Here is a 144179-nt window from a genome sequence, read left to right as displayed (position 1 = left end):
CATGGTCTCCCCAGCAGGGTAATCCCACTTCTTACATGATCACGCAGGACTTCATGGGCAAGCGTTCTCTGTACAATGGAAGTAGAAGCTGCCAGTATCTTAAGGATGGGGCACAGAAGCTGACATAGTGTTACTTTTCTGATATTCTATTGATCAGAACAGTCAAAGAGCCAGCACAGATTCAAGAGAAGGGATATAAATCCCTACCTTTCAATGGGAGGAGTATCATAAAATTTGAGGCCAACTTAACTTGCTATTCCGTATTATAATATAGACATGTACTACTGAACTAATAAGCATGAACATTGCAAAACACACACGAAATGGAAAATCTTCAGGTAAAAATCAAATACATAAATGAATAGGCTAATATTTTCTTTCCATGATCTTTGGATCATCTTGCATATCTCCTAAGGGAACTTATTCTCATTTTGGAGTCTCCTACCATACCTTTAGACATCTGCATTCATTAATTCAGCAAATACATACAAAAAGAGCACTTATATGCAATAGCCATTGTATTAGACCCTGATGAACAAACATGGATTAACCCTCCCAAAAAAATTACAACCCAAAGAGACAATAAGCAAATAATTACCATTTAAAGTAAGAAATGTGATCATGGAAGAATGTATTATGGGTCATGGGAGCATGAGAGGCCTTGACAATTTGACCTAGAAACAAAACACAAGAGACTCTTAGTGATATGAGTAGACACTGGTCTCTTACAACAAACTATGGGTTGATGGAGGGATGTGAGAGTTGGGATAGATGAGTGATGGGGGGGTACTAAGGAGGGTACTTGTTATGATGAGCACTGGGTAATATATGTAAGTGATAAATCACAAATTCTATTCCTCAAATCAATATTGCACTGTATGTTAACTAAAATGTAAATTTTAAAAAAGGAGAAAGAAATAAAATTTACATTTAAATATTATAAATAAGTTAATTAATTAATTATTCCTATTTATAGAGCGCTTAACAGATTATGAAATCTCTTACATGCATTAGCTCATTAAATAACCAAAGTATTAAAAACCATTTGTAGAATAAGAAAATCGGGATTTTCTGTATTTCTAATACTGTCATAAGACATTCCTCAACACATCATGTATTTCCCTGTTCATCTGGATGTTTTTGATATGTACAGACACACCCAAAACCATTGACAGAGTTAGGGGTGGGGGATATAAACTATTTCCTTCCTGTTCATGTGTACAATTAGGCCTGAAGTCATACCATCTTTATTTTCTGAATCTGCTGATAACAAAACCTGACAAAATGGAGTTTGACTGCAGCATAACAGGGAGAGGTAGAGTATTATTACCATCATCAGCCTGTAGTTACTGAGCAATTACAGCAGTCAAGACACAGTGTAGCTATAGACACAATGAAATTCTTGATAGAGTTAAATGGCAGAAGGAATTATCAAGAATGGTCCCTGAAGAGCTTTTAGAGCAACTTAAATAAAGCATCTGTCCAAAGTGATTTAGGTGGAGTCCACCTAGAAGCACAAGTGAAATGCATGGTGTTTCAGGACACCATCCTTCTCTCTAGTTCTATTATATTTATACCAAGTGAGATCAAATTGTTGACATTAAGATCTGTAGGGGACTTGAGAGATGATCATTCCAACTTTCTCATTTTATGCTAAGGAGACCAAGGCCCATGCAGGTGAATCAACTTGCCCAAAGACACATGGCCCTGATTATCAGATTTTCTGACACTTACTAGTTTCTCCATTTCCACCATCAACTACCCCTAGCTGAACTGAATATAAGACTTTGAAATGATGCTAAGGCACTTAGATTCCAAAAAGAGTCTTTATACCTGAGCAGAGTTTAGCACATATAACAGTCATATATCAGGTCTTATAAGACCCTCATAAAATACCATGGAATGTGCCTCCTAAGGAAGCCTAAGTCCAGTGTTATTAGAAACAAGCATCATCTTGGGGCGCCTGGGTGGCGCAGTCGGTTGAGCGTCCAACTTCAGCCAGGTCACGATCTCACGGTCCGTGAGTTCGAGCCCCGCGTCAGGCTCTGGGCTGATGGCTCAGACCCTGGAGCCTGCTTCCGATTCTGTGTCTCCCTCTCTCTCTGCCCCTCCCCCGTTCATGCTCTGTCTCTCTCTGTCCCAAAAATAAATAAACGTTGAAAAAAAAATTAAAAAAAAAAAAGAAACAAGCATCATCTTAAATCTTATAAATAGAGTGAATAACAGAATCTAAACAAATGTGCAGTAAGGTATAGTGTTTCCTTCTCTGATAAGATCCTAACAAATGTCTTCACATTCTCATTTCGTTTACGGATTTCATGAGTGATGGATCAGTATACAGACACCAAGAGTCTACACACACACACACACACACACACACACAGCTGGAAACCATTAAAAACCTTTTAGCTCATTAAATTTATTCAAATGTGATTTAGGAAATTTATAAATAGGAACTACTAAGCTATAAATTTATAGCAATGGCTATAAAATTTACCTACAAATGTATCTCAAAAGCAGTTTGAGGGAAAACAGAAAAAGTGAATTACATGAAACAATTACTTTGATGGTTGTTTTCAATGTTTTTCACCATTCAACCATGTGCTTATTTGTTTTTTACATGGTAAGTATTTTAGATACAATTTGAGGTCAATAAAACACCAATATTTATGAAACAATATTTATAAAAAGGCAGAGAACTTCCAGGCTTTTTTTTTAAGATTAATTATTTTTCAGCTTATTTTTAATGCTTTTAGAATATTTTCACCTGACTTTTCTGACTTTCTAACCAGTGTTAGCCAATGTAATTTTGCCTGGTGTTTCTTTTTCTCTTTGCCTAGCTTCCCATTTAAACCACTAAGCTATTCTGTGTTTGTTGCCTCTGGAAAGGAATTTAAAAAAGAAAACATAGGAGGAAAGGAGTTTCTTATTGATTTTTGAGTTTTGAAAGTCTATGGCTTAGGAGAGAAAAAACACATGGCAGGAGTAAAACATTTAGTAGAAAATACAAAGAGATCTCCAACCATTCCCAACTCCCTTCCACTACCAATCCTCCAACAGATACCAGACTGGAGGCAGGTGAGAGAGGTAGTTGGAGCCCAGAAAGATAATACTGGAAAAGTAGAGCAGAATCAGAATACTCCAGGCTCCAATGGAACAAGCATCATTCTTCACCAGCCCCCCATCCCACCCACGCTCTGCATATTATCCTTCCTGTGGGCATTCAACCAGACCTTTCCTACAGCTGCAGCCAACAGAAACAGCACCTGTATGTACTCCAAGATTTTATTTGGTCCCCATCTGACATACCCTTTGTGAACAACCTCTTGCATCAATCAAGCACATTTGTAATTTCCAGCAGATCCTGGAAACATGATGAAGGTGTAAAAGGGAAAGTCGTCCTTCCACTTGGATGTGAAAGAGGCTGAATGGAACCAGCTCAAGATTTTTCTCTCTTAACCAGGACCATAAAATATAAATATTAAGATACCTAAGATATTAAGGGTTTTACCATGTTCTAAGGAAGAATATCTTAGTTATCTTAGGATTCTTTTATTTTTTGAAGATTCTAGTATGGATTACCAAGGAGAGAAGGGTTTGGGGAAGAATTTTTTGTCACTGGTTCTCAATAATTTCTCAACATTGTTATACTATTGATGTTATATAACTAAAAAGAATATCAGTGAGGCAAAAAAAAAACCTTATTTAGGCCCTAATTCAACGTTCCCTTCCCACCAAACTACTATAAAAACCTGCAAAATATCCGTTATTGAAAATGGAAGATCATTCTAGCAACATGTAGCTCTATTTGAATAAAACAAACAATAATTACAAGTTAAAGGTGAAGTAAATTACTAAGATTGTTAAAGGTAAAAAAATGAATGGTCTTTAAGGTTCCTACCAGCTCTAAAATTCAATGACTCTAGTAAGCAGGCCTATAACACTTTGCCTTACAATGTAAATGTTAATAAAAGAGAGCTTTAACTCTATTTTCAAATTTTAAAAAAATTGAAAGCAAAATTGACTTCCTGTTTTCTCTAAAAAACCTGCTGCCATTTTTTTTCTGTTTTATACACTCCCCTTGCTTTTACTCCCCATATATAGTCTCCTGAAAAACTTGCCAAATAGCTACTTCCTCCCTCCTTTCCACGACCTCACTGAGGACTTCATTATATTTTGTTGTGTTATCTTTCACTCAAAGCTTTTTATTGAAACCCCAGAAAGACCATCTATTAAAAGTCAGAACCGGGGCGCCTGGGTGGCGCAGTCGGTTAAGCGTCCGACTTCAGCCAGGTCACGATCTCGCAGTCCGTGAGTTCGAGCCCCGCGTCGGGCTCTGGGCTGATGACTCAGAGCCTGGAGCCTGCTTCTGATTCTGTGTCTCCCTCTCTCTCTGCCCCTCCCCCGTTCATGCTCTGTCTCTCTCTGTCCCAAAAATAAATAAACGTTGGAAAAAAAAAAAAAAAAAAAAGTCAGAACCATGTCCCAGGCTAAAGGCCGTATCCTAAAACTAAAGATGAAATCAAAATAGACTCATATCGGGGCGCCTGGGTGGCGCAGTCAGTTAAGCGTCTGACTTCAGCCAGGTCACGATCTCGCGGTCCGTGAGTTCGAGCCCCGCGTCGGGCTCTGGGCTGATGGCTCGGAGCCTGGAGCTTGCTTCTGATTCTGTGTCTCCCTCTCTCTCTGCCCCTCCCCCGTTCATGCTCTGTCTCTCTCTGTCCCAAAAATAAATAAATGTTGGAAAAAAAAAAAAAAAAGTCAGAACCATGTCCCAGGCTAAAGGCCGTATCCTAAAACTAAAGATGAAATCAAAATAGACTCATATCGGGGCGCCTGGGTGGCGCAGTCAGTTAAGCGTCTGACTTCAGCCAGGTCACGATCTCGCGGTCCGTGAGTTCGAGCCCCGCGTCGGGCTCTGGGCTGATGGCTCGGAGCCTGGAGCCTGTTTCCGATTCTGTGTCTCCCTCTCTCTCTGCCCCTCCCCCGTTCATGCTCTGTCTCTCTCTGTCCCAAAAAAATAAATAAACGTTGAAAAAAAAAAAATAGACTCATATCAACAAAGCCTAAAGTGAAGACTAGACGGGATCAGCATGATCCAGCCAATAATTTAGCTACAGGCTAAAACAAGAATCAATACTCTTCAGAGAAATAGAATCCAGAATCTCTATGGCATATCATTTACGATGTCTAGTATACGACCAAAACTTATGAGACATGTGGAAAAGCAGAAAATATTGACTCATAATTAAAATATATAATAGTCAATAAAAGCAGATTCATATATGTTCAATATATTTGAATTAGCAGACAAGACTTTTAATATAATTATTAAGATATTTTTAAATTTACATAAAAAGATACATATAATAAATAAAAATATGGGTAATTCCAGGATGGATAGATAAAGAAACAGTACATATGAGCCAAATGAAATCCTAAAACTTGGGGCGCCTGGGTGGCTCAGTCGGTTAAGCGTCCGACTTCAGCTCAGGTCATGATCTCGCGGTCTGTGAGTTCGAGCCCCGCGTCGGGCTCTGTGCTGACCACTCAGAGCCTGGGGCCTGTTTTGGATTCTGTGTCTCCCTCTCTCCCTGACCCTCCCCCATTCATGCTCTGTCTCAAAAATAAGTAAACGTTAAAAAAAATTAAAAAAAAAAAAGAAATCCTAAAACTTAAAAAAAAAATCTGAAATAAAATATTCGCTGCATGAAGAGAAGATTGCATACTATAAGAGAAAGGGTCAATGAACCTGATAAATAGACATAGAAACTATCAAAACTTAAACATAAAGATAAAAAATAATGAATAGAGCATCAGTGATCTGTGGAACAAAATAAAGCAGACTAATATATGTGTAATTGAAGTTCCAGAAAGAGAGAGAGAGAACGTAACAAAAAACAATTTAAGTAATGTGTGTTTAATTTTTTCAAATTTTAATAAAAATGCCAACTCATATATATAATAAGCTCAGTAAACCCAAAATATGGTAAACACTAAGCAGCCGACTTCGGCTCAGGTCATGATCTCGCGGTCCATGAGTTCAAGCCCCGCATCGGGCTCTGGGCTGACAGCTCAGAGCCTGGAGCCCGTTTCAGATTCTGTGTCTCCCTCTCTCTGACCCTCCCCCATTCATGCTCTGTCTCTCTCTGTCTCAAAAATAAACGTTAAAAAAAATTTTTTTTTAAACAAAATATGGTAAACACACACACAGAAAAACTCACATGAGCCATATCATGGTCAAACTGTTGAAAACAAAGATAAAAAAAAAAAAAAAAAAAAAAAAAACCTAAAAGAAGTCATAGAAAAAAGGCACACTGCTTACATATAGAGAAATAACAACATACATTACAACTTCTCATCAGAAATAATAGAAGCCAGAGGCAATAACATATTTTTAAAGTGTTGGGGAAAAAATGCTAACTGATAACTATAGCTAACAACAACAACAAAAATCCTTCAAAACTGAAGATTAAACAAAAATATTTTCATGGGGCGCCTGGGTGGCGCAGTCGGTTAAGCATCCGACTTCAGCCAGGTCACGATCTCGCGGTCCGTGAGTTCGAGCCCCGCGTCAGGCTCTGGGCTGATGGCTCAGAGCCTGGAGCCTGTTTCTGATTCTGTGTCTCCCTCTCTCTCTGCCCCTCCCCCATTCATGCTCTGTCTCTCTCTGTCCCAAAAATAAATAAACGTTGAAAAAAAAAATTAAAAAAAAAAAAAAAATTTTCAGATCAGTTGAAAGCAAAGAGAATTCCTTACTAGCAGATAAACTCTGTAAGAAATGCTAAACAAAGTACATGAGACCAAAGTGAAATATTATGATATGGAAATACCAGAATAGAATAATTCAGAACTGGAAATTGTAGTAATATTTGCTAAATACATTTTCTTAACTTTTTGAAAGACAAAGGACTGTTTTAAAAGCAAAAATAATGACATCATAGATTAATAATATATGAGCACATAAAATATACAAGTTCTAGAGGAGGTAACTTGAATTACACTATTATAAATTTCTTATACAAGTACTATAACATATTTATTCAAATTAAACTCTGATAAGTTAAGGACACTTGTTGTAATTCCTAATCAGTAAAACATAACCCTAATGGGTTTAGCAAAAACGTACATTGAATGATTAGAATCAAACACTAAAAACACTCAAGTAACCCAAAACAAGAAACAAAAAAAGTACATGGACCAAATGGAAAACAGGACAAATTCAAATATGTCACTAACTATATTAAATATAAATGTATTAAACACTCCAATTAAAGGCAGATAATATGAGATCGGATTTTTTAAAGTAACACTCAACTATATACTGTTTACAAATATGCACTTTAAACGTAAAGACATGTTGAAAGCAAAATAATAGAAAAACACATCACGGAAACCCTAAACAAGAAATCCGCTGTGGCTCCATTACGATCAAACAAAACAGACTCCAAGGCAAGGAGTACTAACAGAGATGGAGGAACATTTCATAATCATAAAAGAACCATTTTATCAACAAAGACATCACTCCTAAATATATATGCATCAAATAACAGAGCAAAATTTAATAAAACTAAAGCAAGAAATATACAAATCTATTTTTACATAGGTGATTACAATAAGCCTACTGAAAGCTTAACTGTTTACACTTACTAATAAGGTCTCCCAGCTTCTATGAGGTTTTGATGCCAAAGTTGCCATAGCTTCTTATTATACAAGTAAAAGACTACATACACATTTACAGGAGGAGAACATGAAAATAGAAACAAAGGATATAGTCTACTCATTGCTTAGACAGAGGCAGTAACCTTTCTGTAAAAAGTCTCTATTGATCTCATACAGATATAGCCTCTGACAACTTTATCATGAAAAAAAAAGGGTTAAAAATACCCCTGGTTTTATTTCTTAGAACAAAACCTATGTTATTTTTCACCAATTCCTAAATATCATCACTATTTGAATAGGAGACTCAGCATAAAACATTTTTTTAATCACCCTTCTTTACCTTCTTTCCAGAATTGAACACACAATCACCACTGCTTTATACTAACACATTATATCTTGTTCTTAATTTGGAATAATGTATCTTTCAACCCCATTTATTTTATATGACTGTTAAAAACAGTCATAATTTTATATGATTGTTAAAAACGATCAATATCACCAAAGTAATTATGAGAGGCAAATAGCTTAAACATAAAACTAATGTACCCAGACCCCCCCCCAGGTTAGTTATTATGTAAATTTACCAATTCTTTTTCTTCTTGTATAATTACTTTCAGACATGTGCATGAAGATGATTAAAAATAAGTAAAGACTGCAGTTGTGAAACTGATTCATATGTTCTACTTTTCAGTATCATTAAATACTTCTTCATCTCTCTAAAGCTGGCATTGTGACAGATGGCAAAAGGACCAGCCCAAGACAAAACTCTTAAAGCTCATCTTTCTAACCTCTTTCCCCCATTTGTGGCACTCCTTTGTACTTTTCCTTCTCCTTCAGAGCCCCAAAGTCTTCCAGAAACATTTTGTTTGATGTTACCACATGTCAGCCTCACAAGAGGAAAGCAATGTTCTGTAGGCTGAGTCCTGGGGACACAGAGCATCCACTTTCCATTCAGGGTAGGGGATCTAGGGAATGGTTACACTTGCCACTCAAAATTATACTTTTTTAAAGATTTTGTGTCAAGCTCATTCTAAACACGTCCACGGAGAAATGAACTCCAGTTCTCTGGCTATGTGCCAGCTATATGACTATGACAAGTTATTTAGTGCATCATCTGTAAAATGATAATACCTGATCTAATTCACTAGTGTTTGATTGAAGCCAGTAGGAGTTAAATGCTTAATCAAGAGGAAAACATCATGCAATGTAAATATTGTATTACACAGCAAAGGAAATTCTAAAATCCTATTACTTGAGAAGCTTAAGGTGATAGGTGTATAGCTATATACCCTTCAACAACCATTAAGATATTTTTCTGAGCCTTCTCTTTGTTCAGTTTGGTATAATAAAAGGAATATGAACTGCAGAGTCAGCCAGACTGAGTTTGAATCCCAATTCTTACTAAGCCAAATTGTCATATTGTAAAACAAGAAAAATAATCCCAAACTTCCAAAGTTGTTCCAATGATGACATAAGTTCATGTGTCTAACTTGTCTAGCTTAAGGTCTGACATATAGAACATTCTTAATAAGTAATGTCTTCCAATAGTATTTTCATTTATTCTGTTTCACCAACTTCAGAGTAAGTAAAACTAAGGATTGTATTATAGTCTTCTTTAAAACATCTGAGTCTTAGGGGCACCTGGGTGGCGCAGTCGGTTAAGCGTCCGACTTCAGCCAGGTCACGATCTCGCGGTCCGTGAGTTCGAGCCCCGCGTCGGGCTCTGGGCTGATGGCTCAGAGCCTGGAGCCTGTTTCCGATTCTGTGTCTCCCTCTCTCTCTGCCCCTCCCCCGTTCATGCTCTGTCTCTCTCTGTCCCAAAAATAAATAAACGTTGAAAAAAAAAAAAAAAAAAAAAATTAAAAAAAAAAATTTAAAAAAAAAAAAAAAAAAAAAAAAAAAAAAAAAAATAAAACATCTGAGTCTTAGACTTTTTTAAATAGCCCTCCAGAACCTGGACAATTGCCAAGACCACAATTGGCACAAAAATAAATTCTAGGGGAAAAATCAATGGAAAAAGGAGAAAGAAGAAAGACATTGATCTAGAACATGAATTTGTTGTAAGGTAATGGTAACTAGAATGTGAAGACTTGAGGATAAAAACTGAGGCAAAAGGAAGAAAAAGAGTCCAGAAGATTCCTTTTTGGTTCTAATTTTCTTTTTAAAAAATGTAACGTGGTTGGGGCGCTTGGGTGTCTCGGTTAAGTGACCGACTTCAGCTCAGGTCATGATCTTGTGGTTCGTGGGTTGGAGCCCTGTGTCAAGCTCTGCATCGGGCTCTGTGCTGACAGCTCAGAGCCTGGAGCCTGCTTCGGATTCTGTGTCTCTCTGCCCCTCTCCCAATCTGTCTCTCTTTCAGAAATAAATAAACATTTTAAAAAATGCAACTGAAAGCATAATTTCTTGCTAGTCTCCTTGTATTGTTGTTGATATAGGCATTTAACATCTTCACCTCGGCCTGATACTTTGTTTAAAAAATGTAAGGCTAATTGTCTGGTTAAAACATAACAGACTTGGAAAAAATTCCCCATGCTCTCTCTAAATCAATCTCTTATTTCCATTGCCTGAGGCAGAATCTGAGTTAGATAAAACCTGGGGCTGCCCCAAGGTGACATTTCTTACCTTGCCAAAGTAAAAGTTTCATCAGGAAGGAGATGCATCAGCATGTTGACTCTCTAGCTAGCCATTTAGCATCATGGAGTATTCTTTTTTTTAATTTTTCTTAAGGTTTATTTATTATTGAGAGACAGAGAGACACAGAGTGTGAGCAGGGGAAGGGTAGAGAGAGGGGGAGACACAGAATCTGAAGTAGGCTCCAGGCTCCAAGCTGTCAGCACAAAGCCCGATGCAGGGCTCGAACTCACAAACTGTGAGATCATGACCTGAGCCGAAGTTGGACGCTTAACCGACTGAGCCACCCAGGTGCCCCAGCATCATGGAGTATTCTGAGTGATGTCCAGAAAAATTATTCTTCTTGAATGAATGCATAAGCCTGCACATCACAATGCCAAAACAACTCACTAAAAACTAAAACCATAAAATTGACAAAATGGTTTTTTGGTATACTAAAGGACATACCTGCCACCCAAAATAAATAATCGCTCAACTGAATTCAACTACCTTCTAACAAATTAATTAGACACATTAATTTTATACATAGAAGCACTCTTGGTAAACTTCAAGGAAGGCAATAGAAATCCTATAAATTCCTTAAAACATATATTTCAGGTTCTTGTGTCGCTAAGTTTACATCGGTCCCCCATAAAGCCACAAAGTGGTTTGTCAGAACAATATGAGTTTCCTAGAAATTATTGACATGACTCTCTGGATATTTCAAGTTAATGATTTTGAAGCTTAGATTATCCTGATTATTCAAAAATGCATTTTGGTTTTTAAAAAAATGCAGAAGTTCATCCTAACATCCAGCTTGAATTCATCTTCTTGTGATCTATTTTATCCCCTCTGTGGGAAAACAAGGAAATGCTGTTTCTAACATCTTTTACTGGAAGGATCACTTTTTATACAATATCAGATATCTAAGAAAGTAGCCAATTGATGCATTTTCCGGTTACTTACAACAGGTAAAATATTCAATTTAAGCTGACTTCACAAGATTCTAAAAATATCTACTTTTTCCCAGAATTCTTTATGCAGGAATGTCCATACAATCTACTATGGTCTGATCTCTAGGGTACTAGAAAAAAACAGTGATACAAAAATGTCTTCAACTGCATGACTACAGTTGTATTCTGCAGCTTAAGAAATTCCTAAAAAGTGGGGTGCCAGAGTGGTTTAGTCGGTAAGCGTCTGACTTCGGCTCAGGTCATGATCTCACAGTTCGTGAGTTTGAGCCCTGCATCAGGCTCTGTGCTGACAGCTCTGAGCCTGGAGCCTGCTTCAGATTCTGTGTGTGTGTGTGTGTCTCTCTCTCTCTCTCTCTGTGCTCCTCTCCCGCTCACACTCTATCTCAAAAAATAAATTTAAAAAAAATTTTTTTTTAAATTCCTAAAAGGCGAATGCCTTTAGAGATATAATTTTTTTAATTAGTGATTTCAAAATTTACCATGCCTTAGGACTCCTGAGTGGCTCACTTAGTTGGGCGTCCGACTTCGGCTCAGGTCATGATCTCACAGTTCACGAGTTCTAGCCCCTCGTGGGGCTCTGTGCTGACAGCTTAGAGCCTAGAGCCTGTTTCAGATTCTATGTCTCCTTCTGTCTGCCCCTCCCCGACTTACACTCTGTCTCTCACTCTGTCTCAAAAATAAACAAACATTAAAAAAAGTTTACCGTGCTTTATATATACCTGGGAAATTTCCAAGATATCCTGATGGAATGAGGATGGGAACCTATGTTTTTAACAAGCCTCTCAAATGACTGTAATGCAGATTGCTATGGACTGCATTCTGAGAAACAAAACATGGTGTAATTGGAATATGGTTCCATTCTTGCTAGTTGGGGGATAGATGGGGGAAAAAAAGAGAGCAAGTACAGAGCCTCTGTGTTCCTACACAGAGGAGAGAGATGGAGCCAATACGGCTGGAAAACAACTCAGAATGCAGAGTCTGGAAGAATAAATAAGACAAATGTTACCTGCTTCACAAGCTTGCCTAGTGCCAACTGCGTGCACAAATGGAGACCATGTCAAAATTCCAAGAGGTTGACCCTTAAAGTTCTGATACTATCTCTCATACCACACCGTTCATTACAAATTTGAAAACTGGGATATCTTAAATGTCAAACAATCTGGCACTCAAATATAAAGCTCTGCAAATAAAACTCCAGAATTTATAATAGGTTGGCTATTTAAATTAGAGTTTAGCACTCTGTACCTTTGGAATCCTAAGAAGGCTTTTTATTTATGAAGAAAAATAGAGATAAACAGAAGAACCAAAGTGGTGGCCAAGAAAGTTTGCAAGTAAGATTTGTTTATGGAAGAGGCCAAATCTGCCTAACTTATTGTCCTCCAAACACGACAATATTTATAGCACTATTCACGTTTGCAACTAATAAAAATGGCCTAAAAAGCATCCTGCACAAAACCTTGAATTAACGTGAAGTTATCAGTGAAAAGCAAAGTGTAAATGAGTTAAGAAATTCAGGATTAGACAACAACGCCAACAACACCTGGAACTCAAATATTTTGTCCCTTCTTTGGGTGGTTTTAGAAATATCTGTGCTTTGTACACATAGAGATACCATAGATCTTCTGCAGGTAATTGTGAATGATTGCCAAAGTAAAGCATAAATTCAGGGGAAGCTTAGGCTGGTAGAAACCAAGGACTGTAAATCCGAACTTCCTGACAACAAAGGTTGAGTTCTCAGCCATTGTATTTCATAAAAAATTTTATAAAGAAAGGAAGTTATTTTTAAAGTTTCTTTATTAATTAAATACTTTAAAGTATTACAAGAACACAGTAACTCTGTAGTCTAACAACTTTCTTAACCCAAAATACAAAATCAGAGAGATAATATGAATCCCAAACAGCCAATTCAGGAATTATTGTATTTTTTTTTTCTATCAAAGACAAACATATGCAGGTGCCTGGGTGGCTCAGTTGATTAAGCACCCAACTCTTGATTTTGGCTCAGGTCATAATCTCATGGTTGTGAGATCAAGCCCCTCGTATGGCTCCATGCTGAGTGTGGAGCTAGTTTAAGATTCTCTCTGTCCATTTGCCTCTGTCCCTCCCTCACTCGTGTGTGCACTCTCTCTCTCTCTCTCAAAAAAAAAACAAAAAAAGATGACAAACGTACGCTGAAACAGCTGTGTCTAGAAACTAAACATGCGAAGGGTCAGCTTCAGGAGTTATCAAGCCACAGCAATAATATCTATTAGTGTGTCACTTGTTATCAGCAGCATTGAAGTTTCTAAAAGCAAAAATTAAAATAGCTACTATTTATCAAGCACTTACTATTTGCCAAAAGAAGTACTAAGAGTTTGATAGGATTTAACTACCTTAATCTTTACAACATCCCTAGAAGAAGGAAGGGACCATTATCTTCTTTTTCCATATGAGGATACTGAGCCTCTGAAGGTTTAAGTAAACCTGGTCAGGCACACAGCTAGATTCATATTTTTATTGTACGTATATACAATCATGCTTCCTCAGTGTAGAGAAGCGAAGAGTTACAAGTTTCACAAGTCCTTTAAGTAAATGCTCGGGAGGAAGAGGGGAAGGGCAACAAAAATGACAATAAATAAACTCGCCAACAACTAAAAGCTGCATCTATCCCTAACAAACATTAAAATGTGAAATAAAATGTGTGCATCCTCAAATAAAGAACAGTGGCCATCTTCCTCATTCATTGAAGATTTTGATACCTTGCTAAAGTATTTAACTCATGCCCAGCCATCATCCTGGATGATTTCATTGTCCATATGGAAGCTCCCATGACTTCATTGTCACACAACCTCTTGCTCCCCAGGGACCTCCTCCTTCATGGGTCTTCAGCCATTTGCATGGTCATCCCCATAATAGCTTCCCTTCCAAAATCACTAACTCGAATATACCACTCTGATCTCACCTCTTCCCATGTAGTTGCTCCTACGTCAACCTCCAAGGCATTGACGCCTCTGCTTCTCCCAATCCCTAAACCCTCTTTTTATTTCACTTCCCTCCTTACCTTGTTTAGATTACATTGCATATCCCTTTGATAATACCCTTGAGATGATCCTGAGTACTCTGGTTCTCTGTCTTTTCATTGCATTCATCTGACCAAATTCCAACCCTGGGTGGACACAATTATCCACTTTACCTACACCTGGCCCAAGCATCTGAATGCTGCTGGACAAGTTCTATGACAAGGGGGACTAATTCATAATCACCCAACTCAAAACAACCTCAGCTCTACCCTCCAATCCTATGATGCTAAACTTCATATATCCATTTTTATTTTTCAAATTTTTTAACGTGTATTTATTCAGCTTGAGAGACAGAGAGGCAGAGCAAGTAGGGGAGGGGCAGAGAGAGAAAGAGAGAGAGAGAGAGACAGAGAGAGACAGAGAGAGAGAGAGAGAGAGAGAGAAAATCCCAAGCAGGCTCCTTGCTGCCAGCACAGAGCCAGACGTGGGGCTCGAATTCATAAACCGTGAGATCACAACTTGTGCTGAAATCTAGAGTCAGACGTTTAACTGACTGAGTCACCCAGTTGGCTCTCATATATCCACTTTTTTATTTCTTTGCTCACCTCAAACCTCTAGAATCTCTCTCCTCAAACTCTCCCTCTACTTTCCATATTTGACTCTCCTACCTTATAGAGAAATCAAAAGCCACCAGGCAAGGACTCACTCATCCTATCCTCCCAATAGCAAATATACAAACCAGCTACATCTGCCCTCATTCTATCATTCTTTTTCCAGCCCCCATCCCTGCATCAATTTAATTCCATGCCCACTTCCCACTTTCTCAGGAACTCCACATAATAATCTGTTTTCTCCTTTATATATTCAACTTCCTTCCTCCCCAACCAGATTTCCCCCCCCCCACAATGGCTTTCAAACACTTTCTATTCTCTCCCATTAAAGAAAACTCACTTGGACTATTATTCTTCCTCCCTAGCCCCAGATTTTTTTTTTTATTCCTCTTCAAAGCCAAACTCTCCCAAAATAATTGTAAATAATCTCTGTCTCTATTTCATCATCTCCCACCCACTCCTCAACCTACCCCATCCAGCTTCTATTCCCATTACACCACAGAAACAGTTCCACATGTAACTTTTTATTGAATCCTTTAACAAGACCACACAAAGTCCATGTAATGTTCTTATCTCCCTGGCCTCCAAGCATGGCTGAACTTTCTCTTGGTTGAAACACTTCGTTTTTGACTAATATGACACACTCTTTTGTAGCTCTTCTCCTAACACTATGATCAGGCTTTTCCATCTTCTTTTTAAGTTTATTTATTTCTTTTGAGAGAGACAGAGAGAGTGGGGAAGGACCATAAAGAGAGGGATAGAGAGAACCTCAAGCAGGCTCCACAATGTCAGCGCAGAGCCTGACACAGGGCTGGAACTCACCAACCATGAGATCATGACCTGAGCAGCAATCAAGAGTCTGACACTCAACTGACTGAGTCACCAAGGTACCACTCACCCCCATCTTCTTTTTAGATTCTGACTTTCTCCCTGTCCAAAACACAAAACAGAAAACAAAAAAACAAAACAAACAAATAAACAAAAAATATATATGTAACAGATTTCTTGAAGGATAGTTCCCAGGCCTTCCCCTTTCACTCTACATTTTCTCTCTGGGTGATCTCATTCATGTGCATGGCCTTAATGACCACCTGTATGCATGCAGATGATTCACTATTTTCTTTCTTCCCACCCCCAGAAAACTACTCTGAATTCCATATTGTATGTCCAACTGCCAACCAGACAGCCACACTTGAGTGTCTCAAAAGCACCTCAGACAACTTTTTCAAAATGAAGACATGATACATTCTCAATGTTTGTTGAGTGAATGCTCAAAAATGGCAATACCTGTACAAAATTCTATCCGTGCAGGAGAAATGAACCCAGGAGAAAGAGCAAGTTGCAAGAATCAACTGTTAAAGCAAATCTCTGGGTGAAGAGAGGGATTGTACACTAAACTGATGGAGGTATACATATCTCAATTTAATGAGAGCAACAAGCCGATCATAAATATGATGAGGTGAGGTTAAGGGGAAATGAATGACTGAAAAAGAGACTGAGTTTAGAGAAAACAACAGTGTCCAACTAAAGATGGAAAAACTTATTGACATTTATCAGCTGATAATCAAGAGTGAACTTCTAATTAATATTAATCGACTGATATTGACATCCCATACATTGATTTAAAATTATTTTCATAGTGTTTCACCTTCTAAAAATCAATACAGCTTCCTCCTTTCCTTTCTCTAATATTTGTTGGAAGTGGTCAGCAGGGTTTGGAGCCAAGGAAGGAAGGCAGCCAGGGAAGGTGATTATCCCTGCCAGGGTCAAGAGTTTGTTTCCATGCAGGGGAATTGATCCAAACAGTGAATATGCTGAGAAAACTGGGAGTAAGGTGTTTCCCTGTCAAAGAGGGAAGTTATAAATATGGAAAAGAATAGTCTAGAATAAACCCCCTGTTATTGGATTAGAATTGGAAGTATCAAAGCAAACTCATGGTTTTCAATATATATACGGAAAGATATAGAAATAAATATAGATGCAAATATATATATTTCTTATATTATATATATGTATATATAGACATATTCTGATGCATGTCTTAGTTTAAAAACTACTGACCCACTGATCCACACAACACACACACACACACACACACACATAATTTATCAGTAGATCTGCAGTTTATAAACTTAACTGTACTATATCATCAAAATCACCTAGGTGGCAGGGGCGCCTGGGTGGCGCAGTCGGTTAAGCGTCCGACTTCAGCCAGGTCACGATCTCGCGGTCCGTGAGTTCGAGCCCCGCGTCGGGCTCTGGGCTGATGGCTCAGAGCCTGGAGCCTGTTTCCGATTCTGTGTCTCCCTCTCTCTCTGCCCCTCCCCCGTTCATGCTCTGTCTCTCTCTGTCCCAAAAATAAATAAACGTTGGAAAAAAAAAAAAAAATCACCTAGGTGGCTTGTTAAAACACAAATTTGTCGGCCTTACCACCAGAGTTTCTGTTTCAGTAGAGCTGGGGTGGAGCCTGATAATAGGCACCTCTAACAAGTTCCTAGGTGATGCTGATCGTGCTGGTCTAGGAACCACACTTTGAAAACCACCAAATGAATACACACACACATACACACACACACACAGGATGCGTATGCATATATATACATGTATCTCCAAGTTCCATCCTCTAAGAAGACAACAAGGAGTGACATCCCAGTAGTAATAAGCATGTCATGTGTCTGATATCCTGGTTTTAAAGACCATTCTCCAGCAAAATGTACCAGGGCTCCTTGAAGAAATGGCTGGTTCCAGGTCTGAGTTAGGAGAATACAAGATGCTTCTGGAACATCTTTTTGTAAAAGAAAGTAAGGAAGCACTCTAAGAAGCACTCAAAAGGACAGAAACCCGCCTGTAAGGAGCTCCCACTAGCCAGATACAGGATAATGTAAGCATCAAAATAAATAATGATAATGACAGATTATAATACGTTGAATAAAATAGAAAGTCATAAAAAATATATTGATATAGTTCTCCCTGATAGAATCTGGATTAATAACACTTATTAACAAGTACAGCTTATGAATGAACTTTACAGTGGAGAAACCTGAAAGACCCTGTCTCCTAGAATGGTGCAGAATACAAGATCCTATCTAAATTGTTCCTGACAAAAACACATAATCTCACACTCATGAGGAAATATCAGATAAAACCAAATGAGGGACATTCTATGAGGTCACTGACCCAAAAAGTCAAAACCATGATAGATAAGAAAAGACTATGGAGCTGTTCCAAACTGAAGACGAAGGAGGCATTATAGCTAAATGGAATGTGTAATCCTAAATTGGATCCTGGACATTATTAAGACAAGTGGAAAAATTTGAATGGGTTTGGTGAATTAGATAATAGCAATGTATCAGTGCAACTGGTAATTTTGATGTCTGTGCTATGGACAGTCTTTGTTTGTAGGAAATACACGCTAAATATGCTGAAGTATTTAGAAGTAACAGGCAGCAACCTTTCAAATGGTTTAAGGAAAAGGGTAGTAATGGTAGGTATGTAGAGCAAGAATGATAAAGCAAAGTGGTAAAAATGGCAACAGTTGAGAATCTTAATGAGGGGCATCTTTCTGTAAGTTTGAACTATCTTTTAAAAAATTAAAACAGCCCATAAAATTGATACGAATAGAAACGTCAACCTCCAGGAGTGCCTGGGTGGCTCAGTCAGTTAAGCATCTGACTTCAGCTCAGGTCATGATGTCATAGTTTGTGAGCCCCAGCCCCGCGTCAGGCTCTGTGCTGACAGCTCAGAGCCGGGAGCCTGCTTGGGATTCTGTGTCTCCTTCTCTCTCTGCCCCTCCCCCACTCATGCTCGTTTTCTCTCTCTCTCCCTCTCTCTCAACAATAAATGAACATTAAAAAAAAGAAAAGAAAAAAAGAAATGTCAGCCTCCAGTTCACTCCAAGTTAAATGGTCCTATTCTTGACCTGATTGTGTTGAAAGCCACTTTTAATGACAGAATAGAGTTGGTGTGTGACCTTAACATGTCTTAGGAAGCATGAATTCTAAGCAGAATCCTGACGCAAACCTAATTTCTTTTGGGTTGCTGTTGTTTCATGTATTTTTCTTTTAATTTTTTCTTTATTTTTTTTATTTGAGTATAGTTGACACACACTCTTACATAAACTTGATTTCTTATTAATCACGGATGGAGCTCTTCCTACCTAGATTTATTTTCAGGCAGAGCAGTAATGGTATTATTGTCATTAACATTTAAATGCTTATCCTTTCCAACTGTGAATCATAATTTGGAAGAAATTTTTCTTTCACACATTTTCCCACTTATTAACAGTTTTGTTCTGTAGCCGAATATGAAACATGTTACATACAGATGGAAGTCATTTTCACTGTGGGCAGAGAAAGCACCTAACCTTCTCTCATTTTTAGCAATATTATCATTAAGATTTTTCTTCCCCTTTGAGGAGAAATAAATATGTTTCTGAAAAACAACCAAAAAAATACACATGCTGCCAGCTCTTGTATATCTTGATGATTTGCTAGAGTTTTCTCCTAATCATGTAGACAAATTTGTTCATTCTGCTTGCCAAAATAAAGGTTTATTATGACTTGTAATGTAGTAACTTTCCTCAAAAAAAAATTTTACAGCCTTGCCCAACTATATATCTTTATGCACCAAGCAAAACACAAATCACAGTCTTGGGAGTCACTGGGTAGAGATGTTAACACACTGGGTCACAGATGCAATTGACTTAAATTTTTTTTTGATCTGCCTTTTAGATCCTGCCCTCTTATACTCATCTATCTGTAGATCACTTTTATATAAATTTCAAATTAGATATACTGAAGAATAAAATATGCATATATGAAATTCTAGTTCACTGGAATAGTGTCTCAACTGGGAGTATTTCTTTTTGGCATTGTTATTGTTATTATTCTTAAGCTGGTTACACCTAATGGATACTGAAGCTTCTCTGTCCTTTGAATATTCTGCTCCTTCTGGGTCCCCAGTCTCAGCAAAATTTTTTAACCGGTTGCCAATAAAGAAACTTGGAAGTCATATACATTTTCTTCCTCCTCCCCCATGGTCATGTCATGAAATGCTAATTACTGTTGATCTGTTGATTACTGAGCTTTCTCATCCAGACCCTCCTCTTTATTCCCACTTGGAATTTGGACCTGATTTGGTTCAGATGCTCATCATCTGGGATCTGCATTAGTCACATGTCGCACCTCCGTGCCGGCTGTCTGCCCACCCTCCACACTGGTGTCAGATTTGCAGTGTTCCATTGGTCACCTCAGTGCCTTACTTAAAGGTTTGAAGAATTCCCTTTCCCCACAAACTGCACACTCCCTTACCTGATTTAATCTTATTTTCATTTCCCTCTCCAATCCTGGCTCTTGCTATATATAAAACCTTAAAGCCCTATCATTTATACCCTATGACTTCAGCTACAGTGAACAGCTTGCCTTTTCCTGAACATGCCCTCCTTCCATGCCTATGTTAGTCTCTCTGCAATGATACCTTTACTCTTTGTCTTAATTCCAGCTGCTATGATAAAACACCATAAATGGGGTACACACACACACACACACACACACCCCAGAAATTTATTTCTCACAGTTCTAGAGGCTGGAGGTCTGAGATCAGGGTACCAACACATTTGGGTTCTGGTGAGAACCCTATTCAGGGCTGCATACTGCTATCTTATTGTCTCCTCACATGGCAAGACAAGGCTGAGAGAGCTCTCTGAGATCCCTTTTAATAAGGAACTAATCCCATTCATGAGGGCCCTACCCTCATGAACCAGTTAGCTCCCAAATGCCCCACTTCCTAATATCATCACATTGGGAGTTAGGATTTCAATACATGTATTTTGGAGCAGACACAAACATTCAAGCCATCCCACCCTTCATCACCAACCCCAGTCCACTTACATAGTTTTGTATTACCTCATTTAATCTTCTTTATCGCACCTAGAAAGTAACATTGTCTTAGCATCACTTTTTAGTCCCTAACACCTGTAAAAGTACCTGGCATCTAGTAGTCATTCAACACGGACATGCCAAATCAATAAATTCTGGATCTCCAAGTCCAAGCTAAGTGTTTTCTAAGTGACACTAGTACCACTTGGGAACATAGAGAGTGGCCATATTGGAGGCACTAGAGATGTTCAACCAAGGTAACAACAGAACTCAGCCAGGAGTCAGGACACTCAAGGAAAACAGCTGAGAAGTTTCAACTCAGGAATAGAAACCCAGAAATAGTAGTTTCTTCTGACTTTGCCAGGCAGAAAACCGAACAAGAAAGCAAGTAAGATACAAGCAAAGGACAGAAGCCAAGGGATTGCACCAACATAGGAGGATGGCCTAGACCAACACCAAACATGGGACAAAGCTGAGAACTATTTATAGCCAAGAACCAGGAAACTGCTGGAAGGAGTTGTCCAGGGGCAGCTGAGGAGACAGAGAACCTAAGGATAAAGACTTCTTTTGAGGTGGTGACTCAGAGCAATCAATCCTACGCAACATCTTGGCTCAAAAACCCTTCACCTCTGTGTAGCCGGGAGGCTAAATTGCCTTCAATATGAGCATCTTCACCCTTGGAAACTCTTCATCCTTGAAGTTTTATTTATAATTTTTTAGAACAATTTTATCCAGTACCATGTCTGGTGCATGAGTTGGATGACCAAGTTCAGAGATGCTCTTTGGGGTCAGACACAAGGTGTGATTACAAAGTGATGAGATTGATTTTCCTCTGTGACTTTGGCACTAAGGGAACACCAAAAGAAAAGTCTCCAAAAATCACTGAAGCATTTTAAGATTTAGAACCACATTACAGAATGAACAGTCTCCTAAGGTGACTTCTTCCAACTGGGACAGAATATATTTGGATTCACATCTCATTGTGTTTGCTTAAATATCAGTCACATTACCTTTCTCCAGCATGTACAGTGTAGAACATAAGGTCCACTGATGTTGGGCAAAATGTTTCTGTGGCTTATTAGTTTAGGAAATAATGAGTTAAAGAAAGTCTTTTTCCTGGAGTTATTTTCCGAGTCTTTTACATGCACACATGTGCATATTTCCTATATGCTTAGCATGTTCTGTTGATGATCTAACACTTCACAGAGCATCTCATAGGACTGGGGTGAGTCCTATGGTGAAGAGCTTCTGTAGGCAGTGATCACATTCTAAGTTTTATATGAATCATTTCCCAAAGTACCAAGTCAAAATTTGGAAGCAACTTTACAAAAATTATATAATGCATTTCTCTGTGCTTTATTTCCTTATCTTAAAAAAAAAATGGAAGAGGGGCACCTGGGTGGCTCAGATGGTTAAGCGTCTGACTTCGGTTCAGGTCATGATCTGACGGTCAGTGAGTTCAAGCCCCACATCGGGCTCTGTGCTGACAGGTTGGAGCCTGGAGCCTGCTTCGGATTCTGTGTCTCCCTCTCTCTCTGCCCCTCCCCCACTCGTGCTCTGTCTCTCTCTGTCTCTCAAAAATAAATAAATGTTTTTAAAAATTAAACAGAATAGTTATACCAGCTTCATTGACTTATAATTAAATGCACTAATACATGCCAGGCACAGTACTTGGCATTCACTACATACTTGATAAATGTTAGCTATGTTTACTTTTCCTGATGCTAAGGAGAGCAGAAAACTGAAACTTAGGCTCTGAGAAAGTAACATCTAAGCAACTAAGAAGGTGCAGAGAATACCCACGTAAGCAAAAGAGAAAAAACATGGAGGACTACATACAAGAATAGAAAGGGAAAGGCAAAGCACTCAATCCTGTTCCCTGCCTGGATTCAAAACTACTTCACCAAATTACCTTCAATATGAGCAACTTCAGTCTTGGAGACTTCTTATTCAAAGCAAAGGCTGAGGCATGGGTTATTTTTCAGGTGGTTGAGGAAAGTATAGTTCATGAATTCTCTAACTTTTCTAAGCAGAGCATGCTGACTATAAAGTCATAGTCAGGAACCATCTGTAAAGTACAAGCTGAGAGGAGGCAAGGAAAAGGCCCCAGCCAACCAGACAAGCCCAGGATCCTGTCATTATGAATTAAATTCCTGCTCATCATTAGAAACATTTCTTCAAGTTCATACACAGCTTCCTTTGACATGTTCCAGAGAAAGCAGAGTATGAAGCCTGCATCTGATATGAAAGAGACTAAGTAAGAACAAGAGGCAGAGAGGTGGAAGCCTGGGTCGTTTTCTACCCAGAAGGAAAGCTCCATGTAGAGCTGTGGGCATCCAGCCGACCACAGAAGAGCACTGCGTGTGTGGGGCATGCGGAAGTGGAAAGAATGAAAGGGAAGATGAAGTGGCTAAAAGACGAGTGGTGAATGGGCTGAGGTCTCTATCAACCACTCTTTCGACACCCAAGCTTCATTCAGTTGACGTGCCTGAAATCCCTTCTTCACTCGTCTTCATGCATGTCCTTATCAAGCTTTATAAGCTAATCTTACAATGTAGGAATATCATTCTTTGACCAAAGGTCTGAGAAGAATAAGCCACTGCTAAGACTTTCAAATAAGCCTTTTAGCCCATCTATTGAACTCTATAAAAGCCATTAACAGTTTGCTTTCACAAATACCTAATCTGTGTTTTGTGTACCTTACCTCACCCAATAAAGGAAGATACGTTATTATATCCACTTGTCGGTCAGGAAACAAGATCAGACAGGTTAGGTGAGCCTGATGAGTCTGATGTTACCCAGTTAGAAAATAACAGAGCTGAGAATGAAGCCCAAATGTTTGTGACAAATCCAGAATTCATTCTATTAATGGACAAGCCCACGGTTTCCCTAATTTTTCCTGGGCCATAATATGCCGAGAAACATAGGCTGAGTACTTACTATCACGAAGTGCTGTACAAAGTTTTGCCTTGTAGAGGAAACAGAGTAGAAGTCTCATTGGGGAGATAAGCCATACACCCATGAGAAGATTGCTGTACGAATTCAGACCATTAATTATTAATGACTGCATCCATTACCTGTCACAACACTAATGCTGCACAAACCACACCAAAACACAACGACTCAAAACAGTCTTTAGATAGCTCACAGGTGTGCTGGTCAGTCCCAGCTGGGCTGGGCTGACAGCTGCATTCCAGGATGTCTCCTCTGAGATGACTGGGGCCACCAGAACCCCCTTCATGCACCGTCCTCCAGCAATTCTCATGGAGGCTGCAGCGGGTGGGGGACAGACAATCAAGACAGACTGCAAAAACACATTATGTGCTTTTTCAACCCTCTGGGAACATTCCATCCGCGAGAGCCAGTCACACGACTGAGCTCAGAGGGAAGGTGGAGAAATGGACTCCAGGTCTGTGGTGAAGGGTATGCAATGTCATGTAGCAAAGGACACAGATACAAAGTGGGTAAAGAACTGAGGCCAGTAGTGCAACCAATCCATCACAAGAGTCAGTGATAAACTATAACGGAATGTCTGGGCATTTTCAGTGTGCAGGGCTCTATTCTAAGCATCTCACACAGTCTCAAATGATCATCAAGGCTATTCTACGAGTTAGGGATTGCTACCCCATTTTATTTATTTTTTTTTAATTTTTTTTTCAACGTTTTTATTTATTTTTGGGACAGAGAGAGACAGAGCATGAACGGGGGAGGGGCAGAGAGAGAGGGAGACACAGAGTCGGAAACAGGCTCCAGGCTCCGAGCCATCAGCCCAGAGCCTGACGCGGGGCTCGAACTCATGGACTGCGAGATCGTGACCTGGCTGAAGTCGGACGCTCAACCGACTGCTCCACCCAGGCGCCCCGCTACCCCATTTTAGAGAAGAGGAAACCGAGGCTTGGGGAGCTTAATATAGGTAGCCACGTTAATTATGTAGCAGTAAATGGCAGAGCCTAACTCAAACACTGACATATCTGACTCCAATACGTATTTTTTTCAAGTTAGGCTCTAGTGAAAATTATTTCAAAGAACAATAAAAGACTGCTTTAAAATTTAAAATAGATTTGAGGGGCGCCTGGGTGGCTCAGTCAGTTAAGCCTCCAACTTCGGCTCAGGTCACGATCTTGCGGTTGACGTGTTCAAGCCCCACATCAGGCTCTGTGTTGACAGCTCAGAGCCTGGAGCCTGCTTCAGATTCTGTGTCTCCCTCTCTCTCTCTCTCTCTGCCCCTCCCCTGCTTGTGTGCACGCTCGCTCTCTCTCTCTCTCTCTCTCTCCCAAAATTAAACAAACATTTAAAAACATTATTTTAAATAGGTTTGAAAGACAATGAAATTTTGTGTAAATTTCAATCATAAGCTCCACATCTCAAAAAGATACTTCACAGTTATCCTTTAAAAACATTTGATCAATAGATCTAGTCATTGAACACTTCTGCTGGATGTACATACATCATCTTATTTGCAAAACTCTTAATGAGGATTCACGAAAACAATGGTAAAGCTAACATAAATATCAGTCCTTTTTTTTGTCTTTTGCCTGGAAGCTAGAGACTACTTTAAATTTTATGTTCTTGGCAAATGATTAGAAAGCGCTTGAGAAAATGTGCTCTGGTATCGTTTTACATGTACGAGTTCAACAAGATATTACAATTTCTCTTTCTAAGCAAGAGTAAAGCTTCACAAGTGATTAGAACACCATCGCATTGAATTTAGAAAACCATAAGTGGGACAGCCACAAACCATGCCATTTGCCAACACAGTCCATTACATTTTGTTCATTACCGCAGTGCATTTATTACCAAGAGTAATAAATCACTGAGCAGCACGGGAAAATCTGGCCTCTGAAACAGATGCAGTGGCAAGATTCAGCACAAGCTTTGATCAAGACAATCTCCACAGCTAAGGAACTGTAACTCACTTTGGCAAGAGTATACTTCGATTTCCTTTCCACTCTTTTGTTCCGTACAGCTCCTAACTGTGATTGTATCACCTGGGTTTGTGTTAGTCCTCCAGTCTACCCACCAACAGGCTGGGAGGTGGGAAGAAGAAAATCCAAAGAGTCATGAATTACTGGCCTCATAAGGGGTGCTGGAGCCAGGAGGGGGCAGCCAGGACTTTCCAGAAAGGGAGTCTGGCACTGGTTCCCTGGTTGGACATCTGCTTAGGCAGCAGACTGGTTGATAAGCCGAGCATTTTAGATAACAGGACAGGGACAAATCTGCTACAGAGCAACGAGCACTCCCAAGGTTTAGCAGGACAAACAAGGAAGACGAGCGTCCCACGGCAGAGTGGGCACATCAGAGGTGTCAGCTTCAACAGTCTGGTCAGCACTCCACCCCAGAGGGCTGGGCATCGGCAGAAAGCACCTACAGAAGAGACCACTAGCCTTTGGGGCTGGACAACCCACAGCCAGATTCACAAAATGTCACTAAATCCTCCAAAGGACTCACACATCTGCCCTGAGAGAGACTTCATTTTGACATTTGCCACACAGACAGTATTCAGCCAATACCCAATACAAGACTGCAGTCCCCTAACTGGTTAAGTAAGCAAAAAAATGTCAGGTTTTTTTTTTTTTTTTCCTTTTTCTCCCTCCATCTCCAACCAGAGGAGCTAGACCCACAGTAGAGGGAGGAGGACAGAGTGTGCAAGAGGTGACCAGGCTCCCTCTCCCCTTCGCCAGTCCTTCAGAACCAAGCCTGGTCCACGCCAGGAGGGGAGGAGACCAGCGGTTAAATTGTACTGAGATCATTTTAAATTGGCCTAGACTGGACTAAAGTTGCTAATAACTGAAAGTGGCTGGAAAGCTATGGGATAAGCCTGAAATGTCACAGAAGGATGGGAAAAGGAGATTGAGCGGAGTACGGCTTAAGGCAGTGATTAGAGAAAAGTAGAACAATTTTATCCCCCTTCCCTTCCTAAATCAGACTTTTCAATAAGCCGGTTACTCTTATCTGGGTCTCAATTTTCTCTTCTGAATATTGGAATCTTTCCAGTTCTAACATTCTCTTAAGAGCCAGGCTCTCTACATGAGCAGATTTTCATGTGAAACAGGATATTCTAATTCTTTATGCAATGGGTAAAATGGTCACGTCCATCTTCCAATTCAGGTTCTGCTGTAGCCAACAAAACCACCAAAATTAATATTCAAAACCATCAGAAATGAGTCATGAACATTCAGCAATGTTTACATCATCATGGACCACATACCCTTTAGGAGTGTGAGGCACTAATCCAGGTGCCAAAACATGATTAACTTTGGTCCTACCTTAGAATAAAATTAAGTTTCTTAGTTTCTTTTTTCCGCAATTCAAGCCAACATATGTAGTTAGGCTTCTGACAGTTGCTTAACAGGTACAGTGACAGTTTACAATATTCTGTTTAAGTAGCTAATAATGCTTCCTGTGTTGAGTTTTCCTTTTGGGGGTGTTTTCAGCTTTCCATAGGAGGCAATAATAAGTCATTGGTCTCCCATTAATAATTAACAAATCACTTGATGATTTCATTTGTGACTATTTCTGCCTTTATTAAACAGCGGCAACAGAAATTTTGTTCTGGATTCTAATGGAATCCCTTTACCGGTGAGAGTGTACAGCTTTTTTTTGTAAAAGTCTAGCTAATCAACAACGAATCAAGTACATACATTCATGGTTGTGATTAAAAGGAATCCCCATATTAAATTACTTTATAAAAACCATCCCTAGTTTATCTCCTTTTCTATAAATTCTACTTCCCATTCATTAGAGGATTAAGTTCAGCTGATTTTTTTTTTGAATGCTCTATTATTTATTGAGCTAAGAAGCACCAGCACCTCAGCTGTAAAGGAAATTGTTGTGGAATCAGGGGTTCCCCCCCCCCCCGCTGCTGCAGGCTCCAGGGTACATGAAATAAAGCACGCTGGAAGGAGAATCTTGCATTGTGTTTGCTTTCCCAAACCTGAAGCCTAAGAACTGAGGAGAAGTTTGTGGTTGTTTGGAAGACAGAGGTCTTTTTTAGCAGGTCAGTCTTGAAGCAAAAAACAATTGAAGGCAGTGGCCTTAATGAGATAGAAAAAGTCATTTAATAGATCAGGCTCACGTAAGAGTAAGTGTCAGAGCATTACACGGGCTGTCTCATGGAGGAACTCATAGAGCTTGGGGATAAATAGGCCATTGTTTTCACTCAGTTATAGGCAGGCAGTATACAGTGTGGTGTAAAACCACCCAATTTGTACAGCGATCTAGGTTTTTCTTCCTTAAAAATCTAACCTAAATTATACTTTTTATATAAGTGGACCTTGATTTACTTTCTACCATTTAAGCAAGCGATAATAGAAAGACTCTCGGGACATTTTCACTGAATGAACAACTCACCCAGCCCTAGGACCTGGGCCCAGAAACTTTGCAATAGTAATTGGAAAAGAAAAGATCTGTTTCTCGCCTACTGGAGCTAGTGAGAGCCAGACTCACATGTGCTTACTCCCAGCACTTTCAGGGAAGAATTCTCTTAACCCTCAAAGGTCAACTCAATCAAGAAATCCATACAGCTCAGTGAGGTCAAACATTTTCCAAACATATAGCTATGATAGATAAAATACAAAAAAAAAAAAAAAAAGAGAGAGAGAGAGAGACATATGCATGGTACTAAGCCCATTACTGAAGAAGAGTTCAGTATGGTAAGGGATTACGAAAATACTCTGGCTCAGTTCATTAAGCATCTGACATCAGCCCAGGTCATGATCTCACAGTCTGTGAGTTTGAGCCCCGCATTGGACTCTGCTGACAGCTCAGAGCCTGGAGCCTGCTTCAGATTCTGTGTCTCCCTCTCTCTGCCCCTCCTCCACTCACACTGTGTGTCTCTTTCTCTCAAAAATAAATAAACACTAAAAAAAATTTTTTTTAATTTATTTTTAAATAAAAAAAAAACCAGTAGGTAAGGTTAAGCCGTTTGGAGTCAGGTGGACAGAGAAGCAGGAAAAAGGGATACTGTGAACACAGAGAAAACCAAGGGGACACCATCACCTTAAAAGTAAAATTATGAATGAGCAAGGCAACACCAGAGATCCTGAAGATCAGCACAGCTCCCGGATGTCCACTAACGTTCGAGACAGCTGCTTCCAGGACTTCGTGGTTAGACCAGCAGTCACCACTTGGGGTCACCCTTTGGCTTTGAATCTGCGAGAACCCCATTAGGTGACCCTCTAGCTACAATTTTGGGAGATGGGATTCTTGCCAGACTACCTCAGAGTCAATGGACAAGTCGGCCTCTTCCCACTGCCCAATGTAGAATGCTTCCATGCCATGACCATCCATCTCTACCAAAACGTGTGCTCTCTAAGTACGATAGACCAGTCTTCCAGGGATGCCTGACTGGCTCAGACAGTAGAGCATGGGATTCTTGGTCTCAGGGTGATAAGTTTGAGCCCCATGTTGTGTGCAGAGTTAACTTTTTTAAAAATGCAAGTTAACTTAAAAAAAACAATAAAACCAATTTTCCAAAGTTTTTCATTGATTTTTCAAAGTGAAACACACACACACACAAATAAGCAATAACCCATCATTCAGTACGGGTGAGGTATATAGAGTGTCACATCTAATTCGGGTGAAAGCCACACATCAGTGGTATTCGGCTTGAGTGCCAAGAAAATGGAATCAAGTTTTAGAGCTTGAAAGGACATCCTTATTTTTGTGGGTGAGAAGCCCACATTCCACAGGAGTAGAGGGTCAGCCATGGTGTTGCTGCAGAAGTAGAACCAGAAATATGGTTTATGAGCCACTCACCCCTGAATCCCTACCGCCATTTCAGGCTGGTACCACCTGTTCACAGGTTACATCAACCACTTGTTGGCTGAGACGTCAGCCTTTTAAGCAACTTCACCCCTGCCCTGCAGCATGTCCTAAAAGTCACGCTATGGGGCCACGCTCTCCTCTTTCCATGTCCCACAGTCACATTTCCTTAAGACTGTAGATCGGTGCCCATACGCTGAGAGATGAAGGGGCATATCTGATTTCAGCCCTCATTCCTGGTCTGCCCTCACCAGATTTTTCACAACTTTATGATTTAGCAATATCTTCACAAATTTTTCTTTCACTATACTTCATCTTGACTCTTGGATTCAATGAATATAAATATTTTTCCTGATTAGTCTGTTATTCCGCATGACAGTGGGTCTCCCCGAGTCATCTCAAGTTAATACTTTTCCCAGACTGACCCTGACCTGGGCTTGTCCACCTGATTTTCCTGGTGTAGTATTTTTTGTTGGCACCCCACCCAGGTCACCCAGGTATACCCAGGTATACCTGATATCATCTGATATATCTGTACTGGGCTGATATACCCATCCTAGCTGCTGACAGTATTAGAAACTTAATAGCTCACTGTTGTTCTCTGAATAATTACCCAGAAATAAGAGCCCCTTCACCTAACGGTGAAAGGGAAAGTAGAGGGGGCCAATCCAAAGCCAGTGACTGACTGATTCAGTGAGTAAGACCACTCTATCTACTTTGAGGAGGGACGATTGTGGCGTGTGACTTGATTTATTCTCTTGACCCTCTCCCCTGCCATGACCATGCCAAGACTAGACTTTGCCTTAGACCACATCTTCATTGGGGTCCTTCTCCTTCCTATCCTGTTCTCCTTCCTCCCCCACAGGTTCTTTCATGAAGGGCTCTTCCTCATTAAATCACTTGTTTCCAAATCCCATCTAGAACCCTGCATCTGTGGAACTCAGCTGAAGTACCTGACCTTGCAGGTTAGCTGCAGGCAGGGCCCACACCTCATGGAGTGAGCCTGGGAGGGATTCAGATTCAACTCCATTCTGGGATTTACCAGCTACCCAAAAGCAGCCAAATTATTTAATCTTTGTAAGCTTCAATTTCTTCCTCTCTAGAAGGGGATACTAGTAAAGAATTGTTGTGAAAATTAAAAGTTATAACGTTGCAGAAAAAATAAAAACAAATAAAAGCAAATAAAGTCATCAGGTTAACTAAAAGTTCCTTGGCTAGTGTTTGACACATTTCCTCTACTATGTTAATGTAAGTAATAATAGGAGCTAATATATATTGGACATTTACTATGTTCCAAGTTCTGTGTTTACCATATTACAATTCATTATTTTATTTCATCCTCACATCAACCCTCTGAGATAATTCTGCTCTTACCCCCACATTACAGATAAAGAAACTGAGACCATGAGTTGACCCAAGTGTACATTTTGTAAATGGCAGAGCTCAGATTTGAACCCAAGTAGGATAACTCCAAAAGGTGGGCTGCCCTTTGGCATCAGTAGCTATACTTCTGCTTTCTGGTGGCCACATCTTCCCTCTCTCTTCCCTGTACTTCTGCTCCCTTATGACACCCCCACATCTGCAGCACCCACATGCTCTTGGTCATCATCCTCCAACCAAGCTCAACTCTCTTGTACTCTGTTGTGCGTTAGCTGACTCTGATGGTCCCAGGCTCCCAGCTGGTATATGACTCAAGACAATGGTTTTTTGTACATACCGAGCTCAGACAACCTTCGTGCTTTAAGCTTATCCTTCAATGAAATTGCCACAAGAAGCGCATAATGTCATAATCTCAGGCATCTTGGTGGGTCAGTAGGAAAAAATATTTGTGTGCAGCAAGTTTATTCCCAATATCCCATAAATCCTCCCACATTGGTGACAGCCACCTTCTGTCTGTAAAACATTCAGAGCTGAACACTTGTCTCAGAGAGATTCCGCACCTGATCACTGGGGGATCAATTTCCTATTAGCCCTGCTGAACAGCTCCCGTTCAGTCATCACCACCATCACAAACATTATATATTCTTACTTTTTATTTAGGCAGAAAACAAGTTCTTATTTCTGAAATGCCCCAGGGACATCTGCAAAAGGGAAAAAGAGAGAGACAGAGGCAGAGAGAGAGAGAAAATAAGGATTAGATACTATCCCCTTTCCTAAGATGCCTTATTTTATTTTAGACCACGGGCATGATTATCTAGATTATGCTTAAGCAGCAAAGCTTCCTTCTTTTGTGTTTCCTTGCAGACTTTTGCATTACGTAGAGGGAAGAAAGGTTAAGAAAAAGTTCCTCTGAACAAATGAGCCTTCAGATGAAACTTTTCATTAGGCACACAGTTCATTGAATCTAATCGGAGAGATTCAAATGAGGGTCACACTTGACCTCAGCCCTCCTCCACTGAGATGGAGGGTGGGAGCTCAGCCTGGCCTTCAATTTCTGAATGTCAATTAGAGCAGAAACATCCAGAAGACATGCTTACCTGGATTATGCATAATGAAATGGGGCCTTTAAGTCTTTTTCTTTTTTCCTTTTTATCCCCACACGGAACACAGTTAAGTTTCCCTAATAATCAGAAGATATGCTGAGAATTCAAAAAAAAGCATTATAGGATCACATTTCAGATATCATGGCTAAAAATCACTGTGAATAGGCCCGAAAACAAGAGACACAGAGTGAAACAAAAGAAATCAGATAATAAAAGTTAATCAGCTCCTCACTTTAGATCAATCACTTAAAAAAAAAAAAAGTGGGTATAAAACAACATAAATATAGTATTATCTCATTTGGGTTAAAAACTGCATTTATATACATTTGCAATTTTTAAAGATGTGGGAATGTATAAAATGTTACAGTGGTTATCTCTGAGTGGTAGTGATATGTTATAGGTTGAATCATAGTGTTCCCCAAAGAAATATGTTGAAGTCTTAACCCCCGATACATCAGAATGTGATCATATTTGGAAATGGGGCCATTGAGGATGTAATTAGTTAAGAAGTCATACTGGAGCAGGATGGGGCCTTAGTCCAATATAAAGCTGTCTTTATAAGAAGAAAGAGGCACAGAGGAGAGACCGCCACGTGAAGACATGGACACATAGGGAAAAACATCATGTAATGATGAAAGCAGAGATCACAGGGGGGTAGCTGCAAGCCGGCAAGTGCCACAGATCAGCAACAGCCACCAGAAGCCGGAAGAAGCAAAGAAAGATTCTCCCGTACAGGTTTCAGTGGAACACCTTGCCCCCACCTGGATTTGGGGCTTGTAGCCTCCAGAACTGTACGAAAATAAATGTCTATTGTTGTAAGCCACCCAATGTGTGGCAGCCCTAGGAAACTAACAATCATACTTCTCAAACTTTTGCTTATCCTTACTTTCAACAAAGCACATATATTAATTTTGTAATTTTTTTTAATTTTTTTAACATTTTTATTTATTTTTGAGACAGAGAGAGTGCATGAACAGGGGAGGGTCAGAGAAAGAGGGAGACACAGAATCTGAAACAGGCTCCAGGCTCTGAGCTGTCAGCACAGAGCCCGATGAAGGGCTCGAACCCACGGACCGCGAGATCATGACCTGAGCTGAAGTCGGACGCTTAACCGACTGAGCCACCCAGGCACCCCATAATTTTGTAATTTTAAAAGGTCATTGTAATAGAAGAAAGAAGGAATGGAAAGGAAGGAAGGAAGGAAGGAAGGAAGGAAGGAAGGAAGGAAGGAAGGAAGGAAGGAAGGAAAGAAGGAAGGAAAGAAGGAAGGAAAGAAGGAAGGAAGGAAAGAAGGAAGGAAAGAAGGAAGGAAGGAAAGAAGGAAGGAAGGAAAGAAAGAAGGAAGGAAAGAAAGAAGGAAGATGGTGGGACTGATTTTTGTAATTGTTAATTAACCACCCTGGATGGTGCTGTGGGGCATATCGAATAAAAGAATAAGAAAAGCGATGGCTATTCACAGAAACACTGAAATGTCAGCAACCCAGTCCCTCTCTTTATGTCCCTCAGTCACTCCATCCGCTGGAACGTAATTGTGTCTTAGGCTCTATTAAATTCCTCCAACTGCTACCCAAGTGCCCCCTAATTTGCTACTTTCATACCCTGTACGTCCATCAAGTAAGCCCTATCCATTTTCAGATCTGTTGCCCCTGGGCCTTGCTCTGTGTATGACATTCTCTTATTTATTCATTCATCAATCATTTATTGAACATGACTCTGGGCCTGGCAATGGAAAGGAGATGTAAAAATAAATGAGAAACACCCTTGCCCACACAATTCACAGTCTAGAGCAGAAAGACAAGAAATGGAAAGCTAGTTGGAGTGTAGGTATTGCCCCAATATGGACAGGCTTACAGGTATCAGGGGAGATGTATTCAGTGAGAATATAGATTAAAGCCCCCTTACCCAGACTTGGAAGGGGGTGGGAACTAGGGAAGGAGCCTAACTTTGAAGCACAGGTAAGAACCAGTCCAACAAAAAGAGGAGAGGGACTTTGCAAACAAAGGAGGAAGCAGTGTTGTGTTGATTCAGAATGTGAGAGGCCCACAGTAACTTTGGAGAAAGCTTGGAGATCAGTTGGGCAATGGTGAGTGGAACCAGGGGCCCATGGTCCACAGAGGGTCTGAAATGGCAAGATAAGAGCTTGAACTTAACTCTGTGTGCTAGGAGGAAATAGTACAGAAGACTAGCAGGGAAGGAATATATGATCAGAGTCCCAGTTTAGAAAGATTACCCTGGGAATGGTGTGGCAAGTTGTTTGCAAACAGCAAAAGTGGGGACAGATGGAATCATTGGACGGTGCGAGGGAGGAATGCCTGGGTGACACTAGGGATGAGGGGAGAGGACGGGCTGGAGAAGCCACACGAAGCACAGTGGTTGAGAAAGGCAAGTGCTGGAGCACATCGCAGGTGCAAATCCTAGTCCTGTCATTTACTTGTGGCAGTAAACTGAGCAAAGTTCTTTAACCTCTTTGTGCCTCAGTGCTTTCACCTATCAAATGAGAACAATATAAGATTTACCTCATTAGGTTGTGATGAGTACTAGACATGTCTAATGCTGAGAAATTGTGTGGCATGTATTACATACCCGTAAATGTTTTTCTTCACACACACACACACACACACACACACACACACACACCGCTTATGCATATGAGTCAACAGGCTTTGGTGATATATGTGGGAAATGGGGGTAAGGGAATAACACAAACGCAATTCTAAGTTTCAGCATAGGCACTGGTGTTTACCTGCCCTACTTCACTTTGAAGTTCACTTCATTCAGGTCTTAGACGTGACTTCCTCTCAGAAGTCCTCCTGACTGCTCAGGTCTGGATTTAATCCTCGGACGTACTCCCCTAGCACCACGCACCGCCTGTCACAGCACTGACCACATGGGGCTGCAATAGCTCTTTCCCCGTCTGAATGCTCCATTGGTTTATCAGCTCCGTGAAGACAGGGACCAACTCCATCCTGTATATCATGGCGTTCCCAGTGCCTGGTTAGTACCAGCGTTTAGTATAATCATGATGAGTGTATGATTGAGTCATTTCATTTATTACTTAATCCAGATGAAGAGGAGAAGACAGTGGAGTCACATTTGAACCTGTCCAGTTTGAGGTGCCTATAGGATATTCAACTGGAACCGTCTCATCGGCAATTGGATACGGGTTGTGAACCTCAAGAGCATAGATCTAGACTGCAGATAGACCATCTGCATTAGCAGCCTCTACAAGGGAACAGAATAATGAGAGGGCCTAGGAGGAAGCAGTAGACATATTGGAAGAGATCGATGGGTTGGTCTCCACCCCGTTGCCCTCTAACATGTTGCCATGACATTTAACAAAACTACAAACTCTTTCTAGAGATGGAAATCTCTTGGAGCCCATCGAAAAACACCATGTAGGTAGCCCTATACTCTACTTCTACATTAGCCCATCTCTGGTGGCTAACATTGACTGAGTGCTTACCATGCACTGAATATTATTCCAAATTCTTAACTTGTATTTTCTCATTTAATCCTCCCAACAAAATGAGTAAGCAGGTCTAATCATCACCCTCATTTCACAGATGTAAAAATTAAGGCACTGAGAGCCAGTCTATTGTAGCTTCCTCTGAAACATTAATGATAACTCTCCAGGTGTATTCAAAAAACAAATTGTCTAATTGCTAGAGCCAACTGGCCAGCAGACGAGAAATTTTCCCAAATTGAGACTCATGTGGTTTATGTAAAAGGTCTGAGGATTTTATCCATTAAAAACAAGGCCCTTTCCTGCCTTAACAGAAATGCCTCCTCTTGACTTTGCTCACTGGCAATGCTTCCCTGGCACTCACTCCTGGCAGCTGATTGAACACATTAAATCAGCCCACAGAAATAAGTCAAACTCTATTAGTCACTCTGTAAAAATGCTAAGTCTATTTATTTATTATGAGTTATTCACAAACATCAAGACTAGACTCTATAATTTAATACCACCTGCAATGATTCCTGAAAGTGGCAATATTTTAACACTACGATCTGATTAATTGACCTGTTCAAACAGAGCTCCGAGTCAAGCGTGACTTCCCTTTGACAGAAGTGTATTCATCTTCACCTCAAAGCCAGCCTTCTCAACTCATCAGGGGAGAACAAAACAGCTCATCAAAGGGAATCAATTAAAATCATCTGAAATAATCCGTACGTTCCACTAAAGAAATATTTATAAGTTCCTAATACTTCCTTTTTTATAAAAAAAATACAAGGAAGTACATACTTTATGATTTCAATTATATAATATTTGAAAAGGCAAAAATGTAATATTTGGTGTCAAAAGACGGGACAATGGTTTTCTTCAGTGGCCAAGGTGGGGACACCCAATACCTGGGATGGAGCATAAGAAGAGCCTCTAAGGAGCTGGGCGTGTTCCAGGTGATGGTTTCATGCCTGCAGTCACTTTGTGAAAGTCCATCATACGAGTACTTTATTTAAACATGATATATCTCGGGGCACCTGGGTGGCTCAGTTGGATAAGCGTCCGACGTCGGCTTGGGTCATGATCTCGCAGTTTGTGGGTTCAAGCCCCACATCGGGCTCTGTGCTGACAGCTCAGAGCCTGGAGCCTGCCTTGGATTCTGTGTCTCCCCCTGCCTCTGTCCCTCCCACGCTCATGCTCTGTCTCTCAATAATAAATAAATGTTAAAAAAAAAAAAACAACATTTAAACATGATATATCTCACTAAAATGCCAAAAATTAAGAAAGAAAAAGTAGTAATTCATACCTGGGCAGCAACATCAGCCAGAGATTGTTTGTTTTTTCAGAGAGAGAGAGACAGAGTGCGAGCAGGGGAGGGGCAGAGGGAGAGGGAAACACAGAATTTGAAGCAAGCCCGAGGCTCTGAGCTGTCAGCACAGAGCCTGATAAGGCCCATGAGCCGTGAGATCATGACCTGAGCCAAAGTCGGACATTTAACCAACGGAGCTTCCCAGGCGCCCCAGCCAGAGGTCTAACTGAAAATGATACTATCCCAACTCTCCCACCTCCTAGGTGCATTTGATGAGCAAATCACATTCAATGAGCCTTGATTTGCTCACTCATAAAACAACAGTACCTATCTCACAGTTGGGTTAAATAAGTACCACATATTTTAAAATGTATATATATTTACACATATAAATAATGTGTGTGTGTGTGTGTATATATATATATACACACACACACAATCTGTCAGTTTGTAACTTGCTATGCAAATTCAGCATCATTACTATTATTATAATTATTACACAACCCTTACCTCCAACAATGATGCCCTCCACTCTTCCTGACAAAGCCTAAACACCACTCTTCCAAAAAGGACTTTTAATTCCTGTTTGGGTTATCCACGTAATAGTAAGAGGCTTAAACTAATTAGATACCACAATTGTGCTGTTGTTTGTGAATCCTGAAATCCCCTGGTCTATGAAATTTCCAGGCAGGGCCTGCCTTTTTCCTGGATGAGTTAGCAGACCCTTGCACAGGAGCCATCCAGACCTTTTCCTCAAGCCCTGAACTAACATTCAAAAGTGAGTTATTCCTTTGACTGACAATAGAGAATACTGTCCATAATGCAATTATTTGGAAGAGAGAATCCAGTTGACTATTCTTAGCCATGAACACCTTTTCTTCAATTACTAACTTTTCCAGCCACGTATCAGGGAAGCAGGCCACTGGATGAAGGAAAACTGGAAAGGCAGTTTTATATCTCTAGAAGATCGAGATGCTTCACTGCTGTGTACTGGATGGGTAGGGACCAATACCTTGTCCCTTTCATTCTTAACTCACCAGTCAGCAGGGACTCACATCCAGTCCTGATAGAGTACACTGTGAACTACCAGGATAGTTTCCCAGCAGAAAAAAATCACATAGTTAATGTGACATAAGTCAGTTCTCTTCCAAGGTGTCTCCAGGAAGGTCCCAGGTGATGCCAATGCACCTGGTGTAGGGCCAGCACTTTGTGAAACACTGATGACTTTAAGGGTACATAAATGTGTCTGGCACGAATGATTCTGGAAGATTTTGAATTCATTTGGCATGGATGAATCTTGGAGATACTGGTAGGATCTGAGCCTCCATTTTGAAAAAAAAAAACAATAAAGTTTCCATAAGTGCCCTATGGCATTCCCAGGCCCTGGGAGAAAGACTCAAAATAGCTAAAAACAGACATAAGCCTGAGGTGGACTCTAAAATGGTAAGGAATTCGACTGCAAGAAGAAAGTATTATGGATAGTAATACTTGTACTGCGTGAGTCTCCCACTTACCCTTTATGTCGATATAGCAGAATCAAATGAGTCTCACTACCAAATCGGAGGTGAGGGGGAGGAGTGGGAAAGGCATTCTACGAATTCAATGTTTACTAGACCAGGCTGGCTTAACACATGCATCTCACACAGTGGAAGCATCGATACTCAAAATCCAGACTCCTCTTCATTAAACTCTAATAGGAAGGTAGCTCAGCCTTGGGACTAGAAATGCTCAAAGGGCTAAAAGTCATTCTGGCTGGACAATGCCAAGGTGTGCTGGTAAGACTCCCCTTTTCCTGTATTTTCACAGACCACTACCTTCAGATTCATTCTTTTTAATGAGTTTAATGAGTTAATGCAGTAAAATAGTTTACATTCAGCAACATCCATTCCACAAGTGATTATGACTACGTGGCCGTTGCTGAGGGCACTGTTGAAGAAAACCAGTCAGCTCTCAACCCTCACTGGGCTGAAGGGTTTCATGGCCAAGTAAGTATGGTAAATATCACATACTAAATCCCCTCATTAGAGTGTCAAAGTGCTCAACAGGAGTAAATAAATGCATTCATTCTCTTTTACCATTGCGGCTCAAACTCATTGGATACTTTTATCGTGGCATACCCATTAAGTCTTCTAGAACCCTGAGAAGCAGTGATATAGATTAAAATGGCACCAAGAACTCGGGAAAATAAGAGAGTGGTAAAGACAGAAACAATCAGAAAGGCTTAGAGGAAATGAGGCTTGCCTGGAGAATTTGGTTCTTGTTATCAGACAAGTTTGTCCTCAAGTATTGAAGATGAGTTTTAGTCTCTGGTCTGCTAAATATTCCAATACAAACAAGCTTGGAATTTAGCTGGTTCCTCAAGGACATGCTTAACCCAAACTCACCCATATTACAGAGTGACCATTTCTATCTCTTGGACCTACAGTGAAGCAGGAATCTGAAGAAGGAGGCTTGCCAATGAGCAGGGAGAGATTCTGCAAATAAATGTCACCTATTTCATGATTTCATCTAAACCTGGCCCGGTGACCAGTGAGGCAGCCACTCACACACAGGATCCCAGAAGCTGATATACCTCCCACCACACCTAAGATGCAGAAAACAACTTTTTCATCTGGAAAAATCTAGTTGATTATTGCAAATATGCTGATGAGTCTCATAAAAGGAAAGAGCTATTCATTCACTGAGAAGAGGTAGTTTCTTACTTAAGGGCAATTCCATGATCCCTCATTTTTCTTCTTAAGAGTTTTTCTACTTAACAAAGACCTTAAACACTACTTAGCCTGGTGTTTACGAAACTTTGATTGCAACCACTATGAGTGAAATCAATTCAGTAAGTTTTAACCAATAGTTTTCTCTAAATGAGATAGAATGGAATAGAATAGATTAGAAAATATCAGGCATCAGATAGAGCAAGAGTAATTTTTTTGCAAAATTTTTATGTTTACGTATCTATTCATACATGCATATATGTATACGGGGTAATAACATAACACACATGCCTTACTGTGAGTTGTTACTGGAAATATTTAAAAGCTGGTGATGTAGTCTCATGCCCCCATTGTATGCATGAGTACATTGAAGCCCAGAGACGTACAGCAACTTGCCCAAAGACACACAGCTAGTTAGTGCCAAAACTACACTTAAACTCTAGCAACTCTGAATCTTTGCTCAGTGTTCTTGGCACTGAGCCAACTAATTTTGTTTAAAAAAAAAAAACACATTCCTGACTAGAAGACTTGTTTAAAGATGTATTTTCAATAACTGTTCGTTGTCTTAAACAAAACTCTAAGCAAAACAGTAATGTTGCCCTTTGCTGAGATCTATGCCAGACAGAAATGGAGCCTGAGGCAAAACCTGAAGGTGTTTAATTTTTTACCTTGTAAACTTCCTCACTAAATATGACAGAAGGGAACATAGCCAGAAGCACTATAAAATTCCTATTAAACAATGTATCTCTTAAATAGGTACTGCTTACAAAATAAACCATACTGTCCCATTTTCTCCTTTATGATCTAATTTTCTTGTCAGCAGAGCTTAGGCATTTTTTCCTGAAGAAGAAAAAGATTACTTCAGCTGCAATAGTGACCTTACCCCCCAACCAATGAGAGCTTGTTATAAATAATCACAATGTGATCCTCAAGGTTGATAATAGCCTTTAAACTGCACGGCATACTCTCAAGGGATTTGGGTCAGGAAAAAAAAAAGCCTGAAAACACAGCATTTTCAATTAAACTACATACTGGCAAAAGTTGGTAAAGAGGAATAAAATGGATGTGGGTTTTCTTTGTTTTCGTATCTTTTTCTTCTTCTTTTGATCTTTTACAAATAACTATGCAAGAGACTTCAAGCTACTTAAATTGAACTCTGAGGCCGCAAAAAAAATACATTTATGCTCATGTTTCTGAAGAGAATTCTCTAAAACAATAACTGGCACGTAGGAAAATACATGCTGACAGGTGTTTCAAAGACAACTTTTATTTTTGTTTTGTTCTTTCCTCCAGGGCGACTTTGGGAGCCATCATTTCTCTTGAAAGACTTCTCCCCCTGAGGTGTCCCACATATATGCTATAATAATAAAATGAAACAGACGCAATTTGAAATGTATGTAAGAGAGAAGGTGGACAGAAGAGATGTTATAGGATCTCGTGGCATTGGCCTGAGTGATGGGGAGACTTTCCACTGAAATGCCCTAGTCCTCTGAGTTCACTACCCACCTAAGTATCTCTCCTAGACCTGGTTTGTGGGCCCACCCAGCAACTGGGTTAATAATAAAAATGACGTTGTAAAACTCATTCATTAGGCCCTGACACAGCTCCAAGAAAGGCAGGTCCTGCCTTACCAACATACATCTCCCATGTGTTTCCTTTTTAATTCAGTTACTTGCTACTAGGATCTCATTTTCCCATTAAAAAAAAAAAAAACAAAAAAAAACCAGGGGCAACCGGGTGGCTCAGTCAGTTAAGCATCCGACTTTGGCTCAGGTCATGATCTCACATCTTGTGGGTTCGAGATCCGCATCAGGCTCCCTGTTGACAGCTCAGAGCCTGCAGCCTGCTTTGGATTCTGTGTCTCCCTCTCTCTGCCCCTCCCCCACTTACACTCTGTCTCTCTCAAAAATAAATGAACATTAAAAAAAATTTTTTTAATTCTTAAAAAAAAAAAAAAACAGTGCAGTGGGGGAGCCTGCGTGGCTCAGTAGGTTTAGCCTCCAACTCTTGTTTTTGGCTCAGATACTGATCTCATGGTTTCATGAGTTAGAGCACAGAGCTTGCTTGGGATTCTCCCTCTCCCTCTCTCTCTTCCCCGCCCCCACTCGGACTGTCTCTCTCTCTCTCTCTCAAATAAACTTTAAAAACCTGCAGTGTTCATAATAATAATCATTGTAATTATAACTAGTATCTGTTAAATACTTTATTTGTGCCCATCATTGTCCTAACTGATAAAGTAGATAAATGTAAATTCTAAGAAGGCAAAGGTTTTTTTTTTAATATTTATTTATTTTTGAGAGGGAGAACAAGCTGGGGGGTGGGGGGACCAGGGACAGAGGATCCAAAGAAGATCACTGTGCTGACACCAGAAAGCCCGATGCAGGGCTTGAACTCACAAACTGTGAGATCATGACCTGAACCCAAGGGGGACGCTTAACCCACTGAGTCACCTAGGCGCCCCAAAGAAGGCAAATATTTTTGTCAACTTGGGGTTCACTGCTTTATCTCTGCCACTTTAAATAGTTTGTGAAAAGTAAGACATAGAAAGGTCTTTTGTCCAAGATCAAACAGGTGAGACGAGGCAAAGCCCAGATGTTGTAAAATGAATCTACAATACATATGTAATGATTCATAATGTTATTCATTTTGGCAACTTGCTACCAGTTATTTCTACATGCTGTGTTTTTCAGAACATTTTTTAATAATACTTGTTTTTTTCTAATTTAAGAGTCCTTGTCACTGAAAATTTTCTAAATTCTGAAGGTATAACAGAAGATTAAAAAATTGTATCCCACTAATTGACAGATAATCACTGTTAACATTTTGGAGTGTTTTAAGATCTAGGATAAATTTCTATGAATGTAATTACTAGATGAAAGGATATGACCTAAAAAATATGCAGTCTGGGTTTGGAATGGATATGACAGAGCATTCTACCCACATAAAAGGAGCAGAGGTAACCCTGGCCTGTGATGATGGAGAAGGTGTGTCATTGCCAATAATTTGCTAAATGCACATTAGTTACACTATTATAACAAGATATTATAATTATATGACAACATAATGTTACAATATTATAATATGTTCTGTCTTATATAAGTAAAGTTACTCTCCTTGTAGTTGGAATTCACTCTTTCAACAACCATTCATGTGTAGAAACCATTTTTTTAAGATTATTTATAACGGGAAAACTTTATTAACAAATTTAAATACCATGGAAATGCTTTTCCAAGCTCTTGCTTAAAAGGACTGGAAAGATCTGATACATCTGCTGACGCTAGAGGCCACCCTCCTGACTCCAGACCCAATATTCTTCCCACTGTGTTCCTTTATTTTTGTAGAGGATCCATTAGCACACAGGTTAGGGCACTTGGGAATGGGGCCCAGTTACATTTTGATGGGTTTCAAAGAAGTCAAAAATAAGGACTAGAGCTTTGAGATGACAGAGTGACCAGAAAACATGGCAAAGGCCTGGGAAAGGCCAGGGCAATGAGGAAAGCAGGACGGAGAAGGGAGAAGGATGTTGCTCTAAGTGCCGATTGCCCTAAGCAGAGTCCTGAGGATGCACAGCCAATGAGTAGGAAGCTAAGGGCAACTTTCAAAGGCAGAGATTAACACCCATCCAAAATGTTCAACCTTCCATGACCCGCCTAACCAAGAGGAACTAAAATTGGATGGCCACATAACTGTGTTCAAGTTACAGGGAAGTTGAATCATTACAGAGAGAGGCACTGAAATAAAGGCAACGCATGGGAATGCTCAACACCAGATGGCCTGGGACAGAATCAGACCAGTGGCCTCTCATTTTCTTTATTTTTCACCACAACCAGGAAAGCAATTCGAGCATATGCTTCCAATATAGGTACTTTAGTTATAACACATGCACATGCGTCACCGTAGTCTTATATTACAAATACTACAAACCATATGCAAAAAAATAGAGGTTTTTTTTTTTTTAATTTTTTTTTCAACGTTTATTTATTTTTGGGACAGAGAGAGACAGAGCATGAACGGGGGAGGGGCAGAGAGAGAGGGAGACACAGAATCGGAAACAGGCTCCAGGCTCTGAGCCATCAGCCCAGAGCCCGACGCGGGGCTCGAACCCACGGACCGTGAGATCGTGACCTGGCTGAAGTCGGACACTTAACCGACTGCGCCACCCAGGAGCCCCAAAAAAATAGAGGTTTTTAACGAGATGAAATTAATTGAAAAATAAATGTTAATGTTCTTTTCCCACCCATCCATGGATCATCACACATCCTGGACTAACTGCACTCTCCTATTTGGTAAGTTGACTAAGGCAGTCCACGCTTTTAACGATGGTGCCTTCTTTCTGATTCAACCCATCTTTGCTCATGACAGCACCTGAAGTTTATTTTTTTTTCCTGTTCACAATCTAATCTAGATTTTTCTTCACACAATAGTCAACAAAAGACAGAATACTCAATATGCTCGTTTTGAGTAATAATACTCGATAAAAGACCGATGATACTCACTATTGCTCATTTTGAGTCATGTTACTCAAAATGCTATGCAGGGTGTCACATCACAATCTCATTTCATGCCATTCCCAAAAGCCAGAAGAGATTGAGAAACTCTCCTTTTACAAATCAAATGAATAAGTAATCAGCAGCAGATATTAATAGACAATTCAAAAAGAAATAGAAATAGTCCATCAAATCATGAGAACAGCTGAAACAATCCTGATAAAGAACAAAGGTGAAAGACTCATATTTTCCAACTTCAAAACTTACTACAAAGCTACAATAATCAAGACAGTGGGGGCTCCTGGCTGACTCAGTCTATACAGTGTGTGACTCTTATTCATGGGGTCATGAGTTTGAGCCCTACGTTGGGTGTAGAGATTACTTAAACAAACAAAAAAAAAAAAGACAATATGGTACTGGCATACATATCGATGGAATAGGATTGAGTGTCCAGAAATAAACCCATATACTTATAGTCCACTAACTTTCAACAAGGGTGCTGAGAAAACTCAGTGAGGAAAAAATACTCTTTCCAATAAATAGTGCTGAGATGACTGGATATTCACACCTCAAAGAATGAAGTCATACCCCTCCCTCACACCACATATGAAAATTAACTCAAACTGGATCAGTCTTTTTATTATTATTATTTGAGAGACAGAGAGAGAGAGAGGAGAGAGAGAGAGAAAGAGAGAGAATCTTAAGGAGACTCCATGCTCAGTGTGGAGCCCAATGCAGGCTCAACATGACCCTGGGATCATGACCTAAGCTAAAATCAAGAGTCAGACACTCAACCAACTGAGCCACCCACATGCCCCAAACTGGATCAGTCTTAAATGTAAGAACTAAAACTATAGAACTCTTAGAAATCATGAAAAGATATTTAAAATCACTAATAATCAAAAAATAAAAATTCTAATAATCAGAAAATGTTTCACCTCCCTAATTGATGAAAGATATTCTGAAGACCAGTACAGGCTAAGTTTGGAGGAAAAAGTACCCTGATGTACTTTGATGATTACGTCAATTAGCACCTTCTGGAAAGAAGTTTGGTAATATGAATCAATGGTAGAATGCACATACAGTATGACTAATTCCACTCAAAGGAAATTATCCTTTAAGAAATCTGATACGGATACACAGTTGTATGTTCAAAAATGCTCTTCTAAGCATTGCAAAGAAGAGCAGAAAACTGGAAGTATAAATATATAAATTTATATAAATATATAATAAATGTCCATCAGTTAGGGTTTGGTAAAAACGTACACAATGAAATAATAAGCAGCCATTAAAATTGTTGATAGGTACATGTATTTTATTGACATGGAAAGACAGGGACAATTTATTATTAAGGTATAAAAGAAAGTAGGCATCCCCTAGGTTGGATGGGGAATACAGAAAAGGGAAATTAACACCCAAAAAGAATACCGATTGTGCTAAAGCTAAATTTTGTGCTCCTCTCCACTTTTTCATAGGTCAGACCTGGCTGTATACTTCCTTCCACATGCTAAAACTTGATGTTTCTCTTATAAATATTTCCATGAAGTACATCATGCACTCCAAACAGCTTCCTGACCGGAAACAACTTGGACATTGGAAATGACAATTATAGACTAATTTAACAATTCTGGGTGGGCTGACAGATATTGAGAAACCTGGACGCATCATTAGACAGCACCCTTCAATTGCTCTAACCAAGGCAAGAGTTTCCAATCTTTGCATAATTACGATTGATAACCCTGAGTTACTGGATAATCCCCAAAATTTCTAAATCCTCTTATGAAAAAGAAACAATAACAGCCAACATTCACAACTAATTAGTGGTAATCCTTTGTAATATAAAACTTATGGAATCCTTCCATATTCATTCTTAGTTAGAACCCTCTAGAGAAAGGACCTGTCTGACCCACGGACGTATTTATTCCTCCCAACAAGTTCTCTGGGGACAGGCATCTGTCAACACAACTTAAAACCAACCCACCCAAAATGGAGCAAAAGTCAATAGCTTTGCTTCCCATTTCCTTCAAGAGAATGCTTACAGCATTAAAGATGAGAAATCAACTGTTTTATCACTTGTCAACTGCTTGAGCCATATTTCATAACAATTGTAGTCACACCTCTAATAGCCACAAAAAAAAGTCCCTAGACACACTACCTCATGCAGAAGTCCACAGGATCAAGCAGCTGATAAAGCCCCAGAGTGAGAAAATGCTGAGGACCCAGTCACGCCTCAAAAACTTCCCTTCCCTCCCAGGTCTCAGGCTACAGCACACATCCCATAAACTATCCACGCATCACCAAGCCAAAAGGAGATTGACATTCCAGAAAATCAGTCAAGTGTATATTCAGTTTCACTTCTGAAATGCTCAGTGAAATATGGCTGTTAGTCCTTAAAATTAAAAACAACAACAGCAAACAGGCTTGGGTAAAGTAAATTCCAACAAGTGTCACGTCTCCAAGTGTTAGCTATTTCCCAAGGAGGAAGAAAGGGACTATTTGCCATGTAATTCCAAGAATCACTAATGAAGAAACTTTAACTTTCTATTCTGTCCCATTCATGAGAAATCTCATGCTTCTAACATATGGCTAATGCTGGCTCAATTATCTTCAAAGATTTAACCCCATTATATTTTCTCTTTTTCTGTATTCTGTCCTTCCACATTCTTGTCCCCAACTCCATTTTTGAAAGCCTGTGGGATATTGGGTATGGTTTTTTGTTGTTGTTGTTGTTGTTGTTGTTGTTTATGTATTTTTGAGATGGGGGTAGGAGGGGCAAAGAAAGGGGGAGGGAGAATCGCAAGCAGGCTCCACACTGAGAGTGTGGAGCCTGACATAGGGTTCAACTCACCCACGAGGTGCCCCTTTTAAAGAGGGTCACTACTTAGCTGCTGCAATTAGGAGAGGGAGGTATTTAATGTCACAGGGGAAGTACCTGGGTGGCCACTGGGGACCCATTTTCATCTCTCTGATCAAAAAGTTATTTTTCCTGGGGTGCCCTCCTGGGGTGGCTCAGTCAGTTAAGCTTCCAACTCTTGGTTTCGGCTCAGGTCATGATCTCACAGTTCATGAGTTTGAGCGCCACATCAGACTCTGTGCTGACAGTACGGAGCCTGCTTGCAATTCTCTTTCTCCCTTTCTCTACCCCTACCCTGCTGTCGCTGCCTCTGTCTCTCTGAAAATAAATAAATAAGTTTTTTTTAATATTTATTTATTTTTGAGAGAGAGACAAAGACAGAGACAGAGCATGAGTAGGGGAGGGACAGAAAGAGAGAGCCACAGAATCCAAAACAGGTTCCAGGCTGCGAGCTGTCAGCACAGAACCTGACACAGGGCTCAAACTCAAGAACCATGAGATCATGACCTGAGTCAAAGTTGGATGCTTAGCCAACTGAGCCACCCAGGCACCCCAAGTAAATAAACAAAAAAAAAAAAAAAAAGGAAGTTATTTTTCCTGTCAACAGTGGGAAATCATCATCTTCCCCCGAGCAGTAAAGGGTAGATCATAGAAAACATAAGGCCAGATGGCCAAAGCCTTGAGAACAATTGCAATAGAGGATGATAAAGCTACAGGAATAAACAATTATTATCCCATTCTTGGGATAGTAACAGTAATCAAAAAATGACAGTTTTGTTGGAAGTAACAGGCTTCATGATGAATATAGTAAACACTATAAGTAAAATAATTCTTTGCCTCTTCTTAAAAACAAAAACTTAGTATTTTCAGCCAACTAAGGCCGTGATAGAAGCAAGTGAAATCTTGGGATACACCAATATGGAAAACTAACACTATAAAAAAAAAACTTCAGATGATAGGCACGATTTATGTAATGGTAGAAGAGATGTCCACACTAGACAGGAACAGGGCTCCTTCTGTTCACACCCACTCATTTCCTTAAGAGGAAGAATTATGCTAGAACCCTATTATGACACTTTTAATTTGTTGTACATAATTTAAGTGTACAGAATACGTGTGTAGCTTTCATCCCAAAGTATGAGTTCCATCATGATGAATTAATAGATCTTCACAAATTTCTGAGTTAAAGACCACCTCCAGAGAGGAAGAAGATATCTGAATATGGCAGACCCAAACAACCACAGCAGGCAGGATTCAAGCGCCTGGCTGGGAAGGCACCAATTATGTAAAGAATGGTACCCTGGAATATCACCTACCTCCTAATGTCACCTTAGCAGGTTTCTGATGTGTCTGGGAGTCCTCTTTGCATTTTGTTTGGTACTTAGATGACAAAGATGTGATTCTTCTAAGCAATCCTTAGAGAAAATGAGTCCTATTTTTTTTTTTAAGTTTTTTCTGCTTATATTAACAAGAAAGGTTTCCGGCAGAGTTCTTTGTAGTGACCTAAGAAATTACTCAGTTCACAAGCAGGATTAGCCACTGAGATGAACAGCCTGAGATGTAACAAGATAGTTGAAACTTTTCAATGAAATAGGCATAGTTTTCCCCCCTCCCCCTCCCTTTTCTTTCCCTCCTCCTCCTCCTCCCCCCCTCCTCCTGCTGTTTCTGCTTCTTGTTGTCTTTTAGTGTTTCCAATGCTTCCTAGTTATTATTATTCAAATATAGCCACAATTTCTAAGCCAAATACTAATTTTTATTATCTGCTATTTTGGATGAACCATGTTACTGCTGCCTTTCTGAAAAGAGATAACCAATCAGCGTTTCCCCCACTTTTTGCAGACGTTTTGCTCAGGTGTCAAATTCTTGCTCTTGCTAAAGGTATCAGTAATTATGCAGATCATTAAATCTTTCACCTAACGAGCTTTTGTGAAATACTATTATGTGCTAGGCACTGGAGGCATAAGGATGAAAACAGCAAAACCCCTGCCCTCCAAAAACTCCTAGAGGAAAAATCAAAGACACAGACTGCAGTGTAGAAACATAAGTACCACAGCAGAGATAGGAACAAAAGCCACGAGAACACGAAGGACTTGCCGCTTTGGGTGGTTTTTCCAATGTGGTTTACCAGTTGTCAATAATATTTTGGGGCCATATTTCTATGAGAAATATTTCTATGCCATTGCTCAGTGTTCTGCAGGAATGTGTCCACTTTCCCTCGTCAGGGTTTTACTGCCATAGAGGATTTTACAGGCTCAAATCAAGCATAATACCACCATTACTATTCATCAGGCTAAAGGGTCATTTGTCTTGGATTCATCTTTAGGTGTCTTCTCTGCTAATTCAAGCTCAAAGTGGAGTCTTTGGCTTCAGAGGGATGTGAAGCAATTGAGTTATATATGAGTTGGTAGATGAATAAAAAGAAGTCATTCTACATCGTAGACTTACAGAAATTATAATGAAATGGGAAAAAGAAATGAGGAGGGTGGTCAAGAGCTCCTTCAGAAATTTATTAATAACATGCCCAAAACCACTATCTGTGCAATCATGTCTCCATTTATGCATTATATGCCATCTCAAAAATTGGACCGTGAATCAACATTTGAGTCAAATTCTATTTCAAATGTATCTCGCAGCAATTTAAAGAAATAATTTAGTAAATTTCCTTGTAAAGCAGAAACTGTTTTACAATGTGAATAATCACTCCCTTATTTTATGTCTTGTAAGCTGGAGTTTTGTCAAAGTTTGCTTAATACAAGGCAAACTGCACCTTATAATTTATGTGAAAAGAAGTAGTATAGGGGCACCTGGGTGGCTCAGTCGGTTAAGCATCCCACTTTGGCTCAGGTCATGATCTCATGGTCTGTGGGTTTGAGCCCTGCATCAGGCTCTGTGCTGACAGCTCGCAGCCTGGAGCCTGCTTTGGATTCTGTGTCTCCCTCTCTCCTTGCCCCTCCCCTGCTTGTGCTCTACCTCTCTCTCTCTCAAAAATAAATAAACATCAAAAAAAATTGTTTAAAGAAGAAGAAGGATAAAGCAAATGGCAGTACACCGGCAGACATTATGTCCAGATGCATTCTAGTCACTAGGTTCATGAGATCAGTTGTTCTGCTTTTGGATAACTTGCACTGGGTAGACCAGTATCCCAGCAAATAGGCAGAATAAGAAAGGGGAGGCTCTGCTCTAAAACACCCTGGTTAAAACAGAGAGAGAGAAAGATCTAAGCACTTCTCAAAGTTTAATGCACACATGAGTCACCTGGATTTTTTTTTTTAATGCCATTCTGATTCAGGAGATCTGGGGTAAGGCACAGAAGTTCTGCATTTCTAACAAGTTCCCAGGTGAGGTCAGGGCTGCTGGTCCGTGGACCACATTCACCTAGCGAGAATCTAAGCTAAGTTCCTAAAATAGATGGCTAGAAGCATATCTTGTACTATGCAGTTTATCAGCAACTTGAACATCCAGGCACAATGTCTTTGAGGTGTTCAAACGATATCAGTAAGGGGAAAAGCCTGAGGGAAAAAGGAAACTCCCCAAGACAGTATTTCCTGTTCCTCACATCTCCTTCCATTGGGGCACTCCCATCCAGTCTCACTTTCGCTTGGGGAAGGATGGTGGAGGGGTTCTGTGTGGCACAAGGAGTCAGCTACCCTAACATTTTCAGCAGATTGTTTGTATTTCCTAACAGCAATGAAAAGGCGGGACATCCTGGAGATGGTCAAAGTTTTTAGCTCTGATTTCAGGCAATATTGTTCCACCGAACCACCCTATGGGCTCACTCTCAACAAAATTAGTGTGATGCCTTTACTCTGGCTCTCTTCGTCTCTTGAGATGTCCTGAGATATATAAAGGTCTTCCTTTGAACTAAGGCAAAGGGAGTACATAAGCCCCAGAACACCTCTGGGCTCTGAGCACTGTATCAACTTTGAAACTAACTGTGAGACAATAGTTCAATATTTTTAGAAGCACGTGTTTACTGAAAAATTATAGATAGGACATTGCACCAATTTGTTAAAAGCCATGGCCCACATAAAGGTATATCAAGAACTTCTTATCAGAGCCTCAGAAAACCAAAATTTCTATACTATGGTTTTCTCAACAGCCAAACAGAAATTCATAATACGATGGACCTCGCATCGCTATTATAAGGTCTCCATTTCTATGTGGTTTAGAAAGCTCCCTAAAGCCACAAATCAGCCATAACATTCACCAGGATTTAATTTCCTGTTCAGTAGAAGCGAATTGGCAAAAAGGACACTCAAAATCAAAATAGTACCACCTAGAATTTGCAGACAGCTCTTCTTTGAGCTGAAAAAAAGTCTTGAAATAGAAATACATCAGTATACCAGAACTGTTGTTTCAAAGATACATCAGACAAAAGCAAGATATGACAGCAACGATTCTTGCAAGATGGCATGCCGTGCCAATTAATTCTACATTCATTTCTTCTTAAAATCACCAATGTGATGTATGTCTTATGCTTCAAAGGAAATCCAGCATAACATGAAACAATTTCTATTGCTAACTACCTTTTCCATGTCCATAAAACCACTATTAGTGAATGTATAAACCACTATAAAATATGCATATTCACTTAGGATAGATATCAATATTATCTTTACTAATACACCCTGTAGATGTTTATAAATACTAAAGATATACAGAGAAGGATCAGGAACATAATTTTTATGTCACCTTTATTACTATCGCAGTCCTTATTGTCGAATGTAACCTGTGTTTTAATAGATACGACATATCTGCCCTCTGGTGGAAAGATGGAATTAGTATTTCAGGCCTTACTCTTCTGCTTCCATTATCAGAAATTGGCCTGCAACTAGAGGATTATCTTTACTGAAGTAGCAGAAGAGCGTGATCCCAACCTGGCGATGTTGAAAGGACACACCTGGGGATGTCTTTCAGAGCAGATGAATCAGTTCTGCAGAGACAGTGGCATGAGAAATGGAGAAGCCCTGGGCAAGAGGTCATCCTGTGGGAAGATGACAGGCCCCTATGCTGGGTGCCATGACCAAGGTATCCTTCACTCAGACCGTCCTCTGGCCTGAGGAGCTCAAATTTTATGTCAGGGTTTTATAAAGCGAAGAGCCACTTATAAAACTGAAAGATCCATTTTCATTTTTATTTTAAGAAGCAGAAGGTAGCACTGCCTCAGTACCAAGAGGGTGTGACACAAGGCTGGGGAAAGGATGTCACCTCACTTTGTGTGTCAACACAGCATGGCACTGTCACATGAAGGGAGCCGGGCATCAAATGGCTTCAGCAGTAGCAGAGCTTTAGCACAAGGCCTGTTTTGGGGTCAGCCCAACTCTGGGGGCATTGGCAGATGGAACTAACAGCGTCCCTAAGAGCCTCGGCAGAAAATGTCAGGACATATTGTCAAAGAAAAGGGACGTGAGAATGCTTTCCTTGCAGGGTCTGAAAGCATTCTTTTTATGAGCAACTTGAGATAGTCTTGGAAGACCCTAGAAAAAAAATGGCTGTTGAAGATCCTGAAATTGGAGACCAGGAAAGAGCCAGAAGAAAGAGTATCTTTTTAAGCTCAAGTGGATGTGATCCGATAAGGTATGTCACATCAGTCTCGTACACCATCAGGAACCTTTAGACAATGTCATAGAATTACGCCATGTAAATATTGGTGTTAAAACAGCAACAGTCCTGATGAATGAAGACAGATCAAGAGCCAAGGAAACAGAAGAATACTGGAGAAACTATTGTGGTTAAGAATGGAACAGCCCAGACTCCGCGGAGATTAAACCCTAGATCTTCAGTGATCTAAATGTCAAATATACAAGGAACCTGCCAGCATCTCAGTGCATTTCACTCCTCCCGCTGCTGGAATTCACATGTCATGAGTATATTTCAATAGGGCTCTTCCTTCAGGTATCTGATCTCTCCCTTCTCCAAACTCTTCATCACCATTCCTGTGACACTTGTCCCGTAAATTTTCACCCGCAAATCTTTCCATGCCTCTTTTAGGTGCCATTTCCTCCACAGGGCCTGGCACTGAGTAAGAGACCAATAAGTTCTAAACAAACTATTTTTATGAGTGAAGGTTTTTCTAAAGCAGAGAGGGCAAAACTTTTGAAAAACTCACACAGAAATAAGACTTGGCCTTCACTTCTCCTGCCGTTTCCATTTCTTCCTTCAGAGACATCGGGAATATCCCAGGAATGGGACACATCAAAATCCCAGGATGCCGAAATTCTCACCCATAATTCCTGCATTATCCACGTTTTCTAAAATAAGCATAAATTACACTATGACAACAAAATCGAAAAGCAATGGGACGCCTGGGTGGCTCAGTTGGTTAAGTGTCCCACTCTTGATTTCGGCTCAGCTCATCCGGCTCCATGCTGACAGCAGAGATTCTCTCTCTGCCCCTCCCCCTGCTACCTCACTCGCTTGTTCTCTCTCTCTCTCAATAAATAAATCAACTTCATTTTTTTTTAATTTTTTTTTTCAACGTTTATTTATTTTTGGGACAGAGAGAGACAGAGCATGAACGGGGGAGGGGCAGAGAGAGAGGGAGACACAGAATCGGAAGCAGGCTCCAGGCTCCGAGCCATCAGCCCAGAGCCTGACGCGGGGCTCGAACTCACAGACCGCGAGATCGTGACCTGGCTGAAGTCGGACGCTTAACCGACTGCGCCACCCAGGCGCCCCCAACTTCATTTTTTTTAAACAGCAAAAATATTTCAAATTTTCTCACCTTAATTCTATTTCCCCAAACCACTTCCATCTACTTTTTTAGGACCACCACCCTCCCAGTCACCCAATGTCAATGCCTCGAATTTTCCTGGTTTCTTCCGGTCCCCATTCCTCGCCTTCCAAATGCAAATGGTCTCCAGTTTCATTTGGGTTTTGCCCCATCATCACACTGACATGGCTGTTCGGTCCTCCACACAAATTGTTAGAAGTGCCACGGCCACATTCACACTCACTCCCTTTTCCTCACTGAACATTTCCTCCCACCTCCTCTCACCCCCCCACATCCTCCTCATCTTCTGAGGCCTGCATCAGGGGCGCCCCTCTTCAGGGATTCTCTCTGTGAACCCCCAACTTCACAGTGATGACTTTCTCTTCTGAAACTAGGACATCTGTGGCCCCCGTGACACATCTGACAGTCTTCATTAGTGTGACTGTCAGTCCAGGTTTCCGTGCAACTGTCCTGGTTCACACTTATGTTCCTGATGAAATACCTAATAGCATCCCTTTTCCCAGTCAAAAACATCCCAGTCTGGATGATAAAATGAGATCACCCTACTTCTCAAACCCACCTTTGCAAAAATGTCCTTAACAGATAGTAAACGTCTCAGTGATGAGAACTTTATCACATTCTTCTGCACCCATCTGCACACATCGCACATTTGCCCACAGGAGTGGCTCAAATAGTATTTCAAGATCAACTGCTCTTATTATCTTTGACAATGGTCTACATATGCTTACCTTGCTTATAAACAGGCTACCCAACAGATAATTCTATGGGGAATTACCTATCCTACTCCCCACCACCCTCCCCTACACACACACAGGGTCTGGCCAGAGTACTCATCCAAACTCCTTCCAGGAACACCCATCTTTTATCCTGCTCTTCATTCCAGGCAGGGGGGCCAGGAGCAAGGTTCCCTTGTGCCTTGTAGAGCCCAGAACTGCACGTAAGTGCTCTGACGAGGGACTGTTTTTTTTTTTTTTAACATTTATTCATTTTTGAGAGAGAGCGCGAGCGAGCGCGAGCAGGGGACGGGCAGAGAGACAGGGAGACACAGAATTGGAAGCAGGCTCCAGGCTCCGAGCTGTCAGCACAGAGCCCAAAGCAGGGCTTGAACTCACGAACTGCGAGATCATGACCTGAGCCGAAGTCGGACGCTTAACCAACTGAGCCACCCAGGTGTCCCATGACTAGGGGCTGTTCTGACATAAAATTGTAACAGTTTGTCATCAATGATACTCATTTCTTCTTTTAGAACATCCACCACCCCCTTCATTCACAAAAGAATTAATGAGCATTTGCTATGTCCCAAATACTATGCAAGGTGCTATGGACTCAAAACGCAAGCAGACAGCCCTTCCCTGTAAGAACTTAGAATTTGGTGACAAAGAAAGGCACCCAAATGGGACACTGAATAACTCATGCTATTAAGAAATGGATCATGTGCTAGAAGAACACACAGCACAGAGTGCCTGTTTCTGATTGGTCTACCTGCGTGAGTTGGGGAAGGTTTCACAGAAGTGACATTTGAGCTGAGTGACTAAATAGGAAGAAACGGTACACCCAGAAGATAATTGCAAGAGACATGCCCTAGAAACAGGAACTAATTAAGTGTGCGGTAAGCATGACAGGCAAGGGAGCTGGATGTGGAGGGGGAAAGGACAGTAAATATGGCTGGAAACACAGACTGGAGCCAGCCAGAGCATCAGATAACATGTTGGGAGTTTGGGGCTTTATCTCATGGACAAAGAGAAACCAGCAAAGGTTTAGGAAGCTGGAGAATGGTGTGGCTAGATTTATGCTTTGGAAAGCATGTCCATGCAGAGAGCTCCAAAATTCACATGCACGAGGTTATGGACCGCTTTCCTGTAAGACAGTTTGGATCCCAAAGCTACGTTTGCAGAGTATATATATCATTTATACTTAGTGCAGAGTAAACATATCATTTATACATCCAGAGGATGACTGGATGTGAGCAGTAGTTTAATGGAGATTATGAAGAAGTCAAAGTCTTCTCCACCAAATAAGTATTCATTCTACTCATGTGGTACACTTCATACCCGCTCTCTATTACTGACTGGATGTTGAGGGGAAAGAAATGGCGATGCAAAAGGTAGGGGGCAGGAGGAGATTGCCAGAAAGAAAGAAAAGCTTCTAGCTTGGGCTATAGTGACGGCACTTACAAAGTTAGAGAACATAGGAGACCCAGATTTGAGGAGGTATAATGATGAGCTTGGTTTGGAACATGCTACATGAGAAGTGAGGGTAGGAGTTCCAGATGGCGGACTCTAACAGGTTATAGACCTATCAGTGTTAGAAATCAGGGAAAGATTTGTTCTGGAGCTAAAGATTGGGGTGTTTTCAGCATATAGCACTCATCGGAACTGTGGGAAAGAGGAAGGATATCAAAACGAAATTCTTCTCATTGTAGGAGAGGCATAATTAAGGCAAGCCGGACAGGAGGACATCCATCGTGTCAACGTTGATCTGTTGGCAGTGTCTGCGTGGAGCCACCGAGGAAGATTCTAGGGCCACATTTGGGGTGTCAGGATGGACTCACGAGGTTGTTAGTGCAGGAAGAGAAGGTCTAGATACAGCATCTGGACCATCGCAGATTTAGGAAGTTGTGAGACGCATCAGTGCAAAAGAACAGCAAGAAAGCACATCAGAAGGAAATGTTCAACAGGGGCAAGTACCTTAGGAGAACAGATAGAATCAAGGGCTGGACAAGGGAGGTGGAATTTGGACTGTCTCCGTGATGTAGAAGGTGGAGGAATAAACGGGAGGAGTTGAAATTACCTCAGTGAGAAGAAACTGAACCTCAAGAAATCCCCAGTCTTTCTTTACACTCCTGCAATGTCTGCCCAGGCTTCTCAACCAACATTCTCCACCCCCACGTACCATTTCAGGGAGTGTTGTGCCTTTTCTCACCCTCTCCTCCCCACCACACACACACACACACACACACACACACACACACACACACACCGTGCCCTAAAGCTTAACTATCCTTGGATGACATGATGAATGAAATTGGGACTTTTCAGATGGGAAAGACAAAGGCCAAAAGGACATATATATCCAGAAGGACACACGCATGCACGCTCTTTCATTAACAAAGTAAATAAACAGGGGTGCCTGGGTGGCTCAGTCAGTTGGGCGTCCGACTTCAGCTCAGGTCATGATCTCGTGGTCTGTGAGTTCGAGCCCCACGTCGGGCTCTGTGCTGACAGCTCAGAGCCTGGAGCCTGCTTCGGATTCTGTGTCTTCTGCTCTCTCTGCCCCTCCCCCCCCAAAAAATAAATAAACATTAAAAAATTTTAAATAATAAAAAAGAAAGTAAATATATAAAAGGGAGGGAAAGTGAGGTGAAAGAGCAGCTGGCCTCTGCCCACCTGGGATGACGCTTTGAAAGGACAGCGGGGAGGGGGCAGCCCTCTAGGTTCCAGCGGAACAGGTTGAAATGCCACCACTGTGAAAACAGTCCTAAATTTCAGATTAGATCTGCCTTTGATTGCAAATGTTTAAACTTAGGTTAAAGGAAAATGGCCATCAAGGGGATTCTTCTGGAGCCCGGCTCGGCAGGAAGTAACAGGACTGTTCCCTCATTGGAATGAGAAAGGGACGAAAGGGACGGAGCTGGGATTGAAACCTCTCTCAGTTCCTCCTCCAGCCGAGCTTTAGCCATTTTTTACGCTGCACTGACCCCTAGAGGCTCTCCCTTTCGTTCAGAATGTGCTAGGCGCTTGGCCCAGGGGAAGATAAGTAAAATAAGGGAAAATGTTGCTTTGTCTTCTTAAAATCAAAAGCGGTGTGGAGAGTAGGGGGAAAGAGAAAAACAGGATCTCACTGCCAAGTGCCATCAATTAAAATCGCCTTAATAGTAGCAAACTTCATCAGCGAGCTTCTCATGCCTCAAGCTCTGGCCGTTAAGCGGGCTGCGGTATTAGACAGATTGGAAACAAGCGCTTGCATTTTAAACGTGCATCTTTGATTTCCTGCCCCATGTGGCAGCTGGGACCCTAGGCCAGCTGCCAACCAATCCAGTCCCCTCCCAGGACGGGGAGGCGGCGGGAAGTTGAGTTCCTGCTTGGAGGACCCCGCGGCCTGGATTGCTGAACTGCTGGCATTGCTTCTCACTCCGCTTCCTTTCTATCTGAAAGAGGAAGTTGAGTCACGCTCAGTAACCACCAGAGCTGTCATGGGGACCCAGGCTGCATCACTACCCCAGGGTGGGGGAAAACCGTGGTGTGTCAAGCTCTCCCAAGAGTCTTAAGCACACACTTCTGGCGACTGAAATTTTGATTTTTAACGTGCAGACCACCCAGGGATCTGTCCCCGTACAGAGGGAGAAGAAAGGAAATCAAACACACAGAACAGTGGGCGAGCGGAGATTACCAGCCTGCAAGTCTGACGGTGGGGGACATGGTTGATTCTGAGGGTATGTTCTAAGGTTGCAGTAAGGGATCAATTGAGAGCAGACAGTCCAAGTCAATCAGTCCAAAAGGGGCTGGGATATGTGCTCTAAAATTCAGATGATCCACAGTTTGGGTCAGGAAACCTATAAAGTGTCACAAATAGGGACAGAGGAGAAATGTAAGGGACTTTGGAAACAATAGCTCTAAAACAATGGCTCAATCCCTCTCTAAAACACAGTATAAAAACTTTTTATCCTTGAAGCACCTCAGATCTATCTAAGGGGACCTGCCTTTCCAGGACTTCTGTGATTTTATTTCTTTTTGAAAGTTTACTTATTGATTTCAAAAGAGACAGCCAGCGTGAGTGGACAAGAGGTAGAGAAAAAGGGAGATAATACCAAGCAGGCTCCATGCTCTCAGCACAGAGCCTGATGTGGGGCTCGAACCCACGAAACCATGAGATCATGACCTGAACCAAAACCAAGACTCAGACCATCAACCGACTGAGCCACCTGGGCGCCCCTAGACATCTGTGGTTTTAAAGTGGTTTTGTTTGCACCTGGCCATACATCTGGGCTCAGGGCCACCTGATTGGAACTGAACTATGCCCCCAGTGGGAATGCCAGCTGCCCTGGAGAAATGGCTGGGATAAGTGGGAGAAGTAACACTGTGTCCAGTTCCCTGATTGTCTTGCTCTGAGCATGTAAGAGTTCAGATGAGACTCCCAATCAATATTTCTCTGGGCAGTAACAGTCTCACCCACAAGACAGCTACTCCAAAGCTCCTTTCCTCAGCAGCGATAATCATTAACACCTCAAACAAAACCAGCCTCTCTAGGGCATGCACCTGAGAAGAGGCGGAATTTATTGAAAAGTGGTGAGCTGAGAAATACAATCTCAGGTAAATCTCTTTATCCCTGTGAACTCTGGAAGAAGGATTTTAAGCCTGTATATACATAGGTAGGGGTTTTTTTCCTTTTAAAAATGAGTAACTAGGAGGGTTGGGGAGAATGAGGTGGGGGGAGGCACAATTTCTAATTTAGACACTTGATTTCATACCAAAAATAAAAACATGCAATGTGGTTAAACAACCCATGTCTTATGGCTAACCCAGTTGCCAGTTTCATGAAAATTACAGTTGTGCCTTCAACACTGTCCCAGACACTATCCATTTGGCATTTCAGGCTGTCTTTACTACTGATAATTCAGTAACTGATTGGGCAGTGATCTGACTTGACAGGTGAGTTGGCTGAAATAATTGGATTGACAATTTCCACAGATCAGGAAGGCCTCAAGCATCTTTCACCCATTAGGAGCTCATGCAATGGATTCAAGAGCATCATAGTTATTCACAAAAGTTTCCAGCTTCCCACTGCAGTTGTCACTCAGGAAGTATGCCAGAAGTGAAGCAAAAGAAATACCTAAATACACAACCGTTTATCACATGTACCACCTTACAATTGGCAACCTTTAGTCTGAGGCTTCCGCTTTCATTTACAAGGAATCCTGACCCAGTCTGTCCTAATGCACACAGGACTACCTTGTGCCTTCAGATGGATCTCCTTTTCCCCACAAATACCTGCGTTTCAAAAAATTATCAGAGCAAACACTGCTACCAAGTTGTGAGACTTCATAGTAACATCTATAATCTATGAAAAACTGGGCGAACACAAATCTGCTCAAATGACACAAAGATGTGGTTTATACTTTCTTTTTCACTTTCATTTTGTTCATTAAGCACATTTTGTCCAAGGGAATGAGACCTGGCTTATTGTCCCATGGGGTTGGAAGGTAGAAGAAAGTAGAAATAAGGCAGCCAAGTACGGGCGTAAAAGCAGGTACCGCCAGCTAACTCCCGTTTCCAACTCAACCCAAGACCTCGACTTCTCGTTTCATTGAGTCTTTCAGCCTGGAAATGATAGAAGGTTCTTGTTCTTTCTCGACCTCGGGAGTTTTCTGGATGAAATTCGAAATCGGGCCCATAGGTAGAGGACAAGGGGGGACCGCAGGCAGGCCACACCAGATCGGGAGGTAGTAGTCTTGAAAAGCACGAGAACTTAGGTACGAGGTGGGTCTTGGGAGCCCCAAGACCATCAGGTCCCTGCACCGCCTCTTAGAACCATAAAAGTTTACACGGAGGCCTCACCTGGGTTCTGTCACCAAGTACCGCATTCAGGCATTCAGACCGTCTCAGCAACACCTTACCTTCTCAAGTCTGCATCCTGGAAATGACTGCTCTTGAAATGTACGCCCCAAGGATAAGGGCGAGGGGAGGAGCCTCCCATTGCCCGGGTCCAGCTGGAGGGTCAACCGGAGGTTACGCACTCTCAGTGACCTCCAACAGTTTCATTTAAGAAAGGTCAATGACAACGCTATTGTTCCTCCGAAGCCTACAGAAGAGTAAAACTTCTGTTGAGAATGTCTTCCTTTTCCCTCAAAATGCTGGGTCCATACAGAACGATTATGATGTGGTAGAAAGCCTGCTAGAGTTTTAAAGATTACTATTTCTATTGTTAAAGTGATAACCGATTGTTATTCAATTTAGGAGCAATTACCACTGCCCAGGCGTCAGAGTCAAACAATTTAACTTAAATGAGGTATTAGTAGTTGCTTGAATGTGTGATCGCTTTGAAATTCCTTCCAACGTAGTTTTGGGGGAAAAATGTCAAGGGTTGTGAAGATAATTAATTCTCCTGGATGCAAATACTAAGACTCGGAAACCTCTTGTGTAAGAAGAGGAGAAAGGAGAGTTAGTTGGCAGTAGTAGTTAGCCCTCTTAAACCAGGCTCTGCCAGGTGCTCATTTTACAATCTTAAATTACTTTGTGCATCTTTGTTTCCTCATCTGTAATGACTACCTTCCTTGTAGAATTCCTGGGAGGATTAACTGAGTTCGTATGTGTGGAACACTTCAGAGCGGTACGTTCTTTTTTTTTTTTTTTTTTTAATGTTTGTTTATTATTGAGAGACAGAGCATGAGCATGAGCATGGGAGGGGCAGAGAGAGGGGGAGACACGGAATCCAAAGCAGGCTCCAGGCTCGGAGCCGTCAGCACAGAGCCCGACGCGGGGCTCGAACGCACCGACCGTGAGATCATGACCTGATCCGAAGTCGGACGCTTAACCGACTGAGCCACCCAGGCGCCCCAGAGTGGCATATTCTAAGGACTGTGCAATGCTATCTATGTGTGTGCTGAATACAAACACCGTGATGAAGACCGCTTGTTATTTATGAGGAAAATATTCTGAGATGAACAACACCATTTACATCAGCCATTCGATCCTAACATTTTTTTTGCACTACAAACCCTTCAAGGGTCTGATGGAAGCATACTCATGATGCATGACAGTAAGCTTTGGCGTACAATTTCAGCACGTTTCTGGGTCCAAAGGAGTCCATGGGCTCTAGGTAAGAAGCCTTGTGGGGTTCCTGGGTGGCTTAGTCAGTTAAGCGTCCGACTTCAGCCTAGGTCATGATCTCACGGTTCGTGGGCTCGAGCCCCGTGTCGGGCTCTGCGCTGACAGCTCAGAGCCTGGAGCCTGCTTCGGATTCTGTGCCTCCCTCTCTCTCTGCTCTTCCCCCACTCGTGCTCTCTCTGTCTCTCTCTCTCAAAAATAAACATTAAAAATTTTTTTTAAAAAAAGAACATATTTAGCCTCAGACATATAGAGAGGGAAGAGGAGAGGCCCCAAGAGGAATCAGACCTGCTAGCCACTCCATCTTGGACTTCCAGCCTCCACAACTGTGGGAAAGTAAACTCTTGCCCAAGCCCCCCCTCCAGGCGGTGGCCCTTGGCTCTGGCGGCCCTGGCAAACCAACACACAGGGTGGTAGAAACCGTGAGAACAACGGACCAAGCTCCACCAGAGCTGAAAGGGTTGCAAAAAAAAAGAGGAAGGACACTTATTTCTTTACACTTTGATGTGTGGATATCGCAAAGAAGTGAAGAAAAACAGTCACAATCCTGAATTCTGCTGAGCCTTATTTCAAAGGACCACCTCTTTTGAAATTCTTCAACTGTCACCACGTGAGACCCTATGAGCGCGTCCAAATGAGGCGGCAATAAATACAAAGCTTTCAGATCCAGATGAATTGAATTAGAATGGAAAGAGCGAGAAAGACTTAAGAGGCAAGTGCTTACACGCAGAACGACACAGATGCAGGTGGGGCTGGGGCTGGGCCGGGAGAAGCGGGGGTGGAGGGCTGTGGCAGTCCCCTGTCAAAAACAGCAGTCAGCTTTGTCCAGAGAGCAGAGACTACATCTCCCTGGGCAATTCTTACGCCGTCGCCTTTCGTAATCGAGGGTAACGGCTGGGGCTGCTTCTGCGGGCGGCTAGGACACGAATGTTAACACCAAATGCTGGTTCTGGGAAAATAGCAGCCCCGTTCTGTGAGCCACCCCTGCTGGTTTTTCTGTCTCTTAGAACGGGTCCTGAAATGCGGCGCTGCACGCTGCGGTAACGACTGATGAGAGGGAAGAGGAGAAAGCAGAGGGTGAGGCGGGGGCAAGGCAGCCTCGCCGTGCAACGAGTTCCCTTCCCGAGCCTCGGCAAGAATCACATCCCAGCTCTGGGAAAGAATCAGGACAGGATTCCCAGTGTGTGGGAAACAGAACCTCGGAAGGCCTGTTTTAGAAACTCAGCGCTGACTTTCAACACCTGCTTCGAGGAGCATTTTTCGTCTTGAGTATTTCCGTGGACGTTGATGAAGGAGCCGGCAATGCTTGTCTTAAATTTTTGTGAATAAAAGCAATTCAGAAACGCCCCTGCGTACATTTTTTATTCTATTTTTAGGAAGAACGCGACATCCAGGACATCATATTACATTGACGACTTATTCCCAAGGGCACAGAAAGTGTCCCATTTACCCTGCCTGGGTCATTACCTCAGCCTGGCCCATCCGAACCGGAGCTATCCTGAAGGTAATGAGGTTGCCTCTCCAACCAAAGGCTAGGAAAAGGGAAGCATTAAAGAAATAAAGCATGCCATTTAAGCGAAGATGCAACATGCTGAAGAAGCAGTATTTTCTAAAATAGCTAAATGTGGTTTCTTTCAACATGAGACTAGTGCCCCTATTTCCCTTTAGACTTTGACACAAGCTTTTTCTTTACATTTTTCTTTATCATTCGGTTTTTATATTTATATATATATAAATTTATATATAATACATAAATATATTTGTTATATATAAATTTATATTATATATAAATTTATATATATAAATTTATATTATATATAAATAAATATTATATATTATTATATATAAATATATATAAATGTATATATTAATATATAAATATATAAATATATATTAATATATAAATATATAAATATATATATAAATATATATTATATAAATATGTATCATATAAATATATATTTCCATTATAAGACGTATTCTCTTTCCTTTCTTGTTCTTTCCTCCTTCCCGGTTCCTCTGCTTCCCTCAGACTCCCCACGTTCCACTTGTTAGAGGTCATGTTACTTCTCTCAGTTCTGGGGTTTTCACCAGAATGTTGTCAAAAAGGTTGCTCTCTCATGTTCTGGAATCGTGGTGGTCCTTCAGGCTGTTCTTTCTGTGAATGTTCTTTTTGTCCATACAGCCACAAGGGAGATGGTGAAGATGGCGTCCTGCACGCACTTTGGAGCCTGGGTTCTGCCCTGGCTCTGATGTCCACCTGCTGAGCGGTCTTGCTGAGGGGGCTCTATGATTCAGTTTTCTCATCTGCAAAATGGGGATAGTAGTATCTCTCTTGCAGGGGTATTGTGAGTCTAGAACGTAATGAGGTATATGTCTGGCATTATTGTTTATTAAAGAAATTCCTTTTTTTAATTCTTTTAAATATTTTTTTAAATTTTTTATGTTTATTTATTTTTGAGAGAGAGAGAGAGAGACAGCACAAGTGGGGGAGGGGCAGAGAGAGAGGGAGACACAGAATCCAAGCAGGCTCCAGGCTCTGAGCTGTCAGCACAGACCCCGACACGGGGCTCGAACTCACGAACCATGAGATCATGACCTGAACCGAAGTCAGACGCTCAACCCACTGAGCCACCCAGGCGCCCCTGGCATTATTGTTTATAAGGAGTTATCCTCTGGAGGTTCTCCAACTCAGTAAGAACTGCTATGCTTTCTCATGGAAATAAGCATGGATTGTAGTAGGAAACAAAGGAACACCTATCCTGGAAGTGTTTGATCTGTGTCCCTTCTCTCTGCACTAGCAGGAAGTTAAGACAGAGAGGGGCCTCTGCCCGGTCACTGCAGAGATCAAATCCCTTTTCTCATGTGACACTTTAATGAAGTGACCACAAGAGTGACCCTGGGTTTATGCCCCATGGGTCCTTTCCTCTTGTCATCTGTATGTTTACACACAGATCTGATCGTAGTTGGATCGTTTGAAAGCACAACCATGGGGCAAACTGTTTGCTATTTACTAGGTTTGCTAGTCCACCCTGCTGATTTTCTTTTTCTTTTTTAAGTTTATTTATTTTGACAGAGAGAGAGACAGCGAGCAGGGGAGGGGCAGAGAGAGGGAGAGAGATGATCCCAGGCAGGCTCCACACTGTCAGCACAAAGCCCGACGTGGGCTTGAACTCACTGTGCTGACCTGAGCCAAAACCAAGAGTCGGACTTAACCGAATAAGCCACCCAGGTGCACCAGCCTGCTGATTTTCTATTCTTTAACATCACCATAAAGACGAAGTCAGATGTCAGCATTTTTTTTTCTTCAGGAATTAACCAAAATCTGTCACCAATACCATCCAACAAAACAAAGTAATTAGCCACCAAGGAAGGAAAGAAATTGAAAACTGAAACGTACAATACGGAAGATGCTACAATAACATAAGTTCCCCATTTTGGAACATAAGTTCCAAAGCAACACTGACCAAGATATACCTGGGAAGTCTGCCTCTTCACAAAGCTTCAAAGGAAGGCTCATGCACTGATAAATGAGAAAGAAAGAAAGAAAGAAAGAAAGAAAGAAAGAAAGAAAGAAAGAAAGAAAGAAAAAGAAAAAAGAAAAAGGAAGGAAGGAGAAAGAAAGGAGGGAAGGAAGAGAGAGAGGGAAAGAGAAAGAAAGAAAGAAAGAAAGAAGAAAAAGGAAGGAAGGAGAAAGAAAGGAGGGAAGGAAGAGAGAGAGAGGGAAAGAGAAAGAAAGAAAGAAAGAGAAAGAAAGAAAGAAAGAGAAAGAAAGAAAGAAAGAAAGAAGAAAGAGAAAGAAAGAAAAAAGAAAAAGGAAGGAAGGAGAAAGAAAGGAGGGAAGGAAGAGAGAGAGAGGGAAAGAGAAAGAAAGAAAGAAGAAAGAGAAAGAAAGAAAAAAGAAAAAGGAAGGAAGGAGAAAGAAAGGGAAGGAAGAGAGAGGGAAAGAGAAAGAAAGAAAGAAAGAAAGAAGAAAGAGAAAGAAAGAAAAAAAAAGGAAGGAAGGAGAAAGAAAGGGAAGGAAGAGAGAGGGAAAGAGAAAGAAAGAAAGAAAGAAAGAAAGAAAGAAAGAAAGAAAGAAAGAAAGAAAGAAAGAAGAAAGAAAAGGAAAGGAAAAAAAAAGAAAAAAGAAAGGCAACACACCCTCTTCCAGACAGATCAGCTGGATCTATTCTGTACGTCAGCAGTATGGTGATGTTACAGCCAGAGAACTCTCCTATCCATATTTATTTAATGCTAGGATAGCCAAAGAAATTCTGATCACTAAGGATGAAATAGCTTAGTGTCTTTCATGAAAGACAAGAAAAAGATCATTCAAAATGCTTGATAAAGAGATATTGGAGCACCTGGGTGGCTCAGTCAGGCCTTTAACTCTCCATTTCGGCTCAGGTCAGGATCTCGCGGCTCATGAGTTGAAGCCCCATGTTGGGCTCCGTGCTGACAGCAGGGAGACTGCTTGGGACCCTGTCTGTCCCCCTCTCTCTGCCCCTCCCCATTCATGTGTGCACTCTCTTTCTCAAAGTAAATAAATAAACTTAAAAAAAAAAAGATGTTAAAATGAATATCAGGATTAAGTTATGAATCCATAAGAACAAGAATAAGATTGGGGTGTCTGGGTAGCTCAGTTGGTTCAGTGTCCAACTTTGGCTCAGGTCATGATCTCACAGTTTGTGAGTTCAAGCCCTGCGTGGGGCTCTGTGCTGACAGCTCAGAGCCTGGAGCCTGCTTTGGATTCTCTGTCTCCCTCCCTCTCTGCCCCTCCCCCCTCCCACTCGTGCTCTCTCAAAAATAAACATGAAAAAAAAATTTTTTAAGAAGATCATTAAGATTACATGATAGCATTTTCCTCTTCCACAAAGATTGTGATTACCATGCAAACAGCATTTCCACATTACATTGGATTAGGCCAGAGGACAAAGATGATGTCTAACTCCTGTGTTGCATTTGGAGAGTAGTTGGTATTTTCATTATCGTACCCAGCACAACCCTGAGCATATATTAACGTGAATGAATGCAACTCTCTGAAGCAAAATACAGAAAGATTAAAAACAGAGCAATTGCCTCATATGTGTGTCTGACTTATCTTGAATTTAGAACTTCACTAAGCACAGAATGTGAGACTACCCTTTTGTTTAATCCTCTCAACAATAAACAAATCCTTTAAGATGTGTTAAGACCGTCAAGTTTTGATATTGAAACAGTGGGGTAATACCCCTTGACAGATGAATAGGTAACAATGGATAAACAAACATCCATAGCAATAATTGAATGGCCCTCCAATACATGACTTATACCAATCCCACAAAGCCATATACTGCAGGATTCCATCCATACAATATTCTGGAAAGACAAACACTACAGAGAATGGAAAACAGATCGGTGGCTGACAAGGGATTATGGTAGGGAAGGGGGTCATAACCAAGGGGGTAGCGTAAGGGAATTTGGGAGGATGGTGGTGACAGAACTTTCCCCTATCAAATATAGTGGTGGACATAGAACTACTCATCTGTCAATACTCATAGGCCTATACTTCAAAAAGACTGAATTTTAGTGCATATGATTTTAAAAATAAATATTTTTTTAAAAATCCCAGAATGGTATGGAATCATTCAGGCATGAAGGAGCACTTTAGAATTTTCTACCTACCCCACCCCATTCACCTCTGGTGAGTGACATTTACCTGACGGGCAAAATAAAATACTCAGATATCTCCATAAAGCCTTTTTTTAAAAAGTCTCTCTCGGGGCACCTGGGTGGCTCAGTCGGTTGAGCGTCTGACTTCGGCTCAGGTCATGATCTCAAGGTTCGTGAGTTCAAGCCCCACGTCAGGCTCTGAGCGGGCAGCTTGGAGCCTGGAGCCTGCTTCGGATTCTGTGTCTCCCTCTCTCTCTCTGCCCCTCCCCAGCTTGTACTCTGTCTCTTCCTCTCTCAAAAATAAATAAACATTAAAAAAATTTTTTTATAAAAAAAAAAGTCTCTCTCTTCACACCAACGTCTTGGCACCATGGACATCGGGGGTGCTGTTCCATGCATTGTAGGATTTGAAGCAGCGTCCCTGTCCTCTACTCACTTGATGTCAACAGCAAGTGCACCCTCTTCCTTCTTTGTGAGAACCAAACATGGCTCAACACTGCCACATGTCCCAGTAGAGGGAGCGGGGGAGGCAGACAAAATTACCCCAGACTGAGAACCACCGATTTCGACTCATGTTTAGAATTACTTTATAGAATTGTATATGCCGAACTATGATAGGAGATTTAGAGTTTTTGGGGGTAATTTTGACTATTTATGTTTTCACCTTCTTTGATGACTTTCAAACCTCAGGCCCCCCCAGATATGATAACTCTATTGTAGAAATAATGTGTGTCAAGACTCCTGTTCTCCTGTCCTATAGACTCAGGAGCTGGTTTATCCCTTTCACTAGAGTCATAAGCTTAGAACCAAAAATGTTCTAATATGATGTAGATAAAAGGGTGGATTTTTTAAAGGTCTAAAAAGTATTAAATTAAAGGTAGGAAAGACCTATGACTTTGTAATTGCTGCAATAATTATTATTGCTAAAGTTTAATGGAGATGATTGCTTTTCCTTTCCAGGAGGTAAAATGTTGGCAAGATTACTCAGTCTGTGGCCTTGTTGTTTATTCTTATACCATATTTTTGCTCCAGATTAAGAAAAAAGGAAGCAATTATTTCTCAATTAGCTTATACAGTTCGTGAAGAAAGAGCAGCAGAGAGATTCTCTTGCTTATCTTATGGGATGAATGCAAAGAAATATTCCTGTGTAGTAGGAAGAGGAGAGTTGAAAAATGAGGCCGGGGGCACCTGGGGGGCTCAGTCGGTTAAGCGTCCGACTCTTGATTTCAGCTCAGGTCGTGATCTCAGTTTCATGGTTTCGAGCCCCACATAGTGGGCTCTGTACTGGCAGTGCAGAGCCTGCTTGGGATTCTCTCTCTGCCCCTCCCAACTCACACAGTCTCCGTCTCTCTCAAAATAAACTTAAAAAAAAAAAGAAAAGGAAAAGAAGGCTTTAGTGGAATGGCATTATATGCTAATTGCCCTTTAAGTATGATCATTCTAAAATGCCTAAATATTAACCTGATTATCAACCAAATTTTGCTGAGGGTCGTGGTAATAACTAAGGTAGAATCTGCTACCAAAACACTTGCCACAAAGTGTATGGTAAAGAATTTGGCCTTGACCAGAAAAGACTAACCATGGCCTTCAGCTTGTGGGAGGTAACACTGTATGTCATACTTGATAAGAGTGTCTCTATCTTAACTAAGGGTTTTAGCCCGGAGTGTCCACAGGTAAGCTGCGTAGACCAAGGACAAGAATGTCATCTGAGGAATTCAGACCTCGTCCAAAAGGATAGAAACCCACTGTAAATATGACTCGGAACACCGGGTAATCTAAGAGGCATTTGAGAAAGGTCTGGCAGCACTACTTAAAATGGCACAGAGCTGGAGAAGCTGGTGGCAGGGAGAGCAGATAGAAGCCACTGTAGTAACCCAGACAGGGTTCACAAAAGCCTGCACGTGAGTAGCACAAGAAAAATGATACTGAGAAAGAAAACTTGACAAAACTCCTGGTGACTATTAGTACTCAAAGTGAAGTCTAAATTTGGGCATGTACCAGTTAGCAATAGCTTAAAAGAGAGAGGAGAGAGAGAGAGAGAGAGAGAGAGAGAGAGAGAGAGACATTCATTGTATGTTGGTGTTGTTGATTTAGCAAACAGCCCAGGGGAGGTATTAACAGAGCTAGTCCAAGAATTTAACATTGACCTTGAGAATCTGGGCTCTTCCTGATTTGCCAATCCATCCCCCTTGCAGTGTTGCTTTTTCACCTTCACATTTGTCTCTTCAAGGTGACGTGATGGCTGCTGAAGATCTAAGCATCACATCTTATTTAGGAACTTAAAGGTGGCATCGGCACAGCTGTGAATAGCCATTAGGTTAACCAGCCTTCTGTACCTGCCACAGATGGTTAAATAAGGAAATGGAAAAGAGAAGACGTTCCCTTTTCTATTTGACTATTTGAGGATATGATCTAAGTTTAGGAGTAGACATCTGAATTAACAAGACAACTCTAAGCAGACATGTTTGTGAGAGTATAAATTTCTTCATTGTCACATTTATCTCTTCCCCAAATTCCTCTGTATTCAGGTAGGGATCTCCTTGAGTGGTCTGAATTATCTCCATTCTTTAGCATTCTCCCTTTATTTCCTTTTGCCTCTTTGCTGGTCTTGAAGGATATGGCAGTGGAGGCTATGGGATTTCATTAAAAAAAAAAAAAAAAATTAGAAGAACAAAGATTGCGACTACTCCCTGAATGAATTTAAAGTTCCAGGAAAGCTGAATGTGTTTTGACTCCCCGAGTCACTGTGTTTCCCCAGTGCTAAGTGTTTTCCGTGTCAGGTGACTAATCAATCCCTTTTCACAGCAGCGTGGGGAAAACTAAAATCTAGTTTGTGCCAAGGCAGCACCACAGTTTTTAAAAATAACTGTGATAGCTATACGGTTGTGGTTTTCTCATTTATAACATTATACTGAGTGTTTTGGGGGACGGAGGGGAGGGAAAGAGAAGGTTTTCAAAGAAGGCATTCATTCCCACCATGAACAGCATTTTCCACCATGTCGCTGCTGTATCTTTCTCATTGAGTTTCCAAACGTTTCTATTTTCACACAACTAGCTATTGTTGGGTCCCAGGCCTTCAGCAAGTCATGCTGTGATCAACAAGGTACTCTGACCCCTCGCCATCAACCTCTCCCACCCTCACACACAAAACTCCTTGCTTTTTCTCTCCTGATCCCGGGAGTATCTGTCCAGTCAACAAAATTCAGGCTAACTCCTCAAAAGCAGGTTCTAATCCCCCCCAAAATTCTCTAGGGTTTTTTTGTTTTGTTTTGTTTTGTTTTTAGAGAAGGGGCTGCTACCATTTGTGAAATACATACCATATACCAGGCACTATGATATATATTCTCTATTGAGAGCTTTATGGAAGCTATGGATACCCCCGGAGAAGGGCATGTTATCACAAATAGGGGATGTTATCACATCCAATGGCAAGAGGAGGTTCCTTGAACCCCAGATAAGGAGACTTGCACTGGGGTAGTGGTCTCAAAACTCTTTTAATTTAGAAACCCTTTCAGAAACAAAAGCATATATCCCAATTATTTATGGAATTTACTTATAAATTACCTACATGTACTGCTCTATTAATATGTGTATCATAAAACACTCAAAAATTTAGATCTTAAAAGGATAAGATGCGAGCACTTATCAAAAGGCCAGAGTTTTTCCCACGGCTGGTCAATGCTTTTATGCATGCCCAAGTCACATGTGTAGATACACCCCACTTCAAACCCCTTCCCCAGGACCTGCGCCCATTGCATCTTGCTGCTGGACGTCTCACAGCATCTTGTTCATGAAGCAAAAAGCTGAAAGTAGTACAGCAGGAAGAAAACGCTAACAGCCCCCTGCAGATCAAAATAACTCCCAACATTCTGACTAGGAAACTGCACCTGTTCCCACCTCTTGTAAAAGAGAAGTAATCCTGGTAAAGACTGCTCAGCAGAAGAGATCACTGGAAAAGCTTTGACTACTCCCACATAAAAGAAGCAGGTTTCCTATTAAAAAAAAACAAAAACAAAAACAAAAAAATCACTCTGCCCTATATAAGCTTTCAGGCCACAGTCACGCTGTACTTAATAAACCATACCGTGTTGTTCTCTGTCACAGAAAGAAATGCAGCTTGAAACCCAAGTGGGGAAGGGCATCGGAAGGTTGCATGGCATTCTAGAAACAGAAGACCTCTGCATTCAAATTCCCACTGCTGCACCTTTCTGGCTTGAGTAAGTCATTTAACCTGCTTCTTAGGCTCCTCGGCTCTTACATGGGGACAACATGTGCATATTTCATAGCTTAAATGTAAGTTAAAATTCAAACATGACATTAATGGGGGTGAAAGTGTTCTATAAATTATGAAATGCTGTATAAATGAAATAACTTTTGTCCTCCTGCTATCAAAAGCCAAGTGATTGACAGAGTGACACATGCCCTTCTAGAGAAATCAGTGTGTAAATTTTCAAAGTTCACCGCAGACCCTTTGAGACATGCAGATTGGTAGCTCACTACCCCAATTCCCAATCCCCCAGCTACTCCTAGCTAATCCTGTGTAAGTGCCTGATGGAACTGCCTTCATGGAACTAGAATTTCGGTGGAGGCCATTCACTGGAGTAGATTTTGTAGAGAGGTCACATCTGCATCCCAGGAGTGAAGGCAGGCAGGACAACGAAGCGATGTTAGCCTGGGCAGAGGCTTGGAAGCTATGGCCTCACAATGTGTAGTTGGCCTCCCTCTGATTCTGTGGAGAAGCTTTCAGCCCTTCTGCTCAGTAGACATACCCGCGGCACACGACTAAGCAAATGTCTTCGCAAATGGGAGTAGTGTCACTGAGTAAGCTCTGAAAGCTTTGGGGCCCTAAACCCCATCTAAAGCCCCTTGTGTCCAGGAAACACAGGCCAGAGATGTGTTTCATGGATTAAGTCATTGAAGATGACTTACACAAACATTTTTAAAGCTTCAAAATTTATTGCTGTACACTTTTCGCATAGCATTGACTATGGAAATACTAATAGTGCAAATATTTATTTTGGACTTTGTAGCATTTGAGATCACAAAGCTTTTTGTTATCTTTTGCAATCATTTACGAAGATCTCTATTACTCAACTTATCTTTCAAATTCAAACAAGTACTCTTATATTCAGCGAGATTACATAATGCTCTCAAGATCTCTCTTCTAGAACAAAAGAAATACACTGGAAGCCACCAGGGGCATTCCTTTCCTTGATAATACATTCGTCTCGCAATACTTTTTCAACTGCAAGCCTCTTTGTTCATTTACAGATTCATTCCAATAAATATTTATTGACAAAACTGCTATGTGCTGGACACTGTGCTAGGCTCTGGGGACATTAAGATGAAAAGAGGCAATCTCTGCTTTCACGGTGCTTACAGTCTAAAAGTGGAAACAGACATGCAAACAAATTTACAATACAGTAAAGTGCTTCCGTGGAGGTATTTACAGAGTGCAGGGGGAACCTGGAAGAGGGAAGAACATCTTGCTGGAGAAATCAGGGACAGCTTCACAGAGGAGGTAGCCACTGAGCTGAGACTTGACCAGTAACCAGGAATTTGCCATGTAGACAGGCAGGCAAAGGGAATGACAGGTGCAAAGACACAGAGGCCCAAGGGGCACTCAGAAGGACCAAGTAATGTGGTTTTTCTTGAGCTGAAGGTGATAAGAGGGGCAGGATGACCTAGACAAATAGGCAGGGATCAGATCATGGAGAGCCTTTTGATCATTCATCCATTTATTCAACAAACATTTAATAAGTGCTTACTATGTACCAGGCACTAGGCTAAATGCTGGGGTTGTACCAGGGAACAAGACAGATACATCCTCGCTCTCGTGGAGCTTACATTCTAGTAAAGAGATAGACAAAAAGTCAACAAATAAATACAGATTGAGAAGATTTCTACAAAGGAAATAAACAGAGTGCTGAGGCAGAAAACGAATATTACAGGGGCGGAGAGTAGTTACAGTTATTAGAAAATGCCTCTTGGAAGTGACATAAAACTGACACCTGCAGGGGTTATGACAAAGGCATGCTCCGACAGGAGCGTTCACTATGCACCAGGCACTGTGCTAAATGCTTTATAAACAGTAGCTCATTTAGTCCTCACGACGACTCTATGAGGTAGTATTATTCCTATTTCACGGAGGAGGAACAGGGCTCAAGGAGATTAAGTCACCTGACGAGTCACACAAATGGCAAAAACCAAGGTTCAGACACAGGTTCTCTTCATTTCAAAGTGCTCACTCTTAAAAATTCTTAAAATAATTCTTAAAAATTACATGGAGAAGTGAGAAACTTCGAGTAGGGAAATGATACAGTCACATTTGAGGACCATTCTGATGACCATATGGAGGAGGAGGGATGGAGACAGAAGGAGGGAAGGAGGGAGGGAGGGAGAAAGAAGCCACTCAAAGTCCAGAGGAGAGGAAAGGAGTTGCATGAAGGCAGTGGTTGCGGGAATGAAGAGGTATGGGTGTGAGAAGGGCATTTGATAGTTCTAACAGGACTGACAGGACATTGGAAGCAAGGGAACAGGGACCACTCAAGGGCACCTGCTTTGAGCAATTGAATGGGATGATTTGCTTCTACCCTTGTTAGGGGATGCAGGACGGTGGTAGATTTGGGGAATAAGATAATGAATGTTTAATTCTGGACATGTTATCCTGTGGATATCTTGGGAAGACCTGGACTTATAAGATGGTCGCCAGTTGGACATCATGTAATGGCTTTCATACCTTGTTCTCTACCTGAGCAAAGTATATAAGAACAAAAATCAAAGTTTTATACGTGTGTACATTGTGTTTTTGCTTTTACCAAAACTGTTTATAAAAGCATGTGTATCTTGGTTGGATAGCTTTGTAAAAAGAACATATGATCACCAAGGTGAAGTTACCCCAAGCTTAACTACAGAAGAGAAATCATGGACTTGGGGCGGGGGAACCTAAGAAAAGCCTTTGGACATCCATTCTAAGTAGCTACATCAGTTCTTGAAAAGATATCAATGTTGACTTCCCACGGCCACCTTGTTTGGGGCAGTTTGATGGGCCCAGAGGAGGCATCCTTGGCCAGTAGTCTGCCCAGAGTCTGCCAAGTATCCAGGCTCATTTGCCAGTAAGAATGCTCTGAGGAAGCTGGTGGCGTAAGGGACAGAAATCAAAGCTGACTATAAATCAGGAATTCCAAGAAGGTGTTACTTATATAGTTTGGCATAAGGTCCAGAGAGACAGCAGCCCAAACCTAGCCAGTTGTATTGCTTTGACTATTATTCCTCCCTTCCTCAGGAACTGGAAGGGTGCTGGAGGTAGTGGTAATAAAAGGTACAGGTGACACTTATATGGAACTGGTCACACCATGGACCACATCATTTCTTGGTCTAATTTTAAAAGAACTCAGAGTGAAGAAGTACATAAACCCTCCCTGTAGAAAGCTATTATTTCCCAAAATATCTTCAAATTTGCTTACAACCACTCCCTCCTTTTCCTTGGCATCAGATTAACTTAAGTATGTTTTTGCTTTTTAAACTCATTTAATAATGCTGTGCCAGTTGTAGTAAATAGGTATCGAAGAATTTAAGTGGTAATGAAGTTACACTTGAGAGTTTCAACAACAACAACAAGAAAATAATACTGTGGAGGCCGGGGACTGATTAGTAAAGTATTACAATCTGGCTCATTAAACAACTCTGCCTGGAAAGTTGCCTCTCTCTGGAGCAAAGGGTCTAACCTGCACCTGTTAACTCAGTAAGCCAGCAGACATGAGAAAACACTAACTGTTCTAGAAAAAACAACAGCCATGGGCTTCCAGTACCATCCAAAGGGTACCTGTGTACCTAACTCACGCCCAAGGGAAGGAAATGCTTTATTTTTATAAAACTAACAAAAGTACTAGTCACAGGCAAGAAAAAAAAAAAAAAAAAAAACCCTGACACATGCTAGATGGCAACTGAGAATTCAGGGGAAAGCGACACAGTTTTCACGCTATTCGGAGGCGTATTGCAAATGCATGAACTATTCTCTACCACCTCCATTTGAAACCTAAGGCCCAGGGATCACAGCTGACTGTAAATCAGGAATCCCAAGGGGGCGGGGGAGGCTATTTATTATGTGTGCTCTTTTAACAGAAAGAATTCCAATCAGTCTGTGAATATAATCATTTATTTGTCTTTACAGTGATGATGGAAGAATGTACAGGTGTCCTCTTTCAATAAAGTATAAAAATCTGTTTATATACAGTGAAGTCACAATAATCTTTAATTGGGAGATTTATTTGGTACTACTGATCGGTTCATATTAAAACGGGGGGAAAACAAATATTTCACGTAAGTGCTACATTTCCAGTAGATTGCACCTGGCATCAAAAGCTCAGCTTCAACTTAAGCGTCCTCCTTGATATTACAAAAGTCTAATTTTAAGTCCTAGGACTCAAAATAAACATCATTTTTTGAATAATAGATATATACATCAAAAATACATCTAAAAAGGCATTGGTTAGTGCTATTAAAAAGCTGTATGTGCTCGGGTATGTTTTTTTTCTTACAGGCGAAACCCAGTGGAAACGCTTTTGTTCAATTCTAGAAATTTGCTCTTGGGGAACGTTGGTCAAAAGTTACCTGTAAGGAAAAACAAACAAATTTAAGTAATTCAATGATTTCTCAGGTGAGGTCAGCAGAACTTGAAAAAGTAGTTAGAGGCTAAACTTCACGTACAACCACATTTTTAAAGTCTTGTTAACATTTCATTACAGCACTTTGTACATAAAAAATGTTCAACATATCCTCTCATTGTTTCAAGTGCTTTAACAATAACTTTATACTCCTTTTATTTTCAAAAGAGTCATATGTACAGCTTTGTATGCTAACACAAATACTATCTATAATTAATTGAATCCATATAAAAACAGAAATCATAGGGCATACAAATTTTAAAAAAAAGACTGTATTAGATACAGCCAAATCCAAACAATTTTGAGAAAATTTAGAAAAACTACTAACTGATTTACTTTACTTCAGAGCATTTACAGATGACAGATATGCACTGAAGTTTTATTATTATCTCACCTCGGTGAAACAGTACTGTGCAATGGCAGTTTATATATGTGATCCCGTATCTCAGATGTAGCTACATATTTTAAAACCTTTGCTTTTATGGTTTTCTTCTTGTTGCATTCACTCCTAAAACTGAGATAATCTGGGGACTCCTCTATGATTGTAAAATTTTAACAGTTCTCAACCTGTTATGGATATATATACATATATATCAAATAGGGGCACCTGGGTGGCTCAGTCAGCATCCGACTTCAGCTCAGGTCATGATCTCATGGTTCATGGGTTCGAGCCCCACATCAGGCTCTGTGCTGACAGCTCAGAGCCTGGAGCCTCCTTCGGATTCTGTGTCTCCCTCTCTCTCTGCCCCTCCCCTGCCTGCACTCTGTCTCTCCTGTCTCTCAAAAATGAATAAACATTAAAAAACTTTTTAAATAAAAATAAAACAAATAAATAAAGGCCCACTTTGCTAATAAGGAACATCAGAAAGAACCGTGGCGTGGTGGGTGACAGACCCAAGCGGAACTGCGTGTTACAGGCTCCATCTCTTACGAGCCATGTGAAGTCGGCCATGACCTACCCTTTGATCAAGCCAAGCCCTACCTATTCTACAGATTATTACGAACACCTTATTACATTATGTGGCAGTGCTCTGGTTTATGAAACACATTAGGTGCAGAGAGGACTAAATGAGTGAATTAGGTACATTTAATTCTGAGAACTAAGAAGTACCAAAACAATGGCTACTTTAGGTATATATTAAAATTCTAATCACTCAATATTAATTAGTTTGTTCCCACCATTAACCACATTTGTGCCAGGCAATGGGCAATGCTGGCATTCATTCATTCATTCATTCATTTATTTACTTATAACGCTTATTCATTTTTGAGAGAGAGAGAGTGTGTGTGTCAGAGCGGTCAGCACAGAGCCTAACAGGGGCCCGAACACACAAACCGCGAGATCATGACCTGAGCTGAAGTCAGACACTTAACCTACTGAGCCATCCAGGTCCCCAATGCTGGCTCTTACATGAACAAAGTGCCTAGTCCCTAAAACCCACGCTTGCTTACATAAATCAGGGTACTGCCTTGATACCCATTTGCAAAGTGATCTGCGATGTAAACAAGGGTCTAATGAAACCTCAGTTAGTAGACCCCTGATTAAATTGTCTTCAGGACAAAGTCTGAAAAACAACAAATGCTAAAAGGCTCTGAAGAGGAGGGCTCTCCTAGAGTCCCTTTTGATGCAATCCAGGCACAACCATTCCAATGCCCACACTGCGCTCCAGAGACAGCATGGCTGAAGCCTTCAGACAGAAGAAACATGCTTCAGACTTTTCCTCTGAAGGACTTACACAGACCAAGCACACTCATCAAAGCCCATAAAACACATCCTGGCCAGAGTGGAAAACAAGATTCAATACCAACATGGCGTCTTTCTGTCCTCAATAAGGGAGAAAAAAAAAAGACTTAAAATAGCACTGAACTGGATTCCCATGGTTCTGTGTGTTCAGGAAACTGTCACCAAATGGAGATGCTATCACTGAATACATAATGTGAGGCACTATAATTATTACACGATTTCTGTATCACTGTGGCATGAGCCGCTCCCTGGGTTACGGCAAAGGCACTGATGGGAAGGGAAGGTTGTGTGAACCATTGACTCAGCGTCCCTGCACACAATACCCTGTCTGTGCCTGTACCAAACAGGCCTCTGGCCATCCCTCGGCGGCTCAAGTGAAAAACCTGGAGTCGTCCCCATCACTTCCAATCAGTCACCTGGTCAAGCTGATTCTATCTCCAAATACATCTCAAACGGACCTCTGCTCTTCCTCTTCCTCTGCACCCACTGCCAACATTCCTGTGAAGCCACCATCTCTCTCGCTGCCAGGCTACAACAGCCTCCTCACTGGCCACCCCGCGTCCAGGCTGTCCCTGCTCTAATCCTCTCTTTCACAAGGCAGCCAAAAGGAACTTGCACAGAAGCACATCTGACCATGTTCCTCAGCCTTCAGTGGATTCCCATTTGCTTTAATGTTAAAGCTGGAAACCCTTAACAACAACCCATCAGCATAAGATTCGCCTCCACACATTCTCCCAGTGCTCCCCAGACCTACTGTAAAGGCACCGACTTCTCCTTGCTGTTTCTTTTCATGGGAACACTTTTATCCCGAACTCTGGCCTACTGCTGCTTGCCCTTGAGGCTCAACATAAATGTCACCTCCTCACAGAGGCTTTGTTGACCCTTCACACCACATTAGCTCCCCTGCCATCAGCTCCCCCAGTACTTTTGCTTTTCCTTTGTAGCACTGATCACAGTTGGTAATTATGGAATGTGGTGAGCGTCTGGTTAGTACAACTGTATGGCACGTTCCGTGAGCAGAGGGACCGTGTGATTGTGGCCACCACTGTGTCTCCAGAACTAGCACCAAAAGCAAGAATGACTAAGCGGGGCCAAGTGTGGGTCCACAGACTGAAAGGGATGGGGGAGGACAGATTCAAAAACATCTAGGAGTTAGAATTCTAACTCACTGTTTGTTCTCTCTCTCTTTCTCTCTCTCTCCCCACAATGCCTCAGTTTTGGCTTCAAAAGACATAAATAAGTCACTGGCTCATGGGGGACAGAAAGTAAGACAAGGTCTGCCGAAACCAAGCAGGATGGCAGTTGGGAAGCAAGATGCCACATTAACCCCTGGAGCCTGGACCACAGCCACTTAAAGAGAAAATATATCCACGAGGACAGAACCTATGACACTCATGTGAGCTCACGACAGGGTCAAAGTTTGTATGTTGTAAGGTAAATTATTTATTATCCTTTAAAATGTCCTTCTGAGTCTCTCTGCATCAAGTCTATGCTAGAGAAAACCTACTTTAGGGCCCTAATTTTCAAGAGCGGACAACAGGGGCGCCTGGGTGACTCAATTCGTTAAGCATCTGACTTCAGCTCAGGTCATGATCTCGTGGTGTGAGTTCCAGCCCCACATCAAGCTCTGTGCTGACAGCTCAGAGCCTGGAGCCTGCTTCAGAGTCTGTTTCCCTCTGTCTCTGCCCCTCCCCTGCTCGCATTCATTCTCCCTCTCCCTCTCTCTCTCAAAAATAAAAAATTAAAAAAAAAAGGGAGGGGGGGAACAACAGACCCCAGAAAGATAGTGTGGCAGGGATGACCGCCACCTTCACCACCTGCGACCGCTCTCCTTTCTTCCACCTGGCATTACAAGAGGAGGTTAGACTCCTTGCAAGTGGCTTCAGGGCTGTGAGTGTCTTCACATCATTAGGACAAAAGGGTGATTCTTAAACACAGAAGAGGCCGAACGGCGCCTGCTCACCCCTGCAGGGGAGCGTCTATACTTTGCTGAGGCAGGCCACAAAGGGCAAAAGCAAGAAAATTAACCATCTTCAGGTGCAAGCCCCTCCCCCTCTGCTCTCAGTTTACCTGATCATATTCTTAGGCTTCATCTCCACTGTCCATCTCGATATCCATTTCTTCCGTATCAGCAGCTCGTGACAAGATGTCTGCCATCAGTGCTTCTTCCAATTTTTTGCGTACTTGTTGTACTCGCTCTTCCTGTTTCCTTTAAAAAAAAAAAAAAGTAAAATCACACTGATGATCTGGCAAGTACTGGAACCATGCAGCTGCTACTACAGTTTATGTTTAGTTTATCAAAATCACGAAAACTCCCGACAGTACATTTCCTTCCCCTTAACTTTGCAAAACTTTCTCCTACACCCACAAAGCCAAATTGCACAGGAGGCGGGCCTTGCCAAAAAGAGGAAACTTCAGACAGGCAGGTATCCCACATCTCGCTGAGAATTCCTGGCAGGAGTGGATTTATTGCAGTGACCTCTTCTTCAATTTCAAAACTTTCAAGTATGTGAAGATTTGGGGCTGTTGCTATAAGGGAGATTAGAAATAACTTGAAAGCAGGGATAAAAGAAAAGTTATATGGGAAATAAAGAAGGGGAAGAGATTTGTTCAACAAAGCACAGAGGAAGATGGAGGAAATGGGGGCACGATGGAGTGCCACATTCTGTCTTTGTTAGGGGCCAGCCCGTCGGAGCTCTTCCCTGGGTTCCCAGTCCTACCGACAGCAGGCCATCACAAAGAAGCCAAGACCAAGGAGAAAAGCCGAACAGCATCTCAACTGAGATGAGCTGAGAGGTTAAGAACATGCCACAAGTTTCTCTGTGTCTTGGGGATTGCAGTGGGACCTCAAAAGTGAAAGTTAAAAGCGCCAAGTCATAAAAAGAGGTTCTGAACCATTTGGTGGGAAACAAAGCCCGGGAAGAAAGTCTACTGGTATGTACTTTGTGTCTAGAAGTCAGACTAAATTTCAGAGTAGCTCCGTGACAGTGCAAGAGAGGGATTCCTAAAACAGCTCTCCTAAGCAAAGACGGTAAGTAGCAATTCACATCCAGAACCCAGCAAAGAGGCCACGGCTGGAGAGAGAAGGGGGAACCCTAGGAAGGAAGAGGTTCAGGAAACCCAAGACAGGGAAAGAAGTAGAGCCACAAGTGGGGTGCTGGCCTTGACTCGAGAGCGGGACAGATCGCGTCTTGAGGCCAGAGGAAAGGTGGTTAGGACAGATGTAGACTGGGACATGGAACAGCTCAGTGACAAGTAAGAGACACAACAAGCAATACTGAGGACTCTACAGTGGGGGCTGCGGGGGGGGTGATTTTTCTCTGTCAATATTGAGGAAAACGAAGTGCAGCACTGCCTCAAACCTGGGAAAGTGGTGGGGCGACATTCTGGAAGAGCACGTGAAGCTTCCCTGAGGACGTGCCTCTTGCGTCCTCAGCTAGTTGTAAAGCTGCATGTGCTGTGCTGTATCCCAGCCTGCACGTTTCTTGATCTCCTGAGACTATATCCCAAGTGAGAAGCTAACATAAAACTCTACAGCCACAAAAACTTTAGATGTCCTCTTTACTGCAGTCAGAAAAACAGCGCAAAGAGTTAAAAGGTACAGGCTTCCACTTTATACATGAATTTTCACAAAGAGGAAGGCTGTCACTGAGTAAGCCTCTGCCATGTTAAGAAACTGGAGTTGAACAGATTTTCATGTAGTTGGAGCAGGGTCAAGAAGAAACATTGTTTATTTCTTACATAGTCAGCCTGGCCTTGGGCTCCCTGACTCAAGGTTTATGACAAATGGCATATCAGTCTCATCGGCAATCTCTCACTCCTAGTAACTGAGTATGAGAATCTGCACAAGTGTCCCAGAGTAATCCCATTAGGAAGAAAACAGAGCAAATCTAATGTTTGCCATCGATTCTCTTTTGTCTTGAACGTTCCTTCCCATACTTATGTAAGCTGAAATAAAGCATCTGCATCTGCCCATGGTGGTAGGCAGAATTGCAACAGTCCCTGCCCCTGGAGAGACTCCCTGTGCAGTTCCCTCCCCTTCAGGGAAGGTAGAACTTGTGAATGGGCTGGGATGTCCCTCCGTGATTAGGCTACTGATCAATGGGACCTTGAGTTAATCAAAAGAGATTATCCCAGAGGGCCTCACCTCATAAGAACTCTTACAAGAGGCTGCGCCCTTTTTGAAAGAAATTGGGAGAGAAAATGTGGAGGGAACCTCAGAGCAAGGAACTGTGAATAGCCTCACCCCACATCCAACAAGACACCAGGGGCCCCAGTCCTACAACTACAAGAAAATGGATTCTGCAAAAATCACAGGACCTTGAAAGAAGATATTAGAAGGGAATGCAGTGCAACTGACACTTTGGTTTCCACCCTGAAAGACCCTGGGCAGAGAATCGACTTGTATATCAGGCCCAGGCCTCCAGCCTACAGAACTGTGAGCTATAAATGGGTGGTGTTTTAGGCTGCTAAGTTTGTGAGGACTTGTTACTTATATTAAAATAACATCCAAGGATTAAAATGTTATCGAATATGCTGAAAAAAATATATACTTAATGTTTAGATCTTTAAATTTTTTTTTAAGGTTTATTCATTTCTCAGAGACAGAGAGAGCATGAGCGGGGGAGGGGCAGAGAGGGGGAGAGACACAGAATCCGAAGCAGGCTCCAGGCTCTGAGCTGTCTGCACAGAGCCTGATGCAGGGCTCGAACTCATGGACTGAGAGATCATGACCTGAGCCGAAGTCGGACGCTTAACCGACTGAGCCACCCAGGTGCCCCAAAGGTTTAGATCTTTAACTGAAGGTCTAATATAAACAGAATATTGGCAGGGCACCAGGACAGCTCAGTCGGTTGAGTGTCTTGACTTCGGATCAGGTCATGATCTCACGGTTTGTGAGTTCCAGCCCCATATCAGCTCATTCCTGTCAGCGAGGAGCCTGCTTCAGATCTTCTGTCTCCACCCACTCTCTGCCCCTCCCACCCCCCTCAAAAAAAAAAAAAAAAAAAGCATTAAAAACAATTAAACAGAATATTGGCTGCACAATTAGAGAAAGAGTAATAATTCCATTTGCAATAATTTTGAACCTGTATTAATTCAACAAGAAATGTGTGCATAATAATTTGTTATGACAATTAAATCAAATGGATAATTTGTTAAACAAGTTTACCCTAAAAGGAAATCATGGAGATCTGGCTTTGAGACAGTCTGCTCTACTATCAAAAGATCTGCTGTTGAAGGCATCAGCATTCCCATGACATCACCCAGAGGCCCTCAGTCTACGCCCACAGTGACCTGGCAGAATCCCTACTGATTTACCCGGTATTCATTCCAAGACCGGTAAGAACCTGTCTCCAGGGTAATTTCCTTCCTCAAGGGTAAGAATAATCCAAAGGGCAAGTCGCTTCCTCCTCTTGAATTACATTTTGTTTTTCTTAAAAAATAAAGCTGATCAGGGTTGCCTGGGTGGCTCAGTCGGTTAAGCGGCCGACTTCGGCTCAGATCATGATCTCGAGGTCCGTGAGTTCGAGCCCCACGTCGGGCTCTGTGCTGACAGCTCAGAGCCTGGAGCCTGTTTCAGATTCTGTGTCTCCCTCTCTCTGACTCTCCCCTGTTCATGCTCTGTCTCTCTCTGTCTCAAAAATAAATAAATGTTAAAAAAAATTAAAAAAAAAAAATAAAGCTGATCAATTAAATTCCATGCAATCAATGCATGTGAATGCAACTTTGAGTCATTTTACATCTTTTACATCTTTGCAAAAGGAACTACTTTAAAACCTAGCAAGTGCTTTACAATTACAAACCTAGGTAGACGCACGCATTTAAAAACATTTTCATGGGGCGCCTGGGTGGCGCAGTCGGTTAAGCGTCCGACTTCAGCCAGGTCACGATCTCGCGCTCCGTGAGTTCGAGCCCCGCGTCAGGCTCTGGGCTGACAGCTCAGAGCCTGGAGCCTGTTTCCGATTCTGTGTCTCCCTCTCTCTCTGCCCCTCCCCCGTTCATGCTGTGTCTCTCTCTGTCCCAAAAATAAATAAAAAACGTTGAAAAAAAAAAATTAAAAAAAAAAACAAAACATTTTCATGCCACCTTTTCATGGATTTAGAAAAAAAATACAAATATAAACATTTTAAATTCTATGATTCAAAACTGCCATCTGCTGGTTTTGTCTAGGAATAATACTCTAATAAAACTTTCTGATTTAACATTCAGAGGATAGAAATGGTGAAAGATATGCATTGTCCTATTTTTAAAGAAAATACAGTGCACTACAATCTCATTATAAGGCAATGATATTCCAGTTCATAAATCCCATATAACAATTTCTTTCTGCTCTGAATATCTGGAATAGTTTGCTTCTTTTGAGCAATGGTTTGCTCATACATTCTGGGCATTATCAATCTGAATTGTACATTTTCTTTTCACTATTTGCTGCTAAAAACTAACTTGTGGAACAGTCCGGGAGTAAAAGAGGTTAAGAAATGAAGCTCGTGTCCTCTCCTTACCCCGGGCTCTGTTTTACCACTTTATGCTTTACCCTTTGCTTGATATTTGCCATTTGCTTCTCACCGAGCTTGTGTGTGTGTGTGTGTGTGTGTGTGTGTGTGTGTGTGGCCACCTTAAATCTTTACCTGAAACAAGATGAAGCAGAAATGAATAAATCTCTAAACTAAGCCTAAGAGAGTAAACAGAATCAAGATAAGCAAACTGACCTTTGAAAGCACAAGTCAGCTTAAAGCAGCATAGTTACAATTTGTTTTAAAGAAGACACTGGTTTGCAGACAAACCAATGCAAAAAGCAATCACAAAAGGCATCACTGAATGAAAGGGGTTCTTTACAGCAGAAAGGCAGAACCCCAAAATGCAAAAGACACTGCAGTAACAATGTGTAGAGAGTACAACTGATGTGTCCTTCAGACATGACCGTGATGATACTTCCAGCTTTTGTCAAGCATGTATTTGTTTTAAATGTCCTATATCACCTTCCATTAGTTTCACAAAAGAGTTATTTAAAAAAAAAAAAAAAAAAAGTGTAACTTTCTGATCGATTCGTCATCACTTAACCAGATGTGCCACGGAAACTAGGAGGCAGTATAAAGTTTATCAAATAGGAGTTATATTATAACTGCCTTACCTAATGTCTTCATCTGTGACAATGAAAGCCTTGCAGAGGGGTTGAGATGTGTTCAGCCAAACAGCGGGGTTCTTTTCCACAGCAGGGGAGACCTGCCCTGTGATTGGCGCAGAGCTTGTGTGCAAAGCGCTGGCAACAGCAGATAAAAGGGTCTCGTCATTACTACCTGGACCAACTCCTGCGATCAGAAATACATACTGGTTAAAGGGACTTCCACATGTGCTAAGCAAATCTTACATAACCTAAAACAACTGACATTTTTATGCTTGTTTGGGATCATATATTTAAAAGGATGATATCGTATCTACTGAACAGTTATCATATACCAGAGAATTAACATTCCAAAAAAAAAAAGTAACAAAATGGTCGAGCATTTTAATAAAACTTTAACACAACTTCAAAATACATTCTCCAAGGTACTAAACTGTTTAAAGTTGGCTACGTTTCTTCAAGCAGGGTCAATTATTTTAATGATCTAAATCCCTTCTAAAGTCACATCATATTTGAGTTTCCCTATTAATGCATCCCTCGAGTCCTACAATAGTTACTCCTGTAGGTTTCAATATTAATTTCTGGCAATATCTCAACACTTTTCTTTTGTTTGGGACTTAAAGCCAACGCAAGCATGCTGTACCTGCAGCTCTCACATCCTTTTCAAATACCTAACAAAATATCCAAGTTAACCAATTAATAATAACCAATTAATATTAACCAATTAATAATTGCACACCGTGACTACCTACACTACCTACACCATGACTGGCACCAGGACCGCATTTAAATGCACTGCTTAGAGTCCTAAACTTATGAAACCAGTGAAAGCAATAATTTCCAAGAAAAGAGAGGGATGCGATAATGTTCTAGCCATGAATTATGACAATTTTTGAGCAACCCACACTAGATCAACATTTGGAAGCTGAAGTTCTAATACTTGAAAAATAATGCTCCTCTGGAATGGAATTAACATGGGATATGACAGGCACACTAGTTAACTGATTTCTATACCCCGCAGACCCCACTTGCTGCTGTTACTGGGCCAAAGTGCCTCAGTTCCCACTGCTACATGCAGCAGCAGTCTGTGCAGGGAGAGACAGAAGAGTTATTAGCTGTTCTTCTGATAAGGGGAAGAGTGAAAGAGCAAGCATTGAAGCCAGATGCTGCTTTGAGCAGGAAGCTTGAGAAATTCTGCCACTCGGCTGCATTTGGTTCTAAAAGCAGCACATGGGTCGATTTATACGGTGAACCTAAAGCCAAAATTCTTACACAGAAAAAAATCAGAAACATCCCTGCAACACTGTACAAGCTCTTCAAGTACATTCTCCCTGGGTTTACACCAACACAAGAGGGACATCATCCAGAAAGGCACACAATCCCCCAAAGTAAAGACCCTGTCTCAATCATTTCTGACTCCCACAGCATCTGACACAGAGCCTGGCACATAGTAGGTACTGCTCAACTGAATTTGGATAATACCTTGAAGACCTTTAGGTAGTTCCATGGTTTTTATAATTTGTTCTGTTACATCTGATGCACTAAGTCCTTGTAGCCTCTTCTCCCAGAAAAGCTGTAAGGCAAAACATCACTGTTAATAGACATTCTTGGACCAAGAAAGTAGCGCATCGATGCTGCTGAATGATGAAACTGAAATCATTTCAAGAGTTTCCTAATTTCCCCACTTTTGTCCTTACATATACTAAATGATACTCCAAATATGAATTATTTCAACATGTCATAATTCTTTAAAATGCTATTAATCAAAATTTTCTTATTTATGCAATCTATTCACTTGTTACAGTATTATAGATTTTTATATGCTATATATTATATATAGTACTTCATAAGGTAACTTCCAAAGAATGTAACTTGAATTATTAAAGATTTCATTTGGTATGAAAATTTAATGTTATAATTTATCAGGGAAAGAAAACAAATTATATTATAAATACCCCTTTATTCAATATCATTAGGGAAAGAGCTCCTCCACCTGTGTGATTCTTCCCCAAAACTGAAGTTTAGTATTTAAGGGGTCAAGAGCCAGTTTTTATGAAAACTTTTCTAAAATGTTTTGTATACTTCCTTGCTTTTTGAGCAGGGTGTCACGTTCATGGGTGACTTTCTCCCTGTTGCAGAGAGCCCAGATCACCTGAGTCACTTAGTGGCCCCATGCCATCATTCTGGACATGAGTCAGCACACTGAAGGCTCCTCATACTCCATGGGGCCACTGAGGTATGCAATTGCTTATTCAAACACTAAATGGTCCAAGACAGTTCTGCTGTTTGGTTTTCATATCCTTTCTGTACTTCATTTTCTCTCCTAGTTAGCTATTACTTCTCAATAATGTCATTCATTTGTTCAACATGTATTTACTGAGCTCCAACTACGTGCTGCCCTGTGGATGCGTCAGTAGATGAGATACACTGGGTCTCTGTCCTCAAGACTTACATCTTTTCTAGTCTGTTTCTTATTCACTGTAGCCAAAAAAACAAAACAAAACAAAACCAAAAACAAAACAAAACAAAAAACAGATAAAGGAATTCCTTAGGACTCTGTATATTTGTCTTTAATCCCAGATACCTGGTGCTTGTCAAAAGTAGGTACTGAAAAAACACTGGTACTAAAAAAAATATTGAATGCCTGAATATGGGAATAAAGGACTCAGAATGAGGATCCTGAGGGGCACACAAACCCAAGTTGAAACCCCAGTTCTAGATGTCTAAACCTTCAACTGCCTCTTCTGTAAAATGTGACAGTAATGAGAACCATGTAAGATTAATGTGGGGATTAAACAGGGCAATGTATGTAAAGTACCTGTCATGGGGAGTCGGCACAAGGTTTATCATATTTACTTTTAGCAAATTTTGACCACTCTGAGGGCTTATATTCTGACTTCTAGATATATGAGAAGTATCAGGTAACTGCCCTCCAGACAAATGCAAGATACAATAAAAATCTCTTTATGGCAGAAGAGTTATACGCTGGATCTCTAATAACCTCACTGCTAGCACCAAGAGTAACCTGCAATAGAATGCTTCACTCTCCTCTGAAGACGGCTGGTATATGGTAACAACTCCTTACATCTCCCTATAAATTATGTCATCAGCAGAATATGTGGTCAACGTATATGAGGACATGAATGCATTAATTATCATGGGTGAAAAATAGTTAGGTGAAGGTAATAATTGATAAATGTGATAAATGTCCCAAAAAAACCCCACCTGCTATTCTCTTTTTGTGGGAAATAATATTATCTATGCATTGATTATCACAACTATGGGAAGAAAAAAAAAAACAAGGAAAACAAAAGCCAGTCAATTCCTAATGAAAAAGGAAAAGTATTCAGAGGAATCAGTGAGTATAATATTAGCAAGCACCTTTAAAATAAGATAACTTAATTTGCAAAATAAATCAACACTACCAAAAAACAAAGTATAGATATTATGTACAGATATGATTACTAATATTTTACATACTAACATTTTACATAAAATTCCATTGCTAGATATCAAAAGTTCAATTTTTTTACATTCTATAATTTTTAATTCTTAATTTTTAAATTCCTATTAACTGAAAGGAAAACGATATAAAATTTAGAAAGGAAAGTCTTGCAAAATAAACCTTGGACTGAGAAACGAAGTGTATGGATCTGGATTACAAGTCCTGGTATCACCACATGCCATCTCACAGCCCTCAACTAAGTCTGAAGTTGAATATGATATGCACCGATGACCTCTGTATAAATGAAATGCTTATGCCGTGAAAATGGAGGCACATGGATTTACGTAGGTGGATGTGTGTAGGTGACTGTGTATTTCTGCCCCCACTCGCGCTCCCCAGAGGAGGTGGGGGATATGGGAGAAGGAAAAAAAGGCTGGTTTGATAAAACAAAACATACACTGGGTGTAGGTCACCACTGCCCTGCGCTCCATCCTTTCCACCACTCATTCAACACTATCAGCTCACCTAATTTTTGAGAGAACTGAAACAGTCTTCATGAGATAAATGTCTGTTTACAAATCCGTATGTTCCTGGGGCGCCTAGGTGGCTCAATTGGTTGAGTAACCGACTTCGGCTCAGGTCATGATATCACAGTTTGTGGGTTCGAGCCCCGCATCAGGCTCTGTGGTGACAGCTCAGAGCCTGGAGCCTGCTTCTGATTCTGTGTCTCCCTCTCTCTATGCCCCTCCCCCACTCATGCTCTGTCTCTCTCTGTCTCAGAAATAAAAAAACTTACAAATCTTTATGTTCCTAACTCATGTTCCCTACATTAATTTTCTCAGGCCCCTACCTGTTTTGTTTGTTTGTTTTAGGGTTGGGAACTTCTTTACATTTGAAAATATTTCTTAAAATGACATAGGCATCATGCTAAGTGAAAGAAGCTAGTCATTTACATGCTGTGTGATTCAATTTATAGGACATTCTGAGGAAGAAAAACCTATAGGGAGGTTGCCAGGGATTAGGGGTGGAGGGAGGGTCTGACTACAAAGGGTCAGCACAAGGGAATTCTTTGGGTACTGGAATTGTATCCTCTGTTTTTATCCAGCTGCTAGAATTACCATTTTCTTTACTTTTCAAGCCAGTTCCTCAAGGAATGACTGATACGTACTACCTCCATCCCCCATTTCCACTTGACTACCCCCATCCCATTCCCCATGAATTTTCACCAAATTTGCTCTTGGAGGCAGTCAGCTCCTGTCACCAAATTCAATGACCTCTTCTCTTTCTCTCTGGTCATTTTATAACCCTGCATATGCTGTGGAGAGGTACAGCGAACGGAGAAATCTTCCTCTGCCTAACTTTAAAATTTTCTGATCTGCTCATTTATGAATTCTATGTTTTCATTAGGTGACAAATTGTGGCCATCTGGAGTTCTTATTACATTACTTCTCCAGCTATTAGAAGGCTAAAGGCAAAAACACTGAAATGATGAGTCTCCTTAAATGTGTAAGGAGTCTCCCTCTGTGACAGCGATCCCGTCTCTTCCACCACACCTTCATAAGCACTATTGCTCTCATGAATCCTAACCTACCCACTGAAAATCTGATTTCACCTGCCAAATCAATGATATTCTCAGTGTAACCTTGTTGCCTGAGGCCAAATAATCAATGTAATACTTTTAAGGAGCAGTGATTTAATATTTGGAGAAACTCCCAGAACGTGCTTTCACCCTCAGTTATTATATCCCTTTCTAAGTCCCCACTACTTAGACCCTCCAGGTGCCTCTAACACCTTTTCTTTATCACCCTCCAGCATATAAGAAAACTGGAGAGAGCCCATGTGTGCATGATGTCATATGGCCAACAGTCTGGGCAATGCCTGATCCAGTAGACTAGCCGATGGAGAAGCGAGGCTGGGGATTAAAAGTCATCTAAAACCACAAAAGTGTCTAAAATGTCAGCGACAGGGGCAGTGCAGCTTTGGAGGAACTCCCTCCCCGGAAAATGGAGTTCACGTCCACAGCTTTGTTCCTCACATGAAGATGCATGTAATTCTATCTTGGAGTCCCAGGGGACAAACAGGATCGTGTTATGCAAGCTGTTTCTTTAGTGAGATGATCAAATCTGTTTTCTGAAAGTAAACCAACCCAGAATACAACTGCAGCATTTTCTTCTCTTAACTGCTGTGGATTTAACTGGGACTTTGGGAAATTTGTTCAACTGGCCTTACAGAGGATATCCAAAAGAGAGGATGAGGAAGAAACTGGGATAGCAAAGCAGCTCCCCACAACCACACACAAACACACCATCCCTATTCTGATGCAGTAGGAACTCAGGCTAGTCATGTTTATTAGTACTGTCCTCTATCACCCTGAACTTGATCATGTGTACCATGAAGGAATCTGTGCTCTTCTGGGGAAGTCAGAACAACACGGTTTACCGGAAAAAAGTAATTAGAGGATCTCTCCAGATTCAACAAATATTCTTTTAGTGCCCATTATACACAAAGTATTTTGTCAGGTACTGAGGATAGTTATTAGGATTAACTGGTAATCACTGCCCTCCAGGAGCTTACTGCTTGTTGGGAAACGAGCAAAACTCTACAAGATAGACTGTGATACCCGCAACAAAGAAGATACGAAATGAACTTCAATTTGGGAGAATCCAGGAAGGCTTTTAGAAAGAGGTAGCTCTTGACTTAAAAAAAAAAAAAAAAAAAAATGTGTAAGAATTCTACACAGGAGGAAAGACTACTCCAAACAAGGAAATCACTTAAGCAAAGGCAAGGCGGTGAGACAGGGAGTATGCCACTATTTCTAAATGTTCTTATACAGAAGAATAACCAGAGTGGCTTGTTTTAAATCTATATTCCAAGGTCTCAGCCCTAAAGATTCTGTTCAGTAGATCTGGGGTTATAGGGCTTGCTTGGTTTCCTTCCTTCCTTCCTTCCTTCCTTCCTTCCTTCCTTCCTTCCCTCCCTCCCTCCCTCCCTTCTTCCTTCCTTCTTTCTTTCTTTCTTTCTTTCTTTCTTTCTTTCTTTCTTTCTTTCTTTCTCTCCTCTCTTTCCTTTCTCTTTCTTTCTCTCTCCTCTCTTTCCTTTCTCTCTCTCTCTCTCTCTCTCTCTCTTTCTCTCTTTCTTTTACAAGTGTCTTAGGTGATTTTGATGCAGGTCCAGGGATCTCAGTTTGAGAAAAGCTGGTTTGGTCTGTGTTGAAAGAATGGTGGTACAAACATAACGCTGGTGTATACTGACCACCAAGATCTCCGAGTTTTATTCCTGATTATACCAGAAAGTAAAAAATATATTATTCTATTCTGTTCTTGCAGAGGACTGGAGGAAGATATTTGCCTTTCTCTTTTCCATTGTAGGAAGACATGTGTCAACGTATATTTAAGAGTATACCAAATTGTTCAGGTGTAAATAGGGAAAGGGCTGACCTAAAGTTCTTTTGGTGCCCAGTCATATTCTCTTGGTGGAATAAGAGAAGGAGAAAGAGGACAACTACCACTTATCCACCAAGCCCTTTCCACAGGCCCGGCACTGTGCTCAGTGCTTTATGTGCAGAAATCCTATGAATCTTTCCTACAGTGTTTTGAAGAAGACATTATTAGTCCCATGTACAGTCACTTACCAAAGGTTATGTAACTAGTCAGTGGTGCAGTTGGAATTAAAACTCAAGTCAGGGTGATTAAACAGCCCTGATCTTAACAATAAAAGCTCTGGAAGAGCATTTCCATATTTGGCTCTGTGTTAGATCATAAGGTAACAGGCCTCAGACCCTTCCATTCATGAAATCAAAGGCTGACAAAAGTTCAATACATATGAAGAGACGTATCAAGTTGCTCTTAGTTCGTCTGCCTGTTAAGTCATACTGGGTAAGTCGTCAATTGCAGGCAATCTGTGCTGATGCCTGCCCCCTCCTCATGCAGAATTAAGAGGCCCACACTTGTACTAGATTTAGATTAAAGCCAGCATAGAATTTTAAGAAGATATCAAATCATAATTCAGTGTAGCTTATATGATAAAAACCAAAGAATTGATATAATATATATTCTCTGTGAGCTTTCTTAGAATTAATTGTAAGTATCAACCCCATTGAATATCAAATTTTTATTTGGTAAATAGAAATTAAAGTCTGAGAACCCCTACTCCAAGAAAACATTTTCAGGTAAATCCCACTAACAATAGTGGTAACAGGTATTTCATAAAACAGGAGAGAGGGTGTGATTTACTATAAGCATACATAACAGAAGGCTTTTGAATTTTTTCTATAAGAACACTGTTTTAGGTTCATTATATTAATATCTATTTCTCATGAAACATTGAAAAGCACGTAGATCAAATATACCACTATTATTTTCATCCACCATTGTATTTAATTTGAAAAACACTGATGTGTCTGTGTCGTGTTCATAAAAAATTCACTGACAAAAAGAAATTGACCTTCTATTTATACTCATAACATCAACTTGACAACTTGACAGGCAAGTCAGAGGACAGAAGATTTAACTTCTGAGTAGCAGAGTGAATGTCAGTGGGCTTGTGTTCAAACCCTTGCTTTGTCATTTACTAGCTTTCCAAAGTTAAACCACTCAACCTGTCTCAGTATCAGTTTCCAACTCTATGGAAAAGGACAATAAAAAACAATCTCAAAGGGTTATAGAAACTAAATGAGGAGGTTTCACAAACACCTGAACGTGCTAGTACAGAGCAAGTATCATTTTCCCACATTTTTCCCACAAGTCTTTCAGCACACTGATCATACATACAGTGGCATTCAATAAGCAGTTGGTCATCTTATTACAATTAACAAACATAAACAGATCAGAAATTAATCAACTCTGAAAGGTGAGTATTCATACATGAACACTGAGCACATGCACATGAATCTGCCCTTCCCTCCCAGATTTTCAGCTGGGGTTTTCTTGCTACAAAAATCTTACAACTCCTCCTTTTCCTCTTCTCATCCAAGCCAGACTGCCTCTCACTTAGACCAAAGCTGGTTGGGAGAGCTCTGGTGAGCAGGACCAGCCACATTATTTGCAGGACCCAGTACAAAATGAAACTCTAAGGTCCCTTGTTCAAAAAGTATTAAGAATTTCACGATAGCAATGAGGCTAAACCCATGCAGTACAAAAGAGCCTTCCCTTAACCCCTTGTTAAAATAACCCAAGGATCTTTCATCCCTCCTGCCACTCCTCATTTGGAGGACCGTGAAAGGATCACTGCCAAGGCTCCTCCCAGTTGAGCAGTAGGAGTGAAGAAGGAGGGAAGCCCAGGCAGTGAAGAAACCACACTGGGGAAGAACGGACAGAGCCTCGAGAAGGATCACAATTTTGTTCTATTTAAAGTCCAGCAAATAACATGGGTAGCTTTTAATTAAGATTTCCTGAAACTGTAATTTTCTTGTTATTTTTACTCCATCTATTTCCATGTTGTGATGATACTAAAGCCCTTAGAAAAACCTCAAAAGGTCTCTGAGCTTATTTCAAGAATAGAAGGTAGGAGAGAATCAGGGAACCCAGACTACATTTCTGTCCTGCCATTAAGCAAGAAGAGAAAGGGGGTGGGGGGCGGGGGGGACTTGAAGCAGGAACAATGGTTTAAAGTAGTGTCTCAGTCTTGGCCGTATTAACATTTTGGGTTGGATAATTCTTTGTTGTGGATGTTCAACAGCATCCCTGGCCTATATCTGCTATATACCAGCAGCACCACCCCAGCTGTGACAACCAAAGGTGTCTCTACACATTGCCAAATTTCCCTGAGTACGGGGAGGTGGGGAGGTGGGGAGGTGGGGAGGTGGGGAGGCAGGGGGTGGGGAGGGGAGACGGTACAAAACCGGATCTGGTTGAGAACCTCTAGTCCAGACAAAGACAAGGAGGGCAGGGTGGGAGGCTTACAATGCGAGGGGCCCAAACCTCCTAGCTGCACAGAAAGAAGAGCCCTCCAGTGGCACATGCTATGACTGCAGTCAGCTCCTTTCTCAACTTCCAAGAGTCCCAGCTTCTCACTCCTGGACCTTGTAAGAACCACCCTACATGGCCTAGAGCTTGGTGCTTCTCTCATCACTGCCAGATGAGGGTGTGAGTAAGATAAAGCAGAAGTGGGAGAAACCTTTCTTAAGAGGTGAAATTTACGGCTCTTCAAGATAGAAACATGGTTATAAACAGTGATTATTTTTAATAATTCAGACACACCTAAGATTAAATGGTCTTTATAGGCTGGTCTGGGATGTTAGAACCATTTAGAATATATGATTTCTGCTGGACGATGTTAGAGTTCCAAACAACCGAAACATGACACTTTACATCCCAACTCGTAAGTTAGATAGAGTCTGTCCATAGAGATTTTAGAAGGAGTTCTCTGCTATTACCAAAGGATGAGAGACCATATGCACGTGCAACTCTGCCACTGACTACAGAGAAAGGCACATCTCTGTTCAGAATGATTTTAGGTATTCAAGTATAGATAAAGCAACAAAACAGAATGAAAGGTTGATCTTGACCATGTTAATTTCCATAAGATCTTTATGGGTAGCTATAGGTAGGGCCTGGGCAATTCTAAACTAACAGCCATCTCCCCACAATGAGCCACACAAAAACTTATAACTGATTTTAGCCCTCACATACTGTTTCAAAATGCATCCTCCCTTAACTTTTGAAATTATATCTCCACTAAAAAAATAAACAAATTGATTATATAGAAACACACTGAAATTTCAATAATGAAACTAAGCAAAGTTCAACTAAAACTCCCATATATCTGAACTCCTACTTCTCATTGTGTATTTTAAACATATACCACAAGCTGAACGTTAGTTCCCATGCCGAGAAGCTGTAACATACTCTGTGCCAAGCTTAAGGGCCCTTCCACAGTAGATCCCCTCTGGGCCATTTACCTTCCTTGACTTTTCTCCTGTCTCAGAGGAATAAGCACCCTGCTACCTTTCTAAGATTATCCCTACACAGGGCTCTTGGTCTTACCTTCTGCCTTCTCCTGACCTTGCCCCATCAATTTGCCCAACTTCTCCTCCCACATTTCCCATTTTCCCTCTTCCTCTCCTTGGGCTTCTTCTGAAGAGACAGATACACTCCAACACTGATAACCTAAAAATGTCCTTGTGCACACTTCTCCCTCAGACCAGCTCCAACTTCCTCTTTCTACTAGGAGGGAAACTTTCCCTCTGATTTCTCCACCTTCCATCCATTCTCTTCCTTCTAGACTCTACTCCTATTTTTATGTTAACACTGACCTGCCCAAGGTCAGTAGCCTTGTAATTACCAAATCCAATTCCTAATTCAAGCCTCTTTTACCCTGCTTCACTGTTGAATCACTTGCTGCAGAAGACTTACGAAACTCTGCCTTTTATGATGGTTCTCTTTACATTTCTGTATTTTCTATTACTATTAAGCAACAAATTAAAATTTCTAATGGTAATAGTCAAAGAAATAAGACTATGAGCATTTTTTTCCTAACAAAAACAAATCTTTAAAGTACATAAATGTGATAGATACACCTTGTAAAGTGTCTGAGGACAAGTGGCACCTAGGTGGCTCGGTCTGTTAAGTCTCTGACTTCGGCTCAGGGCATGATCTCATGGTTTTCGAGTTTGCATCTGAGAACCTGGAGCCTTCTTCGGATTCTGTGTCTCCCTCTCTCTCCGCCCCTCTCCCACTTGCGCGCTCTCTCTCTCTCTCTCTCTCTCTCTCTCTCAAAAGTAAATAAACATTAAAAATAAATAAATAAGTAAAATGTCCGAGGACCAAAGTGCTAATATTTTGTAAAACAGAAGAACCAAAAAAATGACCTTCAACATCTCACCATTTTAAAGAGTGTTAACCTGCAGAATCTTTCTCTCCATCAAGAGCATGATGTTAGACACAGAGTTGGCACTCAAATGTTTTAGGGATGAATTTGTGGCTAAGTAGGAGTACATGGTAACAGAAAGACACTGGTTTGAGAGTTGAATGTTTTAGTCCTGACTCAACTATTAAACAGATGTGCTGTCTTAGGCAAGTCATTTAACCTCTTTGGATGTATTTTCGCTAGTAAAATAGAATTACCAGTAACAGTCTTAACCATCTCAGAAGGTCATCAAAACACTGATGATACATGAGTAAATTCTTTGAAAATATAAAATATTTATTGAATTTTTCATTTTCTAATGTTAGGATTTCATAAATTCAATGAATATTTGATTCACTTTTCTAAGGCTTTTGCTAACTCTAATCAAAGAACAAAGGACCTTGTCATGTATTTGTAGACTAAAGCAAAAACCCAGAAAATGTGCACTTTATATTCACTGACTCATGAAAAGCTAAATATGCAAGACACTGGGTTAGGGCTATACAGAGGAATGATGTTTCCTGCCCAGAAGGAATTCACTGGCCAGTTTATAAAGTGCTCTATTTCAAATCAACCCCATATGATATCTGAGTTGTCTAGTTCTGGTCAGCAAAAACAACTTAACTTAAATACCATGGCCTGCAAACATCAAAAGCCAAATCCAAGCTACCTTCTTATTTTGTGAGAGTGGCCCAGGAAGAAAGGGTAAGACCATGACCAGAAAATTACTATGTAAATCAAGGAAAAGCTCAATTCGTGTGGCTGAGTAAAGGATAACAATTTGGGCTCAAGAGGCTGGAAAAACAAAGCAAATAGCAAAACTCAGAGTTGAGGGGGATGCAGGTGTGGTACATCTGCTGTAGCCACTTGTCCAAATTTTGTCAGGAGTGCTATCGAACTTACACAAGGTGGGCATGTAATGCTTGTCAAAATATTATGAAGTCTTAGACTACCAAATGTGAAAATTATGAAATGCACAAATTCCTAGAAAAACATATTCTCAAAACTGATACAAGAAGAAATGAAAATGTGAATATTTATCCATGTACCTATCAAATAAATTGAATCTGTAATTTCAAGCTTTCCTATTTAAAAAAAAAAAAAAAAAAGGCTGAGATGCCTCACAATTAATTCTTCCAAACATATAAAGAAAAGTACCAATTTTATACAAACTCTTCCAGGGAAGGTTAAAAGAAGGATCACCTCCCAGCTTATTTTATAAAGCCAGCAAAACCTTGATACTGAAGACTGAAAAGAAAATTATGAGAAAACACAAGCCAATCTCTCTAATGAATATAAATGCAAAAAATTCTAACCCACGTAACAACAAATCTAAACAGCAATAACAATGATAGTACATCATGACCATATTTAGCTTAATCCAGAAATTCAAGGCTTGTGTAACATTCAAAAAACCTCAACCAATGCAATCCACCACATAAACTAATTACTATAATTCATGATATTAACAGAAAAGAATAAAAACCATTTCAGCACTTAACTAGATAGAGAAAAGAATTTGATAAAATTCAATACCCATTTATGAAAGATAGCCTCAGTAAACTAGGAATAGAAGTGAATTTCCTTAATCTGACAAAGGGTATTTACCCAAAACAACCCTACAGCAAGTATACTTAATGGAGAAACATTAAAAACATTCCCTGGTAACACAATGAGACAGGGATACGTATTATCACTCTTATTCAAGATCATATTGGAAGTCCTAGCCAGTGAAATAAGACAAAAAACAAACAAACAAACAAACAAACGTTTAAGGGTCAGCAGGGAATAAATAAAACTCTCATTTGCAGATGACCATGTTTCTTCATGTATAAAGTTGAAGAGACTCGTTGATTACTTAGTAAGTGAATTTAGAAAGATAAATCATTACAATGTGCAAAATCAGCTTATTTCTACATATTAGCAACAGACAACTAGAAAATTAAAGAAATTAACGTAATCACTTAGAGTAGTATCAAAATACACCAAATATCTAATCTAGAAATCATTTAAAAATATGTAAGATCTGGGGCACCTGGGGAGCTCAGTCGGTTAAGCATCTGACTTCGGCTCAGGTCATGATCTCTCAATTCGTGAGTTCGAGTCCCATGCCGGGCTCTGTGCTGACAGCTCGGAGCCCGGAGACTGCTTAGGATTCTGCATCTCCCTCTCTCTCTGCCCCTCCCCTGCTGGTACCCTGTCTCTCAAAAATAGATACACGTTAAAAAAAAAAAAAAAAAAAAAGACTGGACAAGGTAAGTCTAAAACGTATGTAGAAATGCAATGAGCCAAAACTAACCAAGATAATCCTGAACCAAGACTAACAAAGCTGGAAATGCATACGACCAAGTATCAAGAATTCTTATGAAACTATAATAATGACGACAGTGAGGTACTGGAAAAGAAAAGACAGACCAATGAAAAAGAACTGAGTGTAGAAATTGACTCACATGTACACAGACCAAAAATAGAACTGGGAGTCCAAAAACTTTCATAAGACTTTTACACATTTGCATTTCAACAATGCAGAGCAATGAAAAATAATGGACTTTTCAGTCAATGATGCTGGGTCAAACCAGACTGCATCCAAGCAGAATAAAGTTATTTCTAACGTGCAGATTCTCAAAACCTTTACCTCCCACTATATTTTATGAGAAAGGTACCGGAGGATTAGTTACAGCAGAAGGTATATATTAAGACAGAGGAAGACAGAAATCCAGAAAATTCCAACGCAGAAGTGCAGCAAAGGAAATCCCCGGGGCTGCAGCTACATGGCAGGACCAGAGAACAAATTCAGCCCACGTGGGGTAGAGGGGACTCAGGAAAAACACAGCAAGGAATGCCATGGATTTCAGCATAAGAAAAATATGATTGATGGGCATGTGGCAGAAGTACTGATGCATTAGAGACGATGAACTATAAAGAAACCTAGCACACAATTCTTAAGATTAACAACAACAAATTATGAAAGCGTTCAGATGATGACTGGGCATTATCTGCCCTACCCATGAATATTTCCAGTCATAATAATGTAAACCCTGACTATTTGACCTATTTAACTAAAAACATGATACACTATGTTGGGAACACGAGAGCAGAGAGAGAGAACTAGGTACTCATCTACCACCATGAGCTACCCGCTTCAATTATTTCCATATTCCTGTCAGTGACAACATTCTCCCAGTTACCTAAATTCTGAGACTTTTTTTTAAATTTTTTATTTTACTTTTGAAAGACAGAGAGAGAGCACGCGTGCGCAAGTGAGGGAGGGGCAGAGAGAGAGAGAGACGGACAGACAGACAGACACACAGAATCTGAAGCAGGCTCCAGGCTCCGAGTCGTCAGCACAGAACCCGACGCGGGGCTCAAACCCACAAACAGTGAGATCACGACCTGAGCCCAAGTAGATGCCCAACCAACTGAGCCATCCAGGCGCCCCTCTGAGACTCTTCTCATAAGCACCGCTGAACAGTCAACAAATTTCATCCATTACTTTATGACCAGCATGAAGCAGATCTTATCATTTGTGCCCTAATTTCGTATAGCTTCTTGGTGTTTTCCTAGCCTTAAGTCATTCTTTATATTACATACAAGAGCCAAATTAAGACCTCTGTCTAGAATGTTCTCCTCCATACTTCTCTGCTTTTGAAGACCATATATTATGTGTTTTTTTTCACTGCACTTATCATACCATGGTACATTATGTACATATTTGTTTGTCTCTCTTCCTATTACAGTAGAAGGTAAGATCCATGAGATCAGGGGCTGTTATTTTGTTCACTGAAGTATCCCTACTACTTGGGTAAGGGCCTGGCACAGGTTGAAGGCTCAATTAAAGATTTTTTAATTTAAAAAAATTCACTAATTAATTCATTGAGTCAACAAATGCATATTAAACACTGACATAATGGAGATATTGTGGATAAAGTGATGAGTAACTAATACAGTTAGATCAGAAAAGGAGAAGGGAGAGATGCTAAGGAGGATCTCTAAACCCAGACTTGATCAGTTAGAGGTTTTCGGAACAGGTAAAGTGATATCTAAGTTCACACTTGAGGGAGGAGTAGAATATAGATAATTAAATGTAGGAAAGAAAGCAGGATGAAATATGACCAGGGGATGCAGGGGCAGGAGGCGGCCATGAAGTGGAGTGAATCAATAGCATGTTCAAAAATCTGCAAAAACTTTCATGTGATTCACATGTAGAACAAGAAAAGAAAGTGAAGCCAAAAAGATAAGCAAAAGCCAAATCATGAAGGACTTTGTAAGTCATGTTAGGTGTTTTGACTTTGTACATCATACTTAGGGGTTTTTTCCCTAAAACCTTATAGGAATCATTGAAAGCTTTTGGGAAGAGTAACACTGTCAGATCTTCGTGTCAGGTGGAGTTTCTGGATACAATATGAAGAATAAATTGAAGAGAATAAGAAGCAAAGAGATGAGACGAAATGACATTTACCTGGTACAGGGATGGAGCAAGTGAATATTCAGGAGACAGAGTCAATTGGACTTGTCGGCTAATCAGAGGTTTAGGGTAAACGATGGGAAGAGTCTAGGATGATACTCAGGTTCTGGCTTGGGCAGCTGAGTGGACAGTGGTACTTTCACTAAGATAAACAAAGCACATAGAAGAAAGGGCCGGAGGTGCCTGGGTGGCTCGGTCGGTTAAGCATCCGACTTCGGCTCAGGTCATGATCTTACAGTCCGTGAGTTCAAGCCCCGCGTCGGGCTCTGTGCTGACAGCTCGGAGCCTGAAGTCTCCTTCAGATTCTGTGTCTCCCTCTCTCTGACCCTCCCCCATTCAAGCTCTTTCTCTGTCTCAAAAATAAATAAAAATTAAAAAAAAAAAAAAAGAAAAGAAAGGGCCGGTTAAATAGGATGATGAAGGAGATTACACAAGATGAATCACAAGTGCTGGTAAGACTTGCAAGCAAATAATGTTAGTAGATGGAGAGATACAAACAACTGGAGCTCAGAATGAAGACGTAGAGACTTGGAAATCATTAACATACAGATGACAACAGAAGCCATGAGAATGAATGAAATCATCTGCACAGGCTTTACATACAAAGAAGAATGCACAGTTTTCCCTGGGAAGATGGGTAGAGAAAAAGGAACCTAAGAAGGGGAATAAGAAAAAAAAAAAAAAGGGAGGAAAACCAAGAGAGTAGAGCATTACAGAATAAAAGAGTATTTCAGAAGGCAGGGTAGTCACAGTGCCTAGCTAGAGCAGGTTAAGTACTGCAATCTAAGGGTGGAAATTTGTCCATCCAATTTAATGGCGATCATCAGCAGTCTTGATAAGAGACATCCACGGGGCAGTGGGAACAAAAGTCGTGTTTCAGAGATACCAAAACTAAGAGGTAAGGTAGATATTAAATACACACAATTCCAAGAAGTTGTACTGTAAAAGGAAAAAAGAAAACAAATTGCAAAAGGGACACAGAGTAAAATGAATACCTTTTTAAAATGGGGAAGATCGGTGTATATTTAAAAGCTTTTGGGAATTCCGATTCTGTGTCTCCCTCTCTCTCTGCCCCTCCCCCGTTCATGCTCTGTCTCTCTCTGTCCCAAAAATAAATAAATGTTGAAAAAAAAATTAAAAAAAAAAAAAAAATGAAGGGGCGCCTGGGTGGTGCAGTCGGTTAAGCGTCCGACTTCAGCCAGGTCACGATCTCGCGGTCCGTGAGTTCGAGCCCCGCGTCAGGCTCTGGGCTGATGGCTCAGAGACTGGAGCCTGTTTCCGATTCTGTGTCTCCCTCTCTCTCTGCCCCTCCCCCGTTCATGCTCTGTCTCTCTCTGTCCCAAAAATAAATAAATGTTGAAAAAAAAAAAAATTTAAAAAAAAAAAAAAAAAAGCTTTTGGGAAGAAGCCAGTTTTGCGAGAGAAGTTGCCAGTGAAACATACGTATGACATAATCCATCGAGTGAGATGTCTGAGAAGGTAGGGGGAATGTGTCTGGGGTGTACAGACGCTGGCATTAGCTTTAGGCCACAAGGAGATATGCTCACATTCAGTTCAGAGGGGTAAAAAAAAAAAAAAAAAGCTACTTGTTCAAAATCCTCTAAACATTTCTCATTTGCAAAGTTAAACACAAATGCTCTAGTTTGTTCAACTTCAGAAGTATTCAAATAAGTGAAAATTTAAAATGAAATACCATTTTTATACACTGAGCTACCAACAAGAGAAAGCACTGATAATACACAGTGACAATGAAGAAAAGCTAAAACTGGAATGCACATAACTTGTCCACAGACTTTTATTTATTTATTTATTTATTTTTAACATTTATTTATTTTTGACACAGAGAGAGACAGAGCATGAACGGGGGAGGGGCAGAGAGAGAGAGAGACACAGAACCAGAAGCAGGCTCCAGGCTCTGAGCCATCAGCCCAGAGCCCGACGTGGGTCTCGAACTCACGGAACATGAGATCGTGACCTGAGCTGAAGTCGGACGCTTAACTGACTGAGCCACCCAGGCGCCCCGTCCGCAGACTTTTAAATTGGTGCAACCTTTTGGCAATCAACTTGCCAATGTGAGTCAAAACTCACAGACATTCATACTAATTGTATTTCTGGGAATCTAGTCTGATGAAACAATGTAAGATATAGGAAGGATCTTATCTATATAAAGATACTCACTGGAGTACTACCTACAATAGTGAAAAATAAAAATAACAATATGAAAATGATTAAGTAAATCATATGCTAGCATAATACACAGTTGTTGGAATAATATAAATTAATTATAAAGTTATAGCACATAAACTATATAAAACATGGCTAAAATTGTATATAATGGTATGTATAAATATTAAGCATGTGTGTGTGTACATATGTACATATATATGCGCGTGTATATATATACATGCATATATATATACATATATATATATATATATATATATATGTATGTATATATATACCCATACACATCATCAAAAGATGCATTAAAAGATTGAAAAAATATAAAAAATGCTGGGGCGCCTGGGTGGCTCAGTCGGTTGAGTGTCAACTTCAGCTCAGGTCATGATCCTGTGGTTCATGGGTTTGAGCCCTGTGTCGGGCTGTGTGCAGATAGCTCAGAACCTGGAGCCAGCTTCGAATTCTGTGTCTCCCTCTCTCTGTCCCTCCCTCGCTCACACTCTGTTTCTTTCAAAAATAAACATTAAAAAAAATTAAAAAATATATATACATATAAAATACTAAAATACTGTAACTGAATTACAAAAAAGGAATGATGAGAATTTTTTTGTCTATCCCAAATATCTTTCTCTTATAAATATAGGAAATTATAACATTTTTAAAATTTGTAAAGATTGGCACTTAAGGAAACGCACTACAACATTTTCAGCTCCCACTACTTCCCATGAAAACCCTGATCTGCAAACAACTTGTCTTTTCATTCCCTGCCCATTCCCACTACAATAGCTTTGCTAACACTACTCTCCCTAGTTGGAATGTCCTCGCCCTCCCATCTGCTTTTCTAAATCCCACTCAATCTGCAACGTCCGGCATATGTCCTGTATCTCTTCTAAAGATTTCCCCAACCACCCTAGCCACAGTAAAATCACCTTCTGGAACACCTATAGCATATGTCTGTACTATTTATTTGATCCTTTGTCTACAGCACCTCTCCTCCTACACCACCCAGAATAATGCTTTTAAGTATTTCAGGACAACACGTCATCCACTTCCTCTGCCCAGGAAGCTAATTTTTTTGTCTAGAGAAAAGGAATATAACATCCTCCACGGAACTCTGTGCTTTAGCTTCTCTATTTCTCAATCATAAAAAAACTAAAACAAGTCTATACTAGAAATAACCTTTCAAGGTTACGAAAAAGTAAATGCTCTTAGAATGTCTAGAATGAAGAGTAATTTCCCAGGTTATGGTAACTAAACACTGAAATATTTTACAAACTTTTCATACACAATGTCTTTAAAGTGTATATGTTTTTAAAATTTAACTTCATCTTAAAAGTTTCTTCTAACATATTTTAAAATATCCATTCTTGGTTACTATCAAAGAGCCAAGAGATATTAAATGCTAGCAAGGATGTGGAGGAAAGAGAACACTTGTATACTGCTGGGAATGTAAACTGGCATAGCTACTATGGAAAACAGTATGGAGGTTTCTCAAAAAATTAAAAATACAACTCTCATTTGATCCAGCAATCCCACTTCTTAGTATATATCCAAAGGAAATGAAATTACTGTCTTGAAGAGATATCTGTATTCCCATGTTCACTGCAATATTATTCACAATAGCCAAGACATGGAAACAATCTAAGTGTCTATCAATGGGTGAATGGATAAAGAAATATTATCAGCCATAAAAAAGAAGGAAATCCTGCCATTTCTGACAACATGGATGAATCTCAAGGGCATTATACTAAGTGAAGTAAGCCAGGCAGAGAAAGACATATATGATCTTACTTATATGTAGAATCTAAAAAAGCTGAACTATTAGAAACAAAGAGTAGATTGGTGGTGGCCAGGTGGGGGTGGATGGGCAGGTGTTGGTCAAAGGGTATGAACTTCCAGTTATAAGAGGAGTAAGTTCTGGGGACCTAATACACAGCATGGTGACTATAGTTAACAATACTGTATTGTATTCTTGAAAGTTGCTAAGAAAGATCTTAAATGTTCTCACCACCACCACCACCACCACCACCACCACCACCACAACAAAAATGGCAATTATGTGAAGTGATGGATGTGTTAACTAACCTTATTGTGGTTATCATTTTGCAATGTATATGTGTATCAAATCATCACGTAGACCTTAAGCTTAGACAATGTTGTGTGTCAATTATATCTCAATAAAGCTGGGAAAAAAGCATTCTAAAAAAAAAAAAAAGGCTGACTTCTAGAAGGGAGTAAAAGAAAATTTCATATCTTTTGAAAGAAGAATTAGCAAATAAAAGGAAAAAATCTAGGATCAAATAGAACATTTAAATCCACTTTTTTGCTAATTCTTAAATATTTATTTTTTGGTTAAAAAAAAAGTGAAGAGGGGCGCCTGGGTGGCACAGTCGGTTAAGTGTCCGACTTCAGCCAGGTCACGATCTCGCGGTCCGTGAGTTCGAGCCCCGCGTCAGGCTCTGGGCTGATGGCTCGGAGCCTGGAGCCTGTTTCCGATTCTGTGTCTCCCTCTCTCTCTGCCCCTCCCCCGTTCATGCTCTGTCTCTCTCTGTCCCAAAAATAAATAAACGTTGAAAAAAAAAAAAAAAGTGAAGAAATGTAATTAATATTCAAAGACTATCAAAAACACCTCTAGCCTATGAGCATCCTATAATATAATAATTAAAAGGAAGAAGTAATGGCTCAAAAATGAAGTTTCTTTGAGTTGAGGATAAAAGAAAAGGTGAGAGACCAGAAAATATCAAAGATGACAGGATCAAAGAAATGAGAAGGAAACAGAAATGTGAGTTCTTCATATACTGAGGGGAGAAAGCTAGGAAAGACAGCCTTAACAGCAAAATCATAATTATGTCATATTAAAAAGATTTTTGGAGGTGTTTTATATATATGACCAAATAAGAACATTTCAATGATCTTACTATTTGGGATAATAGTCTTATACTTGGTCGAGTTTCCCCACCCCACTCCAGATTTCTGTTTAATCTAAGGGAAAGAAAAGCACTTATCAAATATGCTGATAGTATATATATATATATATATATATATATATATAAATGTCTACTTACCCTATCATAACTAGGTTTTAATTATAGGCAGATATTATTGCTGAATTCCATTTAATGCACTTTTGTTTACATACCCTAATTTGCAATTTTAAAGCTAAGGTATTTTCAAGGAATCAATACACTAGAAATTTATAATTCATATATTTTACAGAAATCAAATCAGACAGCCACACAAAGATGCAGGCATAGGATGTTTGCCACGTAAGACAGAATTATTCATTTCTGTGATTGCATCACATGTAAACTAATCACTTCAAATTATCCAACGAAGAACCTAGTTAAGATCCAAAAATCCAATCCCAGTCCTAGGTCTCTAAGTATTACAATACCACTAGATTGAATACTTTATTAAAAGACTGCGACACGGTTAAGAAACAAAAACATTTATATCTATCTCAAAAACAGAAACCACTCTGTCTAGTTTATTTACTGGATGATCAAAAGAAGTTCTCCAAATGGAATATGTGGCAATTCATACTGCCGATCTAGTTCAACCAGGCTGTGTGAAAGCACAGTGGAAGAATTATTTTTGCCTACATGTTTTATTTTTTTTGTCAACTACCTCCTCAACAATAGTTGATTAGCACATATCTGACATATATACACCAAAATATAACTTAAATCAACAGCTTTCCTTTACTAAAAAGCCTGAATCTAAAATGAAACAGTCAGAATGACAGATTATGATTTCTCAAACAATAATATAGAAGTTGTCTCTATTTTCCTATAGTTGCCCAATGCCCTGTCCTTTATTTTGAAATCCCATTAGTGAGACAGTAGTCAAATATTCCCTCAATTCTTATGTTGAAGATAAAGCTGGGGGAAAGACAACTAATGTCTTGGTATAATCAAAAACACCCAGCAAAAACCACCAGGTGATGTGAGGATAAAGTAAGAAACAGTTCAAACTTTTGAGGAAGTAACCTCCTAAATAATTTTAACACTTCTCGTCTATGCAAGCAAAAAGGAAGATAAAATCCTCAAAAGATCTGAGTTGAAAATGATATAAGAGGGGCGCCTGGGTGGCGCAGTCGGTTAAGCGTCCGACTTCAGCCAGGTCACGATCTCGCGGTCCGTGAGTTCGAGCCCCGCGTCGGGCTCTGGGCTGATGGCTCAGAGCCTGGAGCCTGTTTCCGATTCTGTGTCTCCCTCTCTCTCTGCCCCTCCCCCATTCATGCTCTGTCTCTCTCTGTCCCAAAAATAAATAAACGTTGAAAATGATATAAGATTTGGGGGTGGGGGCAGGGGAAGGAGGTGGGATTTAGCTTTTTTGGTATATTCTTTTCATTTGAGAACAATCTCAGAAACTTTAATAAAAGAGGAAAATGTAAAACTACTCAATGTATCAGTGAATAAGGAGCAACTAACCTGATTATTTCAGCTTTAAAAATCTCCGTTACCAGTGTCCCCTACAGCCAGGTAAACACCCAGTAAATACAATTACTACAGTTGTTAAAATCTGTGACTGAAGTTAGGTACAGAAAAGAATTACTGTTTAAATAATCGTAATTTGCTACTCAATTGGTCTTTAAAATATTTGGGTTTAGAGACTATATTGAGAATGACTTGGCAAAGAAAAGATGAGGATAAAATCCATCTACTACCTATTCTCAATAAGGTAACTCAAATTTCCAATATGAAACTATTATTAATAGTTATTCCACTTCCTTTATCTTTCGAGCTTTTTGAAGCAAACTGTCTTACCCACATACAAACTTTGAAAAATTTCAATTGATAAAAATCTTTACAAGGAAATGATTTAAAAATCACCAAAATGCCAAAGGACAAGATGTTCAAGACTTTAGACAGTATCTAAGAAAGAACATAATTGGGGAATGGCTTTATCAAGGTGGGCAAAGTTCAGAATGGCAGAATTCCTTCCCTGTTGTAATGAGTATACTAACACTACCAGCGGTGTGGTGACTCTCACTGGGTGCAGTAGTAAAACAGAAGGGAAAAGCCTGGCACAGAATGCTGAATGGCCCAAAGAAAACCTAAGTGGTGACAAGAGCCTAAAGGCACATGCAGGTACGCATCTTTTATATTGGATGTGATACACTTACATGGCCCCTGTTGAATCTCTTGGGGACCAACAGTAAAGCAAGTTTAGAACTTCAAATCTTGAGACATCTATAGCAAGATGCTGATCCAATGTGGCTCCAAATATCTTCTGTTTTCCTGGCTCACCTGAAGAGGAAAAAACACTACAGAGGATGTGGGAACTGAATTTCTTTAGGTAGTTTCTTCTAGAGCAACTGTCTGAAAGTTTTGGCCCAATCCTTTATGAAGTCTGGAGATGAGACACTTGAGGGACTAGTGAAAAACAAAATTCAAATGAAAAGGTGGAGTGAGGCCTCTAAACGGGGAATATGAGAGCAAAAGATAATCGTCGTAGGTAAATCAGCATTTCTAATCTGTAAGTGGGAGGAGGCAGAGAAAGGAGAGAAAAAATATGCACAGATGTTTCTCCCTCCACTCCCTCACCCCAATTGCTACTAAAAATTCCCGAAGTACCTAAACTTTTTGACCACAATTAGGGAATGAATAAGCAAGGTTACTTGGAAAGGTAAGCATTTTATCAAGTCTCCCTCCCCTGGCTATATGGCATTATTAAACAGCAGGGAGGCCTTTCAGATAATACTTTTTTCCTAAGAACAGATTCTGGTGCCATACAGTTTGAAGCCATAAAGAAAGAGAAATTTATTAAACTGAATTTCTGCAAAAATGGAAGTCACAGGACAATATACCATATTGACAAAGTTTATTTAATTGTTTTTCAAAAGGGGAGGGATGGCTGTCATATAATAAGAAATCAGAAAAGTAGTTTCTATAAAATTGAAAATATTTTTAAACTAAGCAACACAAACTGCATGCTTCAGCCTCCTAGGAAATATTATCCCTGGAAAGATAATCTAAACTAAGATTAGCAAAAGCAAATCTGATGTACATTACCACACAAAAACACAAAAATGTAGTCCATAATATTAATTTAGATTCATTTTTAATTAACTTTTTTCTTAAAACATTTAACCTAAATATTATTAGACTTATTCTCCAGCATTCATGTAACAGCCTAGGAACATAAAACAATTTTCTTTCCAAATATTTTCCATTTTAACCGGTTTACTTGAACTATGTCTGGTAAAAATACCAGAATTGTCTGACAAATAAGATTGGAGAACCAAGTAGATCCTTACCTGACGTGGCTGTTCGTTCATTCGTTGTGGGTCTGACTTCACTTTATTACTAGGATGATTTGTGACTTTGGTAACTGGTTGTTTGAAAATTGATGCGGTTTGTCTAATTGGCAATGTTGTATTCAAGTCTGGTTTACCCTGTGAATATAAGCATGTTTTTGTTAATAAATATTACATATAAATATAATTTGAATTCTTTATTAATTCATTATCCATTACTTTACGTTTTTATTCAAATTCTAGTTAATTAACAGTGTAATATTAGTTTCAGGTGTAAAATACAGCAATTCACTTCCATACAATAGCTGGTGCTCAATTCACAAGGGCACTCCTTGATCCCCATCACCTATTTAACCCATCCCCCTACTTTTAATCAATCAGTAAATAAAATCTAAGATGTGTTCTAGTGAAGTCAAAACGTGGCACAGAGCTCCTTTTAAGTTCATTTGCAAGGCTCTAACCATGGGGTATACAGGGGCAAGGAAGGTGGGGGGGGACAAAAAGAACAAAATGTGATTTAATCATTGTGGGTTCTGATTCTGGCAAAAAACATATATAAAAGGCCATCTGTATCTGAAGACAACATACCTGATATTTTTTATATAGAAATATCCTTGATAAATCTGCAGGATATTCAATGAACTTCTGTCTTTACAACTATCCCCAGATAAAAATTGTGTTATCAACTTCCAGACTCCAAAACACTGGTTCTCAAACTTCACCACACATGAGAACCACACAGAGGGTTCATTAAAACACAGATTCCTGGGCCTCACTCCTAGAGAGTCTGATTCAGTAGAGATCTGAGGCAGGCCCTGGGAATTTGCATTTCTATTAAGGTCTCAGGTGATGCTTACTGCTCCAGGAAGCACTTGCAGAATGACTACTCTAAAACAAAGATTTGCAAATTGGTTGCAGGAGGATGAAGTTTAACCCATAAATGTATTTCGTTCAGTTTTTAGTGTCTAATTAATGAGCCAACATCTGCAAATATGGAGATATCACATAAAACCCAGATTCTACTTCTCTTTAAAACTCAAAGATCTAGAAATACTAGACTTGATTTGGCCACAAGAGGCCATAATTAATTAGTATAGCTGCTCACAAGAGGTGTCAAGGTTCTCCTTTAGCAAAATTCTTCAACAACTCATATTTGCATTACCTGTCTGAGGCCTATAAGTGTTGAGGTTTGTGAACTCTGCTTAAGGAATGTTATCAAGGCCTAGAAAGGTAAGCATCAAAATAAAGTGACAATTATCACAATTACAGTAGGATTTGGACCCACTACTAAATATGTCTCCATCACCACCCTCTCCACCTTCGTTCCCTCCACCCCTTCTTCTCTGTATGTACTTGTCATTCCTTTATCTTATTCAATTTTCCCCCAATGTATGTGCTTACCTTTAGGAGATACAGTCTTCTTTTTTATTTAGTTTTTTTTTTTTTTTTAAGCAATCTCTACACCCAACTTGGGGCTCTAACCCACAACCCCAAGACGAAGAATCACCTGCTCTTCCAACTGAGCCAGCCAGGTGCCCCGAGACATACTCATCTTAAATAAGACTATTCCTTAGGTATTTAGCTTTCTTATCTTTGTAGATATATTTTCAAAAACTTTGATTTAAAAGTGAGCAAATTTGACTGACAGGCTGCAAAATTACCACTTAGGATGCCATCTTTAAAAGTGTGAGGCCTAGGAAGGTATATTTTTAAAAGCTCTCCTAGTAATTCTGTGATGCACAGAAGGTTTGGACACCTCTGATTTATGACATCTAGAGCATTCTGAGGCCATAAGTGAAGCCACCCAAACTATGAAATAGTCAATATTTTATCCTAAAGAAGCTCACGGAGAACTTTTCCTGTCACTAGTTATAACTAGTATAGATCACTAAACAATACCCTGTTTGGTTTTTCATGTTTTCATTCTTTAGTAAAGAACGATGTGTTCAGCTGGTATTAGAACAAGATGGCATCAATGGACACAGAAATACGTTGCAACTGTTTGTATGCACAAACAGTGGAGCCTCTTAAGATTCCCCTTGTTACAAAGGATGACTAGAGACGGCAGGGACTATTTCTAAATGAATCCTGAATCCACAAAGACTGGAAGGAAGCATGAAACATATAAAACTATTGGTTCTACAATGGGAAGGTTGTTGTTGTTTTTTTCATTAACATGTTTTTGGTGTAATAAGTAAAAATTAGAAGAAAAAGCTGGCTACAAATATTCAAAATACGCAATTCCCATTGACTGATGAGGTAGTGCATTCCTCACTGGGAGTAAGAGATTTTTCAAGAGTATGCTGTATTACTTCTCTCTTGATCTTACTTTGGTTTTTATTATGTTTTCTCCTTTTACCCGGCTTGAAAGCTCAGAAGACAGAATTTTTCACTAATGAATTTTGTATTCCAAAACAGTAGCATGTAATCTGAAAAACTGGACTAACTGGTTTTCCCAGAAACTGTCACAAAAACAGTAAATTTTACTACCACTCTCACCTGAAGAGTGCCAAAGAGTCACTGTTTATGCCCAGCTGTGTGTCTGAATCCTTCTAAATAACTACCAATCTGCCATAAACTTAAGAATTATAAAGCAAACACTGGTTTTGGTTTTTGTTTTGAGAGAGAGAGACAGACAAACAGAGAATCCAAGCAGGCTCCATGCTCAACGCGAGCACGACACGCGGCTCAATCACACGAACCTGGGATCAAGACATGAGTGGACATCAAGAGTCAGACACTTAACAGACTGAGCCACCCAGGTGCCCCAAGCAAACACTTTTTTTTAATGGGACAAGATTAAGGCTACTCTTATAATTGTAATCTTCCCTTTCAGCATACGAAAAAGTAAAGCAGAAGTTTCTTATATCACAAAATTAAACTTGCAAACACACATTCTAATTATTAGAAAAAGTTTCCAACCTTGATTAATCTCAGTATACAGGCTAACCCTCAAACCAAAATTTAATGTATTTTATAATAATGTGTATATTAGGGTGGAAATACTCAAACAACTCAAGTAATTTTTGAGACTATTCTTTCCTCTGAGGTGCTGGAAGGAATACAAAAACAAATCTTTTTAATTTTTAAAAAAATGTTTACTTCATCCCTTTCCAATAAGTATCTCTGAAAAGGATCTTTGTACATTCAGAAAGAACACACAATAAAAATTAATTTTTAAAAAATCAGCGACAGGGAGAAAACAAATTTCCTTTTGAAAAGATTAATAGTGATCAATACTAGAGCTGAGCATCAAAAGTGGATCTGAAATTTTTAGGATCCCGGGTGAAAAGAGAAACATTAAATTATATAGATATCAGGTCAGAGAGAAGGAAGTATACCAATTAATAAGGGAAACAAAGCTGTCCTAGTATTAAATCTAGAAAAAAAAATTAGAGACACTAACATCACAATAAAACTAAGCAAATTTCAAATGCTTTTTCTTTTTCAGTGGCCTTCCATAAAAGCCAAGAATATAAAATGTAAAGGAAACTTGGTGAAGGTGATTCTTAAAGGGACTAAGCACCCGTGTGATCTAATTACCATGTCGCCTTTTGGTTGGTCTAACTTGACTGAGGCTAGAAAAGAGGATAATTAAAGAGGTGGAGGAAGAGCATGTGTTTTATAAACGGGTGATTTTCAAACATTTTTGCATTCCTACCAGCTAAAAAATTTTTGAAAATATGTATCTCACCTACATTTCAAAGCTGACATCAAGACTATTTCAAACTGTAATGTAAGTGATTGCAAAGAATGCACTTACTACCATTTTAAGTACTGACACTTTAATAAACCTATCACTTTACAATGTATCTAACAATCTAAATATATTCACCATCAACCACTTATACATGAACAAACTTTTCAGTAAGTACACATTTTGTTTCACTCCTTTTTCTCTGAGCTAATAATTCCATTCCCAAAGTTATTTCCTCTTTTAAACTTGAAAACCTTTAGTTGATTATATATATGTCATGAGATTATTTTTTTTTACTTTTTGTGACCATAAAGTACTTAGTGATTAAAAAATGTCTTTTGCTTTACTACATCACTAGTATATAACTGCCCCTAAATAGTAAATTACATGTTAATGAGTAAGATAAAAGTTAGATGCATTAAAGAAGAGAATTTTTTATTTAAAAAAAAACCTCAGGGCACCTGGGTGGTTCAGTCGGTTGAGTGTCCAACTTCGGCTCAGGTCATGATCTTGCAGTTCATGGGTTCGAACCCTGCGTTGGGCTCTACGCTGACAGCTCAGAGCCTGGAGCCTGCTTCCGATTCTGTGTCTCCCTCTCTCTCTGTCCCTCCCCAGCTCATGCTCTGTCTCTCCGCCTCTCAAAAATAAATAAACGTTAAAAAAAAAAATTTTTTTTTTTTTAATAACTTCATGGGCTGGGACAGATGCTAGAATAGGCCCAAGATTTAGTACCAATTCCATTCCTATCCTTCATTTTTTGTAGATGTAACAGCAAGAAACCCTATTTGCATAAATGAGTAAACAGAATGAGTTTTCTTCTCAGTCAATTCTTTGAACTTCTTTTGAGTTATATGTCAAAATATCGCATAGTGAACCATCAAAAATTTTTAATAATCGAAGTCTACATAAAGTGCTCTGTAAATTTTAGACAAAGAACTTTACTGACAGAAAGTCTTGACTGTTACCAAGTAATTCATTTTCTCGGCATCGACACCAGTATTTCAAATTATTCCTTTACTGGAGATCAAACATTTTGCACCATGGTAATATGACAGGCTAGTAAAAAGTATGCTCTTCTGTAAAATGGGAGAAGGTGGACTACAAAAGGGCAACTGGGGAAAAAAAGAGTTTGTACCTCCATCCCGGGGCACGCTCAGGTCAACTACACGAAAGAGTATACTTCTAGAAGTTAAGAATATAGAAACACTCCTTTAAAACCATGCGTGTTGTGTGTACTATGGAAGCCTTTACACAGCATAGTTTTGAACAGCACGAACTTATATATTCTAAATACCACTTTTTCCAGCCTAGCTTTGAAATAAAACTGAATGACAGTTCAAAATTGTACATATTCTATGACAAGAACCAAAAGGACTCATTTCACCTTTAAAATCCTTGCAAATTTTGCACTTTTAAAAATTAGCCATGTTTTAATGTAAAAAAATGTTGCTCTACCTACCCAAAATGCTCAAATAAAACTGATACTTCCAAGTTTCATTCATCATTTTAATTCCATGGCTTTCCATATAGTACATGCCCCAAGAAATACTCATGCCCCAATTTGAGAACTTTGTTTTTCTGGGATCACTTTCCTCATCTGTAAATGAGGATGATAACAATAACCATTCATAAGATTCTTACAAAGATCACACAAGATAATGCATGTATAATGCTGCTTTCATCCAGTCATTGAACAAATACTGAGTGCCTACTACGTGCCAGGCACTGACTGTATGCTGGGTATACAGTTATCATCAAAACACAAAAATCCCTGCCTCAGAGCTTACGTTCTGGGAGAAGACAACAAAATAGCTGTAGGTTTTATGGCCACATTGGTATGTCAATTCTGAATAAATACCTGCTCTTTCTATTATTAGCATTAATGTGTTTTTGAGCATGCTACGGAAAATTAGGAACTTAAACCTATTAAGCTTTTTCAGGAGAAAAGCCATTCCCTGGTTCACAAAGAGGGGAGCCTGAGAGGTACATTTAGAGCAAACCAAGAATATCATCAAAAAAATAATTTCATTTTGTTCCAGAATATGTACAGTAGCCTATACTTCGTGCCTTTCCACAAAATCAAAAGCCAATAATGCAAACTGCTTTACAATCTTTGATTTCGTTTAACTGGTATATAATTCACACACCATAAAATTCACCATTTTTAAGTGTACAATTCAGTGGGTTTTTAAAAAATACATTCACAAAGTTCTGCAAACTTCATAGGCTTTTACAAAAAATAAAGAAAAAATGGGATCTACGATTTTGTACTGAAAATCCACTTAGTATAATTTGCTAAGAGCAAGATTCTTTTTTAAGGAGATCAATGAGATATTAAAAAGAGGAGACAGACTACATTTTGAGCTCATTAAAAAGGACTTATACTTGTAGTTAATTGAAGAGATGGAGGACTGAAATTCATCACTGAAAACAAGTTTTGAGGAGTTCTACTTGAAAAATAACTTCTTGCAGTTTTAGTTAATATGAGGTCATTAAAGAACTTACAACAAAAGACAGAAATGAGTTTCAACCAAATACTGAAGAGCAGCTCTACTCAAACTAGGCCACGTACTGTGTGGAATTCATTATCTCCTTTACATCTGGGTTGGCACTAACTGTATACACATCCTTGGGAGAATGGTGGAGATAGTCACACAAATCATTTGCTGTAGGGATTAATTCTCTTACCGACTTACAGTCTACAATGTCAGGGAACTCTTCAGGGCCTATAAAACTCAGTGAAATAGACCTCAATTGCCAACAAAAAAACCTGGGCATCCAAAATAAATCTTGCCAAAGCCACAGCATAGGCTACTATGACTCCAAATCTACCTTCATTATTAGCATGAAATCCAAGCCCAGCCCTCTCAAAAGGTTCTATCATATTTGGATAGATCTGAAGGCACTAACTTACAACATAAACCTAATATCATACTGAAGAGACTATTCTCATCAGTAAGTCTATTTGCTAACATGTAAAGTTCTTCTGTTCGCTTTTTGCTCCCTAGCAATCTTTATCCAATCAATATCTAAATACAGATGACCCTTGAATAATGTGGGAGTGAGGGGCACCTAACTGCCACACAGTCGAAAATACACACATATATATACATATATAACATATATATATATATATATATGTGTGTATATACACACACACACACACACACACACACACACACACACACACATATATAATTTTGACTTCCCCAAAACTTTACTACTTATGGCCTGTGACCAGAGGTCCTATGGATAACATAAACAGTTGATTAATACATGTTTTCTATGTTGTATGTATTACATACTGTATTCTTACAACAAAGTAAGCTAAAGAAAATGTTATTAAGAAAATCATAAGGAAAAGAAAATACATGTATAGTATTGCACTGTATTTATCAAAGAAAAGTCCGCATATAAGTGGACCTGTACAGTCCAACCTGTGTTTAAGGATCAATTGTATCTGCTCAAATTAGCCAAAAAAATGGATCAATGTTGTTAACTGATACCTTATCTTCATTTATTAGCTAAAGGTTATTTATTAGCAAAAGATAAATAGGTACCTATTATTAAGGACGTTCCTGCAATGAGAAAATTAGAAGTGCTTTGAACAAGAGAATACTAAACAGTTCTAGGACTAAAGAGGCCTTTGCTCTGATCCTTTCCTCCTTTATTCACTCATTAAACAAACACTGTCCACGTCACCATCATTCCTGCCTGAATGAGCACTGGCCCCTGACTCCCACTTCTGCACTTCTACATTTTCCACACAGCAGCCAAAGCAATCCTATTGCTCCCCATCTGGAGTCCGAAAATAGCATTCCATACCATTCCTTATGCCAGCTTGACAAGCCGTGATTAGGTTGTCTGCTGCCTTGACCTCACCTAGGATGCCTTCCCCTCTCTCACTAAACTCCAGCCACAGTGGCCTACTCTGCTCTCACAGGCTTAATGTATCCTGCCTTAGGGATTTTGCACTGGCTACTCCCTTTACATGGTATGCTTTTCCTTGTGGTTTTTGTATAGCTCACTCTTAATCATTCAGATCTCAGCTGCAAAATCCTCCTCTTGGAGAAAACTTCCCTGATTGCTCAGCCTGAACAGCCACCCAGTCAGTCTCAACCACTGTTAATTAATTCACAGTACAGCACTTGATATTTAAACTGTGTATTAGTTTGTCATACCACTAGAATTAAAGTTCCATGAGCACAGAAACTTCCTTTACCATATTTTTCAGAGTCTGCGATAATGCCTAAGCACGTAATGTGCTAAAAGTTTTCTGTGGAATAAATGGATGCATAAAATGTCTGTTACACGTAAAATCTTATGTTACGCAGACCTGAGCCTTCAATAGTCTCATTTTCTGCTTTAAACTCAAAGGTGCTAAACAGGTAGAAAATACTATCATTCATTGCTACCTACAACGTCCATCTCAAAATTATTATGCAAAGAATGAAGTCACCTGGGGCACCCAGGTGGCTCAGTTGATTAAGCTTCTGACTTCAGCTCAGGATATGATCCTGCGGTGAGTTCAGGCCCCGCACTGGGTTCCCTGCTGTCAGCACGGAGCCCAGTGTGGATCCTCTGTCCCCCTGTCTTTCTGCCCCGCCCCCACTTGTTCTCTTTCTCTCTCTCAAAAATAAACATTAAAAAAAATTTTTAAGAATAAAATTATCTATATTATCTGCCTTGAAATCATCAATGTAAGAGAAATGGCCCCTAGACTTACTCCATCTATTACTATTTAAATTATGCTTATAGGTGGGATAGACACTCAGGTGTCTTCCTGAGTCACAAAGTCAGCCCAGAGTCCAGACCATAATGTTTCAACTGTGTACTCTAACAGTTACCAAAATTAATACCACCACATATTACATTCCTCAGTAATAACCAGTCAAGTCTCTCAGATCATACACTATCACCCACCACTCGTCCCCGTAATATTCTGCACACCCACTCATCTACCCCACGGTTCAGTGGCTTTCAAACTTTTTTGACCCATCCCAGACCCAATCCTCATAGCATACACTCTTGAATGACGGGCCACTTTCCTATATCCTCAATATTTTCTCTAAACGTTCTCTCCAGTTCCTGCATTCACTGATTTGGCCATCCTTTGATGGCCTCAAGTCCTCTCACATGAAACTTCTCTTTCCCTCCCTCTCCTACCACCCTTCCTACGTCTCTCCCTCTCTACTGCATATCTAAGGGCCAAGAGGTGGCATAGGTTTTCTCCTTTCTCCCATTTTTCTCAAACAATTTCTCCACTTTTGATCCTTCAAAAACACTAGTTCCTTTGAAGTTCATATATCTGGCTATACTACCCTCTACCCCTGCTCCCTTTCTCCATCATTCACTAGACTTTAGCTTCCATTTCAGTCTTCTTCTCCATCCCAACTCTTGTCCTCATTCTGGGAGACCTCAAAAACCATGTGGATAACTACCCAATATCCTGAGTCCTTTGACCTATTATTCCTCTGCCCAACCTCACTCACCTAACATTATAGTCACAGGCTTGTCTACACTAGTAATTACACCATCTCCAGTATCTCAATCAAGCATCCAAGTCTCCCAATTCCTACTTCCTATCCTTGCAGCTCACTTTCTCAGAACTGCCCTCTGCATTGACTCCCATCCATTGACTCTCTTGGTTTCTCACTGCTCTTTAACCCCTTTCACATTCCTCCCTACACAGTACAGGTTTCATGGTAGTGGTGGTTGTTGTTGTTGTTCTTCTTCTTCTTCTTCTTCTTCATCATCATCCTGCGAATGTGCTTGTTTGATGTCTGTGATTTTTCCACTTTGCTACAGACCCTATTATTAAACTTTTCAAAGTCTTTAAGGTGGGAGTTTAACCAAATCATCTCTTTCACCTACCATCTAGTGATTCTCTTCTCTATCCAAAAAAAATTACCAAAATATTTGTCCATCTTAATTTTATCTCTCACTCACTTTTAACTCTGTCCAACCTGGCTTCTGTTGCCACTGAAAATCAAGGTTATTAATTTACCTTTATATTGCCAAATTCAAGGGAAATTTCTGTTTCCCTCCACTCAACCCATCATAGGCATCAATACAACTGACCACTCACTCTTCTTTTTGAAACATTCTCCTCTCCCATGTCTCTCCTACCGTACTAGCCATTCTTTCTCAATTCACTTTGCTGATTCCTTCTGCTGTAACCAAGTTTTAGTTATTGGATTTGCTCAGAGCTTGGTTCTGGATCTTTTTGTCTGGGCAATCTCTTTTAGTCCCATTACTTGGAATACTGCCTAAGTGCTAATGACTTTCCAGGTGAGACCTCACAATTTGGCATAGCAACTGCATATGTGACATCTCCATCCGGATGTTTAATAAGCACCTCAAACCTTGCATGTTCAAAATTTATTTTATTGACCCATACAAATTATTTCCTAAGGTGATCGCAGTGAATGGTAACCCAATCCACCCACTCATCTAAAAAAGAAGGTCTCACACTTGAGTCTTCTCTGTCATCTTCCATACCCAATCATTAGCAAATCCTGTAAATTCTACATTCAAAACAGATCTAAAAACTGTCTGCTTCTCTCCACCACCACGTGTCTAGGCCATCATCATTTATCAACAGACTACTAGAATAACTACTTGCTCTCTACTTCCACTTTTGTCCATTTCATTTCAAATTAACAGAAACTGGACTCAACAGTGGCCTACACTTAAGGGAGATGCCAGTAATCCCTTATAAGAACTTCAAGGCCTAGCAATGCTAATTTATCACCTATGATCTGCTCACTGCCCCTCTTCACTCCCAACTATATCCACTAGAAAGATACCAGAAGAAACTCCATGCCAACAAGTGCTTAATACACTGACGAAGAGGACACTAGCATCTTTGGGAAAGATTTTAGTTACTTTCTCTATAAGACCAGGAATAAAGAATTAGAGGTCTCTGTTTTCAGTGTGGATGGAGAGATTCTACAAAGAACCCAAGGGGCAGTTCTTACCATATAGTATGCTCTATCAGGAGCTGGTAATCAGAATGATCCTACCACAGGAGTCCTGAGGACATAAATAAGTCAGTCCACTACAGGACTACTTTCAATAACTGAAAAATCCCCAATTTCTTCAACAAAGTCCTAACTTGAGATAGAGCAAGTGAGTTGGTCCCTCATATCTTCTGCCAAGGTTTTGCTTCTTCTCTTGCTTCTAAACAGTGGTTATTAGCTTTGTCAGCTACATTTTCCTTTAGAATTTGATAAATAGACTCTCTCCTCACAAAAAATGCATAACAGAAAATGCTGCACTTAGTTCAAAGGTTCCTGGAGGGCCTCCTGAAGCATGGACTCTTAGACTGGACACCTGCCTCTCTACTGGTTCTCTCTTGGCCACTTTTATCCATTAAAAGAAAAATAACAATAATGATAGTGTTCCTTGGTCATGCGTTCTCTTCTGAATATTTTCCTCTCCTCTACCTCTCATTCAATCTCCATAAAAGTAGTCTAAGCATTTTTATGGTTAGAGGTGTAAAAATATATACTGTACATACATGTTTGTAAATGCACAGAAGTTCTGGAAGGACACATGACAAAACTAACAGCAGTTTCCTCTCAGGAAGAGGACTGCACATGAGAGGCTGTAGAGGGAGGGAGGCTTTTTTTATCGACTATCCTTTCCCCCTGTGTACAAATTACCCAATCAAATAATAAATCAAAACTGTAAAACCTTTAAAACAGCAGGATACATTTTGCTTCTAATTTCTCATTTCCCAGAAACTTTCTGGCATTCTAAGAAAGACTTCTGGTCCCTCATAACTGGTCACCAGATGCCTTCTAACTTGGAAATCCAATGGATACTACAAAGTAAATTTTCTTTCCTAGGCTTTTATAACACAATTTCTTGATTCTCCTACTACTTTTCTGGAAGTTCCTTCTTACTCTCCATGAAACTAATTTATTCATTTATTCACTACCAATGGTGTGACAAGGTAATTTTCTTCTATTTGCCCCTTTGTTAGGCTATCCTAGTAAGTTATGACAAACCACAATGACAGGAGTTCTCAAAGCATGACCTGGGAGTTCCTGTGGCTGCACCAGATCCTTTCAGAAGTCCAAGTAACAAAACTATTGCAACTTAGTCTTCCTCACCCCATCCCCAAACTTGATCTTCTTCCCCTATTCTTTATCGACCTCCACCCCAGTGACTCAAGCCAGAACTGTAGCATGCATCAATGGTTCTGTCTCTCTACAATCATCAGTACTTAAATGTACTTATATCTCTTGATTGACTCTAACACCTTTCCATACCTCCTGCTACAGCATTAGTTCAAGCCATCATTACTTTTCTAGACTACAACAGCCTAAACCACTATCCCTACTTCCAGTTTCATCTTTTCCCAAATTCATTCTCCCCCTGTACCCATTCTGTCCAGTACCCAATCTGATTCCCACCATCACCACCTGTTCACTTGTGCTTCTCAAACTGCAGATACTGCCCCCAAGATGTATTAGCTCTCTACAAGAATTTTTATTATTTTGTTGAGGATAAGTAAAACAAGCACATTCTAGATCATTTGGTTACATACCTAGGATACAGCCATACAGAATCCAAGGTCATGTTGATAAAATCACAAGCACACTACCATAAACCAACATAATTCATGAAAAATGAATAATGGCAAACTCACACAATTGATTCCACTCAAGACAATCTAATGTTGTTTATTTCCAAATTATCAAATTTGTGTGACTAGAGAAATGTGATGAAAGAACTGAGTCTTTCCAAGGTAAGCACACCCAGCCAACCTAAAAAGTAACTTGTTCTATACCATATTCACATTGTAAGCATTTTATAAAAATACATCATATGGCACATTCATGTTGGGGAACTTGGACTTTATTAGTTTTGTTGCTTTAATTTATACACATTTTAGTGTTAAGAGCTAGAACCACAGGAATTCAGTTTAATATTCACACATCTGAAACACTGAAGTAAAAGGAATTTCTAGCAACAAAACCCAACTACTGGAGTTCCCAAAACATATTTTGTGCACAGAACCACTGTGCTCTTTTTATCCAATCCTAGTTTTTCCAATTACTTTTTTAAAGAAACTTACCCTGTCAAGAACTAAAAATCAGTTATTCAGTCTCACTAGCCATATTCCAACTACTCACTGGCCAGCCACATGTGGCTAGTGGCTACGACATTTCCATCGTTACCTAACTGTAACTTCTCCCTTTGAGTAAGCATTGAGAAAGCTATTCCTCCCTTCAAACTCTGTTTTGATGACTTCCAAATCTTCGTTTAGTCTTTTTCTATTAACTTAATGGAGTGTCTTCAGCAACCACTTGATAGCTCTACTTTATCAGCTAGAAAGACAGAACTAGTGACTGGAAAAAATTATGGTAGTACCAAATCAGTAAGGTACAATGTAATAGGGAATGGAAAAGATTTTCAGGGTAAGGTTAAGATTGTGATTGAGACAAGCAAGAATAGGTACTGCAAAAATAGTAGTAAATACAAAAGACAATGCCCACTCCACTGTACCCACTCATCCTAAAATGATTACCACTTTGCAAAGATCTTCAAAAGATATCTTCCCAACCATACCTGAAGTATTAGCACTCAGTAAACGCACTTTTGATATGGAAAATATATTAAGATCTCAGTATATAATCGGTCATTATGAACTGCAATTTAACCTGTTTCAAAGTTTATTTTGTTAATAACATTTCAAATTCTTTCAAGGGTTTTTAAAAACCTCAAAAACAACACAATTAATAACGTACTTCAGCCAAGTTTATAACTATACAGCAAAACTACCTAACATTCCTGTTTACTAATTTAAATTTCCCAGCATTCTCTATACCGTATTATTTTTTAAAAAGACGTAATACATTATTAGCCACAAATACACTTTCTGCTTTATAGAGATATTCAGTGTTGGCATGACTCCAAAAGAAAGCCTATTTTTAAAACTGCAAAAGTCAATTTTCTGAATGCTTAATTAAAAGAAAATCAGATGCAAAAGTAAGACTATGCCCCCCAAAATTCAAAGAGAAACTTCAGAAAACAATGACAATGAAAGGTAGTTCCAAAATAATGTACGGCATATTAATTTATTCAATGTTTATGACCACTATAAACTTCCGGAATGAGGTGAATATTAAATCAAATAAACATGAAGCAAACATTTATTAAAAGTACCTACCGTGTGCTAGGCTTTGGACTACCTATACAAAAAAAAAAAAAAGAAAAGAAAAAGAAAGAAAAAGACAGTCCCTGCCCTCATGGAGCTCACAGTCTAGTTGAAGCAGACAAACAATCACAAATACAATGGCAAAGCACCAGGGAGGCATTATGGAAGAAGGGACTGGTCCTGCCTGATGAATGCAGGGGTGGGCTTCACAGAGGTGGAGACAATGGAGCTGGGCCTTGGATGAGCAGGAGTTCACCAGATGGAGGGGAAGGGGGGAAGCGCATTCCAAGCAGAGGAAACAGCACATGCGCAAGCAGAATCTCGAAAGCACATGCCATGGTGCAGGAGGATGAGCAGTCCAGCGCAGCTAGAGCATAAAGGTGCACACAAACTAAAGAGACGAATTAGTTTTTGGTTTTTAGTGAATCGTAACTATCAGGTATAAATCTTCATATTACACTTACTGTAGCTTAACTGTGATTCTGATAACAATAGGGCAGTTTGAAAATATTCCATTCATTTCACAAATATTTGAGCCCTTTTGACAGGTACCCAGCAATGTGGTTAGAGTTGTTTCTGTTTTTTTAAAGCAGTTTTAGAAAAATAAATCTTAATATTCCTCTGTACATTCAAGCGGCAAAATTAACCCAGAATAAAGGTTCTCTTAAGCTGAATCACAGAGCTTCACCTATACACACTACACTCACTTTCGGTAATCTGAGCTCCCTGTACTACCACTATCTTTTTTACCCTTAACACTTTTGTAACTATCAACCCAAAGTAACCCCACAATTAAGCAATAGAGAAAGCAATTTCAGCTTTCCCTTCCCATTCTGCCTATCTAAACATGGTACTTGACAATGCCCCTATGGACATCAATGCATGGTGACCAATGCAACAGATGAGGAAATAATGCACTCTGACCCCCATACCAATTTTTGGAAATTAAACTATTATAAACAAACTATTCGGCTGAATTCTGAATAAAGAGAGCTACGAAGCAGAGACCCATAGCCTTTCAGGAAAAGTAAAAAGGTACAGAGGAAGAGATCTTCGGTCAAAGAGTTTCCCACACTGGCCACCAAGCAACACTGTTCACCGAGGAAGCTTGGAGCTTAGGAGGGTGCGATGCGGAAAAGAAAGGAACTCACATGGGTCAAACTCTTTATTAGGGTTTTCATATTAATTCCTGTTTACTCCTCGCAGTAATGCTAAGGGAAAGAGTGCACTACCTTACTTTCACAAATGAGAAATCTGAGGCCATGCGAAGTTAAAAGAGTCACCCCATGACTGCCTGAGCTAATAAGTGGCAGAGCCTGCCTGGTTCCAAAGCCTGTCTCATTCTACACACCGCCTCGGGGTTCCTACAGTGAATGCTAGACTCCCAAGTGACATGTGACTGACTGTAGCAAGGTTATATATACCCTGGAAGAAAAGCCCTTGCTTTTCCCTCCACTATGTTCACAGTCAGTGTGAGACGATAGTGGTGGCAATACACATACATGTATCTCTGAAGTTTAGAGGAAGAAAAATTGTGACAAAATGGTTACGTAAGATTAGCCGCCCTTGGGGCGGGGGTGGGGAGGGAAGCTTTCTTAGCAAAGATATTGGATGCTGTAATGCAATTAAATTAGCATAATAACTCAAACTCTACTTGTTTAAATTCCTACACAATAAACCATCAAACAAGCAGCTCAATAAAAATAAGAGCTAATGGAAAGAAATCCAATCATCCTATCGGGATGAGAATATTATTGCTACAAGTCCTTCTCCTCCTCATCATCAAAAGTCAAAATAAAAACTACCCTTTCTCAAATCCTAATCCCAAAAATTGATAGGTAAGCATAAACTATGTGGTAAGGATACTTGCCACATTAAAATTTTGCCTCTCTTTGGGCAACAGCAACTATTTAAGAAAAAAAAAATGAGACAATTAACATCAACACAGAAATCTTTTGTAAAAAGTCCCAATGGGCCAAAAATGTGATGTTTGAGAGATACTGAAATATTGTTTTCAACTGTGCACAATTTACTTCTGCAAAGTACTGCCAACTACCATAAATTAATCAGATTTATAAGTCAAAATGCTTTGCCAGGGCAGGGTAGACTAAGACATTCAGACACAGCCAAAATTCTAGTGACATAATTACAATGTAAGATACTTTGTGGAAAGCTTTTGAAATAGGATACATATGCTCTAAGTAAATTAACCAACCTTATTTTGATTGAGAGGATCATTCCGCAGTCTCTGTTTGTTCTTCTGTAATTTACTAGGCATCATCTTTCCAGTTCTGAAGTCAAAACTGCTGAGGTCAACAGTATTTCCCAGGTACCTTGCCAACTGAGGTTTGCTTCTGAACTTCTTACCACTTGGACTAGAAGAAAGATAACATCAATTGTACAAAAGATAACAGTATTTAGATCTCCACGCATCTTCTTTTCTCTCCCAATATGTTTATTTTTTTCAAAGAAATGGTAAAGTTTTAAAGGAACTTCACAACTTCCCTGTAAGAAGAGATAACGCTTCATCTAGTGTCACACTCCACTAGGTACACCGCTGGAGTAACATCTGCAGATGTTACTGCAGATTATCCCACTGGTCACTCACTCCAGAGCCACTGTCAGAATCCGGGTACAAACTGCATGCAGAGCACAATACACATGCCACAAAGGTCTTCAACATTACAAACTACTTCCAAACTGACTTTTGAAATGCTTTTTCTTGTAAGTATTACATATACACAATGTCAGCAGTAATCAGAACTTCAGAACACATTCTTCTGAAGTCAACAATCCTTGTTAAAAACACACATACAAAAAAAAACAAACAAACAAAAAAGCAGAAAACACTTGGAATCCATATACTCTTTTGGGCTACCCATCTGAACTCACAACATTAAAATAGAAAAAAAATATATTGAATTCTTATAGTATTTAAATGCTCCCTAAAAGGAGGAAACTGAGGCAAACATTTGCAAATGGTGTGAACATTGTTGACATGAACTTTTTTTACCCAAACTCCTACCTTGGAGAAGCTTATCAAGAATAACTTCTCAGGTCGCCTGGGTGGCTCAGTCGGTTAAGCATCCAACTCTTGATTTTGGCTCAGGTCATGATCTCACAGTTCATGAGTTCAAGCCTCACATAGGGCTTGCACTGTCAGCACAGAGCCCGTTTGGGATTCTCTCTCTCCTTCTACCCCGCCCGCCCTCTCTCTCTCTCTCAAAATAAACTAAAAAAAAAAAAAAAAAGATAACTTCTCCTGAGAAAATATTATCAAAGCTGGAAAATTATAAAAGTGCCAAAATTATATAGAAAGCTAAACTAAACTAGTGTTTCCTAAAAAAGTTTTTTGCTGTGTGGCATTGATCTAGAAGAAAAATTTTATAGGAAAAATGCCCCAGTTTTACCTAATAAATTTTCTGAGCCAAACGTGCTAAAATCAACTATTAAAGTCAGCACAGATAGGTTACCAGAAGAGAACAGTAAGAATTCTACATTATTTCTCAAAAAAAGCCAACACGTCCTATTTAGAACTTAACCTTGTACTAACGGACCACAATAAAAGAAAAATAATTGAAAAGGAAAACAAAAGGGAATTTTGTGTGGGAAACCAAGCTACAAAATACTGCCCTGGAAGAGCAAAACTTTTCTCTGGGTCAAATCCAAACCAGCACGCCTCACTTTGTCACAAATTCTGTGCCACCACTCACTTCAAGACAAATGAAGATCATATCGGCATTTTTTTTCCGACAATCACAGAATTCAAGTATTCTTGAAACACAATTCAAGTTATAAAATTCAGCCTACAGATGGAGGTAACAACCAGTAACAACTAGGACATAACGGAGTAGAACAAACTCAGACAACAACTAGAACACAGGAGAGGAAAGAATACAGGATTACGCAGAAGTAAACCTCCACTCTCATTCTAACCAGATTTCCAAATATGCTCAGTATGACAAACAAACCGCACATAATCCTCAAGATGGTTAAAAACTTGAGCCATCTCTGCCCACCACAAACTTGCACCCCAAACCCCATCTCATATCGTCCTCTGTTGTGGCCCCACTGCCGTCCACCCAGCGCCTAATCCACCAAACTAGAAAGCCACTTGACGATGCTTCGGTGCCCCACCCCTCAGCCACACATCTGACACCAAGTGCTAAATGTTCAGGCTCCTCAATGCTGACAAAAATAGCTTCATCTCCCCCAGGAACACATCAAAGACCTTCCATTTGTTTATGGTTATTTTCAAAAATCCGTTTCTCCACCAGCCTTGGTACCCCACGTTCCAAACTCAGTGTCACCAGAAATACGCCATGTACCTTTGACTTTTAGCCATGTCTTTCCAGATGGAAGCATGAACATAGGCAATATCCTGCCTGTCGTAAGATTATTAAAGCCTCCAAGCCCAAGTAAAATGTCACCTCTTCTGTGAAGCTGTGATTCTCCAAACCCAGTTAGAAATAAATCTACTATATCTCTGCAATTCTACTTCATTACAAAAATCTCTATGTATTTCCTTGATGATTCAAACAACCAGAAATTGCAATGCCACTTTTTAAAACTCTCAAACATGAATTAACATATATGCACACTGAACAAAGTAACTTTCTCACAACAAAATACTTTATCAGTTGAATAGTAAAGAACATAAGTTTCATTTGCAGACACAATAAAATGGTAAGTTCTATACTTATGTAAGTTATATTGCATGGACTCTTAAAATCGAACCAGAAAATATTTTCATGATTAATCTATTACACTACATAAGAAATAAAGAATTAAAGACCCAAATTAATTTGAAAACTTGGTAAAGATTATTCCATTATGTCACTTATACAACTACAATGAAGATTAAGCTAGAATAGCCATTTAGTCCTTATAATCAGAAATTCCAGGGGCGCCTGGGTGGCGCAGTCGGTTAAGCGTCCGACTTCAGCCAGGTCACGATCTCACGGTCCGTGAGTTCGAGCCCCGCGTCAGGCTCTGGGCTGATGGCTCAGAGCCTGGAGCCTGTTTCCGATTCTGTGTCTCCCTCTCTCTCTGCCCCTCCCCCGTTCATGCTCTGTCTCTCTCTGTCCCAAAAATAAATAAACGTTGAGAAATTCCAGTTACAGTCAACAAGATTCTGATAACCTATTTGATATACCTCAAATATGAATAAAAACCTCTCTACAAAATTATAGTTCTCAATCAGACTTCCATCTAATAAGACATCTTATTAGTTGCAATAAAAGCTGAGCTTAGGGGCGCCTGGGTGGCGCAGTCGGTTAAGCGTCCGACTTCAGCCAGGTCACGATCTCGTGGTCCGTGAGTTCGAGCCCCGCGTCGGGCTCTGGGCTGATGGCTCAGAGCCTGGAGCCTGTTTCCGATTCTGTGTCTCCCTCTCTCTCTGCCCCTCCCCCGTTCATGCTCTGTCTCTGTCTGTCCCAAAAATAAATAAATGTTGAAAAAAAAAAAATTAAAAAAAAAAAAAAAAAAAAAGCTGAGCTTAAAGTGGACTTAGTTTCAACAGACTAATGCTCCAGAAAATGAAAATACTAAGGTAGTAACTTCTACCAATAAGATAAGCACTATTATTTTTAAGGATACAGCTTACAAACAGAGAATCATTTTTTAAGAAATCAATTTACTAAATTCACAAATTAGCCCTGCAATGAGTAGTTTCTTATGAAACGGTGGAAATGCCAGCTATCTACTGCAGTTGAACACATACTAGAGCATCAGTATAACATCACTCTAGAACAAAACTCATTAGAAATCAGTTTTAGACACTGCTCCCCAAATTAAGGAAATCTAACTACGTAAGAACTCAAGTAATGTGACTGCATAGCTTATAATCTAGATTAGCAATTTAATATGGTTTAAATAGTTCCTATGTCTACTGATTTTAAAAATCAAATGGAAACTGTGAGAAAGGCCTGACATATTCTACCGATAAACTAAATTAGCAATGAAGAAAGTGGAAATCAAGTCTTAGCTATGAACATATCCAAAAAAGGTAGACTATTAACTGGTACTCTATCGGTTATTCATACAAATCACTATCCCCAGTCATAAAGACGGAATTCTATGCGGCATCTACGCAGGATAGCTACAAGTACTGGTCATACACACGGCCTTCAGAACAGTGGTACAAGCCGTTCTCTGTAACTGCTATAGCTTGTGCTTATTAGTGTTTTAGGGAAGTCAACCTGGCTGCCCCAGGAGATTATAAACCAGGGACCTTCCTCTGCACAAGATGAAGGCAAGCATATAGAAAGGCAAAGGCCAAGGGAATGGTTAAGTAAGAATTCTTCCCATCAGGTACAGAAATATGTGGATAGCACCGACATGACCCTGAAAGTGGTGGAGGAAATAATGCTAGATGAACAAAAAAACTACCCAGAATGACTAAGTCATCATCGGTCTGCCCTCTAAGATGGCTGCAGTAAGTAGGTCGCAATCTCACCCACCAGGGATTAGCATGACTAAGCTTTTATTCTAAAAGCAGCAAACTATAACCTAGGAACATTCTAGTAGACTAGTGAAGGATATTAGTCATTTTCAGCTTTCTCTAACCAAAGCGATTACTTCTAATCCCAGTAATGAAATACTAATATTTCACTTTCAACCACACAAAAAAATTCCCTACCAACTGTCCCCTAGATATGCCCACCCAGAACCAACTTGTGGTCTCACCTTTAACTTCTCCTACCCTCCAAATACCCTAAATAATGATTAAATGAAAATCAAAGATGTGAGAGTTTTAATTTCAGATGAGGACATTTCATCTATGCCTTTGCTAGCTTTCATTTTAATTAAACTGTTTAAAGCACCTACGTGTAACACCGCCTTAGAGGTTTCTAACTACAGATTATCAAAAACACACAAATTTTATTAGCATCTGACCTTCCGCTCTAAAAAAATTTCATTGAGATAACAGAAACTACTTTAATTCTGGTCACCTTAGTTTAGTGGTATTCCCATTTTATCGCTCTGTATACTCACCTGTGATCATCATTCCCTGAGCTACCTGACGATAGCACACCCTGCCAGTCTCCACAGAAAAAGCAACTCTTCTGAAGACCTGCTCCTGGCCTGTGCAACTGCACCCTGAAAACACTCCTCTGGTGGAGCAGAACATATGTTTTCATGTTACTTTGGTAGCATGGATCATCATGATGTTCAGCCGAACAGGATGAGGAGCCCAGAGTCTGAGCAAACACCAGTCTACCTCCGAACCAGTTTCTAACAGGATGAACTGTGGAAGTGGCAGTAATCAGAGCACAATAAGGAGAGCTGGCCTATGAGCGACAAGGAGCACTGTGGACAGCAGATGGTCAGCTACACGGCTGAAGAGCATGTTCAGAAGGAGGGCATCACTCTCCAACGGCACTTTGTGAGGCATGAGCAAAACCTCCATACTAAAAATTCCCTAAGCTACAGCCCTGGAAAAGTTTGAGATCAAAAAACAATCAACTTTCTTTGTTTTATACCTCTTTAAATGTTAAAGCTTATTTGTTAGTTACAGAGTAAGTACCGAAAGAAAAAGACTTCTCTGACTTTAACAACTGTCTCCACAAGTCAAATTTTGGTTGAGACTAAGATCTGAAATCAAAATTATCTTGTACTTCGGTACAAAATATATGATCAGAAAACTGTCAAATCAATTAATTCAAATAACGTATACCATTGTTTCAAAGCTGTATGACATACACACAGAGAAATCTACCTACAAGTCAGCTCCCAATCCCCCTTTTTTAGTTCCTTTCCTCCCACGTTTACATGCGGGCCTTTCCTAAAGTGAACCATCTTCAGCCCTCGTCTGCAGTTTGTCCCCAGTACATTTTATCTACTTGTCTTGTCTTGTCTTACTTATGTCTCCCATCAGGTACTACTAAATCCAGTTCCTTTCTTTGAATCTATCCTTCCTTTCCATTGCCATTGCCCAAATCAAGTCTTTATCACCTTGGGTCTGAATCACCAGGACAGGCTAACTGACTTTCTACTTGCTGGTCTCTGCATTCTAAACTACCCAAATTACTCTTCCTAAACACCACTCTGAACATAGTTTCAGCTGAAAAGCCTTCAATGACTTTAACCCATTAGCAAAAGGATACCAAATATCTTAGCTCTGCATTTAAGATCCTTTTTCATCTAACCTCCTCTGAACCTGTCAACCCTACTTTCCACTCCTCTTACTCAATGACCTCTGCTCCAACCATGTTAGTTTATTCACTGTTCGAAACAGGCTGAATGGTTCCCTCTTAGGCCTTTTGCAAATCATACCTGTTACCCAATCCATAATGCAGGACTCCAACCCCGATCCTCAAGGGCCCAGAAATACCAATCCACATTATATCTCTTCCATAAAAAGCCTTCCTTCCCAGAATGAAGCAGTGGAAGGTTTCTTTCCTCTGAACCATACAGCAATTACTGCCAGTATCAGGTAAATAATCACAAACTGCCTGTTGGCATCTCTTGTATTCTGGCTTTGAAATACTGAGTTCTACATGGTTATAAAACTTCTACAAGTTTAAATCTTATCTTCACAAGCAGCATACTCAAGTAGTTATTTTTGAATGAAATGATATGATGTCAGATTTGCTTCCAAATAATAAGGTTGAGTCAAGGTAGTACATTGGGGGATGGAAGAAATAAGATTAACAACTGCTGAATTGAGTACTTGGTAGTTTTTTTATATGATCCTACTTTTACATATATGTTTGAAAATTTCTATAATAAAATGTTTAAAACAAACATTAAAGTATACAAGCTGAATATATCCCCTGAAAATTTCAAAGTAATTTTTTAAAAATATGAAGTTTGGGCAAGTAAATGTGAGCATTAAAGAACTTCCTTAGCAGTTGAGGGACAGGTAGAGAATTATTTTTAAAGTATCATTAAGGGAAAAAAAATTATTTACAGTTTGGCTGCTGGTAAAATGTGACAACATTGCACCTTTTCCCTTGGCATAAATGTTTAAGGAATCACCAACGCAATCTTAAGTGGTATAAAAGACCTTAAGTATAATTTGAATTCTGTACCAATCATTCTCATTCCATAAACTAGCATTTATGTAACAAACAACATGCAAACAGTATATTACTGATAGCAAATTCTATTATGTCTATATCAGAGCTAGAAAAAAATAAAAGCCAGGGTGATCCACTACCTAATCTCATCCCACTGCCTAAAGGTGAGAAAGAAAAAAGGAAAAAACACTGGTTATTTTGGTTGAATTGAGGACTGGACACTGTTATGGAAATGTCAGAAATTAAATACATCTGGGAATTATTTCAAAATATAATGGGAAAAGGGAGTTGAATATTGATGAAACAAGCTTGGCCAGGAGTTCATAATTATTAAAACTGGTTGATGAGCCCATAGGAGCTTCATTACACTTTTCTAACAATTTTTGCTCTTGCACATTTGAATTTTTCCATAATAAAAAATTAGATAAGTATACCCCCCCCAAAAAAAGACTATATTTTGAAAAAAGAGGTAGGGGGCCTCTGGAATAGGCCTTTTTAAAGAAACGCATACATCACAGCATACATGTTAAAAATAATTTTAAGACATTCATCCTTGCTTTAATCTATGGATTCTTCCAGTGTTAAAAGAACTATAAAAGAATGTACACACAGGGGTGCCTGAGTGGCTCAGTCAGTTGAGCGTCCAACTTCAGCTCAGGTCATGATCTCATGGTTCATGAGTTTGAGCCCTGTGTCGGGCTCTGTGCTAACAGCTCAGAGCCTGGAGCCTGCTTCAGATTCTGTGTCTCCCTCTCTGCCCCTTCCCTGCTCATGCGCTTGCTCTCACTCTCTCTCAAAAATAAGTAAACATTAAAAACAAATTTTTAAAAAGAACATATACACCTATGTACACAGAGAATGGAAGGCAATATGTCAAAATATTAACACTGATTCTCTTTAGGACTACAAAGCTGATTGTCATTGCTCTCTCTACACTCCTATATTTTCCCAATTTCCACACTGAGCATGGATCACTCTTCTAATCAGGGGAAAAAATAAAATATTTCTAAAAACCCTGATGAACATGCCCTAATCACATTTCAAAATTAAAATACTGTAAATCTCCACATGATTAACAACTGTTTACATTAGTTAATTAAGCGAAGGGAAAGAAACTACCATTTTATTGATCTGCTGACCATCTACTACATGCCAAATGCCTTACACGTACTTTCATTTTACCTAAAAAAATTCCACGAGGTAAACTTCTTACCTTTGATTTACAGTTGAGGGATCAGAGGCTTATATTATGGAAGCTTATAAACCTGTCCAAGTTAAAATAGTAAAGCAAGATGCAAGACTCAAGTCCCAATTTTCTGACTCAGAAGTTTCCATTCTTATTCTAAACCAGTGCAACACAAGTGTGGTCTACAGACAGACTTACTGGTCTTCAAATAAGTACAGAAGGGGAGAGAAAGCAGTTAGGAACTGACTAGTAAGTTTATGACTGTAGGATCTAAGAGTATAAAGTTGCAACATGTATTCTGTATAACCACTTTTACATTATATTTATTTTTTATCATAAACTACTTCCTACCAGATACTATAACAAATAACTTTACAGTTATGGCACAAAGAAATAATATATTAGTTAACAGTAGATAGAAATATGTTATCCTCCCCAGATGATACAAAAGCAATTTTTGATGGTAGATGTTTAAAGCAAAGGATAAAAGGATTTTTTAATATGAAAATTGTAATCAAAAGTCCTACTACAGATTCCTTCAGGTCTAAAAATCTGTATGGAATACACACACAAACACTAAACACACACAAGTCTAAAGAAAAATAAGAACATTTACTTCAGCTATTCACTATCTGCATACCTGGTATGGTACAAGACAGGATGCTGGCTATAGCAGGAGACACAAGACCACCTCTATAGTGCAGGCCTATTTACAGCCAACACTAACCAGTTTTTTAGATCATTTAATAGAAATGTATTAACTATTTGCTTCATTCAACAAGCAATTCTTAAGAGCTTTCCGTATAGCAGGGACTATGGTGGATACTGGAGATTCAAGAATGAATCAGACTCAGCCACTCACCTTGAGGAGGTTCAGAATCTGGTGTTCGAGACTGCCAACGATTACAGCACATGTGGTAAAGGTTAACACAATTATGCTCAAAATGCCATAGGACTTGCCTGTTTCCACTACAGGCCTCTGGGAAAGGCTTTTTTAAAGAGAGGCACACATCACTGCATACATGTTGAAAATAATTTTATAACATTCACACTTTCTTTCATCTATGAATTCGTCCAGCATAAAAAGAACACCAAGATATATTTCAAAAATCTTCTTCCACATGTTTGTAAATAACTCATAATCATTCCTGATTGAATGATTGAACAAAGTGTTCAATTTCAAAATTTAAATTTGAGTATTTACCATTATTTACATTCAACTTATGTAATCAAGTTCCCAAACAAGTTTGAATTTACAAGACAAGGCAAAAATCATAAGATCCATAGATATTACTAAAATTTCACTCTATTCCATACTTTTATTCTTCCTTGTGAAGTTTTAGTTTTTAGAAGTTCTGATAAAGTTAAGCAAAACTTCATTTTACAATTTGCCTCGTCATTTCTTAGTGGAAATGGCAAATAGCCATAAAAGACCAATAAACAAGGACTGCAAAGGGTATTAATACCCCAAGTCAAAAAGTAAACCCATGAAATAAGAGCTGGTGATTTATTTCTAATTCATCACACAGGTCTGAAAAGACCTCAAACACAGGAAAAAATTTATGAATTTCTATTAGTCCCACTATGAAATCTAACACACACACACACACACACACACACAAAAGTATCACTTCCTTTGCAAATCACCAGCTTCTGCTCGATTAATTAAAACTGCACTAAAAAATAAAAATAAAACTGCACTACGAAGATTAAATTATGACTCTATATCTCACAAATGAAATTCTAAAGCAATTTGAAAAAAAATTATCAATTTCTGTTGGACACTATTTCTAGAATATATGTGTATCAGTTCCTTTCGAGCTATGTATTTCCTCTACTACAGGTATTGTGGGTGTTTTGGCAGGTGAGACTTTGCATATCAGATTTGAAAAATCAGATGTAGCACAGATGGCAATGTTGTACCCTAACAAAAATTCCCCTAGCACAGCACAGAAAGCTGGGATGGTACGACTGAGAGAGAATTATCGGAGCACAATTTCCACCACGGCCATGTGTCTTTTCTTTCCAGATCCAGGCTTCAATCAGTCTATTTCAAGAGAAAAGGCTAAAAGCAAGTCAAACTTGCAATTATGCAATAAGCACTTCGTAATAAACCTTGCGTTTCATTCCTTTCTCCAACTAAAGAGATTTTTTTGATTGGTCTGCAGCGCACATTTCAATCGTACCTCAACTGAAAGAAGCACAGGAGCTTTTTGGAGGAAACACATAAAACTATCTCGAGCTACATTTAGACTGCAAGTTACAATTTGATTTCTTCTAGTTTTTTTCATTGTTTATTTATTTATTTATTTTGAGAGAGAGACAAAAAGAGGATACCAGGAAGGCTCCGTGCTGTCAGCACAGAGCCCTGACGTGGGACCGATCCCACGAACCATGAGATCATGACCTGAGCCAAAATCAAGTTAAGTCGGATGCTTAACTGACTGAGCCACCCAGGCACCCCTGATTTCTTCTAATTTAAGTAAAAGCTTTTAAAACGAAGATGACCTATAGCTTGCTCCGTAGGGAACACACTGCCTATCTGAGTATCTGAGAAACAACATGGTCAATCCTAAATTAAACATATATCAAAAGAGCAAGCAAGAAAGAAGGGGGAAACATTTCTGAACCAAATGATCACTTCTGTGACCCAGAATAAAACTCCTTTAATTATGTTAATTTACCACAATTTTTCAATTTCTTTTCTCTCCATTACATAGAGCTGGAAGATCATCTTTTGGTACAATGGCTTCACTACCAAATAGGACTTAAAACTTAACCTTTGTCAAAAAAAAATAAAATAACATTTACCCTTTGTCGACTTAAAGGTGCAAATATAATAGTAACTAACTACATTGTTTTAGCAGCTCACCCAGCTCCATAAAGCAGATTAAGTATGAGATGGTTCAATATTTGAGAATTACAAGTAAGGATTTTCTATGGGAGGCAGCAGAGCAGGGTGGTTAAAAGTTCTGGGGTTAAATCCCCTGCATCAGGATTCTTTTTTTAACGTTTATTTATTTTTGGGACAGAGAGAGACAGAGCATGAACGGGGAAGGGGCAGAGAGAGAGGGAGACACAGAATTGGAAACAGGCTCCAGGCTCTGAGCCATCAGCCCAGAGCCTGACGCGGGGCTCGAACTCACTCACCGCGAGATCGTGACCTGGCTGAAGTCGGACGCTTAACCGACTGCGCCACCCAGGCGCCCCCCCTGCATCAGGATTCTAACTCTGCCCTTACCAGCAGTACAACCTTGAGCATATTACTTAACTTCCCTGTCCCAAGTCCGCATGTGTAAAATGCAGATAATTGTACCTACAGCTAACAGGGTTATAAGGGCCCAATAAGATAATACATGTAATGCATTTAGCAAAATAATACTAATAGCTGCCAAACTATGAGAGCTGTGACATAGAACACACATAAAATTAAGACACACAACACCCTATACTTAATAAAAAACAAACCTATAGACTCGATGAGATTCAAATGTTGATTTCTCACTTGTGTCTCTGCACTATGAGCATTTTCACTATATCTCTAAACTACTTTCTATCCTTCTATAATATCCTCAACACTCAAGATGAAAATAAGAAACTGGAAAATGCTTGGACTTAATAAAATACCCCAACCAATTTCATCCCAGCACACCACCAGGTAATATAAAGCAATAGCTAAGAAAGTCATTTAAGACTTGTTTCATAAAATTTTAAGCATCACATCAATTGGTAAACACCTATTTAGTATCTAGGTGTACCTAGGGGGAAAGAAGACAGTTATGTGAGAGCGCCACAGGTTCTATGGAAATGAACATACGAGTAATACAGGAGACACCAGGTTTAACCACATGGGGAAGGCCAGAAAGAAGATATTAGGTAGGGGAAAAGCCAATCTACTGAAAGCCAAAGAGACTTAAAATATTTAAGAACTATAACAATGGGGGCGCTGGGGTGGCTCAGTTGGTTGAGCGTCCGACTTCGGCTCAGGTCATGATCTCACGGTTTGTGGGTTTGAGCCCCTCGTCAGGCTCTGTGCTGATAGCTCAGAACCTGGAGCCTGCTTCTGATTCTGTCTCCCTCTCTCTGCCCCTCCCCCGCTCACGCTCTGTGTCTCTCTCAAAAATAAATAAAATTAAAAAAAAAAAAAAACTGTAACAATGGATCTCTCCCCTGGTCCATCAAGTTTTTTCCAACAAAGACTACATGGCAGAGCTGTTTTTTGTTTGCTTTTTTTTTTTTTTTAATAAAAAGTCAGAGAGAGAGAGAGAAGGAAAGATCTGACTGAACTCTGACATGCTCAATGATCCAGAACTCATGCCCTCAAAGCATCCTACCAGCCTTCGGTAACAAGTCAGATATACCTATACATTTTTTTAAACCTATTTGTATCTTCAGCCCATACAACTGGAGTTATTTAATGAATCATTTTCCCTAATTAGTCCTTAAACATATCGATGTATTTATTTTAGTGTATTGAAATTGAATCCTTGTATCACTGTAAGTACAGGTAAAATCATATATGCACTTTACAAACAGACAAACCACAGGACCAGGAAGTGTAAGCGACAGGCTCAAGGTTGCACCAAATGGTAAGGGCAGAGTTAGAATACCAACTCCGGACCTCTTTACCCCGTGCTCTGCTGCCTTCCCTAGAGACTTCTACTTTTATCATATCACTCATGATTTTATAGACCTCTGAGTCCTCCTCTTTCCAGATCAAAGTGAAATAAATTCAGTCTCTCTTCTTGCACCTGCTCCCTATTATTATTTTAATTGTTCTCTAGTGCCACTGTATCCTTTTTTCAGAGAAGTGATCAGGTACAAATGCAACATAATTATGATACAAGAATCAAAAATATTTACTATTTTGTTCCCAATATCCAACCACATGGTATTTTATGGCAGAAGCTGTAACAGTTTACGTCCACTCCCAAGTCTTTAACTGAAATTATAACCAAAAGTCTAAAAGCTAACAAGTTTAGACTAGATAAAAATGGCATGAGTTGGCTACTAAAAAGGGTCCTATGCAGAAGAAAATAATATGTCAAAAATATCAGTCAGCAAGCGCAGGGAGCCAAAAACTAGAAATAACAGGAGCCAAGTAGACCAGTGAGAAAATTATTGTTCACATAATGGGTTCATATGATGGCAACAAACTTTTCAGAAACTATTACCAATAGATCCAGCTCTTTATCTAACCACACCTTTTTGTAAAAACACACTTTGTATGATAATGTATGAACTGCCACACACTATCAGTAATCCTGACAGAAGGCATAATTATATTGCTTAACTGGCAACTCAAGGCACGCCTTCCTGTTAGAACTCGGCAGTCTCGGAAACAACCAAAACACCATTCTACCAAAATTTGAGGCTTTCTCGATGAGCTTAATTTCAGCCCAATTAATAAGTGTAAGCCACACCCTATGTTAACAGGCACAGGTCGTTTAAATTCATCTCCCCAGAGGCAGGCTAATTCAGGAGTTAGCATTATTAGAACGTACATGAACAAATGGGTGCAGGTGTTCACACTACCAATGGGAGCATTAACTCTTAACCCACCTATTAACACAGATGGCTGGTGTTTTGTGAGCTACTGGTTTTTAACAGGTGGGGTATATGTGGGGATGCTAATATGCAAAGCTGTGACACTTTGATAGAAAAAGAATGTGTTCACCTTCAGTATGAGTAGGTGCCCTCCATCATTTATCACTGAAAGCGGAAGTCACAGAGTAACTGCTCTGTTACAAAAACCACATCATGCTACCTGTTTCCTACTGCCTCAGAATATAACCTCTCAGCAGGGAATCAAGACTGACTGTTACAATCCTGCCAAATAACTAACATTTTGTAGGTAGTCAATAAACAATTAGATAACATTCCTTCCAACCTTTAACTAAACACATGTGGCACAAATCTGTTCAATGTGTCTTCATCTTGTATAAAGTAAAAAGCAAATCATGCTGCACCGTCTAACAAAAAGATTTCAATTTTAGAAAGTAATTATCACTATACTGGTTTCATGATTTGTCGTAAGATGAATTTGTTTGGAGGGGCAGCCGGGTGGCTCAGTCGTTAAGCATCCGACTTCGGCTCGGGTCACGATCTCACGGTTCATGAGTTCAAGCCCCACATCAGGCTCTCTGCTGTCAGCACAGAGCCTGCTTCAGATCCTGTCACCCTCTCTCTGCCCCTCCCCCACTGGCACGCGCATGCTCTCACTCTCCTCTCTCTCACAGAATAAACAAACTTCAAAAAATACAAGATGAATTTGTTTGGAAAATTCATCTTAAATTGATTAGATCAGTTTTTCTGCCATAAAATATTTATTGAGTTTGTATGAAAAAGTTAACATTGAAAAATTTACAACACATTTAAAAAAATACTACGACCACAAATCAAAATGAGCACTACAGCAATCTGCGTTCTTGAAATAACTTTTCCAGCTACTGCAAGGAAAACAACAAAAAAACTCCTTGCAATAACCCAAAGTTAGTTTGAACAAATACGTCATCCCAAAACCAAACAAACTGTATCCCAGGAGAAATGCCATACAGAGTGAAATTCAAAGTTTAAGATGCTCTACTGAGAATAGACTAGTCACCTATCCCTCAAGGAGTTCAATCGCAGACACAGAATATTCTTGTAAAATGTAACTGGCTACAAGACATCAACACATAGTTCACCTAAAGAAGGTAGCATACTACCTGCTTAGAAAGAAAACAAAAGTTGTGGGGCGCCTGGGTGGCGCAGTCGGTTAAGCGTCCGACTTCAGCCAGGTCACGATCTCGCGGTCCGTGAGTTCGAGCCCCGCATCGGGCTCTGGGCTGATGGCTCAGAGCCTGGAGCCTGTTTCCGATTCTGTGTCTCCCTCTCTCTCTGCCCCTCCCCCGTTCATGCTCTGTCTCTCTCTGTCCCAAAAATAAATAAATGTTGAAAAAAAATTAAAAAAAAAAAGAAAACAAAAGTTGTTAATGGAAGAGTATGCAAGAGTGAACAACTGTGACTAGCACTAAACGAAACCAGTGAACTTGAGAGGAGTTACTGTTCCACAATAACCTTTTGTAAAATTTTTTAATGTTTATTTATTCTTGAGCGATGGAGAGAGACAGAGCGCGAGCAGGGGAGGGGCAGAGAGAGACAAAATTGGAAGCAGGCTTCAGGCTCTGAGCTGTCAGCACAGAGCCCAATGCAGGGCTCGAACCCAAGGACCAGAAGATCATGACCTGAGCCAAAGCAGGACATCCAACCGACTGAGCCACTGAAATGCCCCACCACAATAACCTTTTTAATATTACTTTAGTAAATTTAATATTTAATGATGGGAAAATACAAGATTATCACATCTGAATGTTTAAAAAAAGCTTGCCATTTTATTTAAGATTTCAAAATGCGTGGTCTCAGACCAAGTGACAAAATAAGTTCTCATGCAACGCCACTTTCATTTTTTACTTGAACAGGTGAAACAAATTGAAACTATTTTTCCATATATTTGAGCAGCCATCAGGAATATGGTCATATTTACATGTTATACCACTGATGATCACATCGTGTGTACACAAATGTATTTTTAACCTCTCAAGTCTATTTAAGAGTACTCTCAATTCATAAACATTGGAGAGACAGAGATAGAAAAAGAGAGACTGCGCACGCGTGTGTATATTCCTCCCTCCCCAACCAGGGGCAATGTATTAACCTACTTGATGAAAGTAAATCCTCCATAACATTATTCCAATGGCTAAATGGCTGACGACAATTGGCTCCAACACCCAAATATATTCCCTGAAAAATGAGTCAATCAGCCCACAAAACGGCCCTCCACACCAGTGAATATGTTTATATTCTCTTCTATAAATGGGATGGTTTATTTTTATAAGCAAATTTGTTGATAAGAAAATTCCAGTGATATCAACAGCCACAGGCACTCTCCTGAGCTTACTGGATCATCCAAAGAAATGGCATGCACAGCAGAACCACAGAATTGCAAGATCACATCAGGGCAAAAACCTGAATCACTCAGACCAAGATTTCTCAACCTGATTTCTCAAACTGGTGACATTTTGGGTCAGATAATTCTTTGTTGTGGGGACCATTCTGTGCATTACAGAATATCCTGCAGCATCCCTGGTCTCTACCCACTACATGCCAGCAGCACACCCTTCCAAGGTATGACAACCAAAAATGTCCCCAGACATTGCCAAACATCCCCTGGGGGACAAATTTTGGTCTCAGAGTCTAACAACATATTACAGTGTTTCAGTTTTCAAAAGTGACTAAGTTCTGCAACACCATGAGAGTTCCAAGAAACTTCAGGCATTCCAAGTGGCTACTTTATACCAAACTTTCCTGGATCTCACAAAGTAACTGAAGCCTTATTACTGTAGATAGCTAATTCTTCCACATGTGCATGATTAAACACTCTTGTGATGATGAATCTGGGAAAGGCTGGGACAGGAGCCAACAGTGACTGGGTTTTATAGTTTCGATGAATTACACCTTCTTTTAACCCTTCTATGGACTAACCATCCTTGCCAGAGAACCTTTTTTTTTCCCACAAACCATTTTCCCCAACAGTGTCAACCTAAGACGCCCTCCTCTGGACTCTCACCATTCAGATACTGTGCCTGACCTGTCACTGTACTGGGGTCAACTCTCACCCAAGGGCTCAGGGACCTTCCACTACCAGGCCAGCCTGTCTGTGCCAGGGCCCTCGGGCCCTGCTCTCATATTGACATCCCATGCCCAGGTCAGCTGTTGACCCTTGACCCCGGCCTGACCCCGCTGCCCCCACCCCGCCCCCAGGGCGGTACCTGAAGTAGTAGACATCGCTCTTGCCGGCACTGAGCCCAGATTTTCGGATCACTTCCTCCTTCTTCCATCCGGGGGGGAGGGCCGGGCAGTCCATCCTCTTCCCGCTCTCCGTGGCCCGGGGTCCCCGGGGCCCCGGCCCCGCGCTCCCCGACGGGAAAGGGACCGGCTCCCGCCGGGGGGCGCCGCCGCCACCGCTGCCGCCGCCGCAGCCGCCGCCGTCGCCGCCAAGGCCGCCGCCGCCACTCGGGGGACGGCCGCGGCCCCGGCCCCGGCCCCGGCCCCGTCCCCGGCCACGGCCCCGGCCCCGGCCACGGCCACAGACGCCGCCGCCCCGGCCCGCCTGCTTCCACCGCCCCCGGCCACGGCCGCCGCCCCGAGCGCCTTCCCTGCGCACGCCGCTCACCGGGGACGGGGCGAGCGCGCTGCCCTGGCCCCCCTGCTCTATGGCGGAGTCGCCGCCAGCGCCGCTGCCGCCCGCCGCGCTCTCCCCCTCCTCCTGCTCCGGGCAGCAGCGGCCTCCCCCCGGGTGCGCGCGCATCCAGCCCCCTCCCCAGCCGGCGCTGCGCTTCTTCCGTAACCGAGCCCTTGGAATCCCGGAGACCCGCCCCGCCCGCAGCGCGGCGCGCGGGGGACGCGCGCAAGCATCATAGAGCGGACGCGCACAGAGCGGCCCTCCCGCTCGGGGCGTGGCTCCAGCCACCGCCTCTTAGGTCCTCCAAGCTCCCGGGGCGGCCATATTGTCTCCGCCTTCTCGAGGGCACGCCCCTGGCCCCACCCGCTCCGCCCCCAGCCGCGCCCTTCCGGCCCCCGCCCGCGCTTGGGTGCGCAGAGCCCGGAAGGCGGGTAGGGCCCGGAGTCTTTTGTGGAGGAATGTCAGAAGGACTGCGGTTGTTTTGTTTCCTGTAGGGTTAACCTCCCTCTCTGTATGATTTTACCTATGTTTGCTCCCCCAATTAATGAATAACAAAATAGTTCGTTTTATATTCACTAACTAGATAATTCATTTAAAAAGGTAATAGATACCCTATACCTTCTTTCCCTCCTCCCTCTACCAAAACTTGCCAGAATGCTCAGATTGAAGAAACGAGTCAAAGTGTTCCATTAGATGAATATTCCTGTCCTCCAGAGTCTGGCTTCTGGGTGTAGGTCCCGGGATTGATTATTCTCCTGCAACTTTATAAAGTTATAGGAAGAAAAATGACAACTTGGGACATAATTCCTCTACTTCTACAGGGTTTACCTCTAAATTCTCCTTAAAATGACCAGGATCCCTGAACCCACCTAGGATTTACCATATTTCTAAAGATTTTTTCATAATTTAAACCTCCTTGTGTAATGGCCTTTGACAATTATCAGTGGCCTTTGGCTTGGTAAATACTCTCATGTTGAAAGACTAACCTAACCCACTATGACAACCCTTTAGGAATCTGTGCGGAATTCATTTGGATCTGCCAACTCATCGTTCAGGATTGGGTTTAAAGAATAGTGCTAAATTGATTAAGAAAACTGATTTAAGGGTGCTTGTGTGGCTCAATCGGTTGGGAGTCCGACTTCGGCTCAGGTCCTGATCTTGTGTTCCATGAGTTTGAGCCCCGCGTTGGGCTCTGCTGACAGCTCAGAGCCTGGAGCCTCCTTCAGATTCTGTGTCTCCTTCTCTCTCTGCCCCTCCCCTGCTCGCACCCTGTCTCTCTCTCTCTCTCTCTCTCTCTCTCTCTCTCACACACACACACACACAAAACATAAACATTAAAAAAAAAATTTTTTTAATAAAAAAAAAAGAGGGCGCGTGGGTGGCTCAGTTAGTTGAGCATCCTACTTTGGCTCAGATCATGATCTCGCAGTCAGTGAGTTACAGCCCCACATCCGGCTCTGTGCTGACAGCTCAGAGCCTGGAGCCTGCTTCGGATTCTGTGTCTCCCTCTCTCTCTGCCCCTCCCCCACTAACGCTCTGTCTTTCTCTGTGTCTCAAAGATGAATTAATGTTAAAAAAAAAAATTTTAAAGTAAGAAAACTGATTTAAATTCTAAAGCACATTTTCTATGTGTTGCTTAATATTTATAGAAATGTACTATCAAAATTCAAGATGATATGTGATGAACTGTTTGGAAGACTGAAACATGTAATGCACATTTTATCAGATTGATTATAAATTTCAGTTTTCATACTCATAGGACCTAAAAGTTGAAGGCCAAGTCTATAGAAAAAAAAATGATTAATGTAAAATAATAGAAAATCAAAATGTATTTGACTTACCTTTGCAATATATGCGAATAAACACTAACTTGTACACACAAACTTGTCTGTCTCTGAGCTTAACTTTAGATCTCATTTGATGTGTTTTATTTGAGACACACCAAGTTACTGCTTCCTGTAGGAAAATGTTCTAGAAATGTGTCCAGCAAAGAGTTGGAAATTCAAGTCAAACTCTCAGAAGAGTGGTCAGTTCTGGGGGTTGTGTTTTTAGAAGTCATCTTGTGAAAGTCATCTTTGAAGGAAACTCTGCAAGCAAATAAGATCTCCAAGGAAGAACATACATGGTAAAATAAAAATAATAATAATAAATAAATAAAAAGTGGACCAAGAATTCAA

The 144179-nt window shown here is 40.3% G+C and overlaps 1 protein-coding gene across 1 annotated transcript; it reads right to left on the bottom strand.

Moving 5' to 3' along the window:
* Positions 1-75113: 75113 nt before the first annotated feature.
* On the bottom strand, positions 75114-142227 carry MBD2 (methyl-CpG binding domain protein 2). The gene is made up of 7 exons (XM_047086393.1): positions 141590-142227; positions 124786-124945; positions 108703-108840; positions 85987-86077; positions 84514-84691; positions 79452-79590; positions 75114-75584 (listed from the first exon to the last, which is right to left on the bottom strand). Exons 1-6 carry the CDS (start codon positions 142126-142128, stop codon positions 79464-79466), a joined length of 1233 nt encoding a protein of 410 aa, XP_046942349.1. The 5' UTR covers positions 142129-142227; the 3' UTR covers positions 75114-75584; positions 79452-79463.
* Between the last annotated feature and the right edge of the window lie 1952 nt (positions 142228-144179).

The sequence above is a fragment of the Lynx rufus genome, unplaced genomic scaffold (assembly GCF_022079265.1).
Source record: "Lynx rufus isolate CCGP_SWC_20201006 ecotype Redwood Valley unplaced genomic scaffold, mLynRuf1.p SCAF_20, whole genome shotgun sequence".
Classification (NCBI taxonomy): domain Eukaryota; kingdom Metazoa; phylum Chordata; class Mammalia; order Carnivora; family Felidae; genus Lynx; species Lynx rufus.
This window is presented reverse-complemented; position numbering and strand designations above follow the sequence as displayed.

Bases quoted from the DNA above. Each gene is read 5' to 3' on its own strand.
- MBD2 (XM_047086393.1), bottom strand. From the start codon at position 142,128: ATGCGCGCGCACCCGGGGGGAGGCCGCTGCTGCCCGGAGCAGGAGGAG. The intron at 124,946-141,589 runs GTACCGCCCTGG...TCTTTCTTCTAG, and splicing joins AGCGATGTCTACTACTTCAG to TCCAAGTGGTAAGAAGTTCA. The intron at 84,692-85,986 runs GTATTATCCAAA...TTCTGATCGCAG, and splicing joins ACTACCTAAAGGTCTTCAAG to GAGTTGGTCCAGGTAGTAAT.